The 129,950-nt window shown below is 39.3% G+C and overlaps 1 protein-coding gene across 1 annotated transcript; it reads left to right on the top strand.

Moving 5' to 3' along the window:
- Positions 1–17,195: 17,195 nt before the first annotated feature.
- Positions 17,196–121,349, top strand: flrt1a (fibronectin leucine rich transmembrane protein 1a). The gene is made up of 3 exons (XM_041801782.1): positions 17,196–17,631; positions 79,890–80,114; positions 117,898–121,349. Exon 3 carries the CDS (start codon positions 117,975–117,977, stop codon positions 120,030–120,032), a length of 2,058 nt encoding a protein of 685 aa, XP_041657716.1. The 5' UTR covers positions 17,196–17,631; positions 79,890–80,114; positions 117,898–117,974; the 3' UTR covers positions 120,033–121,349.
- Positions 121,350–129,950: the final 8,601 nt, after the last annotated feature.

Below are 129,950 nucleotides of genomic sequence, written 5' to 3'. Positions count from 1 at the left end.
AAAGCTTCTTTCTCTTCGTAACTGTCTTCTTTCCTTAACAAAGGTTAAATTTGCTGTTTATGCTGCAGGCATCTCTGGCCATCAGTCAGCGTCCAGGCCTCACAAAAGTATAGTAAGACCGACAGCTGAAAGACTCTTGACTTTCGTTAGCATGCTCAGTACCAGGAGCGCTACAATGCCTTGCCCGGTGAACCCATCACTCTGTGCATGAGGCCAAGTCTGCAGATGATCTTAGCCTTGCAGATTGATGAATTATATTGCCTAGATAGGTAAACTGCTCCACAACTTTCACTCTCATCCAAGGCTGCCCATAAGGGAACATGAGCTGAGAGTTTTCCGGGGCCCCGCCAAATTATGGCAAAGTCATGGTCTATTGAACAGTTAAACTGAGATAACCATGTTTTCATTTTTGTTTACCTGAATTATAGCCACTCTCATCAAAGCAGCTAATATTTTATCTATTTATCCCTTAGTATATTGCCTTCTTAAAAATGTAAACCCCTTTTCTTTAAACAGAATTAAAATGGGTCTTTAGTCCGCGGAACACAGTATCTGTGGTGTCTAAAAATAAGTTCAAATTCGGATTTATCTGACCACAGAACAGTTTTCCATTGTGCCTCAATACATTTTATGAGCTTTGGCCCAGAGAAGACGACAGCGTTGCTGTCATCATGTTCATATACGGCTTCTTCTTTGCCTGATACAGCTTTAACTTACAATGTGAACTGTGTTGACAGGCAATGATTTCTAGAAGTGTTACTGAGCCCTTGCAGTCATTTCCAGAACAGAATCATGCCCATTTTTAATGCAGTGCCGCCCGAGGACCCAAAGATCGCAAGCAACCAGTACTGACCTCCAGCCTTGTCCATTGTGCAGGTAGATTTCTCCTGAGATTCTTTGAATGTTTTGATGATATTATGAACAGTATATAGTGAGATATTCAAAGTTTTTGCAACTTTAAATTGAAGATCATTTATCTGAAATTGCTTCAACCTATTTAGATGCAGTTTTTTGCATATTTGTTTATTTCTGAGAGACTCTGCCTCTCTAAAATGTTCCTTTTACATCCAGTCATGTCACTGACCTGTTGCCAATTAACCTTATAAATTACAAACTACTCCTGCAGATGTTTTTCTTAGCACCACTTACTTTTCCAGCCTTTTGTTGCCCTGTCCCTACTTTTATAAGATGTGTTGCTGTCATCAATTACATGAGCCTATATTTTGCATGAAATGGTAAAATGTGTGCTGTTTATGTTTTAATGTGAATAAAATACAGGTATATGAGATTTGCATATTGCATTGATTTTATTTACAATTTACAGGATGCCCCAACTTTTTTGAAATTGGGGTTGTATATATATGTGACACCTCAAAACTTTCAGGAATCAAAAATGAGGTCATCAGATCTCAGTGAAACTTGACAAACCATGCCCTTACATTCTTGTGCCATGGTCTATAAACTGAAAAGTGAGGCATTTTTTAAAACAAGGTTTCTAAATGTTGAATGTTTATCTCCTGAGATTTTTTTGAATACTCAAAGAGACTCTTAACTTTGAATATAAATACTTCATGTTACCATTTCAAGTCAAATTTCTGAGGCTGAAAACTGTAAATACATCTGAAAGACCTTGCAGTCTCTGCATTTTCTCTGAACCAGAAAGTGGCGAACGTCACAAAACAAAAAGCTCCTTTTCAGTGGAATCTTAGCATGACCATGTTGGTATAAAATCATTTTCAAAAGAGCAATAGCTAGAAATCAGATGATATCAGAGACGGTTCATCTCAGAGGGATGTTAACAGCTGCACTGAACAAGATCCACAAGCTTCAAGGACAACTCTGTCATCACTTAGCCTCAGTTAGCCTGTATGATGAAAACCAGGTCAATTTGATCAACAAATTTGCGAACATGAACACTTCTGTACACCCACATAAGCTGCTGACAGGCATGCATTCAGACAAGGTTGTTGACATTAGCCAGAACAACACAATTGGCCTTACAGTCCTCTTAGATTTTCAACAAGCAGCCGAGGCAGTCGTATAACTGAAACAGAGTCCATAAAGCTCAGCTCACCTTACTCCATGATTGTATTGCTGCTGTAAAAAAGTAAAAAAAAAAAAAAAAAACGTCAGCCTGCAGAGCTGCTTGAATGTCTGGACCTGCTAGCATTCCTCCTGCAGCGATTGGAAGCAAAGATGAATGCATGCACATACTGACGGAGAGCTGCTATGATGATGTGTGATACTTCAAGTCGCACATTTACGCTGTGTGCACATTGGGCTCAGAGGCATCTTTAGTCTCTCATCTGTGTTGTCTTTATGGGATTAACTTCCTTGTACTTTTACATGACGCAGTGTGAAACCTTAATAAGAAAAGCGTTAAACAAATCAAGCTCTGAGAACAATTTGAAGCAACAACAGACAAGTCTACGTCAAACAACTCATGTACCTCTTTTTGAAAGAGTCATGTCACTGGTTCAGCTTTTTAGCTAGGGTGCACAGAGTGACAGAGAGCTGCTTTGATGGTGTGTGATAGGTCATGTCTAAGGAGGGTGCATGTTCAGCTCAACACTGCTCTGTGTCACACAGTTTGCCTGAGGCATGCACCTTTCACAAGCAGCTACAGCAAACACTTCTTATTTACCAACAAGCAGGACATGAAAATCATCTGTCACAGCAGTTTTATGAAACTGTGGCAGCTTTGTATCTCCACCATCCACATACGTAAGGATTTTTATGGTGCACACCAAGACAAATTCATATAAACTCATGTCTATCCTGATTAATGCATGGTTGAAGGCAGTGGCGGTTTTAGTCACATGGAGGCCCCAGGCAAAGAGCAACACTAGGCCCCTTTCCATTTTGCTCAGAGCAATCATAACGAGTGAAGACAAGTATTTTGAGGCATTTCTTTTCAACTAACATAGCCACAGAACTACATGATATTGCCAAATGTGAAAAAGCAGCACTTGGTCATCACCTCTTACTGTCCTAACTGCAGGCAAAGACACAGGTCAAAGGTCATCAATTAAAATATTCTGAGGTCTGGTTAAAAAATTTTTCTAAAGCAAAGGTCAGAAATGTCATCACCTACCATCCACGCTGTAATATAATTCAATCCAGTTCATAATAAATATTGAAAACCACAATATTTTATGAACAGGAGGTCATAATAAAACTATGAGAATGAAACAATACTAATGAAATATTATAATAAATTATTGTGTTGCAAGATTTGTGGACTATATTAATATGATGCAGGCTATCTACAGCAAGCATTTGAAAAGGGCTTCATTCAAATAAAAAGGCTGAACCTCAGAAAATAATCAAAGGGGAAATATTCAAATTTTCATTGCCAATTTCTAAATAAAAAAATCAAAACACGTTCAAAATTGAACAGCTGTGCAATTTTTGTTGTGCATCAAGCAGGAACAGCACACATTCTTGCCTTTCCTGTGCCTAAAAGAAAAGTCTGAGGCAGGAAGATAAGCAAGAAGACAACCCAAGGCAGTGCAGGCATAAATGACAACAGAATGGCATTGATAAAGTCAGATGCATGATAAAGGAGGAGCTGGGGTGGAGGAGGGTTGTACAAAGTGGCTTGCGGAGAGAGCAGCAAAGCATAGCCAGGCTAGAGTAGGTTAAATATGGCAGCATAAGTGCAATCAGACAATAGTGTGCTTAGAGTGAATCAGGTCAGCTGATGAAGTCTTTTTTTGTTGTCATCTTTTGTTATTTTAAAGCTTTTTCTGACCCTTTTCTCCACTAAAGAAAGAAAGAAAAACTAAACAGTTAAGGAAAATAAGTTTTTTGTTTTTTGATTTTCAAAAAATGATATTTGAATGCTTGCATGACATGAAGAGTAGAACATCCTTGCTGCAGAAAATGTATTCAACTGGTATTCTGACACATTTGAAAATTGCAGTAGGCTATAATTGGATTTAATCTAAATTGATACATTTACAAGCCTTAGTATTTAATCAGTACTCAAAGTTAATTTTAAATGAAATACTTTTACTTGAGTAGATTTATAGACCCTTACTTTTCCTCAGGTACAATAGTCCTGTTCTCTTTCCATCTCTCTATTCAGCTACCATAAAGATGAAAGAAGCTGTTTAAATACGTTTCAATAAATGCAAAAAAGGTGTCAAAATAAAAGTGCTAATTTGTAGGATATAGCGGATAGTGACCTCCGCTATAGATATTATTAATGCACAACTATGTCCACTCCGTTAAACAAATTAACAAGCTCTGTTCAGTGGGGAGAGTAAAATAGAATAGAAGGAATCTTCCTTTTTTAGACACTCCTGGTGCCTTACTATCTCCCTCTTTCCTTAATCCTTGTCCGTGTCAACACGAGTGATGGAGAAGAAAACAGGATTATCATTATGGGGAACAAATGTCACACATTTGACTTCGTCACTTGTCGGTTGTCAGGATTCTATACTTGGAAACAGTGAAATTAAGCTGATTTTGTTGGCGACCGTCACTTGCGTAATGTGCAGTTAAGACTCACTTTTACATGAGTGACAACTCAACTCAGTCCCCACAGTTGAAGGATTTTAAATGCCTTGAAGCAAGATGCAGCTTAAGAAAAATACAGTGCTTAACAAATTTATTAGACCACCTGTCATATTTGTCTCAGAGCCCATCCAGCACCATGAAATGCTTTAACGCTGACTCTTTCCTTTTTTAGTGAGCTCCTGACGTTTTACCATTTTGAACAGGAATGAGGAATTTCAAACTGAATTCACCTTTTTACACCCAAATTTGAGCCGGCTCACTGGGCTTCTCTGAGAAGTCAGGAATTAATCAAGCATAACATTCAACCACTAAAACTAATTTTTCTCTTCAGGAATGCAAGTAAATAACTATAATTTGACATATTAATCAAGAAATAATAATGTGCTCTACTATTTTTCCAGTTTTTTTTGTAAATCAGCAAATTTGAAAATTCATGGATAACAACAATAATTATATTTTAGCATTAAAAATATCATTTGGGTTAAAGAGCTTCTACATATTGGTGTATTAACCATTGCAGAAACATAAATGATTTTGGTAATTACCAGTGCTGTTAATTTAGGGCAGCTGTGGCATAAACCTTACTTTGGGTGGAGGTCTAATAAATTTGTTAAGCACTGTATATTTTCACTACATATGAAATATTAGTTTTTCAGACACAAATCAGGATTTTAAATCTATTTTTTTGCCATAATCCACTGTTTTATGGGGCTTTTTGGGGGGCTTAAACTCAGTAGCGGGGTCATGGGTAATTTCTTGGGCAAGCAAACTCTTTTTCAACACAATTTTATCCCCTCTTGGCCTTTTATCTACATTTAAAATAGATGTCTTATAACCAAAAGTAATTTGGTCATATATGTCATATTATCTGTAATGACTAAATCCTGAGGTCTTGGGGAGCATGACGTCCTAGGCACGTCCTCATTTGCAAGAAACCCTCCCAGACTTACAGGAGTCCCAGCAACTCTCAACAAGGTTGTTTTACTGAAGAAAAATCCACAACATAGAATCCTTTCCTTTTATATAGATAATTAAGACATAAATTAATTGGGGTGAAAGCAGTTAAAAGGCAGATTCTGGATAAAACAAGTACAGTCTTGGAGCAGGAAAGCCTCTTGGAGCGACAGCCAACTATTAAGGGCGTCCAGTTTAGCCTGCGGTAAGCAACACAGGGCCTCCAGCCAAGACTTCCATTTCTGTACCTTGTTTGTTTTTTTTCTAAGTTTATGTTGAGAAGCAAGAATGGAGCTGGAGTTTCAACTCTGTACTTCAGTGCAGATTCTAAGCTGCACTTACAAACAAATATGTGTTTGTAGAGATTAAGGTTGTCATTATAGAAGAGATCTCAAGAAGTAGGAATGCACTACAACTGATCACGCTCTGCCCTCTCTCTCTACATTGACAGTTTTGATGTGTAAAGCCACAACTCACCAAAGGTTTATAGATATAAGTCTTAATACAACATAGAACTCTTTTAACTTTAAATTACAATACAACAGAACAGGATGTAACACAAAAGCATACATGTAATGTGACACTTTGCATTTCAACATATGATACAGGACATTACAAAATTATATTTAACAATATTAAACAATACAATGCAGCACAATAGGATAGAGTATGATAAATTAGAATAAGATAGGTAAGACACGATGCAAATCAATATGATTTACCTCAAAATAAGGTATAAAACAATATAATGTTTTACCAAAGGCTACATATTGATATGATACAATAAAATATGGTAAAATTTAATATATGATAACATTGGGTATTTGATATGATATTATCAATACAAGTGGTTCTCTGGTGGGTCAGTCGGTTGCAAATAAAGGCCTGGAGGAAAATAAAAATTAAGATATGATTTATTTCACTCAGTTTTGCAATAATAAACAAATTTGAGTTGTTTTCTCCCAATTTTGACTTATTTATCAAATTACCTTGGAATAGCAAAGCCTGTTTTTGCATAACTTGAATAATTTCTAAGATCTCTGGAAAGCAATCAAAATGTCTATCTTATCATAGGAAAAGGAAAAAGAAAACGCATTTATACATGTGATCCCAGGGCTTTTTTGCTCCATCTGAGGTCCAGATGGCAATTTTATTATTGAATACATTTGAGTGCTTAGAAATGTTCTGAAATTAGGATCTCAATTTCCCATAAGTAAACATTTAAATAGGATATGGCACAATGTTAAATGATACCAGATAAATCAATACAATGTGGTATGATTTAATAAGAAAAAAAAATCAACCTGATTTTATTTATTTGTTATGAATAAAGGTTAAAAACATGTATAATTGAGTAGAATCAAGTAAAATTGGTCTTATAATACTAATAACAGTCAAACATCTGTTTTTTTGAGTGCATGTTTTGTGATGGACCACTGTTACTCTGATCTGTGGTATATTGGGGGTCATATTTATTTTTTTTATGTAGCACGGCTAGTTATAAATCTGATTGTTTACATTAGTTCACTCTGACCTATCCTCAACACTGTTAGGCAACAGTAGGCAACATTATAAACAGTACGTAGCATTATTATCACACATTTATAAGTTTTTTATGACTAACTGGCCTTGAAAAAATGAGTAAGTAATAGAGAGTGTACGATGAATTCTTAAGCTTTACACAGAATTGCAATGGATTTTCACATTTTGGGGGCCCAGTTTAGTCTACTGTCAATTATAACACCTAAATATGTATTAATGAAGAGGGAGTCACTTAACCTGACACACCAGATGGATTTGTATCTCACATCCATCTGGGAAAGCTTCAATAGGAAACGTTTGAGAAAAGGCAGAGGCTTTGAGAAAAACTTGGAGTGTGATTGGATGAATGTTCTGTCTGTCACATCTCTACGGGCCAATCAGAGCAGCGAAACACGTGACATAGCCACTATTGAGCTGCGCGTGCGCAGCTACCGAGGAATGCACAGCATGTGAAACATGGCGATTATAGACATGTAAGTACTCGACTTTTGTCAACTCAAGGCTGTTCTTTGTTCTTCTTTTAAAAAAGAAATGTCGTCAAGTTCTGATCAAACTGGCGCTTTAGCAGCATCCACACTAAGCTCTTCCTCCATAACTGCACCAGCTCTTGCTGCTGCTTGTTAACGCCACGACTCTGTTGCGCCTGAAAGTACTGCCCCTCGACACTGATTGGTCCTGTCACTTTCTAACTGGGCTCAAACGGTTCAGATGGGAGCTTTGCAAGATGGATTTGCCAGTGAGAAACAAGGAAACAGGTGCATCTGCTTTGCAAGGTTAGGAGTCTCTTGCGCTTCAGCCCCTCGGTGCTCACAGAAAGGACCAGCAACATACAAAGGTGTTTCAATGGATCTAACAGGTAAATCCAAGGAAGAAACTGGAGCACACAATTTACTTAATGCAGTTTAATCAGGCGCAGAGGACTAACATTTCGACTGAGTCAAACAGAAGTGGTGCAGTTTGAAAAATTTGGTCAATAGACTCCTCAGAAGGGAGGCGTTTTGGATATACACCCTTAACAGGGTTGAACCATTTGGACTGAATGAAGAACTATGCCTCCCATGCTTTTTGTAAAGTGTTATTTTGTTGTTGATTACAACTTGTCTTCACAAACTGTCAGTCTATGTAAATTGTACATATTGTGTGTATTTGTTGTAAATTATGTTCATGATTTTCTGATTGGATTAGAGGGCTAGACATGAGTGCTGTCACAGTATTGGTTCACTGCCTAATGACATCCCACTCCAAACAACCAATCAGGGTTGAAACTCTGTAATGAGGAGGGTATTTACATTTTTCTAACAGCACCACTACTGTTTGACTCTAATGAAGACACAGTCGAAACATTAGTCCTACATCTTACCTACGAGGTCTCATGCCCAAATTCCAACAATTATGCATTTTGTTTTATCAAGGTGAAGTGACAATTCATTGGCATCAAACCATTTTTTAATTGTCTGAAATTCCACTATATCTTGAAGTTGTATTGTCAGCAAGTTATAAACATCAAAACCAAACATATATCATTAATATATAGTATGAAAAACAATGGTCCAGGTACTGAACCGTGCGGCATCTCACATATTCAAAAGGTTTGAATTTGTTAATTATCTCCAAAATCATACCTGTCCTCCAAATAGCGGGTTAGCCAATCATGAGCCAGTCCTCTGTAATTTAAACAACAATAATTCATGGTCAATGGTGTCAAATGCTTTTTGTAAATCAAGAAAGATCCCAACTGTGTATTTATTTCTCTCTGTAGGATTTGTAATTTGTTCAGTGAAATCTATTAGTGCACAGAGGTGGTTCTGTTTATACTGAATTGTACTTAATCACGATTAATGTGATTAATCTTGACAGCCCTAAATATAAGACAAAAATGATCAACAACCAAAATTGAAGAAGTTCTTAACTTTGACAAAACAACCACCATTGGTGTGAAATCACTTTGATAAGCCACTGGATGAAACATGTTTTTGCTTTTATCATTACTGTGCCAGAAGTGCCACCCACATTCGTAACCCTGCAGGAATAAGGTAGGTACAACAGGATACGGTGTGATATTATATGAGGCAAGATGATTCATAACAATATGATGCAATAAGAGCAAATACAAAATCATAAGATATAAGTTACACACAACATGATGTGATTCAATGTGATGCGACACATTTTTTCATTAAAAAAATCAATAAAACACACAACAATCCTCATGTAAATACTAGACACAGACTAATGTGTCACTTTCCAACAGGATCTGCCTCCATATGTAGAATCTACACTTAGAAATGTGAAAAATAGATAATTATTGGATGATTATATCTTTATAACTAGATATTACATAAAAGATACTTGTTTGTATCAATGATGGTAAAGTGATCTGTTATTTTCTGGCACAGTCGAACAGAAAGGAGCTGCTGCTGCTGCCTGATTGACTCCCTCGATATGAGCAACTTTTCAATTTTTCAATCATTATCCTCTCTCCTCATACCACAGCCCCCGACTGTGACGCCAGGTATCCCAGCATGCTTTGTGCATCAAATCAGCCATTTTCCAAAGATGCCGAATGAGACTGAACTTCACCATGAGCCAGTTATGAGCTGTGGGCCTGCTGCGTTCGTCACATCCATGGTTATATCAGATAGATGTCAGGCTTCGACAGATTTAGCTCCGTTTACAAGACTCCTCGTCTTCTTTGTGTCAAGCCTCATGTCTCTCTGAGGAGAGCCGCACTTTGACGTTACTCCCTCTGCTTCCTTCTTGCAAAGGTTTATTAGTTTCCTGGATGCTGCATGATCAGATGTTACAGTAATTGTTTCTCTGACATAAATTTGATTCCTACAAAATGACATCAAGCACACTGAAGCTCAGGAGTGCATATGGCACACAAAGCAATGAGAAGCTGCATTTTTCATTTTTCAAGGTCCCACTGAATCATTAATGTCATACGCTGACGCTCTGCATTGTAATTGTTAGAGCCACTGATCTCTGCTCACAGTTTCTGCTTTGTCTGTGTAAAAATCTGCTTTTTTAGACAAATCACAGCCTGGATCTTAATAGAAGAAGGGTTAAGGAAGGAAGGAAGGAAGTGTGGGCGATTGCACATTTAGTAGATGAAAAGAGAGGCTGAAGCCGTGCCACACCTAATCACACCAGGCTGATTCATGGGAAGATCTCCAGCTTTGACAAGTGTTGGTTTTTGTTGACGCACAGCTGAAATGTAAAGCAGCTGGTTGGAGCTCGATCCTCCCTCAGCCCGGTTCCCTCCCTCAGTGAGTCCACACCACTCTGGGGACAGGAACAGATGTCCGAGCAATTTGAGGACCACTTTGAGAACACGCTCGGCTGTCAGGGCTGGGACTAACGGAGCCATGATTGGACAGAATCATGAGCTGGCCAACGTGCCGCGCAGATCAGAGAGGAGCTCTAATTAAAAAAAAAAACGAAAAAAAAAAACAAGCAAGCCCCCAAATCATCCATCAGTGTGACAAATAGGGAGAGAGACGGAGAGCAGCAGAGAGAAACCCAGTGGGGAAACGTTCAAAATGCATGTGCACAGACATGCTGCAGGTTCAGATAGATGGAGGGCTGGGTGATATGGATCAAATCATATCTGGATATTTTACAGTGAGCAATAAATATCTTGATATTGTGTAGTTAACATTTGGAAAAGTAGCTGAAACTGGCATCCCACTTTTCCAAACGTTACCTACACATTTGTTTAATATATATAAAGTAGGAGCAGGAGTCACCTATCATGTCCAAAATAATGTTTCACCTAAATTTTCACCAGCAGCCTGTTTGAGTAAAGCTTTATTTTTCTCCTTCCTTGGTTCAAACATGAAACAAAGGGTGTGTCTGCCATTGCCATTAGTGCTGCTAACATTAGCAGCTCTGTCTGTCTGTGTCAGTAATGCTGAGTCCAACATAAAAATGTACAGCCTGTGCTGTCTGCTGAGCAGTAACACATTCAGAATGTCACAAGAAAAGCATCAGGGTGCTCTGTTGGCTTTACAATCCCCAAGGTATGAAAATGAAAGTGAAATTTGAAGGAGTGACGCAGAAGTGTTGGATTTCTGATCTTCAGAGTGATGTATCCGTCTGGCATCTTAGAATTTCTGAGTTCCGAGATCAAAACCATAAAAGAACCTCTTAGTTAAGTTTATTTAAATAAAATACATGTATGCTAAGTTGTGCTGTATTGGTGCCTGCAGAAGTGGGTAAATACATTTATATAATTCTGCTGGGTCCACTCGTTCTTTGGAAGTGGGTTTACTCAATGGAGACTAAAAAGTAGGTTGGTATACTCCGCACGACACCACAGATGCTAGGCACATCTTAGCCATAATGAAAATGCTCGTTTTTTTTTTATTTCTGTTGTAACTATGATGACCACCAACACATTGAGCAGGAAGTCACCAGTTAACACATTTACTTATTCAACCATAGCACCTGCTCTCCTACACTATAGATAACACTATAAATAATAAGGGCTTTTGATCACATATTTTTCATTGACAAGTCTTAGATGAGTCTGAGCTATCTGTCCAATATGCTCATTTTGTTCATATTAAAATATTCTCCAGTATGGGTGCTGGTCAGCTCATCTCCACACTGTAAAAAGAGAAGTGGGGAAAAATTGATTCAAGTGGTAACATGCAATTGAGCTTAGTTTATTCAACTCAAGTTAACAAGTTGCAACTCAAGATGCTTATTGCAACTTGTTAACTTGAATTGAATGAACTTGATTAAACTGCTTGTTACCATTTGAAGCATTTTTATTAGTTCCAAGATTTTCTATTGACACTTTTTACAGTGCATGCACATGTGTGGCCCAGATTTAAGTCCGACCTGTGGCTCCTTTCCTGCATTGCTCACTCTGTCATCCCTGTTTCTGACTCTATCTACGATCCTCCTCCACCAATAAAGTAGAAAAAGACCAAAATAAACCTAAACAAAGTATTTTTCAATTAAAGCACAAATAAATGTTTTTGGTTCATGCTTTCCTCTGTATATTTATGTGTAGAAGGCTAATCAGTTGCTAAAAAATGTATGAATACTTAAACACTGTCTTGAATACATTTTATTAAGCTTTATAAAGCAAAACATTAGTTTAATACGTCTGAGTGCACAGCACACTGGAGTAGATGCTGTAATAAGCGCCTCTTTGTAACAAATCAGGAAAGTGCTTTAAATTTGTTATCAAGTTGAAACAAAAATTGCTTTTACATCAAGAGCTAAGAGTTAAACCCTGAATGTCATGGACTTTTATTGTTGCCATGCATTAACCAGTTTTAAATAATGTCTGATTTTACTATTACTAATAGTGTTACTAAGTAAAATAAAATCAATACATGATTTTTCCCTATTAAGACTAACCATAAAGGGCAAACCCAGGGAGATCTGATTGGCCACCTCAGAATGTAAGATTGGTGTGTACTCTGAGGTGAGGCTTACACTTGAATCAGTGTTTTTTCCAATGTTGCAGGCTACTTGTACTTGAGGTTGTTAATTCTGACATCTTCCTTTAAAGTCCTGAAAAATGAAGCCAAGAGGACTTATACTATGTTCTTTTCACTCTGTTCTTTTACTTTCAAAAGTGAAAAATGATATTAAAGGAATAAAAGATGTTTTATGTGTTAATTAGATATATGAAGTGAAATCAGACAGTGAAAATAAATGTTATTTATTCTTGTTTGTGACGGCCACCCCTGCATAAGTCACTACCACAGATAGATAGATAGATAGATAGATAGATAGATAGATAGATAGATAGTAGCCAAAAGTATTGGCTCACCTTAATCTATAGGGCAGGGGTCACTAACTGGCAGGGTCGGGGTCCGGACCCAGTCGCCATCCGATGCAGACCTAGACCCGGACATACAACCATTACAAAGACAAAGAGAGTAGATGAAAAGACGAGTGAGTTGAGACAAGGAGTCCAGGGCCCTATGTTTCCACATTAACAGAATCACAGAATTTTTTATTTTTTTTTTTAGAAAGAGGAATGTACAGTGCTTAGAAAATTTATTAGACCACCTGTCATATTTGTCTCAAAGACCATCCAGCATCATGAAGTGCACCTTCAAGAAAACTCATCCTTGCTACGAGTTATTTTACCTCACCACACCAGAGAGTCAGAGAGAGAGAGAGAGAGGTGTGTCTGTGTGCAAGGCACATCGCTAAAGTCACAACTTGAGAACCTGCTCACCTCTTGGAGGTTTCAAACTCGAGTTGGACGGACTCGAAGTCCTGTAGTCTAAATGATATTACATTCGAGTGTCAATTAGCGTAATAATTCCTCCCGTTGGTTGCTTAACAAGTCAATATGTGTCTGCATTAACATACCTGTCCGATATGAAGCAGACAGACAGACGGCGAGGATGGAGGGAGATGAGAGAACTGTTACAGTCTGGAGTAAAACACAATGCAGACTGAGTTGCTGTTGTTCCCAATCGCTTCCACTTTGTTATAACACCACTGCCAGTTGACTGTGGAATATTTAGGAGAGAGTAATTTCACGACTGGACTTGTTGCATAGGTGGCATCCTATCACAGAACCACACTGGAATTCACTGAGCTCCTGAGAGCGACCCATTCTTTCACAAATGTTTGTAGAAACAGTCTGCATGCCTAAGTGCTTGATTTTATACACCTGTGGCCATGGAAGTGATTGGAACACCTGATTTAATTACTTGGATGGGTGAGTGAATACTTTTGGCAATATAGTGTAGATAGATAGATAGATAGATAGTGTTAATTTTGTCGACTGAAACGACTAGAATTATTCATGACTTCCTTTTTTCCATGAGGAAGATGAGACAAAGACAAGCTGAAAATAGATCTTTCATAGAAACTCTGAAAATAACTAATTTTAGTCTTGTAGTGACTCAAACTATAGTGCTGGACCATAGGCAGACAGAGGGGGTTGCGGACGGGGCTTAAACCCTGAAATGTTTTCTGAAAAGTTCCCGATCTTTCAAGTTGGTTATAAGTATCCTCAGATCTCATATCTCTTTTTTTCACTTTTTTTGAACTTATGGACAAAAAATTCAGAATTAGACATCAATTTCAGAACTCTGACTTTTTTCTTAGAATGAAAAAAAAAAACTTTGCTTGCCAAATTGTTTTTTCAATGGTGCTAATCCTCCTCTGTACTTATGCACTCACTGCAGTGTAAACAGTACTTCAAAAATTATTTTTTTAAGTACAATTTTTACCAAAATTGTTGCTTTTATGTTCTTTGTTTGAAAATGCTCAGTATCAGTTGTAAAAGTTTCACCAAATTCCTACCCTGCCTAAGACATGTAACTGAAAAAAAAAAAACATTTTTAGAGTTGTTTTGAGGCACAAGTGAAAATTATTGAGCTGGTGAATCATGATTTTAGAATGATAATGACACCTTAAGCACAGTTAGATAAACTAAAAATGATGCAAGGAATGAAGTTTTTTTGTTTTTGTTTTTTTTTTAGGTTGAACAGCATCATTTTTGTCTATGTGATGCATAAATTTGTTGGTATTTTAGATTAAAAATTTGGTTTAAAAGTGCATGAAAACTGTCCAAATAAGCAAGACATTTCTGGAGCTAAGCCCACCCCTACACCATTCTTTATTTGGGTCAAGGCCTGGATAATAATCAGGTCTGGCTTCGCCCCTTTGCTGGACTTTTGGACACTCAAAATCCAAGGTATTTTTTCCACTGTGCATATAATGTGAGACCATTTAAATCAATAAAATATTGATAGTTAAGTAAAAGTGTTTTACCTTTATATTACAGTTTTTCTCAGTCGCTTTGGTACATTTCTGGAATCATCCTCGACATTTGCAAACCAGTGCATTTCTCAAAACAATTTGTACAAATAGCAAAACACCACGGATTACCTGCACTACTTGCTCAGAATCCTTAGTTTATCTCTCAGAAGTAAACGTCTGTGTCAGTGAACATGTCAGTGCCGTCAGAATGACAGGTCCTTGTGTCATTGTGTACGGATAAGACAGATTGCTTAGTCATGTTGTCAATATAACAGTGTACTCTGGAGGGATGTTCTGATGTTAACTATGGCTAAAGTTTTTATGACAGTTATTGTAAATTGTAAGTTACACCTTAGTGTATGTGGGAGATGATCGCAAGAGACTGGACAAGATTCACATTTATGCTTTCATTGTTACCTCCGCCAAGGAGGTTATGTGATCGGCAGGGTTAGTTTTTTTAGTTAGTTTGTTAGCATTATAACTCAAAAAGTTGTGGACAGATTTTGATGAAATTTTCAGGAAATGTCAGAAATGGCATAAGGAAGAACTGATTAGGTTTTGGGAGTGATCCGGATCACCACCTGGATCCAGGAATATTTTTAAAGGATTCTTTACTATTGGGAGATATGGGCTACTGGTGGAGGTCTGCGCTCTGCGCTGCTTTTCTAGTTTGTACTGTAATTTGTTGACTGACCATGTCATTGCGAAACAGAAAGGAAAAGACAGCATTGCATAGCACAAAGAAAAAACAAACCAAGAAAAAAGTGGAAATGTGAACATAGGACAATCTCCTTAGAGAAAACTGTACATACTGTACATACTGTAGGAATTACAGTGCAGTCTTCCTACCTTCTGATGTTTCTGTCTGTTGGGCCACAAATTCTCATCCACATCACAACGAATATCTTTGCTTGCAATGCAGCGTGGAAAGAATCTTTTAGAGTGTCTTATCCAGCCTCTGCTTCACACATTTCCCTTTGTTAGAGAAAGTCAAGAGTCACTTCAACTACCAATTCAGGACAGATTTAGAAAAAAAAAAAAAGACTTAAGCGATGAACTAATGCCTAAATGTTGTGGGGGGTGTGACTATTCAACAGAGACCCATTATAATACATTTTGATCAGCATTACATAAGCAATTGATAATATAGGAAACAGCAGAGGGTTGTACATAATCATTTGCACTGATGTACCAAAGCATTTTGCAACTTGTTCAGAGAAATAAGAAACTGCTTTTTTTGGTGTGCACAAGTGACACAATGGTGTGAAGATTGAACAGTTAATTTTGAGAATTTCAATTCTGATCTGAGAAATGTACCAAAGCAACCGAGAAAAACTGTAATTTTACAATTTGGCTGATTGAAGTCATTACAAAGAAAATAAATGCCTTGACTAAAAGTAATGACTAAAATGTAAAGATGGACGATTGTCTGGCACAATATCAAAATCAGCAGATGTGAAAATTTCTGCCAGTGTTTACTCATAATATTGAAGCTATAAAAATCTGCCTTTATCAGCTGTAAGTATTATCTATTATCAAATAAGCCACAATACAATACACTTTATTTTACCTTCAGGCAAATTTATCTTGGACTCTGCTGTAAACATTTCACTGCCAAATAAAAGCATATATATAATACATTAAAAAAAACAGAAATAACACAAGTAGACACAAAACTGCACATATCAATGAGAGATGCAACCAAATAACCCACATACACATACCTGTACTACACAAGATTCTCATAGAAACAGTTAAGAAAATATATAATAAAAACAATGCCTCAAGATCAAATACAACAGGATAAAAGATAAGAGAGCAGAGAACATGATGACATGATTGCACAGTCTGGCTACAAGAAACCTGCAAGTTTATGGAGTTTTAGGCAGGACAGATCTACATCAGCTAAGTCTTTATCTTTATTCATCATCATTCCTTACACTGTAGAGTCTGTTTTAAGGACTCAAATTTTAGGTCTGAATTACATTTAAATATCGGTATGTGTATTTGCAAAAATCCAATATCAGACAGATAGATAGATAGATAGATAGATAGATAGATAGATAGACAGACAATCAGAGCACCAGTTGAGTGTTAGGCAGACAGACAGTCAGAGGTTGAAAGGGGGAGAGAGGGTAACATTTGTGAAATATTCACTGTCTGTTATTCAAATGACATAGAGAGGAAAAGGCTTCACAAATGTGCTCCAGCCTCCTCCTCCTCCTTTAATCCTCTTCATCCTTTACGCCTCACTCTTTCTCTCCTCCTCTCTGCTCCTCTTCTCTCCAGACTCATCCAGCAGATTGGACACATTTTTTACCCCCCCCCCCCTCTCTCTCTCTCTCAGTCTTTCTTTCCCCCCCAGAAAATAAACCACAGCGTCCTAGGGGCAATTTATTCAGCGCAAATCGCGGATCTAGCTGAGAGGCAGCGGATTTTGCAAAAAGGTGCACGGATGAGCAAGCACGGACCGGTCCGCCGACTAATTGCCATTATAATAAGGCGCACAAGTTGGCCAGCGCGTCAGGCACGTTTTATTTCTCCGTATTAGCATGTAGCCAGTGCCGCAGCGGGGAGATAATCGGGCGGAGGGAGCAGTTACAGAGAGGAGACAGAGAAAGGAAAGGAGGCTGGCAGCACATGATCACACAGGCTATCCAGTCACACATCAACCCAAGCGTTCATAATCGCGCTGGCGACAACATATGGGAATACAACAAGGCGAGATTGTGGTCACACCTGCGCGTGGAGGACACCAGAGGACCCGGGCTGGGGAGGGAAAAAGGGCGGCGAAATCTGCCGGACTTTGCATCCAACACAGCCGAGAGAGGGAAAAAGAAAGCGTGGAGGAAGCAGCATCCGGTAGGTGAGCTTTGATTGATGTGCGCGGACTAACAATATGCTCTCCATCACCTTATCCTTCTAAAATAACTAGAAAAATGTCATGTTTGTAGTGTTTTTACGGCGCGTTAAAGCCCAACAAGTAGTGCGTTTGGCACATTTTGTGTTTGTGGCACGGTGCGGGAGAAAAACGAGGTCTGTCTGACTGGGAAACAATGCAATGCCTCTTTGCAAAATGCCAAACCAGTTTAATAGAGGGTGAGGGTTTCAGTTAGAAGCAGTGGATCCTGGTTCTGAGGCCCATTGTGGACTAAGATGGACAGGTAACAGAATCTTAAAGACTGGATTAAATGCAAGAAAAACTGCATATTAAGTTAAAAATGTAAGTTCTGTGCCATAAAGTAGGAATTTCTGATGCATTTGTGCCTGAAATGAACATAAAGGAGGCAAATTCTACATTTTTAGCAATGACATGTGGAACAAATCAATTAAAACAATCAAGAATCAGCTTCAAATGCCCTGTTTTGTTATTCCAAGGATGTCAAAGTTGGTTAGATGAGTCTTAACCTGAAATCCCACCTCCCCCCACCCTCCTTCTGCCAGGTTCCCATTGACTTATCTGACTCTTGGAGCGATTTACTGCATATATCACTCCTGCAGCTACTGCCTCCCACCATGCATGCCCATTAAACTGCCATTAAGTTGGTGAAACAGTTGGATATAATCTAGCTGAAATAAAAACATCATGAAGCAAACCCAAACATGTGAAATATGCATAAATATTGTGCTTCAGAGCATCATTGAGGGGAGCGTTTGTGCACTCGCTGAGGTGGATGCCGAGTGAATAAAACGCTTCCAGAAAGCAAAACGAGTCAAATTTTAGGTTTTTTTGCAGCATCTTGTTATGTGTCATCAGTAGGAAAAAGGGAGCTCTTTTCATCCTGTTGGTGCCTCGCTGTGATTTCATGATAACAGCAGCTCTTTCAAACTACATTTCAAACTGTCTGGATGTGAAGGGATTGTTTTTTGAAGGCTGCACTCTACATTCCAACTCCAGTCCCTGTGCAGCTCATTAAATAGTCCCGTGTGCCGAGGGTGAAGGTGCGAGGTATCTCTGGCTAAAGCCCACAGAGGGGCACTGAAACAAAACAGGGTGATGAGGACTCACATGAAAAAGGGGAGCTGCAGAGGCTGGGGACGTGCCTGCTGCAATAACTCGATCTAACCTGAGCACATGGCACACGGGCGAGAGACAAACAGATGGCATCTCCAAAGGATCTCATCTCGTGAAAGCGGGAAAGAGAGGTATTCTTGGACGGACTTCCCTGTGACTGGCTGGCAGCGAGGCCTGCGTCTGCCAGTAATGATGGCAGCCTCGGTGAATGGGCTCGCTGATTACATTGCCCAGTCATGTGACTTATACCTTTGAAAAAATAGTGGCTCTAGTTCATCTGTAAGTGTGATGCTGATACTGCAGAGTGAGGCTGGATTGATTTGCATGGCTTCATTATACATCAATGAATATGCAGGCGATTGGGATTTTAAAATGTGATGACCGGCTCATTCCAAACAATGCATGCAGCCTCCTCCAGTCATTAACATGCTTATTGAATAGTGCAGCTTTGTTTATAGATAAAGCAGCCACGTTATAATGCAGTGTAAGGTATTTAAAGTAGTGTGACGGTCTTTGTGTGGCTCTCAGTGTTTTTATTGGAACCTAATCATGCAAAACCTAGATTAGAGAACAAGGACTCATGGTTACTAACATTAATTGCATCCTCTTTATTTTGCTACCTAGTTCCTTTACAGTGTATCCATGGATGTTATTTGTACATGCACTCTTCAGAAAATTTCAGCCAAAAATCTTCCTTGGTTGCTTGTTCACATACACATCTCATAGCAGGAGCTGATGCCTGCTCTAAGTGAGGATGGGGGTCTTAGAAAGCAGGACGTGATGGAAAAAGAACAAAAACAGCAGATGAAGCAACAGTGTCTGATGCCATTATAATGATTTTGGCCTTCACATAATGCTGCGTGTATTTGGGCATTTTCACTCTATCAACAAAGGAGCAGAGAGGAAGAGAAAACACCATGAAGGGGCTTCATTTCATGCACAGAGGTTGTTCCTGTTGCATAGACGGAGCAGAATTTACGTCATCACCCACTTTTGCTTTTGGTAAATTTTCCTGACTATGACACATTTTGGCTCATGACTTCACGTAAAAACATACTCTAAGCTGGCAGGTTGATTCCAGGTGAAGTTGGGGCAAAATATTAACTTAAAGAAGGCAAGAGGGTCCCGTTAAAAGGACTGAGTGATGGTTCAACCCAGCATGCTCTTACTTAGACTTATAAATGCATCAGTGAGGTGTCATCTTTAAAGGGGTGGTGGTGAAAAATTAGGCCATTTTTTTTGCCCATGGCCTAATTTCTTTTTTTTTTTTTTTAAGATTTCTGAAGATTTGGGGAAATTTCAGGAGTTTCTTGTATCCGTAAAAGAACTATCTGCATTTAACCACTGCTTAAAAACTTTACTGCATCTTAGAAAAATTTGTCTAAAGATTTTTATACTGCAGTCTATCAGGGCAAACATGTTGCACAGCCCTCAACATTTCCACAAAAAAAGACAGAAAATGAAGAAACTAATAAAAGTCCAAAGCAAATACAACAGCAAAAACATTCTACAAGGGTAAAAAGATCTGGGAAAAAATAGCAAAAACCTCAGAAAAAATACTGAAAATACACAAGCAATTCAGGTTAGATTATGCACAAAAAGAGAAAGCAAATGCACAAAAACACCTATAAATCTATTTGCAAAGCATTGGCCTGTAGGTGTACCAAGCAGAACAGCTCAAGTTTGACATGAGAGAGAAAGACCGGGCTATGATATAATTACAAGCAGCAAACTTCATTAATAACGAAGAAGCAAATACAGAAGCACAAAAAGCTGCAGTTCCTTCAGTGATCTCTACAGGCTGGCTCAAAACAGAACCTGCTTTGGGTGTAATATCAATATACACTTCAACCACCAGGGGGCGCTCAACCAAAATAACATCATATGACGAATGCCGCCTAGAGCTGCACAGCTCCACCCAGCTCCGCTATTTACATCTTGTTTTGAATTGTGAACTCTGTTCAGTAAAAACTGCACCTCATAAGACACTATTTACTAAATGGAAATCTGGCGTTTTTTTCTTCCTGTTTTGTTATTGACAGACGAGTTTAGTTTTGTGTTACCCTGAGATCTTTCAGCTTCTAAATTCCTGCAGTCTTCCTCAGAAGTGTCACAAAGATGTTGCTGCGGCGTCTTATCAGCTGATCCTAAGGCCGGCTTAGCTTACACAAATTCAGCCAGATATTGGCCCAACTGGAACGTCGCTGCTCATTGTCAAACCTCGGGCCCAATTTTTTGCTTCAGGAATGAAAAACGGTGACATAATTCATGATGCATCCGAGACACCCCATGATTTCGATTCAACAGGACTAGCATGTCAGAATTTTTCTTGCCTTGTCGTCTAGTTTGACATCATGACCTGATGTGGACACTCTGTACCCTGACACCTTCAGATCAGAGAGCATTTGCACCTTATCTTTGCACCATCATTTACCAGACTCCCTACTTTTTGTCCCTCCGGGGATCTAACGTGTTCATTTTATTTTATTTACATCATCATTAGGGAAGCGCGCAGATAATCAGTAAAACAATTACATTTGTTTATTGAAGTAGATGGGATTTCCCAGTTGGTTAAACTAACCACCTATCATTTTTTAGTAACAGGGACTTGAAATCCGGGTCTATAACGCTCTTTAAGCTGTAATGAACCTCCCACCACTAGAGCTGCTGTAGCTTCAGGTTTTGGCTGCTGTTTTCCTGTCTGGCACTTCATCAGATGTAAATATGAGAAGCACAGTAGTGGCTTAGCGGTTAGCGTGTTGCAGGAACGGCGCAGTATGACAGTATTTTAGAATAGTAAATGGAAAAGTGGTGTGTAGGCTTTTGAGGGTTGAACTGACATGTAACAACTTACCTGAAGTGAAAAGAGGCCAAAGATCAAAGCACAATATTAATCTGCAAAGAGGAACGAAGGCTGGCAGGGCTAGCAGTGTTAGCCACACTGTAGAGACTAGGGATGGGACCGATACGATTCAATATCAGTATCGGGTCCGATATGGACGTAATTAATAGATCGGATATCTGACGGCGCCGATCCAAGTGACCGATCCAAATCCATCCTACAGTTTGCGGTAGACCATGAACGCACCGCAGTCTAACACAAGACAGTCTGTGTGTAACTGAGCTAGTATTAGTTAGGATGTTCTTAGCGGTGTAGTTACCTAGTAGATTAAACGTAACCCTATATTTAGAATAGTCACTAGATGAGAAAACTCAAAGAACAGTGGGTGTGAGGTTAGCCTGATAACGGGCGGCGCTAGCGCCTTCGTTCCTCTTTGCAGATTAATATCGTGCTTTGATATTTGGCCTCTTTTCACTTTGGATGAGTAGTCATACGTGGGCTTAACCCTCAACAGCCCACATACCACTTTATTTCCATTTACTCCTTTGGAAAACTGTTACTAACTGCCGTTAGCTGTTAGCTACCATCAAGCTACTGATTGTTAACATCGGGTTAAGGGTCAGAGAGGAAGGCTGCAGCAATTAACTGAAGCTACAGCGGTCTCTAGTGGCGGGAGGTCTGTTACAGTTTAAAAGAGCATTATAGACAGGGATTTCCAGCACGTGTTCATAAAAAAATGATAGATAATTAGTTTAACCGACTAGTAAATCAATGTTTAGTGATAGTTCAAATAGAATTGTTTGGAATGAATTTAAATTCAATTCATTTTTGTATTTTTTTGCCTTTAAATAAGAGGAGCTGTGTGGTTTACTACTTCCTTATGTAACCTCACACATTATACCGATAACAATAATAATTGTTTTAAAAAATATGTATCGGAATCAGTATCAATATCAGCACATATTTATCGGAATTGAATTGGAACTGAAAAAAAGTAGATCAGTGCATCCCTAGAAGAGACTAAATCAGGCTAACATCACACCTGCTGACACAATGACCCTGTGAGGATTTTTTTTTTTTTTTTTTTCCTAAGATTTATTTTTGGGCCTTTTCATGCCTTTATTGGATAGAGCATTGGTTCCCAACCTGGGGTCCGGGACCCCCCAGGAAGCGTGCCAAAGATCTTATAGGGGGCACGAGGCTTTGTCTGCTCTGAGGCTGCCAAAATTAGATTTGCTAATATTAACTAAAAACATGGTAAAGTAGTTATTAAGTAGTTTATACAAAGGTCTGTTGATAAGAAACGCATATATAGGCCTTTTTAGGGTTTTATCAGTGAAACAGTTAAAATCTGTATTGATTCAGTGTGTCACTTATTTGGGAAACACTGGAATAGAGGAAGAACAGTGGATTGGCTTGGAAACAGGGAAGAGAGTGGGGGGAGACATACAGTAAAGGGACACAGGCCAGATTCGAATCGGTTAAACGAAATTTAAATGATTGTTTAGCCAAATAGGGACATAGATGCTTAGGAACATCCTTAGTTATCACATGCATGCCTTAAGTTCTGTCTGAAGGAAAGCCAGTCCATATTGTCCTCCTTCCGATACATCCATAATTGTTATCCATAATCCAATCCATAATCGTTTCTTGTTTGTTGCTTTCTTCTTTTACAAACTAAAGACCACTAAATTCACAAAGCGTGCTTCTGTTGTAGCGTGATTGTCACTCTCTCAGTTCTTGCATGGGAAACAGAAGCTAAAAGCACACCAGCGCTGTGCATCAAACCAACATCACACTCATAACACTAACTTCAGCTGTTCCAGGACAGTTGTCTTCTCAGATAATTACTAAAAAGTGCTCCCTAACTTTTCAACAAGTTCCCTTAAAACTATCAGTCCAGTGTAGAAATCTGTGGTGTAATCAGAATAATTAAAGTTAATTAGCCAACTTAACGAGCTGAAAGACGATGTATGATGCGTTTGGGTTACCTCAGTTAATTAGACAACTGTCTTCTATATGTCTTCTAGTGTCACATCAAAGCCACATCAAATAAAAGAAATTTCAGTTTTTGATGAGAATCTTCAATAAATATGAATATGAGAAATATATTTTCTTCAGGGTTATAAAATAGATCGAGAATCATAACTTTTTAACCCAAGCACTACTCAGTGCAGACCACTTCTGTGGTGAATATTTATCATCATTTTGTCTTTCCACCAAATAACAGTGAAGTATTGATAAAAATGTTACAGATGTGAGTTTGGTTGATCAAACTTACAACCTATGGCAGCCTCCGTAAAAAAGCCTGGTACAATATTGAAAATTAAGAATTTCTCTGTCTGGGAAAACCTTAGGAAATATTTGAGAGACTGTTAGATCTTAATTTGAAAAGGATCAGTAATTGTTCAAGCATTTATTATTGTAGTGTACCACTTGTTTGGCATCAGGCACTGACTTCATCACACCAAGATTTATTTTACAATCCAGGATTGATGAGATAGCATCTTGAAGTATCAGAGCCTACAGGTGGATGCTGGGGTGGAGGTGGGTTGAAAGCAAGAGCAAAGTAGTGATTCAGGGCAGAGCTGGCAATTGCAGAACAGAGGGAGAAACCACTGAATAAGGAGGATGCATATCATGTGATGTTATCATGTTGCATGTCGGGTGTGGCTCATTAAGCTTGAGACTGACTGCATGAACTAGCTTGCAGAAGTTGCTCTATATAACATAGGAATGATCACTTTTTTAACTAATAGAGATATTTCGGTGCAGAAATTCTACAAACTGTATCTTTAAAATACTTGTTTATCAGCAAGAATAAAAATACTATAAGAAAATTATTTTCATATATTTATCTCATGTCTTTGGTAAGAGCTGTAAAGTGGATTTTTCTTTAAATTAAACCCTGTTTTGAAATGATCAAGCTTAAAGTAACTCATACATTTTCATAAGTAGAGGTGTGATAGTGTTATTTAACACATAGTGCAGCTGTTTGACTTGAGGCCCTCCTTGACTATAGGCTTCATCTTTATCCAGATCCAAAGTTGGGTTTAAATGAAATTTTAGCATTCTCACTTCTGTGACTGCCATTGTTTGTCCTCAAAGCCAGACTTCAGAAACCTTTGGATGACCTCAGTGAGACTGAGTACAGCTTTTCCCTGAGGTTTGTCTGTTAAAGGTTGTGGCCTGGTACCTCATTGAGACGATTATTTGCATAACAAATCAGGCACAGTTCTATTCAAAATTTTATATATTTAAATGTACATTAACTTCATTTGGAGTGGCAATGGGTCACACTGTAGTACATGTTTAATTCAGTCTACCTCTGCGTTGTTATACTAACACACTGTATTTGTCTCTGCATGTTATTTTGAGTCTCATGGTTTCTAACATGCAGTCTGCCCCCCCATAATCTTTAATCTTTTCCATTGCTGCAGCACATTTACCCTTTTGGCCACCATACTAACATCTTTGCATCACAGCTGTGTAATAAGCACTATAATGCATAGGAAGCTACTTAATATTGCATTTCGCCTGTGGCTTCCTTTCAATAATGACCAGCCTGCCTGAGCATGCCGTGCCTCACTTGGCAACCTGTAGCAGATCAGAGCCTGGTCTTGTTGTTGCTGCCAGTGATGAGATGGTCCCAAATCATTAGAGCTCGTTTCAGCTGGCTGTGAATGAAAGGTAACACTCCTGAGTGACGTTTGACTTATTGATGTTATTGACGTTTGACTGATGTCCAGATCATTTTGTCCTGATTTCTTAGGGATTAGTGTCAGCCTGTCATATAACATCAAGGTTAATTTTGTCCTGATCAGAATAGAAATACATTTTCATGCCAAGTTTGTTCTCTCAATGTTGGAATTTTCTTTAGTTTGTAGGTAAAAACATTTGGAACAGGCTGTAAAATGGTGTCAACAACATCAGCTACCAAATATTCCAGTAAACCTTTGTCTCATCCTATCCTTCTCTCTATTATCCCATCTCATTCTGCTCACTGCGACCATACAGATCAGATCTAAATGGTGCACTTTCAGTCCAGCCAGGCTAGCTCCCTCAGCACCTCTTGCTCAAATCAGGAATATGTGAACTTCCTGTCTATAAAATATAACAGCGTAGCCATTATATTCATGACAGCACAGTCATTACAGGAATGACAGCTTTTCCCGCTCCCCCATTGTTGCCATTAGAGTTGAAAAATTGATGGTTTGCGGAGTCTGTGCTGGGCAGTAGGTGGAAACTTGTCAGAACAGACTGGAGGTGGACTGCACAGCAGGATTAAAACAGCTCATAAAAATAAGTTCAGATTGATTTTGAAGGAAAGCGCCTACACTCACTGTCGACTCCAACTGTTAATTGTGAGGTTACTCATTCCAAGGATCCTGCAGTGCTATTTTCAGTGTCATAATAGTAAAACAGCACTGATTAAACAAATGTATCAGCTCTACTCTTCAAGTAGAGATGTATTCAGAAGAAGTTTATTTAAAGATTTGTTGGTTGAGGAACGAACAGTAACACTTGAGAAAAGAGTTCAAATAATGTACTGAAGTAAAGGCTGACTAATGTGTGACTCATGATGACTTAATACTATGTGGGATGTATCATGGTTTCCTGTTCCTCTCCATTTACAACCGCTCAAATGAAAGTGACTTTATGTAATGTTTCACATTTAACAGTACGTTATCACTTAATGAATGCTAATTTACAGTTGCATCATACATTAATTGATATGCAGTCAAATAAGCTGCTGATGCCAGTTATATAAAACCTTGTTTCAGATCTGTGTGCTTGCTCAGCCTCACAACAGTACACTTGTACATAGAAATATAACGCTTTGCTTTAATTAAGAGTTCTCAGATTAATGCATTAATGTAGGAAAAAAGACAACAACGTAAACATACTGGTACAAAAATGCTTAGGGGTGGGAATCATACTTTTAACTTGAGATATAATTTGATGTGTGCTTCTTGGTTGACAATCACATTGATGTTTTAAATGTACAAATGAAACATTTATCTTTTATGAAATAGAAACTTGATCACATCTTACCAGAGAATTACTGGAAGGGAGGTATCACAGGCCTGCTCACGATGTCATACGATACGACGCGACACTAGAGATGAAAGACATTATCGCTGTATCGGTATTGGCAGATGTTTCATCAGATATTTGAGTCAGTGTATCATCAGTATAAATATTGTATCTGCTTTAAATATTGGAAAAATTTCCCATCAGGTATAGGTGGATGCCAAGGCGACACATTCAGTGAGGCCCACTGTGACCCCTGAACTTTATGAAAGAAGCCCCAAATGTAAAACTACTTCCAGACAGGAAATTCCCTGCTCTTTCACACTGTACAGATGGGAGCTTTGCAAGATGGATTCGTTAGTGAGAAAAATGGAAATGGGTGTATCCATCTGCTTTGCAAGGTTAGATAAAGATAAGTTAAAATGTTTCAAAAAATCTTGGATTTTTTATCCCTCATCACTGAACTACACCCAGAAAGAAGAATTAAAGTGTTTCTAAACTCATGTTGTCATTGATCATATTACAGCCAATGGTTCATGATAAACAGTTTGGCTTAAATAGTTTGACTTTTTAGAAGAGTTATGCCGTGCCATGTTGCACTGATATATGTGCTAATATACATGTGCGTGTCCTTGTTTACCAAATTAGCCCGACATGAACAGGAGTTCTTTAATCGCTATAAAAGCGTCTTCACTCAAAGGCAGTGGTGCTGTAGGTGGAACTAGACACATACTCTCAAGGTATTTAATATAAAAGTGCACTCATTACGCAGCACCGTCTTTATGTAATAAGAGCAATACCATGGCTATTTTTTAATACCCTGGGATTTAATATTACCCTATTCCTCCCCACACGCTTTAGCACAAGTTTTATCAAAGTCATTTCCCACTGTTTATATATCACAGCAGTGTTTGTACCAGATCTGTGCGTGCATACAACCGCACTTTGTCTTGTCGTTCTGATGGTCCACAGTTAATGTGACGCATTTGTCCAATCACCTACTGTGAATTTTATGAAAAGTCCTGCACTTCCCAGACACTTTTGATCTGCGGTTTTGCCAGATGAATTTAAAATATGTCCATGCAATGGATTAATAAAGCTAACCATCTGGTGTGTCAGGTTAAACAATATCATGATATAGCAATTTTGAAATAACTGATAAATAGCAAGACGATCATAATGATGAATCAGAATATCGTATCATCTGATCTGATACTTTTTGATACATGATTTATGGCACATGATAACAATTATATAATCATATGCAGAAGCATCACCCTCGACATCAAAGTATAATGTCGATTTGGTGTCAGTTCCAGCTCTTGTTCTTATTAAACAACATTATAAAACGGTCTAATTCTTCTTTGCCCAATGAAATTCTACTAACCCTCATTTGTCTCATATACATTCATACATTCACATACAAGTGTACATAGTCACTGTAATATTCCTGAACTGATGTAATATTATCTATGACCCTATCACATTAGGTGGAAGCATAATAAAGTGTTAAAGTGAGAGGTGTTACAAAGTCAACATCAACTCTTTCTTTATCTGCTGGAATTAGAATGTTAAACATCATTAGAGCAAAGCAACTAAAAAGCTGAAATAAGTCCTTCATGGATTTATTATTCTACTCTTTTCATGTGCTATACATAAATAAAGTGGGTTTGGTTGAATGGAGAAAAAGCTTCATGCAAAAATGTTTTGCTTGATTCTGAAGTGCTATTGAATGAAAAGTCTGAGTGGGTGGGGGGTACTTCTGGTTTGACAAGAAATCCATTAAAAATGTGAATAAGGGACTACTTTCTTGATGTTTTTACATTTTCCAAACTCTTTCATTTTATAGACTAGTCTATTTATCCCAAAAAAGATGGCAAAAATGTTGTTTCTAATAAAACCAGTTCTTAATTGCAGCCTTGATGTTAGTTATTATCATAAGAGATTATATTAATGCAGATTTATTGCTCAAGGTTATACCTTTACAGCATAGATAAATGCATAACAGCAGATCTTGAGCAATCTTTCAGCCTTTAGAGATCTTATTTCTGCAAAAACATCCATGTGCATACATCACTTTCTCTAGATTCATCATACTCTAAATAGATTTAGCTTCCCACTGTGTTTGCTGTTTTAATGAAAACCGTTCTTGAGCCACTCGCCTCTTTGCAGCAGCAGGAGCAGAGACACAGTCTCTCTCTTCTCCAGTGAAAGCATCAGAGAGGAGGAGACGAGGGAGGAGGAGAGGGGGGAGGGCTTTCTGGAACCAGTGGGGCCTTTGGTGTTGGTACCCTTGCCACAGGCCTGCGCTGAGCTGGACAGCCTCTATCTTTGGCCATGACCACAAATTAATTAGTTATACATTTGGAGGGTAAACAGCACGTTGAACCACTGCTGACAAAACTGAGGCTCACTGGATCAGTGTCAGTCAGCTGGCTGCAGAGAGCAGAGAGGGGCAGCTTGTGTCTGGATGAGAGTCTCTACCTCAAGCTAATGAAGCAACCGCAGCTCACAAAACACATCCCCGCTTTCTCTTTGTATGCTGTAAATTATTTCATTGTGATGATAAGCACCTATTAACTGAATTTACATGCAGATGAACGTGTTGCATCATCTCCTATGTGCGACTTTTTCAGCATCCATTAGTGTATTTCATTGGAGAAGAGTTGGCAAAGCCATCTTTCATGGATTTATCCAGACATTTATTGTAAACTTCCTGCCATCTTGTGCAGCAGACGCCTGAGTTTTATGGGCGCTATTTATTTGGCAGAGTGGGAATGACGGTATCAGCACATGCACTCCAAACCAAAATCCTTCCAAGGAAATAAAATACAAGGAGACATTAATAGTTTCTTATTGTTCCTTAATTGCTGCTGATTGTTTTTACACAAATAAGCATAGATTATGATATGCTCATCAATCATTATTAATCATCAAAAGGTTTGAATGCTCACAACAGTACCTGGTGTTCTTAAAAGAGTCATTTTCATGCAACAAACTCACATAAAGCAGATTTGGAGAGAGCAGAAGGATTTTTAGCACAGCACTTAAAGCTTCATCCTCTGGGTTAGCTCTGTTTCTGCTAGCAACTCATTTAACAGCCAATGAAGAAAAAAAACAAGGTGCTGCGATGCATGAAATGGACATTCAAACATGGCTTTTTACATGCCATTAACAAGAATCAAAATGTAATGAGTCAGGCTCTGAAAGCATGTAAATAGACCATAATGACCATATGTTATTACGACCTTGATCCAATCAGCACTATTCTTTAGCTCTTTAAGTCCTGAAACAGGTTCTGTATTCGATGTTGAATAAGTGAATGCACCTGTAAAACTCCAAACATTGTCCATCTTTATTTAAACAGACTGAATCAAGGCCGAGTGATTCTCAAAAACACAAAATCAGTGCAGATAGTCTGAGCGGACAGCAAGAACGCCAAGGTTATCCAAGTATTAAGAGCATTAAAAGCATGACTTTGCTCCAAATGAATCCAGGCAAGCAATCAAGGAGAAATTTCTGTCATACTTCTGAATGGACAACACCCATGAATAGTTTACATTTCTCTATGCCTGTTTTGTGTAACATTGGTTGTTAATAAAGTTTGTTTCAGTTTGGAGTGCTGGGGTTGTGTGGTGGATTTTGTACAGATTCATGTTGATGTATGAGCTTGGTGCGATTGGGCGGCATAATACACATTAGGCCGCCTTGGAGTTGTTGCAGCCTAAAGCTGAACAAAATGTGAGTTCAAAAATGGGATTTCACACCCATGGGTACTCAAGGACCACAGGGTATGTTGATACACACGCTAAGAGGTTTGTGTAAAGAGTGTAGAGTAGCTATGTTATCAGAGCAAAGACAGTATGATTTGATTTAGCAGTATTTCCATGTTAACAAGATGTCAGAATTAAAGGTACAGTGTGTAATATTTTGTAGCATTTAGAGAAACAAACAGGGTGAAATGGAACATGTTAATGTTTAATTAAGTGTAATCACCTGAATATAAAATTGTTTTATTAAAAAAAAAGAGTTCTATTAAGCCATTTAACCCATACATGAAGGCCCACCTCCACCATTATGTTTTCTACAGTACCATGGAAGGGTCAGTTTAATAGCTGCATGTTTTTAAAAAAATTAACACTTGTTAGTAGTAGGAGATTTTTTTTTTCAAGGGGTATGCACCCTGTTAAAGCTAACTTGAGCAGTTAGCTTAAAATGAAATGAAATCGTTAAAGAGTTGTCTGTTAAGATGAACAGTGTTGAGAAAGCAGTTACCTTAAAGTAAAGCTAGCTTGAGCAGTTAGCCTAAAATGAAGGGAAATGGTTAGAGTGTATAACCTTGCAAAGGTACGTTGGCGTATTGCATTCACTTGAAAATAAAAAAAAATCCTCCTGCTTTTACGACATAGCTCATAAAAACAGGACTTTGTTATTTTGGATTTTCCTGTTTTACTGTCTCATAAAAACAGGATTCCTCCTGACGCTCACCTGCATGACTGGTTGCTGCATTTATCAGCCAGTGTTTAGAGGTGCGGGGTCAATACAGGTAAGGTAGGCTTTCTAATGTGTTATAGGTAACAGTTACATGTTTCACGCCAAATTGTGTCAGCTAACTGTTCACTTGACCTGTTCTCTTTATGCTTGATGGTAACAGAGGAGGTAATATCTCGTAAAAACAGGAAAATCCAAAATAAATAAATTCCTGTTTTTACGAAATAGTATCTCGTAAAAAAGGAAGGATTTTTTTATTTTCAAGTGAATACAATACGCCACTGTACAAAGCAGATAGATACGCCCGTTTCCTTGTTTCTCACTCGCGAATCTATCTTTGAGATAACTTAGCCTACTTGATAATGCTGATAGGTAAAGTTTATCATGTAAAGTTTCATGTAAAAAGCAAAAGGCTTAAAAATGTAGCTAAAAGTAGGCTTAATGAGGAAAATGTTGAAGAAGTTACCTTTATAGCAAGACAAATTAGCTAGAGGTAATTAGTTAAAAGTCTCTATCCTTGGGAATAAACAATAAAAAAGGATTCTCCTTTTTTAAAAACATTTGGTAGATTATAAAAAGACATCCTGTTAAATCAAGCACATTTGGGACGAATAAATAGTTACTGTGTAGCTTGGTTGAGTTCATCTGTGAAGGAACCCATTAACCACCAGCACCAAAGACATAACGTCACTCTGACAGTCTTATATGCTACTAAAAACCCCTATAGAGCCTACATATCCACTCACAGGCTTTGGTAAACACAACAGAGAAGCTATGACGTTATAGCTCACATCCTAAAATTGAGTGTAATCCAGTGCAGGTGCAAAGATGAGAGATCGTTATTTTCATGATATCACTATAAAGACGAGGCAGGAACTGCTCTCCACACCTGCTATGCCTCAGTCTTGCTGTATGCACAGTGAATATCTTTGCCTGATTATATCAGCTGTGATGCGGGCATATCCGTTTGCTGTGGTTTCAGGCTAAAGAAACAGCTTCCTGCATTTATTTGGCCTCAATGAGTGTTTGATTTTTTGCCTTTTTCACAAAAATAAAAGCTTTCAATTTCTCAGTCTGTGGGAAAAAAGAAGCAGGTTTAAGGTGAGGTGTGAGGTAAGTTGAGTTACCGTGTTGCTTTGCATTGGTTTTGCATGCAGAGCGACCGGCTCATCCACAGACAGAAGCTTTATGTAGATCAAAGCTGCAGGATGTCGGGTCATCATTGCATTGACGCAGCTGTCCAACATACAATATGGTATTACTTGTAAAAGCAGTGTCCCATCCTGGAGTCCCTGGATTGAATGTTGAACAACAATAGTTGTGCGAACAGACATCAATAGCTCGCAGCTGCCTGTGAGAGTGCACTGAGCTGGAATAAAATCACAATTCTTCTATCTCAAAAGAGCTTCTGTTGCTCCACTACAGGCAATATTATTTCCTCCTCATACATTACACTGCCTGAGAGCGAGAGAGCAAACTACGTCCCTACTCGATTTTCATTTGTCCTTTATTTTAGGAACATGGTTTGGGTACAGAGATGCAGGAGATATAATGCTGGTGATATTCAGTAGAGTTATTAAAGAAATCAAACCATCTACCTGCTTGTCTGAGCACAGCTTTCAAATCAGAAACATGAACTTTAGTTTTCTCCACCTTGTGCATTTTCAGCTCTTTATCTTAAACATTCTTAAGTAATAGAGCTGAATGTGCACTACATAAAAAAACCCACTGTATTGTACCGTTTATTTGCATTTTCTAACATTACATCTTTGCTCATGAGTCTCATTCTGACTGAGTGGATTTGTAAAATATTGTTCATGTCATGTTCAAATAAATCTCATTGTGTTACATAGGAGAGCTTGCTGTAAACATGCTGATTATTATTTGCATGAATGATTTAGAAAATCACTAAGTCATTTTAATTTAGCAGGCTGTAACATTTGAAAGCTGAATGGAAATGAGTTAATGTTCCTTTTTCCATGTTAAGGCGCTGAATGAGACATTTAGGAAGCTCTCTGAGGAACAACAGTATCCACATTTGTTGACACTTACGCCTGTAAATCCTGCAGAATTCACTGAATGTGTCTTTTATGATGTAGTGATCTGTTAAACCGCCTGTGTACTCTATAAATCACTGAAATCTCATGTTTTATGTCAAATGAAAGCAAAGCGTGGCTACACATTTGTGAATTTTCCTGTATGATTATCGTCTGAATCAGTGGAGCTGCAGATTGCTTCTCAGTTGTAAATTATGGGCCAAAGATATTAAATATTAATATTTCCCATGAGGTGGAATATGAGCAAGTTGTAGCCGCGTGTGTCGTGCCCAGTCGTGTAACATGAAAGGCTTCGAGGAATTTATTAATCTATAAATGAGCTGCAGCAATGAAACATCAAGGCACTTTAAGTCAGATCTGATGTACACTGTGTGTGATGTACAATGTTTTCAACTAAAGAATCCACACGTAGGCTGCTCAGGCTTTTTAAAAGTAACTAAGCTGAAATTCTCTCTGTGCAGCGCTGTGACTGTTGCTTGATTGATGGTCCCAAAGTCATGGAGAGAAGTCATGACATTAAATTTAGTACAGTGTGTGGTTAGTGCCGCAGGCTCCATTATGGGTTCACAGCAGTCGTCATTCATCAAACAGAAGCAGAAAACAAGCTTTCCTTAAAAATGGACTGTCCGTCTCTCTGCTGCTTGCTGGTAATTGTAGTTTACTTCTGTTTGAAATGAGAGGAGACAGAGTACCTGTTAAAATCTGATTGGCTCCTTTTTTTAATCCTTTAAAAACCAACATGATGCATTTTTTTTTAAATCGCTTTGATGAAGTCTTTCTGTGCAAAATATGGATCAGATAAACCTTGTTAACTAACTTGTTTTTTTTTTATTTTAACTTTATTCATAAGCAAAGTCTGGCAGTAACATTCTTGAAATAACCACACTGCAAACATTAAAGACTAAACAACATTTCACCATAGTATCCTGACACCATTTTTTCTTTCTGATAATGATTCCAAATCTTAAACTCAGCTCTTACTGATTCTGATGATGCTGTCCTGAGTGGTCTTGGTTGCTTTAGTAGAGTTTGGTCCTGATTTTGCTGGAGTTTCCAAAGTCCAATGCATGCCCTGCCTCCTTTTTAGCAATGGGAATTCCAGCTCTTCTTAAAGCAGGGGTGTCCAAACTTTTTCCACAGAGGGCCATGTACAGAAATATATTAGGATGGTGGACTCACTTTCATATTCCTCGCCATGAGAATTTCAAAGTTAGTAAGACTAATCCAATGTAGGTTAATGCATACTTAGCGATTTAGTATGCCTAAATTGCTAGTTAATGGCTGGCAGGGCAAATAGACCGTCATTTTCAGGATTTTGGGGAGTCAGTCAGATTTCAGGGGGCCCTGTTTAGCCCCGGCTACCACTGGCTCTGCCCCTGAAAAGTTATTGGTGCTGATATTAATAAAGATATCTTCTTGTCAAAATGTTTGTTTACATATTTAACATGGTAGCACTGCCTTGTGCTGGAAACAAAAAGTGCAATACAGTTAAGCAAAGGCTTCATGTTTTGATGTGGGCTGCAGGCCAATCAAAAGTGGCCCCTGGGCCATAGTTTGGACACCCCCATCTTAGAGATTCAGATCATTTGACTCAGCTCAGTTTGTGGCCCCAAAATGGCTCATAATTTGGTAATTTATATTTTATTTTTATGTCTATCAAACAACAAAAATGCATGATGAGAGCTGGCTTTTTATTCTCACGCAAGAGTCAGCTCTTGAACTTGTGGTCTTGAGTTAAAGTTAACCACCCCTGAATTTATTATCTGCTCAACAGGAAGTGATGATTCTGAGAGCCTGCAGTGTTTCACACTTGCTGTTCCTCTCTTTAGGTACGCTTTATAACCCAGCAGAGGGGCTCCAGAAAAGTACGATAGTGTGGGTAGGTCATTTTTGTTCCAACGTGGAAAAGTGGTAGTACAAATGATTGCATACTGTACTGAACTTAAATAGACCACTTATCACACGTTAAGATCTGAATCATATTAGTGACTGACGTCTTGGACATCCTATTTGGTGCCAGTTGATTTTTGTGGTGGATTGGTGCATCACCTGGTGAACTCACCAATGCCTGATAACTGCTTTTGAGGCAGCATAAGGGCTAACGCTGGTACTGAAACAGGCAGTTTTAGTGGTATTTCTTCATGATGAGGATTTATAAAGAATTCTGAAACTTCTTGACCCTGACTCTACAATTTTTGGGTCATGTCCAGCTGGTGAATTTCAGACCGTGGCAGCAAGAACAGCCTCTACAGCAACCTTGTTTTGCCCTGAGCTTTCTTGACTGGTGCTCTCTCAGTGTAGTGAATCTCTGTTTCTTTGAAATAGAAGGTCAAAGATGTGCAGAAGACTATAGCTGCCTGTCAAAGGGAGGTAGATACAAATTGCTTTTGACCAAGATGGCAACACACATACACTCTCAAGGTAGTTGAAGATGGTTAACTTTGCACGTAGTTGGAGTTGATGTCTGTGACCATGACTTAAGCAGTGAGTCAGTTCCATAAAACTGTACTAGACTGAAGACAAAAATAAAGTGACATGTGAGGGGAACTTTGCTGTTGAAGTATAAGACACTGATGTTTGCTGAGCATCGTCCTGGTAGTTTTAAAGTAATATAAGTTAAGAAAACCCTAAAATGCTTAAAAGAAGTCAGCATTGAATCATTTGTTTTGGAATGAAACCCCAAGGCCCTGGCTCCATGTGTTTGTTCCACCCAGACTCCTGACTTCACGCTTTGTCAAAACAATAAGACAAGGGTTTGAGAAATGATGCTAAAAGGTTTATTCTGACTAGTCAGGACAGTGTCCAAGCTGACGACTTTGGAGTGAGAATATTCTGGTCTGGTTAACGCCAGAGGAAAACCCCAGAGTACACTCATTGGGCTAATGCATGAAGAATCACTGTGTTGTGGGCTGCATACTTAGTGATTTTGCCATAAACATGACAAATGATTTGTCATTTTCCTCTTCAGATCACACTCGCTCCCTCTTTCTTCTCCCTCAGCATTGTTTTCTCCTTTTTCTCTCTGATGTCGACCTCTCTCATCTCTCGAGCCATGTTTTGTGGTATCATCAGAGAGACAAATGAGAAACAAGAGAGAAAGGAAGCCTCGGGGCTTGTGTCCTCACATCATCACCACTCCCTTTATCCCCCCACACCTCCTCTCCTCTTCATCATTTTCTCCCCCCCTCCATCTTCCCGTCTTCCTGAGTGACAGCTGGCAGCCAGTAGGGTACAGTGGGCATGCCAGCCCAAGTGCAGATATTTGCCAACTGACTTGAGAAAATACACATTTGAACGTGACTGAGTCATCCGTGCCGTAGCTGCTATTGCTGCTCTCTTTCTGGCTCAGACGAATGATGCTGCGCACATTACACTGGCTGCTGCTCACAGAGCTTTGTGGTCGTTAAAACATACAACAGTACGTTTCACAGACGTCCCGTAAATGGATCCAGAGGGACGGACCCGAGGCAGAGGCCACAGAGGCAGCTGCCATAAAAACAAGCAATGAAAGATGCCTCACTGGGGGAGGAATTGATTAGGAAAAACAATCAGATTTTAAAGATATTAAGATTGATTGAAATCCATTCCCTGTATGTTCATATAGGCTATTATACTAATGATTGAAGATGTTCCATCAACATTTTTCCCTAATAGACATGGATTTTAAACCTGACTTCGATTGCTTGTCTCACCCTACCATACCAGAGCTTTAAAAAACACATTTCTATTTATATTAAACAGACATAGGTTATGTTACCAAGCTGAGCAATGTTAGCTTTGCCCTGTCTGGAGCAAACTGAGAGATCCTAACATAAGCTGGTAAAAAGCTTACACCATGTCCTACCTACATGCCAACATCAGACATCACTTCACATTGCGGAGCATTGCACACTCGCTGTCCACTTTATCTATTAATTATTTAATTCTTTGCCCTGTGAATTTCTAACCTGACAGTGTTTTATATATTTATTTCATGGAATATCCTTCACATCCATTAGAGCAGCAGCCCATAGTCTGTGTTTGAGAACCTTTGAAAAAAATCTCAGAGGGTGATTCTGTCCGTCATATTCATTATGGGCCAATCAGAGCGCTACTTGGTAGGGAGAAGAGCAAAATCCTCCTTTACATCGAGGGAAAGCTGCCAGTGTGGTTCTTTTTCCTTCTTTTAATTAAGAAATGTTTAGTTATGATGAGCTGCCGCTCTGCATTCACTGGTCACCATTGTTTACCAACTCGCAGCACAACTTAACCATGTCCATATCTACCACCTCAGTCTCATCAAATGCACTGATTGGTCCATTCACTCTAAGAGCAGGCACAAACATTTCAGACTGGATCTTTACAAGATGATTCTGCTGATGACGGACATGGAATCTGGAAGAGCCACCGGCTTTGCAAGGGTAATCAATTTCAGTTGCCTCCTTGAACAAAAATATGACACTTTATTTTGAAAGAAAAGAAGTAGAAGTGTGGTGCTTTGTATTGAAAAGCCAGCTGTGATGTGAGCCAAACAGTTTTGCCTCCAAGTTGACGAAAAGTCAGGTTGCAAGTTTCAACAAGGGATATGGATATCTGTGATGCACACCTATATCCACTAAATCAAGCTAACAAACTCTGAGTTAGAAAAGTGAAAAGAGAGAAAATCTTCCTGTTCTACACTTCTGGTTCCTTGTCATCTTCTTTTGTCTTTATTTCCTGTTCACGTCTATGTGCTGCACTGTGTTGTTCATGAAATGGGGTGTAATCAAGCTTATGTTCTTGTGATGCACCATGCAGCACTCTCAGTCATTCATTCATTCAACCCTTATTTAGTCTCAAATAATCATTGAGACCGTCCCCTCATTTTCAATGATTTAAAAAGTGCAACCAATAAAATGCATTAAACAAAATAATACAAAAATATCAACAGCGCATTTATAAACAGATAAATTCAAAAGCAGAATAGTTTATTATCATAGTTTTAGACTGACCAATAGGAACAAGTGTTTGCAGTTAAAATGTAAAATGCTGTGAAGTGTTTCATTTGAATGCAGCAGAGACTAAAAGCAGTTCTTCCAAACAAAATGTTTGTCCTGTGAACTTCTAGCATGAGCCATTTACTAGATCATGTTGAGAGTTGACTGTGAGAATGGTTTATTATGGCATTTTGCTAATTATGGCTTTATAAATGGATAAGAACCAATGCCTTCCCTGTCTGAGATACACTGTATGAAAAGTTCAAAAAAAAAAAAAAAAAAAGAAAAGAAAATAAAATCTCCCTGTGCAACACTCCTGGTGTCTTGTCATCTCCCTTTTTCGTTTACCCGTCACCATACTGCGTCCCACTACGCTACTTGTCAGGATATTAGAATGATTTTCAGTGTAATCAGGCTGATTTTGATACAGTTAGGGCACACTGTTAGCTAATATTAACAACAGACTGTCCCTGTCCAGCTTTGACTTGACTTACCTTTTTTGGGAGGCTACACAGTAAATACACCTAAGTAAATTCTACTCAAATTGAATAAATTTTACTCTAAAAAAGTATAACATTTGCCAGTCTATTTGGAGTAAAATTTACTCTGCTTGCAGAGTAAATTTTTCAGAGCTGTTTTTACTCTATAAAGTGTTTTTATTTAACTCTAAATGATGATTATGTGCTCCATAATGAACAAAATAAAAACAACTCTACAGCAATTGTACTCACTACAGAGTAATACAGACCCTAGTTTACTCGTTATAGAGCTTTTTCATCTCAATATACAGTGATATTTAGTCCTTTCAGAGCTGTTTTTCATTCCTTTTAGAAATGTTCTCCACTCCTTACGGTGCAATTCATTTCAATTCATTCTCCTCCATTTACAATTGGGTAACGCTTATGTAGAACTGATTCTTATTCTAAATAGATTGATTTTCCTCTTTGTAAAGAGCTACAATTTCCTCTTAATACATAATTCTGCTTTTCCACCTATAAAGGGCATAACAACAAAAGAGGGCACATATTAGACATGGTGTTGTTATGTTACATAAACAATTGTGATGAACAAGGACCCAAGAGCAGAGCATGAGATGAGGCAGTAAGGTTAAAGAAGTTTATTTGACAACAACAGTGCAAATGATGGTGAGCTGGCTGCTGGTTGGCAGAATCACTGGCAGTGAGATGGAGACACTGCAAAAAGAGGACAAAACTAAGTTAGACAACAGAAAAACTCACCTAAAATCACTAGATTGTCAAAGGTTGAAGAAGAGCCATGTTACCTGATTAGAAGCTGTAGTACACGGGTGTCTGAGAGTTCATCACCTGGTGAAGAGGTCTTGATTACAAAGGGTTATCTGCAGCTGGGACAGCTAACTAGCTGCAGCTATGACCCACCATGAGTGATGCCAGCTGAGCTGGAACTTTAGTGGGTGTGGTTAAAGTTTTACTCCAGCAGAATTTACTCTGTGTTTTTACTCTAACTCTGGCAGTGGCTGGTAATAAATACACGCAAAAAAGGGCAAATTTTACCACTTTTGAGTAAAACATTTTTTACTCTGGAAAATCACTCCCCAGATTTTCCTGTGTAATGTATTTAATTATTTAGCTGATACCCTTATAGTGTGTATCATCTTTTAATCCAGATTTTGGGTATAGTAATGCATTTTTTCAGTCAAAAGTCAACTTGAAATTTCATGTTAAATAAATGGGGTACTGATTTTGGCTGTAAACAATAGTACCCAATGTTAAAATGCTCATAAATGTGGATGAATGGGAAGAAATGCTGAAAGATTCCTACAGTGACGAGGCAGAAAAACAGTCAGGTGCTGTGCTGATCCATGCATGTCATTTACTGAGATCTCATGAGATGGAAATAGGTATTTGTTGAGGTGAGGTGAGAACTGCTCCGCCATATCAGCCATGACAGAGATAAGTTACACTGGAAATGATCCCGGTAGATAACCCTGCCACTTCTTGATTGTAGTGAAGTAGTGAAAAATCCTAGCTGATTAGTTATCATTTTAGATGAAGAAGAGCCAAGTTAGTTCATGATGTGTTGTTAACAGAGTTAATTATTGCTATACAGGCACAGCTTCAACTGTAGACTCCAACAGACAATTTGTTTTGTTAAAGAATTATTTTTTAAAATAATACCTCCTTGTCAAATTAATCTTTTGTGACATTAAAGTGTGATAACATATAGTGTTGAGCAGGATACCACTGCTTACCTTGTCTCTGTTCTGCAATAACAGCCTTCTCACTTTGCATAATCCCTCATTAATTGAATAGCTGTATTCATGATGATTTGCCTCTACCAAAGTCTGCATTTTGGACAGTGTCTAAGCCATTTCTGATACTTTTTATGTAATGCAAAAACTCTCTAAAGATGCCCTGCCAAACCAACTATGCTTACTTTCTTTCTTGTTTTGGCTGCAGTAATAATTAAGCTCTACTTTGTTGTTCCTGTGCCTGTATTTCCTCCTTTTTTTCCTTCTTCTGAAATAAAAAAAGAGGCCGGCACTTTGCCTTTAAATCCAGGAGCTTCACAGCAAAGAAGACATCTCTTTTAATGATCTTGAAATATGCAAACAGCACCTTTTATTATTCAAACAGCGAGTGCCGTCCTGCTCCCCTGTGTGCGAAAAACGCTCACACATATATATAAATGTCCAGTTTTACACTACATACAGAGCAACTGAAAGTGAGCTGGATCTTATATGTGGCATGGAGAAGTAAAAGCATTTACTATGGTTATTCTTTCATAACTCCCACAATTTGTTCATTCTAAAGGACTCCCTACTGGCGTGTGGCTTTTTTTTCATCCTGTCGCTCTAAATGGGAAGTGACATTTGGGTCAGGTTCCGGGGTTTATGTAAACTCAAAAGCTCTCAAATCCAAGACCTTATTAGAGTTTTTTAGGGCCTGATCAAAGAATTTAACACCAGTTTAAAGATGTGCAAAGGTCAGAGATCACTAAGGAGATATTACAAGACACAACATTGCATGAATCAAATGCAAAAAGAAAAAAAGATGTACCCTATTCTGGCAGACTCACAGACTCACACAGTGGATATCTGAGTGTAATCTGGGATTATTCTAGTACAGAAGGAGGGCATGTCCAGGACTGTAGTGGCTAGAAAAATACAAGAGAAAATAGACACAACACAAGGCTCAGACTTGGACCTTTAGGGATAAAGAGAGACAGGAGCTGATGAAAAAAAAATCAGGGATACAGAGATTTGTTGTTTTGCTTTGAAGCAGGAAACAGACAGACAGAGAATCAGAGTGTGAGACAGGAACGCCAGAGCCAATAATCTCCCAGAAACACGAGCAAGACTCTTTCTCTCAGATACACAAACCTATAAATCTGATATCTGTGTGAATGTCCCTCTTGCTATTAGCACTGGTGAGAAGTGTCAACATCCAGCAGTCGCTCAGAGATCATTACTACAAAACCAGCTGAGACAATTGTATAATTACCAAAACAAACAAGGTTGAAACCACAACGGCTTTACACTTCAGATCACATAATGCATATTCTCACCTTACAAGAGATCTAATAAATGATTTATGAGACATACCATTGACAGATGGTGTATCCTTTTTAAGCTCAGGCTCAGGGATGATGGAAGTCAGTTTCAGTCGGGGGTGCTGAGCATAGGAGGTTATCAATTAAGGTAAAGGTAGGTAACTGCCTGAGGCATCATGCACCAAGGGGCCCCAAATATGAGGTATACATAAAAAACTACTTCAGTAATTAGGATGAGTATTTAGAATGTAAATAAGGTACCAGGAGTGCACAAAATAGCATCAAAATAGAGTGATAAATTACCTGAGAAGAACCCATGGGCTCCACTATATCTCCATATACCTTACCTCTTAGTGAGGGAGATCCATAATATCAAATCCAGAGAGTGGATTAATTTCTCTGGCAAACTTGATATGACTCATGTAGTGTGCATGGATTATTGTTTATTTCCACACTTTACATTTGACATGTCAAACTAAGATTAGGAGCCTTTGAGTTATATTTACTCATATAGGTAATGGGCAAGCTTACATTTAGCTTTGCCCTGTTGTTATGTAGTTCTGTGGCTTCTACGGCGAAAAGAGGTGCTCCGAAATATATTTCTTCAATAGCTGGGATTGCTTCAAGCAAAATGGAGAAGGTCCTCTATGACTACAGCTGACCCTGGTGCTGTTAGAAGTCTTTTTTTATGATAATGTTACTGCAGCCTAAGCCATCTTTAATTAATTAGCATAGCTATACCATATGAACATTAATATACATATGTAATACATATTTAAATACATGTAAAGGATGGAGGTACTGGAGCCAGTCCCAGCTGTCATCAGGCAAAAAGGTGAGGTACACCCAGGACTGAACTCCACTTAGTTACTGGGCTGACATACAGACAGAAAAAGCAGACAGACACACTCAAAGCAACTCGCCATTTAACCTACAAGCATAACAAGCACATATGCACAGGGAGAATATGCAGACTCCATGCAGGGCAGTGCTAACCTGTGCAGCCTTTTATAATACTATTGATTCATTTGAATGTTCAGGATTCAATGTTCATTGGCTATGTACGACCACTTTAAAGTTTTAGATCAACAGAGCAGAGAGGAAGACGATCACGTGCTGACATTTATAAATACCAAAGTTATAATCACTGTGGATTTTTCATCACTTTATTAGCTTTGACTTTGTGTTTCAAATTTCAGTTTTTTTCATTATTTTTTACTGCTGGTTTGTTAATTCTAGTTTTGTTTGTGTTTTGCTTCATTTTAGTTTATTTTTTATTAGTTTAAAGTGTTAGTTTTATTTCTTTCATCAGTAAGGGATGCTTGTCAGGGGCCAGACACAAAAATACCATAAAAGTGAACATTAAACAGTTTTTGAGGTACATTCAAATAGGTGACTCTTCACTTATCAATTTACTATTTCAAATAAGATTTTAGATAACAACTGAAGATGTAAAATTATTCATTATGTGAAGTCCTCCTCTATTAAATCAGACCATTTTACACTGTCCAGGTTTGGGCGGAAATCAGTATGGTAGTGTCAAAGACTAACACTAATGAAATATTGGCCTGAATTTAATTTAATTTAAATTAGTTTTGGAAACACACAATACCATTTTAGTTTGTTTACATATTTGGAAGCATAGTTTTTATAGTTTTAGTGAACTGAAATAATTTTTAATTTGAGTGTTAGTTATTTAGTTAGTTTTAGTTAATTTTATATCAATTAGTCTGTTAACAGAGACTATAGGCTGTTAAACTGAGTCACAAGAGAACAAATGATCTAGGACTTCTTGTTTGTTGTCCCTTTACCTATTTGTGCAATTGAACGCTCCTTCAGTCTCTTGTCTGTTGAAGCTGTCTTTCACATACATTGAGGATCCACTGTATCCCTGTTAAAAAGAGGCCGGCCTCTTTTGAACAGCTTTTCTCACTCTCTTTTTTTTTTTTTCCCCAAAAACATACATTAAAAGAGATGATTTGATTCTTTAATTTAGAACAACTTTTATTTGAAGTTACTTTACTCATACTGGCAGTTTAAGACCCATACCCAAATCCCAACAGGAAGTCAACCAGCTTCCCCTAAATTTCAAAATAATTTTTTTTGGCTGCTGCTGTATTTTTTCTTAACCATGTTGTAACTTTTCAATACGTTATTCCGTATTCTCTTCTGTATTCTACATTCAAAAATATCTGCATCACAACTAACCTGACATGTCAGATGGATTTGTTTCACACATCCATCTGGAAAACCTTCAATAGACAGCGTTTGGGAAAGGGCAGAGTCTTTGAAAAAAACTCGGAGGGTGATTGGATGGATCACATCTTTCAATCAGATCAACAAATGGGTCCAAACGGTTCAGATGGGAGCTTTGCAAGAAACATGGAAATGGGTGAATCCATCTGCTTTGCAAGGTTACATCACAACAGCATCACACAGAACCTTCCCACAATAAACTGTCTCATTAAAGCGACCTCTGCTGGCAAGAGGAATTGACATAATTTCTTCATTCCTTTTACTGTGCCAAACTTATGAAAAGTATGGCCTCAATATTTGTCCACAATACTGACATGTTCTTTTTAACGATGCCTCACTGGCGATGGCGGGCATTTCAATATCTCGCCGTTTTGGCATAACTCTCATATTCATCTGATTGGCTTCAAATTTCACATGTATAATAAAGGTCTGCTACTCTACACGGTTAAATGTTAATTATTTGTTTTTTCTGTAGCGCCATCTACTGCAAGAAGGCAGTATAAACTCTAACATTTAATTTTACATGATGAATATCCGTCTTGCCATGATCACTCCTACACATTAGCATCTTGCTTTTCCTTACTGCCAACTACTGTTGACAGACAGTAGTGTCTCATATACAAAGTGCACTAGCTCATTGTAAATTCAGTGACAGTCCTAGTAGGATCTACAAGGTCTCCCTGCTGTGCTGCAGCACACCACACAGATTTCTAACACTCAGCTATTGCTACACACCTGTTGTGTAGCAATAGTTGCTGTTACGACATGCACCGGGGTTCAAGGTTCCTCCAGTGTCACTTACAGCCCTAGTTTATTTTTGGTACTTTAGGGGCTCTGTACAAAAAAGTGCTACAGTGTGATTAAGACATGAGACCTTGTGTCTTAGCTTTGAATGTAAGAGTTAATATTCACTGTCAGAGCCTTGTGAAGGTCATAGATAGTTAAATAAAATCTGGTGGTGTTCAAGTCTAATTTTTGTTTTTAACAATGACGCTGTTTCAAAAATCTTACCAATCGTTGATTTATCGACCTACACTTCCTCTAATCTTCGTTTGTACAGAATTAAGGCAAAGACAAAGGACATGATGTCCTAAAACTGTCAGTGTTTGAACTGGTGGTCTCATTTCTGTCATGGAGTTCAAAAGATTAGTAGCAAGTGAAATGAATTTCTTGCTGCCGCCCTAATCTGCAGCCTCTTTAATGAAATGACGTATCGGATTTTATTTTCTCATGAATGTTTGTGTGCAGGCATCATATTTTCCAAAAGTGTTTTCCTTCTCCTTTTTTATTTTGTGAATTTTTAGCAGCTCATATCAGCCAAATGCATATATTTTACAGAGAAAGCAGTCAGAGTGAGAGATGCTGTGAGCCACAGTGACACATTTTCCCCGTGCACCGCCTGATCACGTCAGCCCTCTGCGGCTGCTCCGCCCCTCCGTCATTTAAGTCACACTTAGGTTTCAGTGGTCATTGGGATTCCTTTTTTACGAGCCCAATGATCAATCAATCCCGTAATTCAATCCCCCAGTCAATCATGTTTAAATGAATTATTCACAAACCGCCACAGAGAGCTGAGTGAAACAGCTCACCAGCCGAGAGAAGCCTTAATACTGCACCCAGAGCTGAATGAATCAGTCCTAATAAAACTGGATCAAAATGGGCAACAGGAAAAGAATCACAGCCAAACATGTGAATTCAACCCATGATTAATATACGAAAATAGATGAGAAGAAGATGATGGTTGTTTAAAGTGTCTCTGCTTTTCTGAAATGAAAACAGTGAACTTTTGAGGTGGGTTCATCCTGGTGGCTTAGAGGACACTGGCCCCTTCCCGGCTCCCATCCTGAGGCCTGAGCACTAAAAACCTCAAGGACATAAATGACGTAAGGGTGCTGTTTGTGACTCTGTGGGTTCATGAGGGCTACAGATGGCATTAAAACAGCAAATGAGACACAACGATGAGGCCATCATACATTTCTCAAAAACAACCTAACATTAAAAGATTGTCTTTTAACACCTCAGCAACCATCTTACTCTGGTTAATCTTTCTGAGGTGGTAACTGAAATTTTGGGGCTTTTGGTGTAGTCAGCAAACATTCACATCAGGGATAATCTGGCCAAGACGTCTTCTCTACTTCTCTACTTCTCTACTTCTTGTTTCAGTTGGTATAGCAATCTTAAACAGGAGAATAATATTGGAATTAAGAAATGACTTCACATCCAGATTGTTGGCTGCACTTCAGCAAATGTTATTTGTAAATAGCAAAACCATCTCCAGATAATAGCTGATAGTTTTCTAGGAGCTCATTATGGCTGATTCCTCTGTTTCCATCTCTTCCTCATCGCTTGACACAATGACTGTTGTCCTGCATGCAACCCATTTCTGCAGGATGTGATTTTATTTTATTCAACCTTTATTTGACCTGGAGAGGTTTGATGAGATTAAAAATAAAGAGCACCCTGGTCAAGTGTGGTTATAAAAGTTTTCAACAATGAGCAATGCATACAAATATAAAATACTGAAAAAGACATGAAGTAAGAAGAGAAAGCAGCACATGTAGTCACAATCAGCCATAATCTTAAATATATCTATAAGACAGAAAATGTCTTCAGGTCAGTTAAAATCACCTTTGAAGGAGGCAGTTTGACAATCTCAAGCCATTTCAACAATGAAACAGCACGTCTTTTCCAGTTTGTAAATGTGTATAAGGATACTTCATATACATTTACATTTTTGGCAGATTTTTTCCCTCTACAATCTTTGCTTTGTTATCTGATGGGAAAGACAAAAGGCTGTATTGTACACCATGTGCAAAGTGTCTTCATCTGCAGGTGTCTTTACTATTTTTCACTAGAGTAGCTAACATGGCTGAAGCCAAGCTCACAAAGCAACTATGCAAACTACATAGATATGTTATCTACATAGCTACATTAGCTTTTGCCATGTTTGGTAAAACTCACATTGCTAATGCTAACTTAGCTACATTAGCTTATGAAATTATGTGAACGATGTAGCTAGCATTGCTGTGTTAGCTTTAGCTTTACTTACTAAGCTAAAGTGAGTCAATGCTCACGATACTACATCTAAAACAGCTCTATACATATTTCAATCCCACATGAGACCTCTGATCTCTTTCTCTATTTTGTTTATGAAATGTTTCATAGTCTGTCATGTTTACAGTGTGGTTATTTCATTAATGCAACTGCCAGACTTTGATCATGAATAAAGTTAATTACAAAAAGAAACTAAAGCTGGAAATATGTTGTGCACTTCCTTTCTGAGATGATCTGATGTCTTAGATAAACTATGTGAGTGGCCATCAGAGATTAACAGTCTGCACCCAGACCCTTTTTAAATAACGGAGCCAGAGACTGGGTACCCCAACTCTCACTAGAGGTGGTTGAAGCATAATTGCACACAGTTATAAAAATTCATGATAATGTGTGAGCATACTTACATTTTTTAAACATTACTTTTATTTCAGTATACATCTCCCTTAATAACTATGTTTTGCTTTAAGTAGAACTAATGTTTTGCATATATTTTACAATAATGGGGAAAATATGCAATTCAAAATCAATAAAAATGTTGCAACTTTTGTCTCAGTGTCTTGCGACCCCCAAGAGGTCCTGACCCCCATTTTGGGAACAACTGGTCTGAATTTTGACAGTGATGCATCACTTTAGGGGGTTCAGACTTCAGATATAAGTAGAGGGGGCACCAAGGAAAAAAAGGTTTGTAACCACTGGTATATGGCCCAGTCGCTCTGATATTTAGAGGGACATGTGAGGGAGGTGGGCATGCATCACCTGAGCCTGTTCCACACATACAGAAGGCTCATCTTGTCCAACATTTAATATCATAGCATTTGCTGACAGCTTAAGTAATTGAAAGAAGGGCAGAGTGCTGTGAGACAGAAAGATTTTGTTTCTGTTTGTTTCTAAACTCTGTCCAGTGTTGTCTTTTTAATAAACCCAGAAAAAGGAACGCACACTCACAGGCTCTCATACAACAAAGTGCTGAATTTCTAACAGATGTTATATGAGCGCCACCGACAATATATCCCACAGATATCAGTACTGACTGTCCAGAATCCTGCGCATGGATGTGCGCATTTGCTTTTGACAATGTGCTTTATGCCGTTAAAATAGGACACAAGATGTTTAATGGTCACTAATCCCAAATTATTCACTACCAACAAGTCCTTCAGGAGATTAAGTTCATGCAGACACACTAAAAGAGTGTAATATCTTGTATTTTGCCTGAAAGAGGATAGTGAGGCTTGGCCACACATGTTTTCTTAAAAGTCTCAAGTCTTACATGTCCATAATAAAAGAAAAGGCAAAATAAAGATGCAGGTTAGATAAACAGAATCTAGCTCAAATGTTGATTTTGTGAAATAAATTGACAATCAAACCTCCTTAATCACTATCAGGGTAAACTGAATGAGCTTTTGAGTGTTCAGCTCTCAGTGATTAAGTCCACAGGATGAAGCTTTCCTTGACTTTCTGCTCATGTAATCATGTACTGTGTATTTAGTGCCAAACAGAAATACAGTTGTAATTATGTGACCCAAATACATTTTTCACTCTTATTGAATTCTACCTCCTTTCCTGCTTTTTCATTTCCAGCTACAAAACCTGCCTTGAAGCATCTTCTTGTTTTTACTCCGGTGTTGAAGGATTAAACTAGAGTAGTATGAGATTCAGCTGGTAGAAGAGTGATGGAAAAGGGAGGAGGGAATAAGGTACGGATATACCATGTATCTTTGTGTAAGTTAAGCAACATTGACTGTAAGGCTGCAGATTTAACTGAATTTTAATTGAGATCAAGAATATTGCCATTCCATGGTCAGAGAGACATGATTGATGGCAGCTATTGATGTCTAAAGGGTCTTTAACCCGAGGAGCTCGGCACAGATCAGAGTACACTTGAGCCTAAAATAAGGTTCTGTTTGATCAGTATGAATGCAAACGAGCTGCACTAGGGCTCTGGGCTTTGGAAGGTGGTTTCAGGCATAGTTGAAGTGGACTCTGGCAGAGTATGCAATATGGGACTGAGAGTTGAAGCAGCCATATGACATCATTATAAGAGCATCACTTCTTTCCTTGTTGAAAGTTTTCTGACTGCACTGTTGAATTCATTAAAACCTTGTCAACAAATGGTCTTTTCTGACTTATTTCATCTTCTGAGCTGCAGGGTAGATGAAGAAGTACCAAGAGGGCAGCTTTAGATAAATAAATAAATAGATAAATTAAAACATCCACAGTAGCAGGATGGGCTCCAGTGCCCTCATCATGAGGATGTATACAGAACATCAGCTTTTTTTCCCACATTCACATCTTACATATTTTTGTATGGGTATGGATATTGTGGAAAAGTAGAGCAGCAGGAGTATAGGAAGATTCTGCTGGGTTGTTTGGATTATTGTCAAGGACAGATGTGGGCCGAAAATGCCAGGTCAGATTTTTTTTGTCCAAATCCAGCCCTGCTAATAGATAAGATTTTTTAAGTTTTCCTTTAATTTTAATAAATAATAAATGTTTTTGTTTGCATGTGAGTGATAATCCTGATCTCAGTGTTGCTCAAAATAAACAAATGATTAGATTTTAATGATTCAGTGGAGTCCTTCTCACAACCAGATTAAAAAAAAGGAAACTGAGCACACAAGCCACTTTTATAATTTCATAGGGTGCAATGGATAAATGTTTCAACATGCACTGTGTCTTCATCAGAGTGCATCTTTACACCAGTGTTACTATAGTACCTGGACATCCCACCAAACTGATGCCCAAATTTTCATGAAGTTCAACCACTCAGCTTTATAAGATGAACAATGACAATGCAGTTTGGACATGGCACAGAACAAACATTTGTGTTTTTGATGACCTCACACCTCACCCTAGGCCTTGTCCACATGTAGGCAGGTATACAATCCAACCCTGCATGCTGAGTTCGATGCGTTTCAACTGCATTTGCTGTGAAAATTGGTTGAACATGGCAAATTGTGCGATGAGAAAAAAGAGCAAAGATGATTGTGTGTCTCTTTCACTCCTTGAAAAATGACACTGGGTCCATCCTGACAGAGAGCTTCATACAGCACCAGCTACGTATGTCATAGCACTGAGCCAAGTTGGAGTAATGGAGAGCAACTTTTGAAATCAGTTTTTGTTACATGGCTGTGAATACAAACTTTGGCACACTATCAGTTATGTTCCATGCTTGATATCTATATGATACACATGTAAATCACTGTGTTTAAAGTGAGGTTTCAGTGCCAGGGAGAGGGTGGGGGGAAGGGGGGAGTACAAAGGAAGCAACAGGTGTTCTGAATCATCAATCACCTATTTTAATAATATGAACAGATTAGAGTAAACACCAAAAATCGAACCTGTTCCAAAAAAATAAAGACTGGCTCTCAGTCTCCGCTCTAATTCACCCCAAAGGTGTTCTATCGGGTTGAGGTCAGGACTCTGTGCAGGCATGTCAAGTTCATCCACACCAAACTCTCTCATCCATGCTTTTTTGGACCTCGCTTTGTGCACCGGTGCACAGTCATGTATGAGCAGGAAGGGGCCATCCCCAAACTGTTCCCACAAAGTTGGGAGCATGGAATTGTCCAAAATCTCTTGGTATGCTGAAGCATTCAGAGTTCCTTTCACTGGAAGTAAGGAGCCAAGCCCAGCTCCTGAAAAACAACCCCACACCATAATCCCCCCTCCACCAAACTTTACACTTGGCACAATGCAGTCAGGCAAGTACTGTTCTTCTGGCAACCGCTAAGCCCAGACTCATCCATCAGATTGCTAGATGGAGAAGTGTGATTCGTCACTCAGGAGAACACATCTCCACAACTCTAGTCCAGTGGCGGCATGCTTAACACTACTGCATCTGAGGCTTTGCATTGCACTTGGTGATGTATGGCTTGGATGCAGCTGCTTGGCCATGGAAACCCATTCCATGAAGCTCTCTACGCACTGTTCTTGAGCTAATCTGAAGGCCACATGAAGTTTGGAGGTCTGTAGCGATTGACTCTGCAGAAAGTTGGCGACCTCTGTGCACTATGCGCCTCAGCATCCACTGACCCCAGCATTTTACGTGGCCTGCCACTGTGACTGTGGAATATTTAGGAGTGAGGAAATTTCACGATTGGACTTGTTGCACAGGTTGCATCCTATCACAGTACCAAGCTGGAATTCACTGAGCTCCTGAGAGCGACCCATTCTTTCACAAATGTTTGTAGAAACAGTCTGCGTGCCTTGATGCTTGATTTTATACACCTGTGGCCATGGAAAAGATTGGAACACCTGATTTCAATTATTTGGATGGACGAGTGAATACTTTTGGCAATATAATGTATGTTGTACCAGCAAATAACAGCACTTCCTTTCTGAAGTGTATGGTATCTTAGATGAACAATCCGTGAGAGTGTTCATCAGAGATGTACGGTTTGCAGCCAGACCCTTCTCAGAGATTCAGATGGAAAAAAAGCCAACTCAGTGAGCTCAGGCCTTTTGTCCCATTTTTATGAAAAGAAAGAAACCCCATAATGCATCAAACATACTAACCCAGCAGCATAGAACTTCACACTTTCACGTCTTTTGTCTTTAATGGCAAATAAAAATCAGTATTAGTGATCCAACCACCTCTGAACAACTTCCTCAAAATAATTCTGCAACTGAGACTTTTTCCCCAACTTTTTCATTCCCAAGCACATATCCACAACCCACTTTTGGGTTGTGACCAACTTGTCGAGAATCACCTTTTTAAAAATATCTTGTCCTTTTCTAAAAGCACCTTTAAACCATGAGAGACTCCTGTTATGAAGTCATAAATATTTTTTTTGCCAAACTTGTGCAGCTCTACTTCACATTACATTGTGAAAATATATTTAAAATTTGAAATGAAAAAAAGTGAGAAAATTGTAATAGCAAAGAAAAAAAAAGATATAAAAAAACTATAAAAATTATAGTATGTAAAGAAAAGTGCAAGCTTATGCAGCCATAGAATGAGTGAGCTTTAGATTTACATGTGCTGCTAATGTATTCATGGTATACAGAGTATAAGATGGTTATATAAAAGGCAATCAGCTGGAACAAATCACTCATCACTTAGGTCGCTGTAGTGGAGTCTCAAAGTCAAACTTTCACAACTGCAGTGCTGCATGACTAATAAACGCTGTCATACAGGACCATATAATTAACATATATTATCAACATGATCAGACCTTGCTTAAAGGACCCACAGGCTTCGCATGTAATCATTTCCTGTTTAATTCTTTATAAAGTAAAGATGTCAGCTTTATTTCCTCAGTGACATTTTCAGTAAAGATTAATTTGTCTTGTTTACAGTCTTGTGCTCAGTCAGCTATGGTGATTACTACGTTAAAGCAGCAAAAACATTCATAATTGGACCTTTCTAAACTTTGTGGCTGCATGAGACTAGAATATTGAGCAATCAGAGCAATCTGTTGCACCGCCCACACCAGGTCCGATCACTGCGACACATCAGCCGCTTTCAGTGTGGATGTCACATCAGGGGGCAATAACCAGCCGCCCACGCAGACGGGGCCCAGATGGACAGGTTTACTGTTTCTGATTTCCTGCTACTGAACCCCACCCCCCCCACCCCACCGTGCGCTTCAGGCTTTGTGCTTTGTGAAATGAAGTGTGATGATCAATTGCGGTGAAAATTTTCTCAGAAGGTTTTAAAATGGAGTTCAGCGGCCCTCCCTGACTGCCTGCTGAATTTTTAACTTTCCTTAGCAATGGGAGACAAATGGGCGCCCTTTATGGAACAGCCTTAAGCAGTCTGATTGTTAATACTGTAGGTGTTTAATATTACAAGGAGAGCTCTTAAATATATAAACACATTACAGTGCTTTTTTTGATTTATGAGCCTTTTAGAAAATTGCATCACACCCTTTGCATACACTAGCCTGCTTTTTCTATTTTCTGACTAATAAACAGCAGTTTTTGACCCCTCTGGGAGTCCTTTGTGTATTTTTACAGTGTCACAGTTTTCTGACTCACAATAAGTCATACCACCATGGATCTCCTCCAAAACACACACTCACTGAGAATAAAGAAATAAATTGGTTATTGAAAAAAAGCCAGGAAAACATAAAATTTCCTGACATTGAGGTTACTGGCTTTGTGACTGCAGAGAAGGTTTATGGCAGAGAGCGTTTCACAGGCCAAAAGGAGACAAAGGAAGCTAATCTCACTTAGAACGTTAAAATCTGCTATATAGCTAATGAAGTATTATACTGTGGTCAATGAGGTAGAAGCACTGCAGAGCGCCCACGCAGTCTCTCTCCGTGTGTGGAGGTACAGCACGTGTGTATGTGTGCTTTGCTGGATGAGTGGGGGTTTGTTTGTCGGGAGGTTGTGGTGATAGTGCTGCCATTAAGAAGTGAAGTCTTTCAAGGAAGAACGAGCAGGAGGAGAGGGAGTGAGAGGTGAGACTTCAGCAGAAAAGACTGAAAGAAAAAAAGGATATTAATCATTTAAAATATGTCATGAATTGAAGCAAAGAATTTCTGTTCATAAGATCATAGAACCAAATAACTGTGCATGTGATCTTAAATAGGAAATGACTGGATTTCGGCTTTAGAATTTTATTTTTATACTTTTCAGTGAAACTGAATTAAGAATCAATTCCCAAGCCCTGGAGCAAAACAAAGACCCATGCTAGTTTACACCAACAGGGACTGTGATGAATTTAAATACATGTACCTTTACAGAGTTGTGCCCCCTTTTGCAGCTACAACAGCGTCCACTCTTGTTGGAAGGCTTTCCACAGGATTTTGGGATGTTTTTGTGGAAATTTGAGCATTTATGAGGTCAGGCACAGATACTGGTAGAGAATGCCTGGATTGCAATCTCTATTCCAGTTCATTCCAGAGGTGTTAGATGGGGTTGAGATCAAGGCCCTGTGCAGGCCAGTCAAATTCTTGCACATTGAACTCTTGAACTATGTCTTTATAGTCCTTGCTTTGTGCACTGGGCAACAGTCACGTTGGGATAGAAAAGGGCCTTCCCCAAACTGTTGCCACAAAGTTGGAAGCATAGCATTATCCAAAATGTCTTAGTATGATGAAGCATTAAGCCCCATACCATTTTTCATCCTCCACTAAACTTCACAGTTGACAAAAGCAGTCCTGTAGGTAACGTTCTCCCAGCGTCTACCAAACCCTGACTCACCCATCTGACTGCCTGACAGAGAAGCGCTATTCTTCACTCCACAGAAAACATACCCACTGCTTTACAGTCAAGTGTTTTACACCACTCCATCTGACTCTTGTCATTGGACTTGATGATTTGAGGCATGCATGCAGCTGCTTGGCCATGGAAACCCATCCATGAAGCTCCCGTTTAATTTCTGTGCTTACATTAGTAAACTCCTCAGCTATGGAATCAGCAGAGTGTTGGCGACTTTTATGCACCGTGCACCATAGCAATCATTGACCCTGTTCTGATTTTATGTAGTCCTCTGGTTCGTGATTACATAGCTGTTGATCCTAAACGCTTCTACTTTCTAATAATCACTTAAAACTGACTGTGGAATATCCAGCAGGGTTGAAATTTCACACACCATCTTGTTGCAAAGGTGGCATCCATCACAGTACTACGCTTGAAGTCACTGAGCTCTTTATTCATGTCAAGTCTGATTGAAACAGAATTCAATAATTAACAATTGTGACCAAATTGTTCTAGAAAGCCCTTAATCCATGATAAAATTAGTAAGGCTATAGTAAGGCTAATATTGCATACTCTATATTCAAGGATCTCTATGACTGTCTAATATAATACATAACATGACCAGAAGTTTATGTTTATTTTCATCTTAGATAGCCTTAGAGAGGCTTTTTAGGTACAGTATCTCTGCATGGTTAACCTGTCTGTGCAGTTTAAACCCAATCCGATGTGACTGATTCAGACTGCATGGGAAATAATATGAGGTATAAATAATACACCCCTGCAGATTATTATTGAACAGGCTATTCTTAAGCAGGCCAGTAAGATTGTCAATGATCCATCCCATGTTCTACATACAGAGTACAATCTGCTGCCCTCTGGTAAGAGGTTCAAGGTTCCCCATTTCAGACTTAAGAGGCTTAAAATTGCCTTCATCCCTGTGTCTGTAACTCTCTTCAACAGTGGTATGTAAGGCAGGATATTCAGTGGAAATGATTTGTCTCTGCATTTTTGCTCAAGTACTTGAAGGACCTGTAGCTATTTATCTTTTTAGAACGTTCTGAATTATGTATAAATACTCAATGTTCTATGCTTAATGTGTGTGATGTTGAGTGTTTTTTTTATGCTGCAGCATGGGTGCAGAGCACAAGATGATTTTCTCACTTTGTTGGACTATGAATTTAATCTTGACTCTTGAGGCCCCCCTCAGTCAGCCTCTTTTCCTGTTTTGATCATGAACTATACCGCATTCCAAATTATTATGCAAATTGGATTTTAGTGTCATAAACATTCAAATTTTTGTTTGTCAGTGAAACTCATGGATGGTTTTGTGTCTCAGGGCTCTTTGGATCACAGAAATCAATCTCAGACACCTGTGTTAATTAGTTTGCCAGGTGAGCCCAATTAAAGGAAAACTACTTAAGAAGTAGAAACTCTCCAAACACACCCCTATCATCATCAATCCATGGCACTTATTTATGTCCCATGTGGACAATAGAGTCCATCCTGCTACCATGGAGGTTTTTATTACTTCGGAGACATCAACCCTTCTTCTACATCTACTGAGCAGCTTAGAGAACTAAAATTAGGCCACACAGATATGTTGTTGTTGAGAGGGGAGATGCTTAGAGTTGCCTGTAAAACTCTACAAACTAATGACTACCACAGTACTCAGCACAGCCCCAGACCATGCTCGAGTACACATTGAAGAGACCAGCTCTTCAAATAGACCTGGTCACTCAGCTGAGTCTGGTCCGCTTGTGTTCTCACTGACCTGCTGAACTAGGTTTAAAGGTCAACACTTAGATCAAACCTGTCCCTAATGTGAAACCTCCCTAAGCACACTTTGATGGAAATGGATCCATATCTATATTTGCCAGTGGTACCGTGTAATTTTCTAAAAAGCTTTTAAATTGTGGTCAAAAACAGTCAGAGGATGAACTCACACCAGCTGTGAAATTCAGCTGAATAAACTTCAACTTGCTGTTGCTGTACTATGATAACTTAAAGCAATTAAAGTGAAAACTTTCTTTTAATACTTTGAAAAAGTTTTCACTGTGTTGCCTGACAACCAATATCCAAAAACTTGAATCTCAAAGCAGCTAAAATCAATAGTTTCATACTAAAAATTTAAGACATCACCACATGTCAAAGAATAGCTTCTGGGATTTTTTTTTTACCCAAATCTCAACTTTACATTTGGCTCGAAACTGACTGTTTTTGCAGTCTCACCCCTCACAGCATTGTTTTGTGGTGCAGCAGACAAGTTTTCATTAAAAAGCTTCAAAAAGATCATGTACACTTGTCCAGTGAGAGATGGTGGGTAAGAAAGCAGTATGTAAAGGAGAAGGTGTAGTGGACTTGTAATCCTCAGGTGGGCAGAAACGCATCTCTGTATGAATGCTAATGTTGTTCTGTAACTGCTGAATGTGTAAGTAAGGATCTGTTCAGCCCAAAAGGCGATAAAATGTCAGTGGTGAGGTAACAGCTTCATTCCAGTATCTTTAACCAACAGATAACTCTGTTTTCTTAGATTAGATGTTTGCCTTGATAAATTATTTGCCTTTTGCAAGGAGGATTTGGTTTGTACACAATGCAACGCCTGATACAGAAATTAATAAAAACAAATGGATCCACCACCACACACATTATGATAAAATGCATTTTGCCTTGAGTGTGGATAGTACTCCAGTGACTTGTTCTGTAGGTTATATTTTCAATAAAGTGATTTTTTTATATACTTGCGTAAAATCAATCGGATATTCAGTCATAAGTCAAGGTTAAGTTTCTCCACAGGCTGTGAGTCAAGGTGAAGCAGTTTGAAGGATGACAACAGTATTTTACTCAACAGGAGAGAAAATGTCATCCACCCTGAAAATATGGCTGAGCAGCAGTGCTAAGGTCAAAGGTCAGGGGAGACAGCGCTACGCTTTTTTCCCCCAGAAACCTAATGATGGTCGTGTGGGTGCCGACAGGTTTAATGATGGAGATAAAAAACGCTGGTTGACCTGCCAGAGGGTGAAAATATTGAGTCCTTGTGATTCAGTGTAACTGCAGATGATTGACATTATCCACTCTGGAGCTACTGTAGCTACATGTACTCTGAGCCAGCAATACCTCACTGTATACAGCCAGCAGGGACACTCCTAGAACTCATTTCAAAGCCAAATGTAAATCCAGACTTGTTAAAAGGCAGAAATATTCAGAAAACTTAGTCCATTTTATTCAACATGGCTAAACACCAGATTCAAGCATCTGTGTTATTTCACATTTACTGGGTGTGGATAATGTTAGCAGCCATCAGTCCTCCAACACTGCACAGGTGCTCAATGCAATCCATGGATGTTGGAAGGCCTCTTTATAGTAAAAATATATATCATTAATTTATTTTAACCCCCTGGGGTTGATAAATGTTGTTTTGAGGGGTCATTACAAAATGTTTTGATCAATTTATCAGTGTTTATACGGCATAGAAATACAGTTTGAATGTCCCCTGAATCTGCAGGCTCTAGGCTTTCCACTCCACTCTCTCCTGTGTACGGTGTCCATTTTAGGACATCCTCAGGTCTCAGACCTTAGGCGCCAGATCTTAGATTAAAAAGTATCAGGTTTAAATAAAACATGAGTCAACTCTCAGGAAAAAAAGTTGTCAGGCATCAGGAAAACACAAGTCAGATAGATAGAGAGATACACATAGATGCTGAATTAAAAAAAAAAAGAAAAAAACAAAACAAAAAACTAGATGCATCAATGGATATGTTTTCCAACATCTTTTTCATTAACTCACCCCAACATGTAGACTTTTAAATACCAACTCATAAACTTGCTCAGACTGGTATTTTTTATTTAAAGGAAGAAATCCTCAGGCTCAGGAAAGGAGGAGGGGAAGGAGGAGGAAGTAAAGTGTGAGTCAGATAAGAGTTCCTGATAAATACTATACAACAAATTAGAAATTAATAAATGAAAACTTTTTCAGGCGAAATTTATAAAAATGTGCCTGGAGTGCCACTCCGCTCCCTTCAAGATACGCTGCAGGTCTATTTTCAGCGCTGGCCGCTGCCAAACCACGTCAGTTCCTGTCAATCAGAAAGTGCAAAAACAGGAAGTCACAAGCTTAGAATATCCAGTTCTTTCAAAATACAACACAATGCACTAACTCCCTACTGTAAATCATCACTACATCAACATTACGTCTCATCCTGCAGCGAGAGCAAAGGATCACAGAGAGGTCAGTGGGTCACAGAGTTACAACGACGCCATTGGCAGGGAAAAGTTCACTTTTGAGGACATTTGACCAAAGACTTTTACATAAAACAACAGATCCTTTAAGCAAACGTTAGCCTTTTCACTTACTAACGTACTCACCCAATGGCAGAAGCAATGATATCATGGACTTATACCAGAATGGATGATAGACAACTTCAAAAGGTAAAATAGTTCACTGTTGACATACAATTCCTGTGTGAACTCACAGTTCTCCCGTGATCTATGCCCGTGATCAGGGCTACACAGTGCTCTAGACACACATCCAGTGGGCAAGGTTGCTCGCCTTAGGCTGGAGCAAACCCACAGCGCTTTGGTGTGTGGTACAGTCGTGCTATGTGGAAATTGCGGGTATGGCCCCCTGTCTTTCAATCTGAGTGACATCCCTGATGCCATCTATTTCACAGAGCTTGTTTAAATGTGGTCGGTTCAGTATTATAATGGCAGTAGCTTTTTACCAGAGCTGTGCTTTGACCCAGCATTAAGCCAACATCATAGGCCGGATGCCAAAAACATATTAACTGTTAGTTAAATGGACTAGAAATTCTGTGCTGAAATAATTTAACTGACTAATCACCCACATCTTTAATTGCTACACGGTTACAGTAGCTAAGATTGTCTAACTTTTAGTTCTTTGGTCTTAAATTTTTTTCTATTTTTTATCAAAAAGTACCGCAGCTTTTAAAGAAAAACTTCACATCTACACAAGATATGACACACCAGAGTGAAAAACTCAGACAAGACGACAAATCTGCGAGCTTAGCTTCAAATCATAGCGATAGCATTACAGCTAATGACTAACGTGAAACAACTGGCTGCCTCTCAACCAACTCTGGAATGAGTCAATATGTTGAAGCTATTATTCTTCTTGTGCACCTATATGCCTTTAAGAATAGCTTAATTCTGTTCTGTTATACTTTTTGCACAGCAATATATTGCCCATTGGACGGTGTGCTGAAGTTTTCCTCCCATTTTTGGTATCACTGACAAGAATTTATCCTATACTGGGTGCCTTGGAGATCTATTTTTATTGCAGTAGTATCAAAACAGATATATTTATATTGATTGATTTTAAGTATCAAACTGAAGTCTGGAATTTCACTATTGCATCCCCTTAATAGAAACTGCTCTAAACTCTCAAACATATTCTGCTTTTTTATTTCACAGAAATGCTTATTTCAAATATAATTTAGATTTTGCCTTCATGAGCAATGTGTTTTTCAATGATCTTGGCTCCCAGAGGCCGTCTGAGGACTCTCAAGGGTCTATTTTTTCATCAATAACATAGACGGCCTTTAGAAAGTGAAGGAAACCCCACCTCCTCGTGTTCTCCGATTCTGCCGCTCTCCATTTGTCAAAGTCCTGCTGTATCATTTCATGCTTGACTCTCCTTTCCTATTACCTCATGTACACGACAGTATGGCAGCCCACGGGACGTGTCAACATGTGGACCCGATAAATTATTAGGTCTTGTTTATTATGAACTCTGTAGCTTACAGAAACTGGCTGTGAGCTTTTAATATTCATGCGGCATGACTGTTCCCAACTGATGCTAACAGGACCAAGTGGGATCAGATTAATGCAGTCACGTACATGTGCGGAAGGAGACATGCAGGAACACATTTGGACATGTTGTGTTTTAATAATTAGTGCTGGGTCAGCATACACACATGCACTTTGAACACGAGGGATCTTTGAAGCGGGAAAAAAAAAGGGACAAATCTGTTGTTTTGTGCTGCAGCCTGCTCGGATTGACATGGACACTCAGATCAGCTCGTGCTATTTCTGTCCTTTTTTTTTTTGTCCGAGCTTACTGCAGGCAGAAGAGGTCGGGACGCTGTCCGCTCGGCTGAGTGGTCGAGAGAGGGCGACCCATCACGCGAGACTTTTTAGAGGAAAAACATTTTGGAAGGTGAAAGCACTGGCTGAACTGCACCTCCTGTGAGCTATGTGAAGCGTGGTGGTTAAAGCAGCAAAAACAGAATATGGTTAAAAATGTAGTTGAGTCAGAGTGATAACACGGTCTGCTGCTCACTCTCTCTCTCTCTGTCTCTCTCACGAGGCTGTAAATTTGTTATTAAACAGGCCATCCAGATATGAGTCATCTGTGAGATTAGTCTTTGTTTTCTGCCTGCCCTCTGTCCCTCTCTATTCTTATCCTGCCTAATTTCCTCCCCGTCTCACACGTTTTTTTCTCCCCAGCATGTTGACCTTGTCCCTTATTCCACCTTGTTCGATTGCAAGATACTCCACAGTGTTTGTGTGACTGTGTGTGCGGGCACAAAGAGGAAACACAGAGGTGGAGAGAGAGAGAGAGGGAGCAGTGGAGAGAGAAGGAGAAAGAGAGGAAGCACTGAGGTGTCCAGCACTTAAATTGCCTGTTTATTTCCAGTCATTGCATCAATTACACTGATACAGCTCACAAACGAGCATGTGTGTCTTTGTGTGAGCGTAGGAGATGGGGGTGGGAAAAAAAGAAACGATTAAGAATGATAGATATGGAGATTTTTGTGCTGTACTCTGCAGTTTCAGGCTTCCTGCGAATCACAAAAAAACACACAGGGTGCAGAAAAGAAAGGATTTCTTTTAGTTCTGTTGCTGGGGATAAGGGAAGAGGGAAGTCGATGTGTATTTTTGATTGTGATTAGGCTGAGAAATCAGTGGATTCTTGCCTAAAGAGTGCATGTCTGAGTGTGACGAGGAGGCGGCAGGGTGTGTCTGCGAGTCTGTGCTACATGGGGTCGAGCAGCGGCGGCCTGAGATCAGCAGCGTGATGGTCGGCTCTCCAGGGAGGGAGGGGGGGCGTGTCTGTGACAGGCTGCAGTGATTAGTTGAGCTCAGCGGGCAGAATTTATCAGACTCAGCCGAGGCCGTGAACCATTTCAGCTTGCAACTCTGCAATTTGTCTCCCACTTTGCGTCATATAACAGCCTCAGCTCGCTTTTTGTACTTTTATACGATTGTCTCGCTCTGGAAGTTTCTGAGTGAGCGATGTATATTTTTAGTCTTGCATTGTGAGATGCAGGGAGATATGGTGGACGGCTTTGAAAACAAACGGATTTGTGGATATTTCAGTTATTGTGTATTTCTGCACGATTCACTCAAAGCTTATCTGGGAAAAGAAGACTTCTCTGAAGATCTGAATCCAAAATCATTATGAGGAGCTGCTGAAAAGGAGTTGAATAATCAATCGCTAGTTGTAAAGCTGCAACTAACCATTATTTTCATTATTGATAACATTTCCAATTGGTTTCTCAACTAGGCAATTAATCATCTTGTCCATAAACTGTCACATATGATGAATCCAGTAACTGACTAATCAATTTTCTTGTTTTTGTTTCACTTTGTATGATTCTAATGTCATGATTTTTGAGATAAAGCCAATTCCATGTTTCAGCATTAAGGGCTTTTACAGAAGAGAGGTATACAAAACCACTATGAATCCTGGTTTATAATAATGTCTACTTATGTGAAGCTTAGCTGAGGTAAGAAGACTACTTTGAAGGCTTGAATCTGAAAATGTCAAGATGAGGTGCTGTAAAAAGAGTCGGTCAATCAGTTTAAACTTGTAAAGCTGCGTGTAATCATATTCATCAGGGTTAATTCTAACCTGTCAGGCCAGATAGACAGTTTCACACATCCATTTAATGAGATGTTTCCCATCTGCCCAGGCAACAGCTCATACACTAGCCCTCATCTATCAAAGAAACCAGTGCAGATTTGGGTGTAGAACCTAGGGTTGTTCTGATTCCAAAACCAGTATGGTATCGGCGAGTACACAAATTTATGCACCAATCCGGTACTGTTTGGTTTAGCTTTATATTTTGCTTGGTTTAGCCATGCTAAATGCTATTGCTATAAACTGGAAATCAATTCCTCTTCGCTGCCGCTGTATGAAAGGGCTTATGCTTTTGGCACAGGGAAGAAGAACCAAGGGATCCGCTGCAGCAGAAAAGAAGTGTCTGCGTGACAGTTTATTCTCTGAATGTGATCGTTAAAATGCCTTCAAGACTAGCGCTGTCGTACAAGACAAGAAGTGACACAGTTTATCAAAAGCAAAATAACTTTTGAACCATAAATTGTTGCCTCTCACTGTTTTTCTTCTTGAAGATAGCCGTTGTGTTTTCCATTGACATTATTGATGCCTTTGAATTCCATGGGCAGCATTTTCAGCGAGCCTGGAACTCGTGTGACTTTTGGGAACTTCAATGATAAAATCAACACCGGTAAACCCGGTATTGAACCTCTTTTTGTCCATTTTAACTGAATTACGATCATTTATTTCCATATAACCGCCATATTGTTACTCTCTGTGAGTGTCTGTCAGCCAATAGTAGGCTGCTCCGCAATCATATGATGCTGCCCAAAATAGCTGAAAGGAGAGACAGAGTTCAATGCGCTTGATTATTTATACAACTGTATACATTAAGTACATATCTGTACAACAATTGTTAATATGTGAGTTGTAAGTTTTATATTGTATCTGGAAAAGTGCAATAAAGTTTGTATTAAAAAAGAGAGAGAGATAGAGCCTGTGATGCAGCCCCCTGTATTATTGTTGTTTTAATATTTAGCAGTAAAACTCAATAATCAGCAGATCAACAACTTTAGGGTCACAAAGATGCTGTACAATATATTTCTATTTGATGAGTCGTTCTGAGTCAAATATAGGATTAAAATAGTTTGCTAGTCTGCACAGTCAGTCCAGAAAGTTCACACTGGTAATGGATCAGTACTCGGTATCGGCCGATAAAAAAAAAAAAAGGTATCCGAACATCCCTAGTAGAAACCTTCTCAAGACAAGGTCCATGTGTGTTTTATGAAACATTCATATCTGGCCAATCACAGCTTAAGAATGAGCAGGTGTTGATAAATATGGCGGGTGAAAACAATTGTCATTTAAATAACACGTCCCTATATAGTCAAGGTTCAGCTGGCCTCAACCCCAGCTTACTACATGTAGATACAGAGGGCTTCTCATGATTCTTGGTCTTCTTTTAGTGAAGAAATGATATCCAACTCTGATAAAACTACTACAATAGGCTCTATGCATGCAGGGTGTGACGTAAAATAAGGCCGCTTTACAACTTCTGCCCAATGATATGTGCTAAGCCAAATGAAAATCTCAATTGTCCTATGCTAACCCTGCAAAGGAGATGGAGTTTATTCCTCAGTAGCGGCACACGCGAACCTCGCTAGTGGGTATGACGTCACGTGTTTTGTTGCCCTGATTGGCCCGTAAAGATGTGACAGACAGAACATTCATTCAGTCCCCCCTCCGAGTTTTTTTTCAAAGGCTCTGCCTTTTACCAAACACTGTATATCGAAAGTTTACCAGATGGATGTGTGAAACACGTGTCAGGTTAGTCCTATACTGCGTTTATTCGTCAGTTTTTTTGTTTGTATGTTTGTTTGTTTCGATTGTTGTTTGTGTTTACTCTTTATCATAATGGCGTCCAAACGTGCAAAAATGATGTTTCAAAAACGGGTTAACAGCACTTCTTGACATCATGGCTGTGTGCTTCAATCTACATCTTCAGCTAAATTTCCTCGTCATTGACAGTCAGTTTGGGTAACTCATGCAAACAGCAAATAAACTGCAATGAATCTCCCATCATACACCATTTTCTATGTTTAATCTCCTGACCGGAAGTTTGGGAGCCACCTAATGATAAAAACGGAAGCGATTCGTGCATAGAGCCCATAGCTGCATTCACGCTAATCTCCTCTTTGACCACCATTGATTATCAACTTGCCGTGCAACTAAACCACGAACATTGCTACTGCCACATTCTTCTCAAATTACACTGATTGGTCAGGTGCAGATTGGGAGCAGTTGTTTCAGTTTGAACCTTTGAGGGATTATCTACCTGATGACACAATAAATCCGGTGAGTTTATCAGTTTTGGGAAGTTGAATGGATTCTGGTGATAGGGACATAAGGCTGAATGGGTTGAATAGTTGATGAAAAGAAGGGTGTATATTCTTACCTGACAATTCAGATAAGTTTTTTTCTGAGCCTTAGCCCAAAGATACCACATGATGAACATTTCACGCTTTTGTTGGCGTGACATCAAGGTGGGGTGGGCAATCATGAATCAGGATGTTGATTATGGAGTGCATGAGGTGAGGGAAAACAGCAATGAAGAGTGATGACCTATTCATGTTATGTTTTATTTTTGGTAATAGGTTGTTTTTATGCAGTCCTAACCACCCAAAGAAGGCTTAGGTGGATGAGGCAGGAAATATAGGTGATTAGGGAAATGCTAAAAAAAAAAAAAAAAAAAAAATCTTTTAGTTGAAGAAATTAATCAAACCTATTCTCTGTATGATCCAAATCAGTTGTTCTCAACCTCCTAGTCCGTGCAGACCTCTAATCAATCACAATAATGTTCATGGATCATCCTTATTTTGCAAAGTGTTCGTGTTTTGCTAGTTTCTAGGAAAATCCGTAGTTAAATCCTACTATTCCATTTTAAAATAGTATAGTAATGTGGCCTCACTTTAATAAAATATATGCCATGAAACTTTAATTTCAAGCACCATTTGCACTTAATTAAAGCAAATATTTGAAGAAAAAGACTCTCACAGCCTTAATCTGTGATTTAATTTGCAGGCCCAATCACTTAAATGTTACCAGAAACAACCTTATTGGCCAGTTTAGACAAAAGTGAAAGCCATTATTCATTAGTACATGTTAAAATGTTGCTTTCTACTGAAATAGATATGTGACAGAAATGCATCACATGCTGGATTAAAGTCTCATGAACTGTTAGTGGCACAAAACAAGTCAGAGATTTAAAAAATGCCTGTGTCTAAGATCCTATTGTCTGTTTATTTTTAAATGGTCTTAGTAGGGCATTAAATAATGACGCTGATGCTCTCCATTGTTGTCCTAAAATAAACACTAAAATAAGGATTTGATTACTAAGTAGTTCCTGAATCTGTTAATTGCCTTATCAGTTGACTCTGCAGTTTGTCTCCCACTCTGCGTCATATGCGTGGCCTGCTTTTGTGCTCTTATATGATTGTCTCGCTTTGTAAGTTTCCGAGTAAGCAATGTCTATTTTTAGTCTTGAATTGTGAGATGAAGCCAATGGCATTTGCATGTTGAGGAGGTTTATAGAATGAAGATATGCAGTACTACTTTACATGGAGTCTGATTTATGGTGACTTCTGTGTGATTCTGCATGATGCCACCCTTGTTGGAGACTTCTCTGAAAACCTACAATCATCAAAATAGATGGGAAAAACTAATCTGTTTGTCAGATAGAAAACTGCAAATAACAATGATGGTCATTATTTATGAAATTTGTGTTTTTGTCATCTAGACAGTTATTCTATACAAAAAAACAAATCTATGTGTACTGTCAGAGGATGTTTACTGGGTAAGTGAAGTTACATTTTTGGTTACTGCAAGAAAGAGGAAAACCATTCTTTAGTAAAGACCGATGACAGCAGGTTTGAATATCAGCAATGCTATTTCCACCTTATTTAAGATCAATCTACAAACAGCCAAAGGGTTCATGTATACCTGCACTACATTTATTTTGGGGATTTTGTATACCAAGCTTATTGCACTTGTGTCTAACAAATTAACTGCAAAAATTGCACTCAAAAACTGTGAAAAAAGCAAAGATACAAGACTGCGCATATTTCTTCACAAGGAGGAAGGAACTACATATCCTGTAGTCCATTGTGGTTCATTTTATCATTATTAATGACAGCTTTTCAGGCTTTCAAACAATATTTGTCCCTTTTTTCTACATTTTTTATAGTAGTGATTAGAATGAGGATGTTGTTATATGTTGAAGTTTGAACATTTATCGCTTCATACTGCGGCGGCATGTATTGTTGTCATCAATAGTCAACAGCCTCGCCGGCTCGGTGGGCATTTCCATGGTAACCAGAAAACCCACCAATCATAGACATCGCTGTGACACCCACGGATTGTGAGTATTGTAATATCTTTGGCTGAGATTAGGAATTAATTATGTTTTTCATAAAATGAGGTTGACATCGTGAACTTTTGGCCTCTCCAGAAGCGTATGTGGTCGTCACGCTCAGGTAGCTCGGGGTCAGTCTGATTTGTATACTTAAGATGATATAGCTATTACTCAAACCCAGTGTTGGGCAGGTTACTTTAAAAAAGTAATTAGTTATAGTTACTAGTTACTTCTGCCAAAAGTAACTTAGTTAGTAACTGAATTACTTCACTGTAAAAGTAACTAGTTACCAGGAAAAGTAACTATTGCGTTTCTTTCTTTTTAGTTTAAATATGTCTAAGAATTTGGATTTTTTCTAAGCAGGTTTCACAAACCAGTTGCAAAGAGCAGGGGTTCTCAACGTTGGGGGGTCCGAGACACTGAGAGGGGGTCTCCAGGTGCCTTAAAAAAAGTAAGAATATATTTTAAATGACACTGTTGCCACTTATATCAATTTTGTCAAATTTTAACCCATTTTCATCACTTTTTCCCCACCAATTTTACCAATTTTAACACATTTTTACAACTTAAAGCCCATTTTTTTGTTCATTTTAAACCATTTCCACCACTTTTTTCTGCCTGTTTTTGCCACTTCTAAACCAAATCTTGCAACTCTCTGCCTATTGCTGGCTCTGTTGACACATTATTGCCACTATTAACCACTTCTTCCACTTTTCAAGCCACATTTCCCAATTTGATATGCCCATTTATGCCAGCTTCTGACTTTTTCTTCCTCAGCTAACCCTTTTTTGCCAGTTTATATCAATTTTCATCCCATTTCACAAAATTTCCACCTATTTTTTCCACTTTAACACAATTTCAGTTACTTGGGAATCCACTTTTATCACTAAATAAGCCAATTTTTGCCTTTTTTGGTTATTTTACCACATTTATCTAATTTTTGGCATTTCTAATCATTTCTGCTACTTTTAAAATCCAATTGCACCACCTTTCCCACCATCTTGCCATTATGTACCAATTTTAGCTATTTATATTGTGTTTGAATTCTGTTTTCAACAAAAGGATTTACATTTTTAAGAGGGCTACTTACTACACAAATGAATTAAAATGTGTATCCTTGATAAGAGTGGTTATTATTCGGGATAAATATAAAATAAAACAGCTTAACTTTACAATGGACCATGATTTTGCTGGCCCCCAGTTTGGCTGGGCCCCATAAATCTCTCCCATTTTCCCCCCTTATGGGTGGCCTTGTCTCCACATGACTATTCTCTGAATATGCATGGCTGTGTTCAACCACCTTCAGGTACAGTGGGGGTCCCCGGTCTCTGGCACCTTTATTTTGGGGGCTGAAAAGGTTGAGAATCACTGGCATAGAGTAGAATTGCATAGGCAGGTACTTACACAGAACTGCTGTGTGCGTGTGTGGTTTGTGTGAAAACTGAACACTGTCTCTGATTGGCTTACCATGAAAGCTTACTCTACTTTAGCCAATCATTATCACTTATGCGGTTGGCTCGCCCCTCCCTCCTCCCGCATCAAAGAAAAACAGTTTTGCAGCGTCTGAGGCTGAGAGCCAAGTCGGATGACAAGAGCTTCACTGAGTAGCTTTGGTTTATAACGCGCCCCATTTAATTGTTGGTAACGGTAACTGCGTTGTGACGATGGAAACAGTAATTAGTTAGATTACCCGTTACTGAAAAAAATAACGCCATTAGTAACACCGTTTATTTTAACCCCATTATTCCCATCACTGCTCAGATCCACTCTGGAGAAATGAATGGGATTTTTGCTTCTTGAACCAGTGCTGAGCCCTAAAAAAAGCCCAAAGAGGGTTGCCTGATGCGGACCATATGCCTGCAGGTTAAGATTTACAGTTTACACTCTATTGTTGAACATGCTACACACACACATAGGCTGAAGTACATGTAAATGCACATGCGCAAACTGGACATGCACTAATGGAGAGATGTCAGAGTGATGGCCTTGCTGCTCTTGCTGTTGCTGTGAGCTGTTGGGGGTTCATTGCCTTCCACAAGGGCACTTTCACACCTCTCCACCTCTCCAGCTACCATGCCAAAGTCTAGATATGGTCTGACCAGGACTTGAACTAGCAACCCTTCAATTTCCAGCCCAAATCCTTCCAAACTGACCTACCCCCCCCCCCCATACCTCTTAGATGTAATAAAATCAAAACAGATAAGTTACAGAAAAATCAGAGCCTGTATCTGCTGTTAACATGTTTATTTCATTCACAAAAATGGGAATTTTAATACTAAATGTAATAGAGATAACTTGGCTTTACAGTTGTCCACAAGTGGACACTTCAAGAACTATTGTTGGGGCCCTCCCCTTACTTTAGTGATGATTTGTAGCTACATATAACAGTAAAAAATCGATGAAAAGATAGATGGAAGTCGTCTCTTTTCAAGTCGAGTATTAACTCCTTTTCTTTCTTCATTGTGTCTGTTGGTTTTTGTCCCCACTTCTCAAATCTCTACTCTGTCCACCAGCTCGTCCACCACTGTATTTGCTTTCTGCTGTTTGGTGTTTAGCGGTGTGTTTGGAGCTGTTATTGCTGAAAGCAGCTGGCTGCTGCAGATGAAAACAACACAGTGAGAGAGGTGAGAATGAACCAGGACAGCGAGGCTGCAGGTGATTTGCTGGATCTTGCTTTTAATCTCAGTGAAGATGATAGGAGCTGCAGATTGTGGTGATAACTCTGCGTGGGTTTATCAGTCCAGGCAGCGACTTTCACACTGTCACACATTGTCATTTGATACTTTGTTAATATAAAGACATCAGCTGTGCAGCACGTCATGTTGGGCTTTGGAGACTCTGATTGGCATTTTCCCAGTGCTCAAACATTTAAGAAATGAAACAATTCATTTAATTATCAAAACAATAACTGAGAGATGACTTAATGAAATAATAATATTACCACCCTAGCCACTCAAGCAGAGCCCGATAGGTTTCCAGCATAAGAAATGTCAAAGTAAATCCATGTATTAGAGGAAACTACTTTTAATCAGGGGCTGAGCAGCTGATCACACTGGCCTGGCTCATTACTGTCTGAGGCAGAGAGCATGAAAAACATGGGTGACAGATTTAGTGGCTTGCATCTCTCCCTGTGGGATGCGTACACAGTTTTTATGGCAAGGGAAACAATTCATCAAAGGGCAATTCATCAGTGGATAACTTTTAATTAATGTTCAAACGTGCAGACCTTTTAAAACGGCATCCTTTGCTCGCCCTCCCCTTCCTCTCACTCCTCTACTTGTTTCCCTCAAACAACGTCAACACCTCCTCTTCCTCCTTGTCCTTAAAGTGCGGCTGGTTTATTTACTCATCGGCTTCCATTTCAACACTATCCCACTCTTTTTTCACAGCTCCTCTCTTCCTCTCAACTCTATATTCCCCCTGTGTTTACATTCGCAGCACTAGTGAGACCTTGCGACTCAACCTTGCCAATATTTATGTTTCGGCGAATGCAACTTTGAATTTTCCTGCATTCTCGTTGATGTAATATCTCATCAAAACCAGCTCGTTTATTTTCCTAAATCCCATTTTTTAATCCTCTGGTCTCTACTGCCCTGAATTAGCAACATCAAGGCCGGGTATTAGGAGAAATGGCTGATCAGAGGACGCAGTGGAAGGAAAAACCGTTTGGAAGGCTCAAAATGGAGCCGGCATGTGGAGGGTTGATGCAGAAAAGTCCACATAAGAGGGAAGAAAAGCAAGCCGGACAGATTGATTCAGAATGAAATTAAAAAGGACGAGGGGGGAGAAGGAGATGAGCAAATTGAGCATTACATACTGCACTACAGTGTCTCTTAATTAAGCGTGTAAAAGCTTTCTTATTAGGACTGATGCAGAGCTCAGTTAACGAGGGGAGAGAGGATGCTCTTTCAGTTGTCATTGAGATGGGCCTCCGAGGGAAAAGTCAAACAGCAAAGCTCCGAATAAGAAAAAAGGGAGGAGAGAATAACTTCGGGGACAAAGGAAAAGAAGAAGAAAGGTCCGTGCTAACTGCTCATGTGGATTTTTTTTCCTCGCTCAGTGTGTTTTGTTCTCAATTATCTGTCATCTTTGTCATCCCAGTGCACGATGCTCCCAACCACGTCCCCCCGTCTCTGAATAGACATTATGTGCAGCAGCATTGAAAGTCTGAGCACATCGCAGGGTATCTGTGTGTGAGAGGAGCATGTATGCGAGAGTAAGAGAGAGAGAGTCAAATCAGTTCAGCTCCAAGTTCTGCACCTTTGCTGTCGATCACTGTGAAAATCACAGCGAGGTTAAAAGTTTGAGACACACGGAAATGATGAAAATCTTTTATTGACACACGCTTGGAGATGATATAAAGATCCAGCAAAGCAACAGAGATATGTAAGACAGCAATGAGTATGAAAAAATGATGATTAGTCAGCCGACGCTTCAAAGCATGACACACAGGGAGCTTCATTAACAGTTTCAGGAAAAATCCTCCATATTTCTTTGTGGAAGGAAGCAGAAAGCATGGAGTGAATTAAAGATCACATATTTAAAAGTTTCAACAGTGGTTGAATTTCTTATAGAACCTGCTTTACTGGTTGAACACAGTTCCTATAAGAAATTCATTCATTTACGGGCAGGAAAGTGTGCACTCTTTTGCAGCACTCTTAAAAAATCTATTCTTTTCACCTTGTGTCACCTTGCATGATGTCACCTGCAGCTGGAGTCTGTCTGCTACAGTATCAGTGGGGTTTACTGTTACTGGGTCTTCATCACTGTTAAAAACACAGTGTTCTTAATAGCTGCACAAAGTTCAGACAGCATTTAAAGAGAAACTAAATATCAAGACTTTATTATTTTTTTAATAAGCCATGTACTTATATGGGAATGTAGAACAAAGCCAATTCCAAAAAAAGTCAGGACGCTGCCTAGAAAAAGTAAAAACAGAAGTCAATTCTGTGATTATAAGTGCTTTGTTTTTTGTGCTTGTTAATCGTGCTACTGTCCATCTTGGCCAGGACACTCTTGTGAAAGGGATTCTTAATTTCAGTGAGGTTTTCCTGGTTAAATGAATTCAAATAAATAAATAAGATTTTAGTCACATGACTCCGGACAACTCCCACAGGGAAAGCAGAAGCATGAACAGATTCCTCAAACTGTGGGGCATTTTTCTTTGTAAACTGTCAGACAGCATCTTAAATCTAATGCCCCCACCATCCCCGCTATAATAAAGGAAATATACAAGCAAGAAACTTGTCCCAACTTTTCTTGTACAGTACTCAGGTTATGCATGTCCATCGACTGTATGGTGTGATCACATAAATGTTGTGTGATGGTTGTGTGTCACAAGCAATGCAGTTGCACAGTATTAGCTGAGTTTCCACCACAACTATTTCAGAGTCCGCTTGGAATGTCACAGTGTACACCCAGCTGAGGTGGTGGTAATGAAAAAAAAACTGTAGTAACATAACTGGGTATAAAAGGACCATTAAGAGAGTGTAACAAAAATATGAAATAATTTCATGAAATGGTCTTAAATGTAAAATTGCAGACTTTTTTTTATCCCACCATCTACAGTTCATAATATCATAAAAGGACTCAGAGAAACTGGCGAAATCTCTGTGGCAAGGAGAAAGGCCAAAGGTCATTATTGGATGCTTGTGGTCTGCTGGCCCTCAGGCAGCACTGCATTACAAACAGGCATGATTCTGTACCGAAATCACTGCATGGGCTCAGAAACACTTCCAGAAATCATTGTCTGTCAACACAGTTGGCTGTACTGTCCACAAATGCAAGTTAAAGCTGTATCATGTAAAGAAGAAGCCATACGTGAACACGGTCTAGAAATACCGCTGCCTTCTCTGGGCCAGAGCTTATCTGAATTGGGCTGAGGCAGAATTGAAAACTGTTCTGTGGTCAGATTCTTTTTGGAAACCCCTGATGTCATGTCCTGCAGACTAAAGAAAGAGGGACCATCCAGCTTGTTGTCAGTACACAGCTCAAAAGCCTGCATCTCTGATGCTATGGGGTTACATTAGTGCCTATGGCATAGACAGCTTACACATCTGGAAAGGCACTAGCGATGATGTACTTGCTTTCCTGCAGTCCAGACTTTTCACCAATAGACATGCACCACAAAACATATGGTGCATCATAAAAAAGCATGGGATGTTGAGCAGCTAGTATTCTACATAAGACAAGAGCAGTTTGTTTTTATGATCTTGGGAAGCCAAAATTGTAATTGTAATTGAAAGTCAATTAATCAGGTAGCACTTATGGTGCTATACATGTAGGCAAGTTTTGTCAAGCAAAAGTTTTCTCAGAAAGAAAAACGAACTATACCATACATTTAGTGAGGATGCCAATAATAGCACATTAGTTTCTGGGAGCTCCAAGCTGCTGAGTCCATGTGCACCGCCATCTTGAAACCACAAACACTGACGGAACATTTTTCTTAAGCTCATATTAAAGATAAATGTGACTGTACATCAACAGTTTTTCATCACTCTTCAGTGACTTCCACATCTCTCAGCTTCTTTATAGATTATGCTTTGCTTCATAATCATGACAGTAATTGGAAATCAGCCCAAGTTTATTCTAAAGTTTAGTTTGTCAGCTGTAATGCTGCAGTTATTTCCAGGTTGCCTGGCCAGATTGGAGCTGCAGCAGTCCAGATGGGAGACAAAGACTGTCTGCACAAGCAACTGTGTCTGAGTCAGCAGATTTTACACACAGCAAACCCACAACAGCAGCTGTAGCATTAGTTGTCTAAAGTCAAACTAAACGCTGGTGTGAGCAGGAGCAACTGTGCAGGTGCCACTGTGATTGACGGCTCTTGTTAGGGGCAGCATTTCTGAGAGGGGGAACAGCAGCTCAGTCTTGTCAAGGTCAATCCGGAGGTGTTTGGCAGGACTCCAATCGGAGATTTCAGAGTGAAAATTGGAGATATGCAGCCTGACCCTTGTGTCAGAGCTGGGAACCAAAGGTCAGAAAAGGGCCGCTGCAATGAGAGGAGGAATTATGGGAGGTGGTGACAGAGCCAAAGAGTTTAGTTTGGCCAAAAATGTGGTTTGGCCTTGTTAGACCTCCTTGGAGAGAAAGCTGGAACCTTTTTTGCTACCTAAAACGTAATGTTTTCTAAAAGCATTGATTAAAAGCAGGACAAGTGGCTTCACATGCAGCAAATCTTCTCAAGCAGCAAATCTTGTTTTTAATTCACTCTCATGAATTGATTGATAGATGTATCAATTCAAGAAGCCTCGTAATTACAAGATGATGTTTTCCACATTAGGAAAGGTTACAGTACAAGATAATGGGGTTGATTTTGAGCCAGATTCCTCCCAACAAATAAGCAGGGGGCCTGAGTTTTCAAGATTATAAAAGTTAATCTTGTCAGATTTTCCTGTAGTGTGGACGGTGTTACATGTGATTCAGCCTACTTAGAAAAATGTCTTGGTAGCTTCAAATTCACACTGCCAAAATTAAGCACATCTTGATGTTTGGGGGAACCCAGAGGATGGACATGAAGCTTGCACTCTTTGGATGAAAGAATAGCCAATTGGTGGACAGCTGATTGAAGAAGGAAGCACAACAAGAGCCCCCAGCTCACACTGTAACCAGTGTACATAGACTATATGGACAAATGTATTTGGCCACACCTGTTAATTATTGTATTCAGGTGTTTCAGTCAGACACGTTGCCACAGCTACACATTTGTGATACAAAACGAGTCTTTCTGAAGAGCTCAGTGACTCCAAGAATGGTACTGTGATGGATGCTACCCTTGCAATTAGAAATTTCATCCCTGCTGGATATTACACGTTCAACTGTTAGTGATATTATTGGAAAGTGGAAGCATTCAGGAACAACAGCAACTCAGCTTTGAAGCAGAGGACTGCGTAAAAGTCTGTATTGTATTGTACTGTACTGAAGGGAATGATTATTTTTATAGGATTTTTTGGATGACAAAGATGATATTTTGCCCTGACCTCAAAGCCATCAAGCACCTTAGGGATGAACTGGAACAGGGACTGTGAGCCAGGCCTCTTGTCCAACATCAGTACCTGAGCTCATAAATGCTCTACAAAATGAATTGGCACAAATTTCTACAGAAATACTCCAAAATCTTGTGGAAAGCCTTCCACCTCGTGGAAAGAGGGTGTAGGCTGTTTGCTGCAAAAGGGGGGAACTCCATATCATAGAACATGTATTTAAATATGTCATTACAGTCCCTTTAGTGTAATGATCAGGTGTCCGAATACTTTTTTCCATATAGTGTATATGCTGATGCTATTTCTCCATAGTTTTACTCTATCCAAAATGTTCAACCAGTCTCCCAGCCTGTCCTCCATGATTTTCCTGTTGACCACTGGAGATATTGTAAGATTTCCATTTTTTAGTCAGGACTTTTGTTGTTTATGAATGGAAGTTTTGAGTATTTTGGTCATATTGTTGTTCTTGACACATTTTAAGAACATTATTGTTGAGTCCCTCACATTTTCAACATCCGTTATGACTGGTTAGTATGTGCCATCCTGTGACCACCTTTATTTACTGTGATATGAAACTATTGCTCACATTGTTTGCTTTGAGCTGTCACACTTGTGAAGGGTCTACATTTTCAACAGCATGTCAAAAGTGAAGTACCAGGCTCTTGCATTGCTCCTGCGTCGTTGTGATTTGACTCAGTGAGCAACAATGATTGTTTAATCATAGCCCATTCATAACTGATGGTACACGTGAATTAAATCATATCCAAGGCAGGCTTTCTGCACAGCACAGAGATCCTTCACACCTGTTGTTTTTTTCAAGTTCCAGTTTAGTGTTACAGGTTTAGCTTTTTCATCCCCAGTTTTTATCTATCCGTCCATCCATTTTCTACACCGCTTATCCCGTTCAGGGTCACGGGGGGAGTGGGCTGGAGTCTATCCCAGCTGTCATTGGGCGAGAGATGGGGTACACCCTGGACTGGTCGCCAGCCAGTCACAGGGCTGACATACAGAGATGGACAACCAGGCACACTCACACTCACACCTACGGCCAATTCTAGAGTCACCAGTTAACCTATTGAGCACGTTTTTGTTGGTGGGAGGAAGCCAGGGTACCCAGAGAGAACTCACGCATGCATGGGGAGAACATGCAAACTCTGCACAGAAAGGCCCTGACTGGGAAGCGAACCAGGGACATTCTTGCTGTGAGGCAACAGCGCTAAACCTCTGCGCTGCCGTGCAGCCCCAGTTTTTATCTACATCAGAGGTTTTCAGAGTCTGAATCGTACCTCCCAAAGGGGGGAAGGAAACTTGAAAGGAGGTGTGCAGATGAAAAAAAAAAATTCAGCACGAGGTGAAAGCTGCAGAATTGAAGTTTGACCTTTTGATTGGTGAATAAACCAGCAGTTGGAGAGCAGCAGAGGCAGTGGTAGGGCTGAAAGAGGCAATTGAGATACAAAACATGATTTTCATGCATGTAGTGTCAAAATTTTCACTTGTTCTGAGTCATAGTCTGTCAAATCTGAACACACCAGCAGGATTCACGTTTTAAGATTCAGTGTGGCTTGCACTCACTGAAGATATTTGTATTTATGATGCACATCTCAAAAGGCTGCTGGTAAATATGCAAAGAAGTCATGGTATTATAAATTTATAACTTAAGTTGTCCCTTAGGATCATTTGGATTTTAAGTTTGCTTTGGTATAAATATTGATTTTAATGGGAAATAAATTATAAAAAGGCATGAAAATCATCCTCAAATAGATGTTTTATTTTTTTCACAACTTGCAAAGAATTAGAAGAGAGGTGAAAATCACAGGACAGTTCACTATAAACAACGATATGAAACAATATGATATGATACAGGACAATCATTTAAAAAGACCCATACAATATGATACAAAATGATCCAAAATACAACATGATATAATACCAGATGATACCATACGACAGGAAACAAAAAATAAAAGGTAGAAAACAATAGGATATTGGACAAAATGTTCTGATGAGATTCAAGATGATATGATGATGTGTTATGATCCACAACATTTGTGCCGATCTGAACTCTGTTGGACCACTCAGAAAAGATGTTTTCGCTCTTCTCCCGGTCTGCTTCGGCATGAGTTTGCCATCGTTATGGATGGGGTTTGTCGGTTTATCCAAAGGCTGCTGCTGCAGTAGCTGTTAGCTCCTATGTAGCTGTAAGAAAGCGGCAGTTTAATTCTCACTGGACCACATTTACTTTAAAAACAAAAGCAAAGAGTCACAGCGAAAGCTTGTCTTTGCAGAGAAGAGGTTTTTGCACGTCTCCCTGCACGGCCTTGGTATCAGTTTTATTTACCAAGAAGCTCCGCTATTAGAAATCTATGGCCGCAGTGGCCTGTCAGCTCAAGAGAAGCGCATGCGTGCAAGTCGTTTTGTCTTGTCACTAGTGTTGCAATACTTGAGAACGGTCTTTGTCTTGAGACCTGTCTCAAAACTACATTTTGAATGTCTTGGTCTTGTCTCAGACTCAAGAGCATTTTTACTTGGTCTTATGAAAAATCCTGCCTGTCCCTCACAATTTCTATGGGAGCTTTCCCAAATGAATGTGAAATATATTCATGCAATGAATATGAAACAGACTACCAGACGTGTCAGGTCGACTTTATGACACAGTGCCATAGCAGTCATTTCAATGCAGTGTAATACAGTACAATCTGAGATGATCTGATGCAAAACAAAATATAATAAGATACCAAACAATACAATATAACTGTATAGTATACAAAACAAAATAATAGGACATTATACCATACAGTATGATGTGATACAGTAAGACGTGATATGAAAGGATGCATAACTCCAATAATATCAAAACCAACACTATTATGATTATTGATTTATTTCAAATCAATCAATGACATATTATTGTTTTATGATATCTGATATCTATATGTCGTTTAAAGGTATAGTGCAGAACTAATGTGATTTTTTGCTACATTTGGGTGTCAGTTTATGTATGCTTATCAAGCTTAATATTTCAGCCTATTTCCCCTGCTGTCAGACATTATCCCTCTGCTTCTTTTATTCTGGTGTCATCTCCTTCCTTGGCCAATTAACTTCTGTCAGCGTTACCCTCATTCATGTCATAAATGCCACTGCTGAGTCGTGAAAAAGTGATGATCGATAATCGTATCACAAGTCAGGACAAGGACAGTGATGCTTTATTGATGTTCTGTTTCACCCCGGATCATCAGGTTAGAGATTTTTTTGGTATCAACATAAAACAGTGATAGCTCATGTACATTTTTTAAATACTTCAAATAGAAGCTGATGAATCTGAAAAATGTGCCCTGATGCTAATGATGCAGTTGTTTCAAAACCACTTGATCCTCTAGACCAGGGATGTCAGACTCACTCACAGCAGGGGCTGAATTGTGAATTTAGGTCTAACCTGAGGGCCTAACTGGGACAAAATGCCCCATAAACTGTCAACTTCATCTTTACAAGTAAGGAATGATAAGGAAAAATGTAACATTGATGATAAATTATCTTGTGATTTAAAAAAGTCAAAAGTTAAAATGCTGATTTTTAACAGTTAAAGTACTAAATAAAATTCAAAATCATGAGTTTAAAGATCAAAATATAAGACAAAATTTAAAAGGATATTTTTTAAATGTAAAAGTAGCTGATAAAAAATATTAAAATTTTGAATGGAAAAGGTCAGTATTTGGGATTAAAAATTATATTTAGGAGTTGAAAAGGCCAACAGGTGAGAAAAAAAAATCTAAATCAAGAGTGTAGAAGGTGAAAATATGAGGCAACATTAAAAATTATATGTTTTTAATGTCAAAATATGAGAAAAAATAAAAATACTGAGTTATAAAGGACTAAAGATAAGGAAAAAAATAAGATTTTGAATAAAAAAGGTTTATACTTGGGATTAAAATTCAAAATAAGGAGTTGGAAATGTCCAAATGTAACATAAAATTCAATTTCATTGGTTTAAAATGTCAAAATATGACTTAAAAATTAAAATCTTGAATCTAAATGGTCAGAATATGAGATAAAAGTCAAAATCATGATTTCAAAAGGTCAATATATATATAAAAAAACAAACCAAAACTTTGTCAGAATTGTGAGATTCAAATTAGAAAATATGAAATGAAAATACAAATTTCTTTTCCCAGGGTCTTGACTTTTTTGTCAAATTACTTTAACTCTTTCTAATTCTTATGACTTAACAAGGTTATCTTAAATCATCAAGGTTATGTTTACTTTTTTATTCTTGAGGAAATCTGCAGACCTCATACTGATGGGCCAGTTATAACAGAAATATGAGATCATCCTGGGGGCCGGATTTAACTGTTCCACAGGCTGGATTTGGCCCCCAGGCCTTGAGTTTGACACCTGTGCTCTACACAAAGGAGTTTTTGCAGACATCTTGTTAGGATGCCTGAGCTGATAAGAAGCATATTTGGAGCCAAGGTTGCAGAAAAATACAAAAATAGGAAAAGAAAAACCAGACACAAGAGCTCCTTGTAAGTCTGATTGTTCTGTGAAAACATTTTTTGCAGAGCAGAGGGGAGGCAGCATGTTGAAGAATTGAAGAGGAATAACTGTTAAAGGAGCAACGCTGTGCTGTAGTTTTAGCTGTCTGATCAGATGAGGTTTGGTTTCATGACAAGAGGAGTAAGCTGAAGTGACTCAAAGGAAGATGGCGTGCTGTCTCGTGTCACAGAGCGGGCGGTGTTAGCAGAGAGAGAGAGAGAGAGAGAGAGAGAGAGAGAGAAAGAGAGAGAGAGAGAGACCCCATCAGCTTCCATGTGAAGTCAGAGACAGTGAGATCAGGGTGGAGGCGGCTGCTGGCAGAGTTTCAGGGCCTCGTCTGGGAAAAACAAGAGAGATGGGTGGTGGTGGTTGGTAGTTGGAAGCTTTGGATGTCATTAAGCATTTTCTTTTTTGAGTTGGTGACAAATTCAGTGAGGAGGATGTGTGTGGGAGCCGGAGGAGAGAGGAAGACTGTAGTTTTGTGAGTTAAACTTGAGAGGATTTGCTGGAAAGACTTTATATCAGCATATTATAGCCTAGATTTATGCTACTCTTAACATTTGTGTGAACTTTGTTTAATTTAACACCCTTATGACTGTCATAAGGATGCAATCACCAACTTAGCAAGGAAAGTACAGTGTAAAATTTGATGTAAAATTCAAGGGGAAGTAATGGCTTTTTAAAGTTTGCTGATCCTTTATTTTTATAATTGATATTAAAACATTTAAACATTTTTGATTAAACTGAGTCTTAGTTATTGCAATTGCACATCTGATTAAATGGAATAACTGCAATAAAAGCTTGGTAAATGAAGTCTAAACCACTCAATCCTCAGAGTAAGACTAGATTAAGAAAAGTAATAAACATAGAAGCTGGAGTACATAATGGCATATGGTGACAACAGACAGAGTCAGAAGTAATGCCATTACAGTTTCATCAGAAAAAAGTGACATTTTGATTGGCACTCATGGTTGAATTTGATCCCACATGATCTTTCTGTCACTCTCTTTCTCCACAGAGAGAAGATCTGAAGTCAGCGGTGATGACTAAAGGACTTCAAAGCTGAACATAAAACTGCAGAAGAAAGAGCCATTCCTGTAAGAAGAGAGAGCATCGACTTCTGTGTCCACTTCCCAGAGTTTATGGACTACATGTGAAAGGATACAGTCTGCACTCTTTGAAGGATTCACATTGAGCAAATGGTGCTGCAGCACCTTCATCCCTGGCAGCCCCACTTCAAAAAGTAAGTACATTTTCTTTAAAAATTCTATGAGTAGTTCATGCCTCTGAAGTATCTCAGCAGCAGTTTTGTTCCTTATCAACCTACAGCTTACCAAAAGTGTTTTTTCTGTATTCTCTCTTCTGTAATTGAACTGTATATCTCCTTATGTTATCCTAACCCTACAGCACTGTTTACGAGTCATTTGAGGCAAAGTGCCTAGCATCTGTTTCTCTGACAAAAAAAATACCTGAACACCTTTAACAAGCCCACGTAGTCGATTAACAACATTTAACAATGTTCTGGAGATATTAAGAGACTCCTAAAATACCCATCTGTCTGACTGGATATGATAATATTGAATCATTGGTACCATAAAAAAAGGCATCGCTGATTTTTCACCTGTTTAAAAATGATGTCTCTTTTTTAATCCAATCTTAATACATGACGAGGAATGATTTATCTCCTTAATACGCTTTGACCAGAATTCAAAATCTATAACTTAAATGCAAAGGGACATTTTTACTCTGACTTTACCTAGAATTTGTGAATCTCCTGGGTGAGGTCAGGGTGAGGTTATGTAAGAATGCTGCAGGAATATTTAGGAAAGTCCACATAAAGGGGGAGAGGGTGGTGCTATTTAACTCCTGTAACCAGTGTCTAATTTTCCCTGCCTGCATCTCAGTTCTCTTTAATTCTGTGTCTTTGTTCATTGCTTCTCAGTTGAATCAGAAGTAATTCCTAACCCGCCAGTTTAGGGATTAACTCAAGCTTTTATTGATGAACAGAGGAGAGGATCAAGAGAGGAGGAAGATCTGAGGAGCTATAACTGAGAATTAGAAATGTAACAGTATTTTAAATTTTGGGGTGACAGAAGTGTCTCAGTACTGTCGTGGATATGGCATGGTTTCAAATGATAGGTCTGCAGGTCAAAAAGAAGAGTTACTTTAGCGGAGCAGAGTGAAGGGGAATGGGAACTACAGTTACTTTTGGCTCTATTTGCGCTCCACTCACTGGCCTGATCTAACAGCGATAAAATGGTGGATGCTACAAGTGGCGAGGGAGAACTGAGTGACAACGTTTTTGATCAGTCGTGTGGAAGTGTTTTGATTTCCTTGTGTCAAGACATGAGAAAGGAGAAAAGGTGATGGACTAACAAAAACGATTTGCAGACACTGCCCGACTGTGGTGGTACACTGGATGGGGAATACGAGTAGCATATCGAGCCACTTGGCAAATCAAAACCCCAAAATGATTCACAATAATGTAAGGAGCAGAATCCAGCCAGGCCAAAAGACTCTTAAGGAAGCTTCCCCACAACAGCAGGAGGGCTCAACAGATCACAACCAGGCGTAAACCACTCATAGCGAAGGAGTAAACTCCATAGACACACGTCAGTACACGACTTTTGTTGTTTTTCAAAAGAAAACAACTAAATGCTGTTCTTTGTTCTTCTTTTAATGAAGAAATGCCATCAAGTTCTGATATAACTGACACTTTAGCAGCTTCCACGTTAATGTCTTCCGCCATTATTGCACCAGCCTCTTGTTGCTGCTTGGTTACGTTGCGACTCCGCTGCGCCCGAATGTACTGCCCCTCGTCGCTGCTTGGTCCTGTCACTTTTCAGATGGGAGCTTTGCAAGATGGATTCACCATTGAGAAACACGGAAATGGGCGTATCCTTTCCAAGGTTAGGGTCACTGGAAAGAATCCTTTTTCAGAGCCTGCAACACTGCAACCACTTGGGTTGTCAACTCAGATGCTAACTTTAACAAGCTGCAATGTCCTGCATTCAGTCATGAATTAAAGAGTTTCAAATATCCATTGTATGAATATATTTTACATTCATCTGGGAAAGCTCCCATAGGAAATGTTTGAGAAGGGCAGGACTTTCCAAAAAATTATCTGAAGGGGATTGGAGGAATGTCACATTTATGATGGGCCAACCGGAGCGACAAGACAAAATTTGGTTTTATGCATGAACTACTCTTGCACTGACAGGCTCAAGAGAACCATAGATTTTTAATGGCGGAGCCTCACCGTGAACAAAATTGATGCCAAGGCCAGTCAGTAGATGCGCAAGAACGTCGTCTCTGCCAAGACAAGTTTTCGGTGTGGCTCTTTGCTCTTGTTTTGAAAAGAAATGTGTGATTTAACTGCCACTTTCCTACAGCTACATCCAAGCCAACAGCTACTTTGGCAGCAGCCAAAGGTGGATACACCGACAAACCCCCACCAAAACAATTGCAAACCTACGCCAAAGCAGACTGGGAAAAGAGCGAAAACATCTTTTCCACCATGAAAGGCTTTCAGTAACGGCGTTTCCATTACTGTTTCCATTAGAAATATGCAAAATCTAAATAGTGCAATAAAAAACTGGTAATGGAAACACCTGAATTTCGAAAACCTCTCAAATATCGCTAAAAAGTTTTTACACTCTCATGAGGAGGTTTTTTGGACGTTTCAATATAGAAATATATCACAACAGTGCAACGGAAACACTTTTTCTGCATTTACAGGTTGTAACGCGCAGCGTCAAGTGACCAGTCACTCCGAGACAACATGGCGTGGTACGTGTGGACAGAAGAGGAGACGAGACTTTTCTTGACATCATACTTATACCCTTATACGTGGCTTTTGCCATACATACAGGCTCTGCCTCTGAACTATCATCCATTGTCTCTGTCTTTTGTTCAAAAATTGTCAAGGCAACCGCTGTAGATGTAATCATAACCATACTGTCACACAACAGGTTTTAAATGTCCAGCTTCCTCTGCAGCAGAGTCTCGCAAGATGAGATTTTACGAGAATTGTGAGGCTCATGCCTACAACTCCCTTCAGTGGAAACACATTCAAAGTGCAATTTTACTTAGTTGAAATTTAAGACATATCGCTTTCATTTTGCAAAAAACTGCAATGGAAATGCAGCTAATGTTGCTCTCTGCCGTGTGTTGATAAAGAAATGTTCCGTTCTGGCAAAACTGCCTCTGGCTACATCTGAGCCACTCACACAACAACTGACCCTTTTCCCTGCAACTATCACATACTCATGCAGAAGCAGGTTGGCAGCAGAGTGTAGACATCTCTCCCATCATGTAGAGCTTTTACAGTTGTTTTATTTCTTATTCCATACAGAAACGTGGTTTAGTTCTAGTTAAACTGTGCTAAAGCTGTGTCTGGGTTAATCACCACATTGAAGGCAGCCATTGCAAAAAGCACAAATAAACCCTGCCCACAGATGCTGCCTCATTCTCTGGAGTCTGGCAAATCTCTGGAGTCTGGCAAATCCATCTTGAAAAGTTTTTTAAGGTTATTGGTTTATTTAACATAAAACTGAAATATAAAAGATTTAGATTTGTAGTGCAGAAGGCACACAACAGTTTTTTAGCATTGAAGTTTATGGTCATCTTTCCCCTTCAGCATGAATGATGACATGATGTTTAGTGGGCCTGCAGCCTGGATGCTGCAGTAAAAGGGACTTAAATTCATTTTTAAAACATTAGCAGAGTTAAATAACAGATTTAAATCGCAGTGCTTTGAACAGATAACATCTGTTTTTAACTTGAGTAAATGTATTTAGTGATTTTCCACCTCTGACTACATCTAAGTGCTTACAGTATTCTTACAGATATATGCGATTTGAGACATTTAAAAAACACTCAAATAAAATCTTAAAGTTGATTGATGATCAGCTGATGCTGTCATTGCAAATCAAGGAGAGGTCACTCATGCTCTTAAACATATTTCCCCCTTCCTCTCTCCTTCACTTTGTTCCCACATGTCCCTAAAGAGGGACTAAGACTCCAGGGAAAGACTCACGTGAAAGATGCATGGATGCAATTTAATGGAGCTGAGATACAGCCAGCATAGCATGTGAATGGTGCAATCTCCTTGCATGTAATGAAACTGCATCTTTATGTCTCCTGCCCACCAGTTTGTTCTTCAGGATGTGTGAAATTGTTTGATCAAATTAAGCATTGGTGTTTGCTAAAAGAGATTGTGAATGTGTGAAATTTAAACACAGTCATGACCTTTAATTTGTCATAAAGCATGTAAATGTTTTCCTCCAGATTGCTTGAGGAGTCTTTGGGGTTGTGGGAATATCTTCATACAATGCTAAGTGGGGCTGTAACAGATTTTGTATTCATCCTGAACCACCAGTCACACTATGAATATGTCTGAATGGAGAAATAAGGCGAACACACACTGCTTTCACACAGTGTTACCAACCCAGTTTATGTGGCGGTAATACAACATACAACAAAACACAAGAGGAGGAGAAGTTACATGCAGTAAGAACTAGCTAGAGGGCACTTTGAAACTGAGACTTCATGTGATGTTTTTGAAGGTTTAAGCCATTATGGATGCTTTACATTTTAAAGCTGGAAGTAGAAGAACCTGATTTCAATGGTGTATTTAAAGTATTCAAACCTTGTTCAAAAGTCCCTTCCTGTGTGTTTTAAACCAGTCTGCAGTCTGTTACTGGCTCCCATAAGCTATTTTAGCTCAAATGATCCCTACACCTGTTGTTCTTTAACAACTATGTAACAGCACACTTGATGAATCATAAATGATACATTGCTCCAGGATGCATATATTTATTTATCTTTTTTCATTGTGTTTATTTAAGAATTTCAATTCAGGAGATGTTTACCATTTTGTTTCATCCTTTTTTAATTGAATGTCAATACACTACAGATAGTATCGGCTATCACAGGTGCTTTAAAACAACACTGGATAGACCAACTCTAACCGTCACTACTGATAGTACAAAATACATGTACAAAAGTATTTAGTACACCAACAACAATATAATGATATTGTATTCAGATAAATGGACTTTGTTATGGAGTTGGACCCCCTTTGCAGCTATTAGAGCTTCCACTCTTCTTGAAAGGCTTTCCACAAGATTTTCCACAAGATCCCCACTCCAGTCATTCTGTAGAGTCAAGTTCTTCCACACTGAACTCATTAAATCATGTTTTTGTAATCCTTGCTTTGTGCACTAAGACACAGTCATGCTGGAATAGAAAACAGCCTCCCCCAAACTGTTGCCACAAAGATAGAAGCATAGCATTATCCAGGATGTCTTTGTATGCTGAAGCATTAAAGGTCACATATTTTACCCTTTGAAGACTAGTTTGTATTGTTCTCAGAGGTCCCCAAAACATGCCTGTGAAGTCTGAAAAACACTCCAGTATTAGAATTTTGTATGTTTAAATAAACTCTGTTTCAGCCCTGCACAGAACATTTCTGTGTCTGTGGCTTTAAATGTTACTGACCCCTGTCTCCGCCCCTCTCAGGAAATGGATATGGCTCTCCTGATCCTCCTCTCAGCTGGCAGCTGAGGTGGAACTTTCTTCCAAGCAGGGAGGGCCAACTGAACCTGGGGGCGGTGCTAACTGCCCACATGACATCATAAGGGGAAAATCTGAGAACGGCCTGTTTCAGCACATTTTCTGAAAGATGGAGAAAGGGGGAGGGGTTGTTCTGATTCTCAGGGGGATTGTGGACAGACCATATTTTTGTTAGAAAAGCCTGAAAATGTGATTTTTGCACATTATGTCCCCTTTAAGATTGCCCTTCACTGGAGATAAACCCTGAAAACAGCCACACACCATTATCCCTTCTCCACCAAACTTCACAGTTGTTACAATGCAGCCAGACAGGTAATGTTCTCCCAGAATCCATCAAACCCAGACTCACCCATATGACTGACATTTGTCACTCCACAGAAAACATTTCCACTTCTCTATAGTCCGGTGCCAGTGTGCTCTACACCACCCCATCTGATGCTTAGCATTAGACTTGGTCATGTAAGGCTTGCATGCAGCTGCTCTGCCATGGAAACCCATTTTTGAAGCTCCTCACAGTTTCTGTGCTTACATTAATGAAAGTGAAAGTTCAGAGCTCTTCAGCTATGGAATCAGCTGCAGTTGTTGACCCTGCTCTGTGATTTACGGTCTTCCGCTTTATGGCTGAGTTGCTGTTGTTCCTAAACACTTCCACTTTCTAAAAATACCACATACAGTTGACTGTGGAATGTCCAGCAGACAATGTGTTATTAGAAAGGTGGCAGTCATCCCAGTAGTACGCTTAAAGTGACTGAGCTCTTCAGAACAACTTATTTTGCATCACAAATGGCTAGGTGTTTGATTTTTATACACCTGTGGAAACGGGTCTGATTGAAACACATGAATAAAAAATTAGCAATTGTGGCCAAATACTTTTGTCCATGTAGTTCGATAAGAAAAAACAAAAAATAAGCATCAGGGACATCTTCAAAGATTAGTATTTAAGAATAACAGTCTTTTATTAAAGGCACAAATGAAAAACAATTTCCTCTTGGAAGAGTGAGAATTGTCCTTGCCCTCTGTAACTTTCGTTAAGCATTTATAAAATAATATTCTCTTAGTTTCAGCTTAAATTGTGAGTTTTTGAGCCCTTGAACCCAAAGCAAAAGGAAATAAAGCGGAGCAGCACCTCGACTGTACCTCTGTCTAAAATGGTGTCAGTAATTAAATTAGAGATAAATAGAGCCATTAAACAAACTAACACTTATCACTGGCTAAACAGTGAGCAATAAAGCTCCATTATCCCGCTCATTTTCACTGTTTGGGCAGGAGGCCAAACAAAGCAATCAGCAAAGGTTGCTCTAAAAGCTGACACACATTAATGAAACATACAAACTCTCTGCTATTGGTCAGTGTTTTAAGGTAGACTCTATCTCATGGTAATGTGTCTTCATCAAGCACTGCTGGACTGATTCTCCATTATAGTCTGTGGTTTTTTGGGTGAAGACTTTAAATTAAAAATACACTAAAGGGTGGATAGTTGACCCCAGATTAAGTCCAATTAAGTCCAGAGTAAAACTACTATTTTGAGTGAAAAAACAGATATTTGTTTATGTAAGAAATGTTGTATTTAACATGAGAATTATGATATTATTGTGCATTATAAACACATGCCCTCTTCTGGAGGGATATACCTCTCTTTTAGGACAATTCTTCATGTCTTCCCATTCCTTGAAGGCTGAGATTGGAAAGGATGTGTGGGATTATGTAAACCCTTGTTTCTCTAAATTAAGCTCAGCCATATTTCTGGGCTCTGTGGAGCCTTGCACAGGCACTCTATCTTCAGTACAAAGCAGTGGCTGTGTTTTGGATTTGGAGACAGAGATATATGAGCAAGGTCTTGCACAAAACTGTTAATAATTTCATTGCCCTGAAAAGAGGCCATCAATGCAGTTGTTTTCAGAATAAACCTCCAAAACTGACAGCTGCTTCTGATCTTAAAGTATGAAAAAAAAAGATCCCTCAAGTCCTTTAGTCTAGCTTTAATACGTCTGAGCCTTGACATGGTGAATGCTACCCAGTGCATGATGCTGGGAGAATGGCCTGAAGGCCTCCAGGTCTTGTTTGATTTAAAAAGATGAAAGAAGACATCTATTTTCTTGAGGGTTTTTTTTTTTTGGCCTTATGGATTTATTTGATAGGACAGCTGAAAAGACACATGTAAGGAGGAGAGAGTGGGCGCCAACTAATCAAATACCTGGAGTTCAACCAGCGCTCAGTGCAGCAAGGACTTTGCTCCACTTACCGAGCTGAACCAAGGCCTTAAAAATAGCAACATAATTCACGATAATAGTTATTAGTTTTGATAAGAACTGGACAATTTCATATAATTTTGCCATCCATTAGCTGCTGGCATTTGCCCTTGCCAGCTTTGACTGGCTGTGGAGGAGGGTTCTTGTCAGGTTGCTGAGTAGGCAAGCGAGGGTCTGGAGGAAGAATGGAAGAGTGAGCTTCAGTCATTTCTCAACATTTGTTTCAGTTATATCATGTAGTTTACCTCAGCACCAGCCTTTCAGACCAAAATGTAACTCCCTTAGTGCACAAGTTCTCCTTCTCACCTGCCCTCCCCTCCTGGTGAAACTGGGACTGATGTTCAGTCAGATAGTCACCCTAAAGTTGATTCACTTCTCTCTTTGAAGTATTTTAGCTAATTCTTTTCTTTGCTTCGGAAAGTCTGTTGGTTCTTAAAACTCTGGCATTTTTCTTCACATACAGCATCACTGAGTTGGCCAACCGTTGGTGGGTGTCTCCATACCACGGTATCGATTTAGTGATATTCACAAAGCACTCATTTGGTATTGAGTCCTTCAAAAAAGTATTAATATTATCAAAACATCCAAAAACCTCCTCTTCCACTTGTTCCACCGAGAGTCAGCTGTTGCACTGCTTTCCGTGTCATGTAACTGTTGCGACCATGCAGATGTAGCAAACAGGCACATACAGACTCTCAGCAGCAGTAGCGCCAAGCACGAGCATAGATGCTGTAAGTCCTTATTTCTGTATCAAACCAGAGAGAATGGCAGAAATAATCTTGTGCTTTGTGGTATTACTTTCCAGAAACTTTTCATCTCAAAGTTGTAAAAAACTGACTGACGTCAGACCCATGTTTAATCTGCAGCGCTCACTTTCCTTTTAAAGGTGCAGGACAGTTTTTGAGCCAAAGCCACAGGTAACTCTATAAGTCATAGACACAGGATTGAAATAACGTCTGTATTTGGTTTGAATGCAAGTGTAATTTATTTGAATTTACTTTGTGAGCCTACTTTCTAAAGCAGGTCCCCTTCATTACTGTTTTCCTCAATAACCTGACGGCCTGTTCTTAAAATGTTGATCGTTGTTTCAGCATTTGCACAAACAACAAGTAAATATTGCACAGATTAATGCACAAATTAAAGCAGCCTAAACATTTTATAAAGTGTAGCCCATAAAATAGAAAAATAAGTTACTATAAGAAAATCTAAATCGTGCTGTTAAAATAAGTTACTTCAAGAAGGTTATAACTGACATATACATTATGTTTTTGAGCTCATTAGCTCTATTTATAGTCATGTAAGAATAATATATACTGCTGCTTTTATAAGTGAAAGGTTTCTCTCTTGAGTATTGGTACTGCTTAATATCAGGTTATATATATAACGAGTTATATATGTACTCTATCTATCTATCTATCTATCTATTGATTATTCAGTAAATATATGTTTTTAACATTTATTTCAACTAAGTTACATTTCTGCATGTTATATCATACAGTATGTCTGATATAGAGTCATTTTTGATTTTGCTCTCTTTGTGTTTTCTGGTTGTGAATTTTATAAAAGCCACTAAAGGCCTTCTACCACACCACTTAAACACCACTTTACACCACATATGTGTGTTCTTTTTTAAAAAAGAACTGTGCTTTAGAAAGAAAGAAAGAAAAAAGAAAGAAAGAAAGAAAGGCTTTAAGTCCAAATCAAGATAGTCAAAAACTACCTGTTGCCCTACTGATGCCAGACAGAATTCAGTGAAACAAACTTTGTAAAAATGATCCATTGAATAGATAAAAAGGCCTATTTAAACAAATGTTTAATCACCTGAATATTCATACATGTGCTAATTATAATTAACTTAATTGAAGCCCTTTATTTATACATAGGAGGAGCCCCCTTCATGGAGTCTGCCATCTTGTAAATTTGCATCTTGCATGTTTCCACGGTACAGAAGTGACCAAATAACATATGCATTTTTTCTAATTCCACTGTTTCTTTTTTTTGTTAATTTTATCTTGTTTTTTGTTCTGGTCAAGGAAAAGTTTACAATCATGATGCTCACTTGGTGAGCATCACAATCTAGCCCAAAACACACTGGCTTCATTTGACATCGCTCAATCATCATCCCCAACACACCCTGACAGCAATGTGTCAAGGGTTAAACCCCCCTCCAGCCTGCATGGCCAGGCGCTTGATACCAGAGACGAAAGCCCACTTGGTGATCGCCTCCCTGTCTCAGAGTCAGTGAAAAAACAATAGGAGCCATGGGATGCAGCCTGCAGCTTGGGCCTCCTGTTTATTCTACACTTAGAACAAAAAATGGCGCTTAATTACCTCCGCCAAGGAGGTTATGTGATTCGGTGGGTTTGTTAGTTTGTTTGTTCATTTGTTTGTTAGTTTGTTAGCAACATAACTCAAAAAGTCATGGATGGATTTTCAGGAAATTTTCAGGAAATGTCAGAAATTGCATAAGGAAGAACTGATTAGATTTTGGGTCTGATCCGGATCACCGTCTGGATCCAGGAATTTTTTTAAAGGATTCTTTACTATTGGGAGATAGGGCTAATGGCGGAGGTCTGCGCTGTTACCACTTTACACCAGGAGATGGCGGACATGAGTAACTTCAATCCCAGCAGCATTTTTTTGTGTGTTTCTATTCGAAGACTTGGAGTTTATAGAGTTTTAAAGATGCATGCCCAGTCGAGGAGATGAGTTGGAGCGTAACAGAGAGAAAGACAGTGAACTGTAGCGAGAATACTCGCAATGCTGGGAGGAATAGAGGAATATTCACCCTCTGCCATGACTTCCAGTCGCCCAGTGAGACCATGGGTGAGACTGTCAGTGTATCTGTTGGCACCAGCAGGCAATGCTTCCACCATGACAGTCCACCCGCAGCGAAGCCAATGCTTTGCCTCACCATGTTTCCACCCCACTGAGGAGGGAGTAGTCGGCAAAAGCTGTGGTGGGGGGCACATGGGGACGGATCCAGGAATTTTTTGAAGGATTCTTCACTATTGGGAGATAAGGCTAATGGCGGAGGTCTGCGCTCTCTGAGTGCTTTTCTAGTTTCTTTTGCTTTCAAACAGAGCTGCTACTACAGCAGCTGAGATGGACAAAACAGCCGCAGCTGGTGGTGTCAGGGATGGAGGATTGGCCTAAGGTGCTGCGGCAAGGTGCATCCACAGACATTAGGCCAGTGTGTTTTGAGCTGTAGATGTTGCTAATAATACCCAACTTTACGCACTGCACCTTTAAGAAACCCATTGTGTTTACTGAAATAACTTCCTCTTTTTCTCATATCACAATATTCATCAATGAAATAAAATCCAGCACAATTATCAACATCGTTCAGCCAGATAACATACAAGAAAAAAATATAGATGTGAAAGGGCGTTACCTATTTGTACTAAATCGTCCATAAATACATTTCTCTGGGTTCCACACTCACTGATTCAGGATTTACTGTGCAGTGCAGAGACGAGTAATTCAGGAATGAGTAGGCTGTAGGTTGTACCACCATGAATGTAAAAATTCAGCCTTGTAAAACACTTAATTCAAGCTGATATGTAGAAGTATGTTAGCATTCTCCCATGAGATGCAGACTTGATTACTGTAAAAATGTGTCTTCTTGAAAAAACATACAGTTTATTATTTGAAACCAGTCTGAGAAATTTTAGGGGTAGCACTGGGCTCATTCAAGGTCAAGCAGGAGGGAAGAATTTTTAAGCCTGTGCGAGGCATTTTAGGATTCAAAGCAACTTTCACTTAAGATCCAAACACTCCTACAGCTTATATTTCATGCAGGAGAAAAACTTCCCCACACTCACATAGTGAGGAGTCAGAGTCAAGTGTACACAGAACAGGATCTTTTCTGAGCCCTGGAGGCGTCCTGTGTCTATTTATCTACACTGATTTCTTCTATGGTGCAAAAGAATGTATACAGCTCCAAGAGCGACAGCACAATCTAATCTTTACTTCATTAATACAAAAACACTCCTGCCTTTCAAAGCCAAAGCTCAATCTCGTCTCACAATCAAACATTATTCACTCACTTAAATCTGATTTATTTAATGCTTCTGTAATTAATTTTCCAAGTTGCATCTCTGCTGTAATTTTCCTTTGGAGGAGATTTTATCAGACAAAAGTAGATTCCAACCGTTGCCAACATCAGTCAAATGAAAAGAGAGCATTTGTTTGCCTTTCGATTTCAGTGTGGATGATATAAAGACTGTTTAAAATGGGATTAAGCAAATGTTGCATAAAGAGAGAGGCAGATATGGAGGCAAATGAGCGAGAGCAGCTGCTACAGATTGAATGCTTGGGAATAAATTATGCGGAAAAAGAACAAAATTGCAGATGGAAAGATAAAACATTATGAAATGCAGTCGATGTAGACGATTCAGGACAAGACAGTTTATGACATCGGTAAATGTAACACAAAAAGGTGACAGATCAGACCAAAGGGAGAGGAAGATTGTTAAGGGAGGCGTGATAAAGAAGCAGAAGAAAATTGGGTCTTCTCCAGCCACCTCATCGTTCCCATAAGCCACATACATGAGCAGAGAAACCGTGACAGGGAGAGCGAGGAGAGAAATAATGTTTCCTCAAACTGAAAAACAGAAGTGACCTTATTTTAAATCAATGCCGACTGCAAACGTGTCCTCACACGACCAGACACCGTGTTTGTACACGTGCACGGACATGTTCTGATTTGATTTGTAAACCACAGAGTGGAGGGTGAAGATTACAACTAGACGACACTGGGAAATGACTTATAAGGGGGATTGGTGGCAACATGCTGAGATCATGAACCAACAAATGCTCAAACAGTTATTCATGAGACTTTCAGCGTGTACTTCCTGTTCTGGTGGATTTGGAGTGGGAAGTGAAGTTTTTTTTAAATGTGGTTGTGGCCAAGGACGAATTAAAGTGCATCCATTAACATTCAGAGTGTGCAGCAACTATTTTCGGTTGGAAGAGTTTAAGCAACTGTGCTGCCAAGATAAACCTAGGAAATTACACTCAGTTAATTAATACTTAGTTAACTAGAGTCCTGTTGTAAATACTTACAATGTGGATTTAAGTTTTAATACAGTTTAATCATCAGAACAACACTAGACCAGCATACATGATTGGTTATATGCAGATGACATACCTTCATTCATTAGAAATTCTAAACGTGCGCCATGCACATACACATGAACTTTATTATACCCAGGTAACTTTTGTACAAATTTATCATAACTGGTCATGGATGGTGGTGATTGTAAAGAGTAGATGGTTGTACTAGGAATGGTTTTCTACTTGTTTCCCTTAAAAGCAGCAGAATAGTGAGAGGATAACCTTCTCCTAGTTTAATGTTTCCTGCTCTACCAACCCTTTTCAGTAGTCTCAGAAATGTGGAGCAAACTGGTTTGTGTTTTATAAGTAAGATTTGTTTACATAATGGTGTGATTTAAAGAGATATTTTGGTAGTTGGGTTGCATAAGGTACCTGATAAAAGTGGTTATAATAATGGTGTGTTTTGCCCTTTGAGGCTGGAGACATACTTGTTGTCAACCATGCGTATGCCAACACGTCATGTCTACCAAGCATCCCCAGTTTTGGTTTGACTCATTGGCTGTTGAAGTCCTCCAAAATTATTGCAACACAGTCACTTGATGCAGTATACACATCACTAGTGGAGGCAGTGTATGCGACATTCATCAAAGCAGCAGAAATGATACCTGGTGGAAGTTTCGGAGACAAACTCATAAATATTTCTGTTGTAGAAACTGATGTTTAGACCTAACCTTGCAAAGCAGATGGATTGGCCGGAGTCCATGTCTGTCATCAGGGAGATCTATTTGAGCAAAGCTCAACCCTGAAATAATTATGCCAGATTTTCTGACAAACAAGTGTCATTTGAGGTGAGTAAGGCAATAGCTACAAGCAGGGGTTGTTGCACTGGGAGCTGGTCACAATGGTCGCCACCAGTGTAGCAATTAGCTGGGATGTAGCTATAGTGTAGTGGCAGTTTTAACAGAACTGAATCACATTTCTTGATGAAAAGAAGAGTAAAGAACGGCATTGCCTAAAAGGATATTTTTGCTTTTCTCCTGACCTGCCTCGGCCCGAGTTTGATAGTTGTGCTGTAGTGTGTAAGTTTAGATGTAGCTACACTAGGTTTTATTTTTGAGATCTATACAGCATTTCTTTTTTGAAACAAGAGCAAAGAACCACACTGAAAGCATTATTTGGCAGAGAAGGAGTTTTGTATTTCTCTCCTGTCCTGATCTAGCCTTGCAAAGCAGATGGATACGTCTGTTTCCATGTTTCTCACTGGCGAATCCATCTTGCAATGCTCCTGTCTGAATCATTTGGGCCCTGTCAGAAAGTGACAGGGCCAATCAGCGTCAAGGGTCAGTACTGTAGGGCGTGGCAGAGTCGTGATGTAAGTAAGCAGCAAGAAGAGGCCAGTGCAGATATGGTGGAAGACATTAGTGTGGATGCTGCTAAAGCGCCAGTTATATCAGAACTTGATGACATTTCTTCTTTGAAAGAAGAACAAAGAACAGCATTGAGTTGTTTTCTTAAAAAAAACGACAAAAGTCGTGTACTGACATGTCTACAGTCACCATGGTTTGCGGCGTTATGTAGTTCTCTATGAAGTTTATTCCTTCAGTAGGGTTGCAGCTAGGTAGCGGCTAAGTCACGTTTTTTTGTTGCTCTGATTGGCCCGTAAAGACAAAACATTCATCCAATCCCCCCCGAGTTTTTTCAAAGGCTCTGCCCTTTCCCAAATGCTGTATATGAGAGGTTTGAAACAAATCCAGGTTAGTCCTGACCAGCCACTGCATGAATTTTATCCACCTAATAACTCCACCATTCATGTAACCAGCCTGCTGAGCTCATGTTAGTCACAAGAGCTACTCATGCCAACCTCCTCATTTTTGTCTCAATGCTGATTGGCCCACAGTAAATATAACAGAAAGTTTGTCCAATTTTTGTCTGAGAAATTTTTGAAAAGTCCTACCCTTCCCAAACACTTGGAATTGGAGTTTTTCAAATGAATGGGATAAATACATGCAATGGATCTATGAACAGCCTATCTGGTGTGTCAGGTTACAATTGTGTGCCCTCTAGAAGTATCATCCAGTAACATCCATCTTGCATATACAAGAATATTTATAAGAAAGCTCATGATACAGCATAACACAAGCTAAAACACAAAATGAAACAGCAAAATTATCTCCAGCCCGAGGAGAGCATGCTAAGGGCATTGACAAGGAAGCTAGGCTATATGGTACAGAAGCTCTAATTATGCAAATTTTAGGTCAAGATGAGAATCAATGTTTGCATAAGCCTCTGTTGTGATGCAACAAATACACTTCTCCCTATCGCTGCATTGTTATCCGCAGGCCAGATGTTTGGGACACAGAGCCATAGCGAGGTCAAGAACCAGTTACTGGAGCCAACATTGAGGGTTTTTCCTATAATCACATATCCCCTGAAGCAACTGCTGTAAAAGGACACTGGAAGTCACTTTTAGATGGAGGTGTGAGGAGATTTTTCGAGAATGACATCTTTCTCTTTGCAGTGAAAATTCATGTTAATGTATTTAAAGTTAGGGATAAAGTTTTAAAAAGTTGAAGCAGCTCATACTCATATCACAGGCTAGTTAGACTAAAAACCTTACTCTGAAAATTCACCAGTGAATGTAGTTTATAAAAAAAGCAGAGCAAAAGCTCTGGTCAAACGGACTTCTTTGTAAAGCGTGAGTCTGTCAACAGAGACTACAGTCTGTTGTTCACATACTGCACTGGTAAAGTGAATTTACTTCAGCCTAGTTGATCAAATTAAGTTCTCTCACCTTTTTCTCTCCCTCATGGTGAGGGCCAATCATTTTCTTTAAAAACATGATTTTTACATAACCAGGGAGGAAAGCTAGTGTGCCAGAAGTCTGGAGAGAAAATGGTGATGTGCAGCCCTGTCTCCAGCACAGGTGGCAAGCATGCCAATCAATTGTGCGTCATGCACTCGTGTGCCATGTTAATGTGCTTTACCACAAGGTTGAGACGCCACGTTCTTTTTCAATCCCATTTCAAACCGAACCTGAACAACCTGCAGACATGAACAGGCAAGATGAGAACTGTTAAAATTTCCCACCGTAGATTCTTTGCAGTTGACATTATGCAGCAGCAGTGCACAACTGTTGGGGGGCGAGTAGTGATTTAAGCACAGAGAAATGCGACCAAAAAGGCCAAACTTGTCATTCACAGTCTGTGAATTTACTTTAGCATAGATGATCAAGTTAAGTTTTTTCAGTCCTTTCTCTCCCTCATGGTGGGGGCCAATCACTTTCTTTAAAAACATGATTTTTACATAACCATGGAGGAACGCTGGTGTGCCAGAAGTCTGGTAAGCAAAGGGTGATGTTCTGTTTGATAAATAAAGCTTATGAAGTGCTGGTTTTTAAATAAAAAATGAGCAGCAGAGCTGGGCGATGAGTCAGGTAAATTGAATCTGTGTAGAGGGCTCATACTGTCAGATACTAATCTGAAATTATCTAAAGAATAAACCATTAAAACTCCAAAATCTAGGGGCATCTAGTTATGCTGCTCCATCTGAAAGGATGATCTGACATCCTTGATTTGTCTGGTTGTGTTTAACCTTTAAATTAACCTTTAATAGTGGGCTGTAAATGTGTGTCTGTGGAAAAAAAGTGGCAAAAGCCACACATGCAGTGGACATACAGCTTCTGTTGTGATACGCTTTTAAAAAATGTCTGCTCTTTTCTGTCTTTTTGTTAAATTGTGTTTTTTTTCCATCCAAGGTCCCACTTGCCTTTTTTTTGTTTCATTAAATTAATTTGAGTGGTTGAAATTTTTTTGTACATTTGTTTCACAGTTCTCATCAAGGAGATGGTGGCAGGTCCTAAGGACCAGTTCAGAGTGGCTCTGAAAAACCTTAATGTGTGTGCACAAGAAGAGAAAAGCTCCTGCACCTGTTGTTAGGTGTATCTCTCTGAAGGAAGTATTGTACAAACAAGTTACAGCAGACTAGTACAGTATACTGACTGCAAAAGCAATTACCCATAATGGCTTACAACATCTACATAACCCATAAAACAGATTAAACATTATTTCAAATGCTTTTATAACCTGGTTTTGTTGATTGTACCTGATATTAAAGGGTACAACAGCCATTCACAGAATGCCAGAAAGCTTATTGTGGCCGGAGCACAGAGGCTCAGTCCTCAACATCAGAAACTTAGGTTTGACTTCAGTCCACAGCCCTTTACTGCATGTCATCCCTTATTTTCCCTCCCATATCTCTAGTCCTGTCTCTATTTGTCCTTTCAATAAATACAAAAGGCTTGAAACCAAATCTATAGGAGAAAAAAGCAACAACCACTCAAAATGTAACAGATGCTGAAGTCACGAGGATCTAAAATGTAATGCAAGAGTGCCTAGTTTGATGGAAAGCAGCCAAGCTACAATGTCAGAAAACATTTATAAATTCAGTCAATATTCAGTTTTTGTAACTTGCTAGATGCTTGTATTCAAATTTTTTCATTAGGCTCAAACAAAACCTACTTCAGTTGGTTTTATATAATCACTGTTGCAAATGACTGGTATGTGCACTCATTATAGATGTCAAGAGTCTCATAAATACTAGTACTGGATTTCTCTGACTGATTCTTAAAGAATAACCATGGCCAACTGCTTTTTTGTAACTAAAACAAATCCTAATGTGATTATTTAAATGTGTGTAGGATTTATTTGTTTAGGATCATTGCAAAGCCCTTAAATCCAAAAATATCTGCATTTAATTTTGCTTAACCGTTCCTGTGAGCGTCTCTAACTGGTTATGAAACACTTGAAATGAATGTTGATGTCGTGATATGAGCTACAAAAGCAGATGAGACCATCAGTCTAAGTTGATTATTTCTAAAGATATGTTTAATGCCTGAGACGTGACTCAGGGTGGGTTTTCAAACAGAGGGACTGACAGGATTCAGCTCAAAGAGCCTTTATTGATGTGTTCAATGGCACAGATACTCAGTGAAAGACACATTTGACTGTTTAAAGGAAGCAAGATGAGATTTCATGTTGAAAATAGTATGTAGGGGACAAGATCAGCAGAGAGATAGGACTTCCTTCTTTGACCACAGAGGGTGCCATAATCAAGACGGACTAAAAGTTCCTCATTAAGGCTGATTTAGGTGAGTGATTGGATCGGGGGAACCACAGTCATCACAGTGATCCGGATTTGGATCTGATCCTGAACAGCTCCTCACTTTGAAGCAATAAAAGTAGTGCTGTATAATCGTTAAAAAAAAGGGCCGATGTTAAGGATAACAATTTGGCAGATACAGTTGTCTTTTCAGAAACTGTTGTTACAACAGTATAAGTCTATTCTTTATTACTTTAGAGGGGACAAAGTCAACCATAGACAGTGTTTTACTTTAATTTTACAGAGAAAGAAACTTTAAAAAAAAAAATCACCGCAGCAGCCTCTTCAGCCTTAATTAAATCACTACTCCTTTTTTAATCAACCTAAAAAAAAAATACATTGTTATAAACAATCCTGATTACCAATTTACCTAATTTAAAAATGATATAAATGGTTTGATACAATTTAAGTGATGTATAACATAAAAATTTACATTTTCCAGCCCTACCTCAAAGTCTAGGTCTTGATTTGATGCATGCTTTTCTCTTCAAAGATGAGCAACTCTGGGGTGAGTCAGTGGTTCGTCCTGTATACGTGGACGGCCCATGTTCGAGTCCAGCCTTTGGCTTATTTCCCACTCCTTTCTCCTGTTTCCAACTCTATCCACTCTCCTTCTCTATAATGAAGGACATAAAATGCCCCAAAAGTATATCTAAAAATGTAAAATTAGCATCTTTGGATGTGAGAAGCAACCGTGTCTCTAGCACAAATGGCAAGCATGCCAACCACTTGTGCATCATGCTTGTGTGCTTTGTATAACGTCCTTATCAAAAATAACCTGACACTCCAGATGGATGTGTTTCGCACATCCATCAGGGAAAGCTTCAATAGGAAACTTTTGACAAAAAGGCAGAGGCTTTGAAAAAAACTTGGAGTGTGATTGGGTGAACGTTCTGTCTGTCACATCTCTACGGGCCAATCAGAGCAACAAAACACAGGACGTTGCAGCTATTAAATGAAGAAATGTCAAGTTCTGATAAAACTTATGCTTTAGCAGCATCCACGCTAAGCTCTTCCACCATAATTGCACCGGCCTCTTGCTGCTGCTTGTTTACGTCACGACTCTGCCGTGACTGAAAGTACTCCCCCTCGCCGCTGATTGGTCCTGTCACTTTCTAACCGGGCCCAAATGGTTCAGATCAGAGCTTAACCAGATGGATACGTCAGTGAAAAACAAGGATGTGAGTATCCATCTGCTTTGCAAGGTTATATCAAAATAGCAATCCTTGTAACAGGATCTCAGAAGGTAGCGATACAGAGAAGTGGATCAGACTGTATTTGTTTGAATATTTTGCAAACAGCATCCAGTAAAGTAGTCTTAGTTGTTTTGACACCATGACCAGTGGATAAAAGTTGTGTCAGGGCTATAACTCAGAGGATCAGGCCAGCTGTCGATGGATGCGATGCCTTGTCAGCTGTCTAAGTGGAGAGAGAATAGTGGTAAAGTTTTCAAACTAACTGCTATGCAGTTCAAGTTATGGGAAGATCGTAGTTGTGGCATATGTGGTGAGTGTTTGTTTTGTTAAACAGATTATTCCTCCAGTTTGGGACATCCTGCCCCGGTCTTTTTGGGTTCATTTCCGACTGTCCTACACAGTCTGCAGGCAAAAGGAGGCAACAAGAGAGCCGTTGGGGGGCAAGTAGGGATTTACGCAAAGAGATACTAAAAAGGACATGTTTTAAGCAGTTTATGGCTATACTGAGCCAAAACCATTCTTAATTTTTAAGCTACTCTTGTGTCCTGAATGTAGAGAAATCCTCAAAGAGAAATGGCAGCAGGCAAGAATTTAAAAATGGCTCCATAAAACCTGGACAAGCAGTGTCATGCAATGCTCATTTATGGCTTTTTTCCAAAAAGTGGTCCACATTGGTTCAGTACAATTTGTCATGGATTAGCACTGTAAATCCCAATCTTGCCCATGCTGTCTCAGCTTATGTCTGTCCATTCTTATGTGTCGGGACAGTCTCTTTTAAGAGATCCAGATTAGCTAAGGTTGTCTGGCTTAGATATGGCTCTTCACTCTTTAACAGTGTGTTTTAAATGTGAAACAACAACAAAGGATTGAGGAAAGGAAACTGGCACTCAAACGGGAGGTAGATACAGTGACAAACATAAAAGAGCTGTTTTGTAGAAGTGGCTTGCTTGTGAATGGCACATCATTAATCAATCGCTCATAAACCTCACAGGGTTTATTCTGTTGATGGTGCACAATTTAAAGCCTGTATGTGACAAAATAGTTATTTTTATATGTTAAAGGGATTCAGCTAGCCTCTTAGCTCAGTACAAGACTCCTCAAAACACTTGTCTCCCTTTATCTTCCTAGATGACGCTAGAGTGAAGGTCTTTGGGACTGAGTAATTTGTGATTTGATTGATGTGAAATTAAACTATGGAGAAAAAAACACTGTTTCATTAAGTGCAGAGATCGTACTTAAGGTATTTAGAAATTCTTTGATGGTAATTACAGCGTACATGTCCATTTAGTACTTCAAAGTTCTAACTTTCCTCTGGTCTCATTCATTCCTAATGTCTTCCCCTCCTGTCCCCCAATGGACATTTGGGATCACAAAACTGCAAACAACCAATCTGTGTGCCAGTTGCAACAACATCCAAGTTGTCAGAGCCAAGTCAAAGGCGTGTGCCATGCAGCAAAAACTTGTCAGACTGCTGCCTGTCATCACTTTTATCATATTTCAGCATTGTCTCTCACGGCACATTTTTAGATTAAGAAAAATCCCATACACACCACCAGCCAAAAATGTTACAAAATGACTCATAACGAGTTCAGCTACTAAGTAGCTAGCTTTGTGAGCTCTCTCAGACACCTTTGTGGTTTGTCTCATTATAGTGGCCTGTTTCTCAGTTTGTTCCCGCAGGCCAACAAAATAGTCAGTGTTCTTGTTTTGAAATGACGGGTGTTTTGTTTTGAGATAGCGTTTAAGCTTGCTTAGGACCAAAGCACTGTTAGATAGCTTTTCCCCACACACAGAGTGAGTACAGTGGGATCTCCGGTGAATGTAAATGCAAATGAAAGGTAACTTTCATTGTACTGCCTCGAACTCATCGCTTTGGGCATCTTTTGACCACCACTCACACTTGGCACCTCATCTGGGTTAGAATTTTGACCAGGACTCTGGTCAGGGTCTTCATTTTTCCTTTTCTAATTATTATCCATTGCTGTCGCACTTCTTTCCACATTTATCAAGCATCACTAATTCTGTTGTCTTAAATGAATGAGGAAATTACTGCTCTCCCTACTGCCACCCACTGACATGGAGGAGTATTACTCTTACCAACCACCACATTACTGGTACAGGCACTGAACAATCCATGCAGTGACTAAATAATATATTTTTTTAACATACTAAGTGAAATTGCCCCCGCGACCCGATCTCAGATAAGCGGAAGAAGATGGATGGATGGATGGATAAGTGAAATTGGATAATTTCCCATGGCACACCTGGCGGTCTCTCAGTAGTGTGCCTTGGCACTTTTGTTTGACACACACCACCAACTGTAATTAGAGCATGTCCCTTTTTTCACCAATGTGGCAATGACCGTAAACAGGATGACCATCAGCCAATACAGTGTGAGACTGATGCATTTGTGCTTCGTTAGATACAAGGAATAAGACAGGACAAAAAAAATCTTAAAAATATCAGAACATGAAATGCTTTAAAATATTAAATGTTCAATGCCCTGGAGAGAATAACCTCAATGATTTTAAAACAAACAAAAAATAACTTTTTGTATGTGATTAAAATGCCAATACACAACGACCTGCAAGAAGTCAAAGTGAGACATAAAGCCAAATAACCCTGTCTGCTTCTTCAAATTGAAAAAGTGCAAAAAATGTTAACTTTTGATGTGAGCACAACCATCACTTTAACCCAGACTGAAAACAAACACACAGGGCTGACGTGAACTGAACAATCAAGTAAAGTTTGAGCTCCTCTCTGGGAAAATGGTTGTTTGTCAAATTAAGGTTTGAACGGGATGAATAAATAAAGAGCCTCAGCAACATCTGATTACACAATATTGAGTAAGCAAACAACACAGCTTAAAAGAAAGATATATCCATAAATAACTCATAGGATATATCCATAAATAACACGAAAAAACACAGATATTACCCTTTATCTTTAAGTGGTAAACAGCAGTGAAGTGTTTTTTTACACTCAGATCCTCGTATGTTTTTCACATGATTTAGCAGAGGTGAGACAGCGAGAGTTTCTCACTCTTTCGTAGCTGTTGGATGTCCGGTGTGGCTGATATGCACACTCTGACAGGACTTTAATAGTGTCAGGGATCTGCCGAGCTTTTTCATTGTTATTTTTCCTTTTCTCTCTGTTGCTGCTCTGATCTCGAGGTTTAATTTTCACCCTGAAAGCGCCGGCGTGTCGTGCTGCGTGTGACGCAGCCTCTCCGGCCTCCCACAGCTCTGTGTTTATATTGCAACTTGTCTGGGTTGAATTCAAATTTTCCCCAATTAAGCTAACCAACCTCCCTCTCTCCCTTTCTCACAAATAAAAAAATCCAATCAGAGTCCCAGCTGAAGCGTGACAACCACAGGCTGACTCCTTGACTTTAAGGCGGAGGATAAATTTGCCTTTATAAGTCCCGTTTAAAATGATCAAGTTATGTTTTCTCAAAGCAGAGGAGCCCGAGTCTTCATGAGTATCAACTGCTTCCTCTATTTCAGAGAGCAGCAACATCAGTGGGGAAAGCAGCAACATTCAAATCAGCACAAATGATTTCAGAAGTCAGCGGGACGTTGATCAAAGGCTGTGTTATGACCACTGACACAGACTGACACTTCTGAAGTTTAGTTCACAGCTAGTCTGCTGAGCTCACTCCGTCATTCACTAGAGAGGCTGAGCAGCGAACCTCCCATTAAACAACAAGACCTTTATTTTAAACCCCTTCGTAGATAAAATGGGAGTCATGTTTTAGGGCATTTTTTTCTTTAATTAGCAGACAAAGGCAGCGAAAATAGTCTTGATAATACTAAAATCCATTAATACGAGAGTGGCATTTTCTCTATGGCAGTAAGAAAACAGATAAAACTCAAGAGCCGAAGAGCAAAAAGAAATGTTTCTCTTAAAATGACATTGACTGGTGAAACACATGCTATTGAAGCTTCTAAAGATAGTTTTGTAATAATTTAAAGCTCCTGTGAGGAGGTTTTAGCTGTTTTAAAATAGACTCAAATTAATATTGATGTCTCCATATGAGCTTTAAAAGGCAAGAAGAATATTTATCCGGTGTCCTTTTATACTTCACAGTAATGTTAATGGTGGTAAACGCCGCCGCTGGGTAAGAGTCAGATCAAGCAGTTACCAGCGATCCATCAAAACAGCAAACGTTTACATTTTTAAAGCCAATATTCAGATAAGTTACACTTTTAACTGCTTTAACCTCCTGAGGCCTCAGCTTTTGTTGGAATGCAATTCTAGTTTCTCCCTCTTACTTTGGATGAATGGGACCTGATAAGTGTAAAACCTAAGCCTTGTCTCTGAACAGGAAGTAGATTTAAGCAAAAAATGATGTCACTAGGCTCATCTTACAGTACAACACCAAAAAATCTTTACCTGTAGAAGTCATTTCACACAGAATATATTTTTAAGAGCTAAAGATGGCTGCTCCAAGATGAACTCATTAACAACAGAACATATATGTAGAAAGGTCTGCTCTACAGAAAACAACACCCTGCTGAGGGTTTTTGACCACTTATTTTTGCTGTGTTGACCAGTTAGCAGGGGGCCACTCAGTAAGAACAGTGTCCATCATTAAGTAACGTATGGTGCCACCATTTTTCTGATGATGGACCCCAATGACTTTGTAAGGCCAAGAATAAACTCAATTGCCACAAAAATTCTGCAGATCTTAAAATATTTCCTTAAAAATCTTTAGGGATTCCCAAAATAAGAACAAACCCCCCAAATTCTTTAAAATTCCCCAAACTTAACCACAACATTTCTGTTACAATTCTTAAACATTTTTTTGGAAAACCTCCACCAAAATAACCCCATAAAGTCCTTAAATATTTTCAAAATGTCTCTGAAAAAGCCTAAAGATTAAAATGAAAATTTCATTGAAATACCTGAAGATTTTCAAGAAAAAAACAAAACAAAATTTCAAAGCATCCGCCTCCCCAACAAATTCCCAAAATATACTATTAAATATCCCTAAATCCCATGGAAAATAACAGAAAGTAACCATAATTATCTTAAAATATCTAAAAAGTCCCAAAAAAAATCCCCAAATTCTGCAGCTAAATATCCCCAAAATCCCATTGAAAATAACAGAAAATTGCCAGAATTATCATTATCTAAAAATATCAAAGCATCCCCTACCCCCAACCAAAAATATTTAAAAAAGAAATAAAACCCTCCAGAATATACAATCAAACGGCATACATGCATGTTAACTTGCTAGCAGATGCTAACGTTGTCTTTACCCCAGGATGCTCAAATCATTACAGACCCAACAGACACACTGACAGAAGATATTTGACAACAGTGTATGTTGTATAATGTGAATAACTTTCATCTGTGCAAGGCAGCAATGTTCATGGTAGCCAGGTTGCTCCTGTCCCATCAATTTTTAAGGTTAAGAAATTTGCAACATTGGCTCCTCTGTTTCACTAATATGACATTTACTGAAGGTGGGAAGTGTCTATCGTTTGATGCTCACTTCTTGGATGGTTGTACTGAGCACAACTGTGATAGACAAGAGTCAAAACTGTAACATCGCAAAGCAGGTGGACTGGCCAAATTCAGTGTATGTCATCAGGTAAATCCATCTTGCAACGTTCTAATCTGAAATGATTGTGCCAGGTCTGAAAACGGACCAGTCAGCATCATCTGAGGAAAAAGGTGCGGTAGCTTTGGTTTAGTTGTACTGGGGCTGGTAATAATGGCTGCAGCTGGTGTGGCGAGCGTATGCTTGGATGTATCTGTAGTACAGAGGCAGTTTTAAGGACTGGAAAACATTTCTGTTTCAAATACAAAGCAAAGAACAACACAAAAAGCTTTTAATGATGGAAAAGATGTTTTTGCTTGTCTCTTGACTTACTTTAGCACGGTTACAATAGTTGCAGGCGGTTGAAGTTGTACTGTGAGCCAGTGAATGCAATGGCTGCTGATAGTGTAGTGCTTAGCTTGGATGCAGCTTTAGTATAGTGGCAGTCGGAGCAGAGCTTTTTCATTAAAACATGAGCAAAGAACTACAGCGAAAGCTGACCACCTGCAGCATGAGTTTTATTAAACAACAAGCTCTACCAATTATAAATGATTGCAGCATTAGCCTGTGGAGCATAGGCTGCACGTTTCTATAACCTTATCAATAACATTGTCATCGATATACCAGCAATGATGATGAAATCATGTATCAGTTAAAAGCTGGGCTGCCTTAGTTCAGGCTGTTAGTAGGCTCATGCTTGTTAATTTACACTAGCAATAAAGTCATGGCGTACCGTACATCAAAGTTTTGTGGATATTTGGTCATGAAATGATTTAATGAAAAGGCTTCATTTTTGACCTGAACGTTGGCAGATGTAATTTAATGTGGACCAAAGTGGCATCTTACAATGACCCAAGTCATTTCAGTATGGGTATACTGAGAGCTACAGTGCTACAGCAACAACTCCAATAGTTGAATGATGGACTTAAATTACCCTAGTGGAATTTTTTTTGGAGGCAGTTTTGTCACACTTTTTAAAATACTCCTTACATCCCAACAGCGAGCAAAAAATGAAGTTCTCTGACATAAAAGGAAAATAAATCAGTTCAGTGAGACAGGACTTATTACCCCCTGCATGTCTTCCTACCTACAGTGTCTGTGGACTCAGACACACTCTGCCTGTGCACTCATTATATTCTTCACAAGCTACAGTTGGAGAGCTAGGTGCACTAGAATGGCAAGAAGAATCAATCTTATTAGTAATAACTTGTGAGTCATTTATTGTTTTTTGAGGAAGTGTAATACACTCATTTTTCAGGGTTGGCCCTTTGAAAAAAGGCCTGCTGCTTTGTTCTTTATTTTTCTTTGTGTTTAAAGATGCATAAACCTGCTTAAAGTCAGAATGCACCTCCGGACAAAATAAACCCGTCCAGCTGAGCTAAGATGGCCGTGTCTGTAATACCTTTGAGAAACCTGCTGGATTACATAGGGTCAGGGTTAGCGCACACAACATTTGGAACATAAACCCTCCAAAACACCCTGTTGGCGTCAGGTAAGCCTTGTTCTTACCTATGTACACAATGCAGGAGCATATTGCTGCAAGGAGCCACGGCCCTTTTGTTAATACTGAAAGGATTTACCTGTAATCCTGCTGACTGGAGGAAGAAACACTGAGCCTGAAGAATTGAGGGGCAGCAGCAGCGGAGAGGACGGGGAATTGCACCCCCAGCCCGACAGAACATATAATAGCGCTATAAAGATAAAACATGTTATGGTGCTTTAGAGCTATATATCAAGCCACTTCAGGGCCGTGTGAGCTGCATACCCAGCAGCAAACAAAAATCCCTGAGATGAAGGTGCATCCCCACCTGTGAATTATGGGAGGCACTCCAGAGTGGCTGTGCTATCTCTATCGCTTTATTACAGCAGATTTACAAACTAGAGCTCTGGAGGAAATTGAGAGAGCACTGCAACAGCCTGCTCTTCTTTGGTTTGTATTTGACTAAAATTAGCATTGTACTTTTATTGTATACTGTACAACACTTCCCTGACTGTCAAATACTATCATATTATTTCATTATCAATGTTATTTGAAAAACAAAGGTTAAGATACAGAGATTCAGTATTTTTTAGACTGAAAAATGCATCAAAAAAGGTGTTGTTCACTTTTAAACAACACAAACTTGTGTTTTAACTCAGAAAGAGTTCTGAGTCAATATTTGGTGGAATAACCTTGAATTTTAATTCCAGCTCTCTTGTGTTTTGGCATGCTTTCCAGTCTCTGCTGGGTGATGTTATAAAACTCTTTTTATAAAACCTCATTCAGCAAGGTTTTGTTTTCAATGGAAAAATTCAACACTAACTGGAAGAGAAAGCCTTCAATTCATGAAAAAATGCTGATTTTAAGGTTTACTGTGTGGCTTTCAGACCAAAACAACAGCTTTTCTTCTCCCCCCCAAAATTTTCTTCCCACAGAGTCAGAATAAATGTACAAGGGTGTAATGATTGAAATGCTTTGTAGCTTTGTTACAGATCCACGCTAAAGGGTTCACACTGGAAGGATTTATATAACATCATTAATCTCTCATATTTAAAGCAATGCAAAAGGTAGACCTAAAATCAAGCCAAAATATCAAGGTACACCATATTCATATCCATGCAAAACAGCCTCCTTAACACATTACTGTATCTGTAGTTTTTGTTAAGTAGATTTGTCTATGATATAACCAATACTCTTTATATTCAGGTTGGAAAAAAACATGGTCTTAAGATATTAATAACAAAAAAGCATGTCCAGGCTCTTAAGAGAAGCAGCACATTAACAGGAGGGGGCCAGCCTAAAACTGTTTCAGAGTGAGAACAGAAAGGCTGTGACTTCAGGTAGCTGTTATTACCTCTGCCAAGGAGGTTATGTGATCGGGTGGGTTTGTTAGTTTGTTTCTTAGTTTGTTTGTTAGGAACATAACTCAAAAAGTTGAGGACGGATTTTGATGAAAATTTCAGGATATGTCAGAAATAGCATAAGAAGGAACTGATTAGATTTTGGGAGTGATCCGGATCACTGTCTGGATCCAGGAATTTTTTAAAGATTCCGTATTATTCTGTACTATTGGGAGATAGGGCTAATGGCGGAGGTCTGCGCTCTCCGAGTGCTTTTCTAGTTGTTAATGTAGTCTTAAGGCTCATTTATGCTCTACGTTTGAACCACATACAGATACAGACGGACCTTTCAGTCAGTACTCTTTGTTCATTTTGTCCGTTTTTCGTCCATTCTCTCAAAGCTTACAGAAGTTGCAATAGAATGATGCAGTCGTGACGTAATTTTGCAAGCAAACCTGGAAGTTAGCATCGCATGGGCTCCCTTGGTGCCGAGCCGACGGGATTTTTCAATGGGTTTTTGGATTATATGGAGCTATTATTGTTGCAAAGTATTTGCAAATGCATACAAAAGTCTGTGCACAAATCCACAAATGTGTGCACAGATCTGCAAATGCGTGTAAAGATCTGCAAATGTGTGCAAAGTTTTGCATATTTGTACAAAGATCCACAAATGCTGGCACAGATCTGCAAATATGTAGACCAATTTGTAATCGTGGACTTAGTTCATTTTGGGTCAGAATCTGCCTCTCAGTTGGCTGTCATACACACGTGACTTTTGCAACACTTGCACCGCGCACGATTTGTACTCTGATCCGTAAGCGTGTACTTAGATCTGTAAGCGTAAAGGCTGGGTCTGTTGCCCTCAGCGCAGGCTCACAGGCAAGGCTGCCTTTCTCATCACATCAGCATCACACAGGAGGCAGCAGTTAAGACTTAGTAACGGCTGTATATAACGTCAGTGTGGAAGGAGAAATGTTATCGTATGATACTGTTATTGTTATTATTCATATTTTCACTTAAGTGTTTATTAAGATGTGAAAAGATACACAATTCAAAGGTGGGACACGTTTCATTTTGTATTTCATGTTGAATGATAAAACGTTAAACTCTCTTGAGCTTGTGCTGACCTTGTTTCAGGCATTTAACTGAAAACTCTTTCAAAAATCCCATAGACTTTCAGACGAGGGAACCGGAAGTGCTAAAATGCTAACTTACGTCCACATTTTAGGACTCATTCCTGCACCACTCTATACCAGTGCTAATTGTGGGCTAGTGTTGAGCAATGCGATCAACAGTTCAACCCAGAGTAGTAAATAAAACAAAGAAGAAACATTTGAAAGAATTGAATCGAGTTTTCTGAGGAAATATAAATGAATACTGAGTGAGTTATTAGGGAATATAAATATATGCTGGCTCACCTGGGCACAAAGACAGACAGCTACAAGAGCATACCTGAGCAGAGGACGGATCGTTCTTTTGTCACTCTATGGGAAGGAGCAGCATCAAACATTTTTGTCATAGTTTTTAGTCGATGAAATTAACGCTGGTACTCAAGTTCAGACTTGGCATGGAATTTCACATTCAGATTGAGAACTGCAGATTTCTGTGCGGGGAAATGAGCATGAACACCCCTTTTTCTGGCATACAAACATTTGATAAATTACAGCCATTGAGAGCAGTGGAGAGGCTGCAAATATGCATGACACCTAAAAAAATCTTTCTTAATGTCCTGACCTGCGGACTAATTCACAATTCACGATTCACAAAGATGTGTAAACAAGCAGGTTTGCACATCTTGTCCATGGATTTTTTTGAGGGGTATAAGATATCCTACTATCATAGGCTATGTTTATTTTTGCAGTATAAAATGTAAGAATGTGACTACGTTAGGACCTTTATAGAGCAAAACACAATGTATGACATTTTCCATACCAGGCCTTTAGAATTAGAGAAGCTGTGCTCTGTGTTTGTTGTCATTCATTTGCACTCATTTGACATAAAAGCCCAAAGCTATGATCCTTGGAGATGTGTTGTCATCAAACATACACTAACTAGATGTATAGAAAGCCTTGGCCTAGTTTTAGCTGAATGCAGATACAAACAGACATTTCATGTATGATTTATCCCTAACAGAATTTATTTGTATGTGGAACGAAGATTTGATGCATGTTGCCTGTTTTTTCTTTATCCATTTTAACACAACAGAAAACACAAGTCTTTTTTCATTCGAGGGGGATGTATAGACTATCTGACAAAAATACGAAAACAATTTTCATCCGGAAACACAAATCTTTCCATGTGTCACATTCCCTGGGTCTTTGTGTCAGCAGCTCGGATGAGAAACTGCTGAGTGCAAATCCAATCACTCCTTTATGTCGGCAAAAAATTGGCACATAAAACTGGGAGAAAAAAAGTGAGTCAAGAGATAAGAATCCATTAGTTTAACATGCTATTCACTGGGTTTGTATAGCATTTTTACATGGCATGTGTTTGGGGGAGAGCAGACAATGAGACAGTTAATGGGATTGTAATGCATGGAAGCATCAGATGAGTCATAATTATGATTTATTATAAGCCACAAAAGCTGGGACACATTCAGATTGGAAACATGCAAGGCGATAAATGTAGCTTTATTGAAAACACTTGACGATGACAGAGCAGTTGCTGTTTATTTTACATAAATGTTACAATTAGGATCATGAGTTTGCTTTAGTGAAAGAAGGGAATCATTGGGATTAAAATATTTCATGTTTTTGGGCCTTGTTTGTTTCTTTTGGGGGATTAAAGTCCATTTTTATCTCCATGTTTTAAAAGCTTGAAGATTATAGTACATTATTGCAAAGACAAGGTCCCTTAAGAGTATTAGAAAAAAAAATTACACAACCCAAACCCAACAACCTCATGATTATCCCAAAATGAATAGGCTGAGCTTTTCTGACTTCTGTAGCATTTTATCTGTCTCATCTCTCCATCCCTCCATCCCTCCATTCATTTCTGTCATCAATTTATCCATCATCTTCTGCGTCATCCTCTCCCCTTTTCCACATGTCCAATCAGTAAAATCTAAAACACGATCCATGGACATGTAAGATAAGCTGTTGGCCACTATTATCTTCTCCTTTCCATCAGTAAAGTGGATTTCCTGATACTGCAGCAGCCCCTTCAGTCAGCCAAAATCCAGTTTTCCAGATTTCCAAGTCCTATGCCTCCGTGGCCGTCTTAATGGGGAGATGGGATTCAGAGGTCTTGCTCGAAGCTTCCTTCTGTCACTCTCTGTTTTTTATGTAAATCGATCCAGTCTTGGGTTCCACTATTAGATTGGGGGTTGTTGTGTGCACTGTATTCTGCCTGAGGCGGCTGGCTGTCTCGCTAACACATTACCCCACATCTCTGCTCCGCTCCCCCCCACTGATAGCTGAAATGTAGACTGCAGCCTTATAGATTGTCCCCGTATGAGTTAATGTTTGCAATGTGATCATCGTGCATGAATACACGAACACACAGAGCCTCATCCCACACACAAACACAAAGAGCAGTCGTGTCCCTTTTTATGCTTTTACATTTTCTAATAGACGAAGAAAAATGAGCAAAAAAAGAAAATCCTGAAAAGCCCGTCTGCCATTCTTTTAGCACCTGCCTAATCCAGAGATTCGCGGCTCAGTATGCTCCATTAATCCCTCTGGCTCCCAGCACCACTTCAATCTCACACCACATCTATCTTGTTTTTAAAGAGCTGACCCAAATACTCCAGTGTTTGAGAGACTCGCTGCTCAAGCTCCTGGGATTCAGAAGTCATCCATTCTTTAGCAACACTCAGCCACATACACACAAACACCCGCTAAAACCTTGTGAACATTCACCACACAGCACTGCCTTCTTTATCTTCAATTGATGGCAAACTGCACAGGCGATAAATGATGGCAACTTTTTAAATATCAAGCTGAAAAATGAACATGCAAGTCAAACTTAACCATTGTGGTGATAAAGAGACTATGGCTGTGTCGAGGACTCATTGTTCCACACTTTTCACTCCAAATGTGATGTCTTGTTGGGTTTACAGAATGATCTGAATTCATAATATGCACTTTTGAGTGTGAAAGAAATTCCCATATCTGTGCTAAATTTGCCAGATTTTTTAAGTTTAAAACAGGGGCAAAATGGTCATATCAAACTGCCCCCACAGTGCATTGCAGGTTTTAGACAAGCCAGCCAACAAGCAGCACAGAAATAAACATAGCTGTACTGTAATACATTATAAATGTTGCCATATAACAAACAAATAACTATGTGGTGGTATCAGAAATAAAGGCATGTTTAGTGCTGTTGAGTTCTCTCTATGGTTCCCAAACTGAGGGGGGGCACCAAAGATCTCTGGGGGTTGTTTGGCCCTGCCTGCTTTTGCATTCTCAAAACTACATGTACATAGATGTACAAGCTCAACAGCATCTCTTTAGAGCGGGCCTATTTCCCCTGGTTATAGGCCCAGAGACTGCCGGAGGTTTTCAGGCCCTTAGGCCATCCACCACACAACCAGGGTCTCATGGCAACCTTACTACCTGCCTGGACAGTATCCTAGGCTGTTCTTATTCCCCACATCCTCCTCTTACTGTGTCCTAAAGGTGTGGACTGTCATTTATTTTTAAACAGATTAGTTTCCCATGCCCTTGGTGATATGCAAGGAAATCCAGCACACGGCCTGGGTTGTGTCAATCCTTCCTGCTCGATGGTGCCCTCAGGCAGGCTTACTCAGCATTATACGCCTTATTTCAGCTTCAGCTTTTGGCCCAAACATGCCTAAAAGTTCTGCACAGTACTATGTATGTATCTTTTTTAATTAGGATTAGAAACAAAATGCATAAATGCGCTTAAACACAGATAAAAAAATATATAGTATCTGTTAATTTTTGAAAAAAAGTCAACATATTTAAGATTATAACTTTCAGCATTATAAGTACAGCTTCAGCAGGCTGGCAGCAGATTTAAAAAAGCCTCTGTCTAAAGCCTGGACAAGTAGAGTCACATGGTGCTTGTGTATGGTAGGTTTCCTCAAAGCAGTCCAGTTGGTTCAGTACAGTTTTGTCATGGTTTAGCTCATTAAACTCTTATCCTACCCATGTTTCCTCTGCCGATGTCCATCCAGCCTCGTGTTCTTTTAAGAGATCAAGATCATTTGGCTTGGCTCAGTTAAGCTGGTTGATTGTCTCCCTCTTCAACAGTTTGGCTTTTTAAATGTGAATTAAATAATGATGAAAAAGGAGGGAAGAAAACTGGCACGCAAACTGGAGATAGCTACAATGCCTCACTTAAAAGAGCCATTTTGTAGAACAGGTTCATACGAAAACAGCACGTCATTTACTCGTCGTACACCCCACAAGCTTTATCTGGTTGAAAGTAAATTACTTTAAAATACACAGGTTTTCAGCTGAGGAGGGTGGTGTTAGGATTAGTTACTCTTTACTTTTAAAGAAAAGTTAAACAGTCTATGTTGGAGAGTCCTGGTTCCCTGATGTGTACTTAGTGCCTCAGTAGAAAGAGACCGTCAGCTAGATTCCTACACATTTTGCAAAATTATTTCTACACTAATCTGCCCTGTCAGGCTGATAAATGAAGAAATAGATGAACTATATCTCTATAAACTTGGTGTAAAGAAGCTAAAACTTTCCCAAATCCTTTAAATAAATTCTCACATATCACTGCATTATACTACTTTGAAGAGCACCGAAGTAAAAGAAAGGTTGCCATTGACTGAATTTTCTTCTTGTAACTTTCACACTTCATAGCTCCAAAAATCACATTTCTCTCTTCGTTGTTGTTGAGCATCACATCATGCTGCTGCCAAAATGAAAATTACATTCAGCCTGCCTCTGTGTCAGACATCCATTTTTCGACATTTTAATGCCGTTTTGCTTTACAAATATTGTTTTGGGTATTTGTCGCCATCTTCCCTACTTGGCAGTTTTATTATTAAGATGAGTTTTATATTTTCAAAGGCTGTGTATTAGATTGCTGTTGTCCATGCAGATTGTTTTTAGAGGGAGCAGCTGATGGTAATGAAGATCAAGCATAAGGGAAAAAAAAGATCAGACTGCTGGCTTATGTAAGATATGCCAACATACTTTGACATCATCGTTTTCATAGAGTTGCTCTTTTTGATGAAATCGGATGATGTTGGTCATTTTAGGAGGAAAAAAGAGCTGATGGGAAATGGGAGGTCTGCCATATTGATGTGGAATACATTGGGACAGGCCTGCCCAGTGTGATGGGTCCTTTGTGAACAATCTGGTTCAAAGAGTCGGCTCATTTACATGAACAATAAGAGACGGATCCCATTTGAAAGCCATTTTATATTTCTACAACTATTATTATTATTATTACTACTATTATCATTTGTATATAGATTGTGTATGTCTGTGTGTTATTTGATTGATTAGTAGGAATGGTCTTGTATCCTCTACAACAGACACACCATGCATTAAGGACTCATGTTTGATGGTGTAACATTGATGTTTAATGTCAGGTGTGTCATACATCCCAACCAGTTAGCAGATTTCCTCGGACCCACAAGATGTTTTGGGGGGACATTAAATGTTGAAACATAATAACATGATATTTTTTATCAATTTTAAAAATTGAGCATAGTTGGATTAAAATACTTGCCTGAATATCAATCATATGTTATAACACTGCTAAAATTGGCAGTTCAGATGAAGCCGAACTGGTACCTGAAGTAAGAGCCATTTGGGAGCCGAAAGAGACCTGACTCTTTTTGCTGAGCCGAGCCAAATGATCCGGATCACTGTAAAGAGCCGAAATTCTCACCACTACCACCCACAGTTTGGGCTGGGCCCCTGACAAACCTCGAGAATGGGCCCTCCCCAGTTGTGATTAACTGACAATATCAAATGTATAGTATTTGTGTGGAATCATGGCACTGGTGCTTGCACCCATCCTGGCTAAAGCTTACTTCATTTTCTAGTTGAAAACTGTGCTAAACTATATTTGGGGTCTGATGTTGAAATCATTTACTTGTGTCACTTCCTCAAACCCTTTTTTATCCATTTTCCACACTTTTATTTGCCACATTTTAACAATTTTGCACAATATTTTCCAGCTTTTGCCACTTTTTATGCAATTTTCCCACTTTAAATCAATTTTTGCCACATATTAACCCTTTTTACTCCCCTTCCCCCCATTGTTGCTACTTTAACTCATTATTCCACCTGTAACCTCTTTTTACCATTCACTTCTGCCAGTTTTTGCCTCTGTTAACCCATTTTTGCCTCTTTAAGCACATTATTCCACTTTTGACTCATTTATATACTATATCAACACAATTTCACTACTTTTTCCACCCATATTTGCCACTTTTAACCCATTTTCATTCTGTTTTATGAAAAGGGGTTTAGATTTCTAAGAAGGTCATGTTCCACTGCATAAATAGATAAATATGTTTTTGTTGCTTTGTTGTTATTCAGATAAATAAAATAAAATATGGTTATAACAACTCAACTCTACATTGGACCATTATTTTGCTGACCTCCATGGGCCCACATTTTGGCTGTGCCCCAGAAAGCTCTCCCCATTTTTCCCCCTTCTGGGATGCCTTGCATTGGGATAAACTTAATTGGCAAAATAAATTTTTGACATGCCATTTTTGATCAATACTGCTTTCTGCAGAGAGCTGACAAAACATTTGAGCAGACAAAAGCTACAGAAGAATAACTTTCTAATTAGCATCCCTGGCCAGCCAAAGCAGAGTACATGTTTGAAGTTTTTGTTCACTTTACTTTAGAAGGCTTGAAATTTCAACAAACCTTATCAACATTTTTTCCAAACAAATAGGAGCATGATGATGCTTGCAGGCATCTCATCAGGAAAGTCAACTCCCAGTCGAGTTGTCATTTATGTGGTTAAGTAGCTGTCTAACTTGCACTCCTGGGGATCGTGTAATCTGCATGAAAGCCGACTGACTCCGGCAGATCACCTTGGATTTGTGAGGAAATCAATACTACAGCCTGACTATGTCTGCTGCTGTGTGGGCCTTTACGCCTTGACTAATAGCTCAGGCTATTGAAGACCACGATGTACTCAAGTTGTCACAGCGTGCTATTTGCTCAAATCTCTCCAGTCAATTATGTACTTCCTGTTATGACATCTCTTTCTTAATAAGTAACAACAAGAAGTCGTGATGCCAATCAAGTTGTGAGGACATCTCATGCAGACTCCCACGGTACAGTTGTGGTGACTAATAGTTGATTTGTTGCCACATAATCTGCATTCTTCTGTGGGTTCCATCTTTCCATTTATACAACTAAATTAGAAAGAAATGATTTATGTAAGAGATTTGAGGAAGATTTATAGTGCCCTGCTTCCTTGAAGACAATACTCTCTGATAAAACATGTTGTTCTTTCTTGATAATGAAAAGTATCTCCAGCTCTCTCTGGCTAATGCAGCCCTCTGCTGGCATCTCCTAATGGAGTTATAAAGCCTCTCAAAATCTCTTAAATAATTTAGAAGTGGAGAATATTCTCAAGACTTCATATTTATGCACAAGGTTCTTCTCTCAATGTAGGATTAGATTAGTCATTTTCACTGTTGCTTTTGCTGAAAATAAACATTCATTCTGTTTAAACATTCAGCACTAAAGTTTGGTCCTCTAACTGTCTGTAACCTTTGCTTACTGTGGCTTATTCACTCTAATGGTTGTTGTCTGTGCTGTTATCTTTGTGTCTCTTTGGCTTCCAATCAATAGCAGAAGGCTGTGAGAAGCTGGGATGATGGGATTCCTCACAAATCTACCTAATTATGCATATCTCCCTGATGATCTGATTATTAATTGTGGAAACAAAATGATTTTCTTATTTAGAGCAAAATTTCTTACTGTTAAGACCTGATAAGACTAATTATGTTTTTGACACAAGAACCCAAAAGAGAAGATGAGCTCATAACATTTTATATTGATCCACTTAGACTAATGTATATGACAAGAAGAGCCAAAAAGTTACATTTTGAGCCATCAATAGTAGGCGCTTACTTTTTTTTTTATCCCCTGGAAGCCTGCTGTTATACAATTCTAATGTGGCTATCCATGCCTTAGTAGCCCTTAAGGAGGCTTTTCTATTGAGCCTGGAACTTGGATGATTTTCTGGGGTCTTATCCACATCAGTCTCTCCAATATTGAATGTCTTTTTATCAATTTTCAATCAATTTCAATTATTCATGCAGCTAGCTTGGCATGCTATCCAGCATGATTTTGCACAACAGTTTTCAATGAATTGCAGGCTGTTCTGTTATCGGTTTTGCCTTGACAAACTGCTCATGACACTAAGATTCGGGGGGAGACGGCTTGAATAGCTTAAAATAGAGAGAAAGAGAGACAGAGAGCCTGTGATGTGGCCCACAAAGTCTGTAATGTGGCCCTCAGAGCCTGTGATGTGGCCCTCAGACCATGTGATGTGGCCCTCAGAGCCTGTGTTGTGGCCCTTAAAGCCTGGATTGTGGCCCTCAGAGCCTGTGATGTTGCCCTCAAAGCCTGTAATGTGGCCCACAGAGCCTGTGATTCGGCCCACAGAGCCTGTGTTGTGGCCCTCAAAGCCTGTAATGCAGTCCTCAGAGCTTGTAATGTGGCCCCTTCAAAGTATGTGATATGGCCCTCTGGGCCTGTGCGCTGACCCTTGGAGCCTGTGATTTGGCCCTCTGTGTCACTGCAGACAGGAACTGCTTTTAGTAATGGCAAAAACAGTGCCAGGTGCAAGTGCAAGGACATTTTGTAAATAAGTCAATATTTTGAAGATGATTTCTTTTTTACTTTATCATCCCCAAGAGATTGAAGGACAAGTTTGTGCAAAAAACGTCTTAATCATTTTTGTTGACTCTATGTTACACATAGAAATCTTTGAGTTAGAGGCCAGTTTACTTAAGTTGGTAGAGCAGGGTGCCCATACCCCAGGCTAATGCAATAGTTACAGGATCGATTACCAGTGTCAAAGCTGTTTGGTACATGTCTTCCCAAATTCTATCTCCCTTTATTTCCTGTCTCTCCTCAGCTGTCCTATCAAAATAAAAAAAAACTTCAAAATATTATTTTAAACAACTCTTTGAGTTTTAATTTCTGTTTAGTTTTTTCTGTTGTCCATAGATCCATATATTTTTTTAAAATTCAAGTGACATTACTGCAGCGCACATATTCTTAAAGCCCAGGTTGTCATGAAAAAAGGATGTTTAGAGCTTGACCGTGCACCACAAGGTTGATGTTATACAAGCTTTGAAGACAATAGGTCCAGGTAGGACAAAATGTAAAAAAAAAAAAAATTAAAAAACAAAATGTAGGACCCAGAGGGTTAAAGACATTGATTTTCACACCACCAATGATCAATTCATTTCAGCACAGGTCCTGACAGTGTTTTCTCTTTCTCTCTTAGGGTGGAGGTCACAGGATTCCAACTCAACCCAACAGTTTGAGGATTGACAGGAGACCTGGAAAAGAGAGACAGTTCTTATGTCAACCATGATGGCACCAGTAGGTGTGGTTAAATCGCGGGCTCGACTCTTCCTGCTGTTTCTTTGCCTGACACTATGTGCTGGCATGCTCCAGTTCACTGCAGCCACCATACAAGGGTACATAGGAGACAGGGACATGATATGTCCATCGGTATGCAGGTGTGATGAGGACTTTATCTACTGTAATGATCGTGGCCTGAGCTCAATCCCATCACTGCCCCCATCTGCATCAGTCCTGTACCTACAAAACAACCACATAAACAACCCGGGACTGCCCACCTCCTTGGAGCACCATCTTGCCGTCAGAGTGGTCTACCTCTATGATAATGAACTGGATGAATTCCCCTTGCATCTGCCACCATCCGTCCGTGAACTGCATTTACAAGACAACAACATACGCACTATTCCTCGTAGTGCTCTGGCTCGGATGCCTTTGCTGGAGAAGCTCCACTTGGATGATAACTCTATCTCTACAGTGAGTATCGAGGACCAGGCCTTTGCTGACAACCCAAGATTGCGGCTGCTTTTCCTTTCACGCAACCATTTGTCGAGCATTCCCTCAGGACTGCCTGCTTCTCTGGAGGAACTCCGTCTTGATGACAACCGAATCTCTACTATCCCAACCCATGCCTTCCGAGGTCTTGCCTCGCTTAGATGTCTTGTCTTGGATGGAAACCTTTTGGCAAACCAGCGCATTGCAGATGACACATTTTCCCGCCTTTCCAACTTGACAGAATTATCCCTAGTCCGTAACTCCCTCCAAACACCACCTGTCAACCTGCCCAGTGCGCATTTGCAACGTCTGTCTCTACAGGAAAATGCCCTGACTCATATGCCACGTGGTTCCTTGGATGGTATGCACCGGCTGCAGAGGCTTGACCTGTCAGGAAACAACCTCACCACTTTGCCAAGAGGACTGTTCAAAGACTTGGACAACCTGGGTCAGCTTCTGGTACGAGGGAATCCCTGGCATTGTGGATGTAACCTGCGCTGGCTGTATGACTGGCTGCGTGCTCGCGGGAACTCCATCACAGTCAGAGGTCTCACCTGCCACGGGCCTGACCGGGTGCGAGACATGGCCTTGATAGACCTCTCCAGCGAGATGGAAGAGTGTGAGGTGGTGAGGACAGCAGGGACCAGAGACAAAGTAGGTGGAGCAGGGATGGATACCGTTACCACTCAAACCCCTCCACAGGGCTCCCTTTTCACCCTTCGATCCAAGCGACCAGGCTTGGGTCTTCCTGACTCTGGCTTAGATTACACCCTCAGCAGCAGCGGTGTGGGGAAGAGTCTGGCCCTCAACGTGAAGCCTCTGTCTCACAGCAGTGTCCGTGTTACCTGGAGTGTAGCACAGCCTAGCTCCTCATTCAGGCTGAGCTGGCTCCGACTAGGCACTGGTAATGCCATGGGATCGATCACTGAGACTCTGGTACGCGGTGACCGTCGAGAGTACCTGCTTACCTCCCTACAACCTCGCTCCAGCTACATCATCTGCATGGTGCCCCTTCCTGCCAGTTCAGAAGGTAAAGGGGCAATGTCTAGTGATACTGATTCTGATGAAGCTCTGGTGTGTGCAAAAGCGGAAACATCAGACCTCAGCCCATTAGAAGATGAGGAAAGTCAAGATTCACAGCACATGACAGCACTGCCTCTGGCAGGGATTATCGGCGGAGCTTCAGCTATCGTGTCTTTGGCTCTTATTTTTGGTGTCTTCTGCTGGTATGGACATCGGACTGGGCATCTGTGCCCCCGTGACCACTATACTCGCAGCAACTCCCGAAAAAACAAGAACTATGATGATTACATTGAGTCAGGCACCAAGAAGGACAATACCATCTTGGAGATCCGTGGACCAGGGTTCCAGATGACCCCCATGGCTGCATGTCAACCAATGCAGCCCAAACCCCTCAGAGAGGATTACATCATTCACACCATATTCCCCTCCAATGGCACCGGCCTCTACAAGGGTGTCAACCATGTTTCCAATGCAGGACATGGCACCAACCGTGGCTATAGAGAAGGAGGAATCCCAGATATAGACTACTGTTACACATGATGTACTGTGCCATATCCTGTTCACAGTGTTATTGGTAAACTGTATAGATGCACAATTTCCCTTCGCATGGACACTTCTGAAGCACCCCTCTGTGCCTTCTTCTTCTTCTAGTCTCCCATTCCAAATTACCTGCTGTTCACTGCACTGAAAGAACCGTTTGTGATTAACTGGATCTGAAACCTTTTGGGAACAGTTCACTGCAGGAAGCAGCAGCCGGTGCCCCAGGTGTAAATGCACAGCTGACTGTTTCTTCACCATCTTAGTAATGGCCTGTGTGTGTTTTCTTTTCTGCTCTTTCCCTGTGACGTGTAAGCGAAGAATGTATACACTGTGGAAAGGTCAGACTTAGCGTAGGAGGAAGTAGAGTTTCTCTTTCACAGACAGGAGCCACAGCAGTCAATTCAAAGTGGATAAAGAAATGATTAGAAATTGACATTTTCGGTTCTCTTTCCTACTCACCAGACAAACACCGTATGAAATATTAACTCATTGTTCCAAATGCCTCAATATATTGATGTGCCCTACCAGCTATCCAAGGAAAGGGCTTTGTAAAGCTGTGAATTGTTCTATTTCAAACAACCCAATAACCACGTGTCTTAAAGTAGGCTTGATATTACGTTTTTTAAGCAGTCGGCAGGCTGAAGATCGTACCAGGGCTGCTCCAGCCTTGGTAATACCTCTCAAGATCATTCACCTGAGATCAGTATTGTAGTGTTGCATTGGATGACTTGCAGCACAAGCGTGTAGATAATTTACATCGATACCGACCGGGCTGTGTTTGACAAATGCTTTGCTATTTTTATCAGTGGTTTGTTTAGTAATCAAATCCTGCACAGCTCTCTTTACTTATTTATTTTGTTCCTTATGTGATGGTCTTTTGTCCCTGCTTAAATTGCTTTTTTGTTCTTTTTTTTTACCCTCATGTCTGTCAGTACTGATGAAGCCCAGCTTTGATGAAGACAGTGGATTTGTTTCATCCTAATAACAAAACAAGAGAACTGAAGAAAATATCCTGATGGCTGTCTCCAGGTTCATGTTTTCTTAAACGCAACAGAGTGAATTATTGAGACTGTTTTTAAAGTGTAATTTGACAATTAGACCCGATCCAAAGACTAGCATGTCATTTAACACCAATCCCTCTTCTCATTGTGTGCTTAGCCTGTGACTTCAGTTGCTTTCAAGCTGTCTCCTCTACATTTAAAAGACAACAAGAGAATCCGGACTGGACAGAATACTCATAAGACTCTTGTGAGTGAACCTTCAAATGAGGGCGAGAACTGTGAGCGAGAGAGGAGACTCAAACCGCAACACTGTTGACCTGCACTGTGGAGCAGCAGCCGGGCTGCAGGTGGGTGGGAGGAAGGACTAATGGGGGAGTTTGGTGGGGGGATGGGTTGACTACTCAGTGAGGTGAGTTCATGGATGTTTGTTTTAGCAATGGTAAAAGGCCTCCACTCATTCCACCTCTTTTATTACAGAGCAGCACTAAAAATGTAAATGTATCAGCACTTAGCAGGGAGCAGGGATAAATGTTATGACAGGCACGGGGAGACGAAGGGTAAGGAAACATCTCCAGGCACTGGGAAAGATGCAGAATTGATGGCTCTGGCGCGGTGGTGTTCACCCATGCATAAATCTGTTTGTCATACTCAGTTTCTCCCCTTGGGTTTTAATATCGTCTATCAGTTGTTTACCACTGTGTTGCTTCCAAAGGAGAAACCTACTGTGCTTCCTTGACTGTTCTGTCCGCTAAACTTTTACACTGCTGTCAGACAATATGTCAGTGGAATGTATATTTTATCTCACACCCTAAATCACCAACTTAAACAAATAACATCAAACTGGCCTGGCTATTTCTGTCTTGGAGAATGTTGATATAGTGTATTTTGTAGTGGGTCTATTCCAAACACGTACTCCCCCCATCATTTGTAAAAATAAAACCATGGCCATAGCCACATGAATATTTTTTCTGGTGAAATTATAGAAATTATTGGTGCCATAACTTTGCGTAAAAAAAGATGTGAACCTGAGATATGTGTGGAATTTGCTTTATAAATTCATCTTCAGAGGGGATCAATAAAAAGTTTTATAATCTTGTTATTACTGCAACCTGTCATTTCACCTTAGGAGGATATTTTTTACAGCTCATTGAGGTATCGGTACAGGATAAAACTCCCAGCTTCTCACATTACTTCTTCCCAAGAAGTCAGCTTTGTGCACGAATTAGAGGTACATATTGTTTTAAGTTATGAAGGCCCCCAGCAGCACTGGGATTAAACTGTTCCAATTACAGCCCGAGGCCAGACACTCAGAACCAGATGAGATTATAAAATGGAGGCTGGAAGAGTCGACAGGCTGCAGCTATCACTGACTTTATGCTGACCTGCAGTCTGGGACATCAGGAGGCTGAACAAACCCAGCTCCAACGGTACAACTTCATCAAAACACTTCAGATAAGATCAACCTCTGTTGGGTTTAATATCAGTTCAGCTGAGGTACTGTGTCTGTGAATATGCTTGATATTCCTCTGTTACCTCTGAAACTCATTTTAACTTATGATACAGCCAGAAAGGGGGAACAAAGACATTTTATTTGCCTTTTAAATAAGTAAAAATTACAACAGCCTGACTAAAACTCACTTTGTCACCAGGCTAAAAAAAGGGGTTTAATTTCCTTCTCTGGCTGAAAGTTTCAAGTCAATTTCACCTCTAGCACCCTGTCCTAACTGCATGTGGGCATCACACTCACTGTCCGCACTGCATCCATTAAAATGTAATTCTCTGCCCTCAAAAAGTCAACTTTTTTCCTTAAACAGTTCAACATCTGGGGCTTTTGCTTTGAAGGCAGAGAAGTAGAAGTGCAGTACAACATTTCAAACGCAGATGTGGATATTGTAATCAGGCCTGTCCACAGAGTTTGCTGGGCCCCTGAAAAACCAAGACAATTGGCCCTCACCATCAAGTCTACCCCTAAGGGGAGATACAGGGGAGAGCTGCAAGGGGCCCAGCCAGATGGGGGTCCATGGAAGTCAGCAAAATCATGGCTCCTTACAAAGTTATGCTGTGATAACTGTATTTTATATTTAACCTGAATAATGACTACTCTTATCAAAGCAACCATTTTTTAAATTAATTTATCCTGTAGTACCATAGAGCCCTTTTCAAATCCCTTTGTAAACCCCTAAAGAGCAAATGTGGATGAGCACACTAAACTAAACCACTTGGAAAATAATGTCAGACTTCATATAGGCCATGATGTGCATAAATGTGAGGATGCCAGAAAATACAGCAGAAGGAACTGAAAGAAATTTAAGGAAAAAATAAATGCAACAATTGGCTAAATAGAACTGGCAAAAACTGGTGGAAGAAATGGTGAAAAGGGGTTAAAAAGGGAAAATTGGTTTTAAAAAGGCAAAAAAAAAAAAAAAAAAAAAGGAATAAAACTGGTAAAAATGGGTTACAAAATTGTAGAAAAGCAGCAAAAATGGGTGGGAAATTTACTAAAGGAGTTCAAGGAGGAGAAATAGGATTTGAAGAGATAGTAGGGGTTAAAAGAAGCAATAATGGCTTACAAAAATGCAGGATGGGAAAAAATGAGTTGAAGAAGTGGATGAAAAGGGGTTACATTTTGGGAAAAGTTAGTTGAAAGTAGCAAAAAAGGGCAAAAATAACACAAATTGCAAAAATGGCAGGATAATTTAGAGAAAATGGGTTCAGAAGTGGCAATAATTGGTTCAAGTGGGAAAAAAAACTGAACAGAAATATCAGTGGAAAAGGGTCGAAAAGTGGGTTAATAGAGGCCAAAATGACTTAAATGGCTAAAAGAGGCAGAAATGTTTTTAAACAGCAGAAAAGAAATGGCATGATTATGTAGTTAAATGCTTCAACAGGTTGAAGTGGAAAAGGGGGGCAAAATGAGCTGAAATGCTGCTGAAAAGGGGTTAAAAAGTGGCAAAAATTGGCAAATAAAGGCCAACCAGCTTAAAGTGGCAAAAAAAAAAACCCTCATTTTTTTCCACTCCATTTTGCCACTTGTACCCTATGCTACATTCTTCCCATTTCATCCCTTTTCTGCCTCTTTTAACCCATTTTTGCTGTTGTTTGCCCTTGTCGGCCACTTTATTGCCAGAGTAACCCATTTTTTGCCACTGTATTGTCTGGTTTGCCCTACTTTTGCTACTCTTAACTCACTTTTGCTGCTTTCTACCCATTTCACCCTTTTTACTAACCTATTTTTGCTGTTTGTCCCTTTTTTGCAACATTTTTGCCACTTTTTGCATCTTTTAACTCATATTTGCTACTCTACGTTTTTTTTTCCCCAGTTTAGCCATTTATACTCTTTTTTGATCTTTCTAGCACATTTTTGCCATCATCAACCCTTTTAGCCATTTTTTTGGGGTGCTTTTATCCCAGTTTTGCCACTTATTTGCATATTTTTCCCACACTTTTGCAAATCTAAACTTTTTTTTTTTTTTGCCCATTTCACTCTCTTCAACCCATTTTTGCCACTTTTCACCCATGTTTGCCCCTTCTTTTTTTTTGTTCAATTTTAAGCTGTTTCTGCTTTTTTGGACATTTTTACAGTTTTTACCAGTTTTAGTCCATTACTTTGCATGTACAGAATTATTTTCAATTAAAGTTGTCTTCCTTTCTTCTACTATGTTCACTGCCACCCTGACATTTGTGCACATCTCTGGCTTAGCGATGAAGTTGACATTACTTTCCAGATTGTTTAGTTCAGTGTGCCCATCCACATTGTCAACACCACCAATACAACGGGAATAATTTTTTTTAGAAAAGGAGTTCACATTTTGAAAAAGGCTAGATTTGCACTACAGCCTAAATGAATAAAATGAATTTGTGTTGCTTAAAAAAGAGTGGTTATTATTCAGGTAAAATATGGTCACAGCTTAACTTTACAAAACCGAGAATGTTATTTTTTTCGGATTGCTAAAATAAGTGAATAATGTGCCTTTTTTCTTCAATTTAATCCAATAATAATTCATGCATGTAGCATCAGATGAAAGACTCTAACTTCTACAGTACCCTGGTGGCCACTGTAAAAAAAAAAAAAAAAAAAAAAAAAGTTCAAGTCTTTGGATTCATACACAAATTTGTCACTACAAAATCTTTCTCAGTAAATTAGAAGAAGTGATTTGCCAGGAAATCTGGATTCCCCATTTACTAATGTGTTCTGAAATGAGTGCTGCCACTACTTTTCATCTGCCATTATGCAGGACAAAAACGGAAATTTGGTAGCTTCATTACTCCAAGCTGTAGACACAGAAACAACAGATCACATTTAACTCCTTTGCTTGTAAGTGTTGAAAACTGATTGAGTACAAATTTAGAATCCCTTGGCAGCCTTTGAAAAACCACAGTGATGTTTTGTTTGGCTGTGTTGGAGGAAATCTTTTTCCAAACGTCTGTGGTCTGAACAGGGAAATTATTGGACTGCAGAGGCACAAAAAGGAACACCAACTGTTAACTAGAGGTACAAAACGTTAAAATTCATAAGAGCGCCAGCCTCTTTTGGGGGTTTTACTGCCATTGTTTTGTCCCTCTTTACTTCTTCCATGCAACTTCAATTTCTTCCAATCAAACATTTCAATCACATACAACTGCTACATGCTGCTATTTTCTCCAGCCTGTGCCCATGGGAGTGTGGAGGGTCTGTGAGAGATTTAATGAGTATCACCACGGATCAACAATGTAACTGCTGTTGCAAAGCATTGTGAACAGTTCGTATAATGGCAGATAAAATCCCCACGCAGAGCAACAGAAGTCGATTGGATTATCTGCTTCTTAATATGCTGAAGTGAGACAACTGTGAGTCAACCCAACAAAAGTTAATTAATTTCAAGGGTGACAGAAATAAAAGTTTACTCTTTTAATAACAAGTTTATATGGACCTCTCAGACTTGGTAGGAAAGCAAAGAAGGAACACATGGACACATCTGATCACATACATTTTTGACCTCCTCTGGATGTCTCACGCAGCTGCCGCATGTCTGATCCACCTTATAACATGACGGCCTTCATACCAGGTGGGTGTTGGCTGTGTCTGTTGCTTTTGCTATGAAGAGTGCAAACGAGAAGTATGATCATTATTTTGTTTGTGTGATGTATTCTGCAAATGTGAAAACAGGAAGAACCAGTGAAAGTTAAACTTTGTTAGACAGGGGTCTTTCAGCTTGTGAACTTCATTAAAAAAAACAAACAAACAAACAAACAAACAAAAAAAAACATTTTCTTCTGATGTGGACGTACATATCAAATAAGGTAAATATGGCCCTCTATCATTTTCCAGTCTGTTTTGGCTGAGAGGCGTGCAGGGTTCATGGAAGAAAATAGACCGTTCCCTATATTCTCTGCACATGCCAGTTCGTGTTTGTGGTGATTGGCCTACAACGTCATAAGGAACGCATTTAAGCCATGCCTTCTGACTTATTTTTTAAAGTTAGAGTGCACACTTTATTGTGAAGCTTAATAAAGCATCACCATTTGGCTGCACTGAGATGGACACATATTTAAACATGGTTACGCTGCACCGCCAACGTCAACTGGCAAATAAATTGTGATTTCTAACCCCAACATGTGACCCATCTCCTGTATTATCTTATTTAATATGATCATGGAGAAGAGCTTACTTTGATCAGGGATTGTGGAACAGGTGTGTCATCACATCCAGGTGTGCCAAAGAGGTTTCCTTGTGTGCTGCTCCTCTTGGGCATTATGGCACAGTGAGTGCATGTGTTATACAGGGGAAGTTACAAAACGGGGGTGTAAACTGAAGAGAAAGGTGCAACAATGTTGGATTTTATAGAAAATCTGTAGATTATGATTTTTTTATGGCATCAGTTTCAAACCAGTACACCCAAGAAGTATTCTGAGAGGTATTGAGGACAATTGGAGGAAGTGAGACAGACACACAGAGACATGACGATACCATATAACAATAAGAAACAGACATAAAAAACACAGTATTTACAATCACAGACTAACCAAATTCTGAGTCACAGAGCAGAAAGTCATCAGTCAAGCATCTACAACCTGATGCATCTTCCTCTGCCTTCAATCTACCTGTAAAAAGATTTAAAGAGACCAGCTCCTCAAGTCATAAAGTTCGTTTTATCCATTTCAAGATGACCTTCGGGAACAGAAAGCAAAAGTAAATTTTGTGACTGAGTCACAGAGTGAAGGCTGTAGCTTCCAGCACATTTCACATGAATAAAACCACACAAGGATGGGGCAGCAGATTGAGTATATCCTTATAAATAAGGATATACCAATGACTGAGTCTGAGAGTGGTCAGTGAAGGCCACTGAACTCAATCATATACAGTGCAATGATGAGCGAAGGACATAAGATTCATTATAAATCTCAGTGTCCAGTGGTATACACTACCCAAAGATTTAAAGCATTGAGTAGATCCATGCTAGAACATCACCATAATTGATCAGTGGCTTTAAAGCGGCAGCAACAAGTCTTTTCTTTGCATCAAAAACAAGCCTTATTTCTGAAATAAAAACTTTGTCCCATGATTGACTTGGTCCTCTTTTAAAAGTAATAATATCAATTTGCACTCACTTTAGATGTGTGAGAAAATTGGTATAAAGTAGAAAAAAAAAATCATGTAGACCTGTTAGACCACTTGAAATTATACCAAATCATATTTCTCAGAGGGTTATACATCTTTATTTAGATTCAAGAAATCATTGAGGGCAAGCCCTCGTTTAAAATGATGTCAAGCAGGTAAAAGATTAAAATGCAAGAAAACCAAATGATAAAAATACATAAAATGTATTCAACATATTCTAATTCTAGTTTGGCTATGTCTTTGCCATTTGCTTCCGGTCAACAGGAAGAAGGTCCACGATAACTTATTAAAAGCGGACATATTGCTGCATACTGTGGTTGTGGTACCAAATAAAACCTGTCAATAAATTCTATTCTCTTGCTGTGCATTTATACTGAGATAGTCCAGTCAAAGTGCCGTCAAACTATAACAGTAAGATAACTGTACATGAAATCATACTGTCAGTAGGTTAAAGAATGCAACTTTAAATGTGAAACTAAATGTGAAGCTAAAGTATTGATGTTTACCAAGCAGTAACCTACAGTGTTGAAAACAGAAACCAATGCAAAAGTACACAAAACCCTGCAGTCCTCAAGCTGGAAAACAGCCAATGAAGTCCCACTGTGTTAGATATTCAAATGCTGAGTTTTACAGCAGAGAATTACATGTTTACAGCCTGGTTTAAAAAAAAGAGTTTATTTTATTATAAATAATTTCTTTATCCATTTGGTACACACTTTTGTTTTGTTTTTTTCAATATTCAACCCATCTATTCTGATTTCATCAAGTCTCATTCAGCCAGTATTACATTTGCATAACTGGGGGTAGAGTAAATATTACTGACAGGGGCACTGGTTGTTTTAGCTACAGCTTTAGCTGCTTAAGCCTCTTCTATGCTGACTGAAAGTTAGGATAACGCCATGTCTTAACAGCATGCCATTGTGTTACATTACATACTTGCTATCCACATGGCACTCTTTGAAAATTTGCCCTGCTCTACCCTGTAAATTTCAGGCTCCCTTTTTAAACAGCATGATATCTAGCATGTTTAGTTTGAATGATGGTGTTAACAAACTGTTGAATTATAATTTGCAGAACCACTCAAGGACCCTTTATGTGAATAGCAACTAATGCTTACCTCAAATTACAACCTTTACTTTTGCATCAAGTCTACAACTTTGGCCACTGAAACGTTCTTTTTCATGTTTTCCGTGTTCACTAACTAAACAGTGTCAGCAGTTGGGTAGAATTGTGGGTAAAACAGGCTACACATTTTAACATAAAAGAAGGACTAAAGAAGACTATCTCTGGTTTGGTTGCATGAATTTGAATATCATATCTTTAAGAAAAGAATTGCTGCAGTCATAAAACATGCATGACTGACCCTGAACCTCATTGCTGTCTCTCTAAAAGAGCCCAATTTACTGTGGAAAGTTCTGGAAAAGTCAAAAAGTTTTATGACCAGCTTCTATCAAGCAAAGTCATGCCAGAGATGAAAACACTTTCATCAGAAATCAGTCAGCTTTTGTTGCCTACAATCAGCGTAGAGAGGAGGAATATTTAACTGGGATTGCATCAAGGACGACTCCGTTTTCGCCTTTGTCTGGAGGAAAGCTTGTTCTGGCCTCTTGGTCACTGTGAAATGCCTCAGTGCCAGCAGTACATATGTCTGTGCTAGTCTTGGACAGCACACTTCCCCTTCTCAAGCACCTTTTGTGCTCCTAGAGATAAAAAAGTATCCTATTGTCATGGTCAGCCGGATCACAGCTCAAATAAGTCCGACCCGAGGGTTGGGCTGTAACCTATTTCTTGCCTCACTGCCACACGATTTAAGACCATTCTCGGTTAATCTTATTCTGCTGTGGGAAAAAAGGGGAGGGGGGAGATGAATATAAGAAATACAGTATTGGAAATGAAACAAAGGGAAGGGGATATTACAGGGAGAGACTGCCGGGATGTTGGCAAAAGGAGTCCCAGCAGAGCCTCACAGCAGATGGGTTTGCTTGGTTTCTAATGAAGATGGTTTAATAATGTTTGTCCAAGATTTCTAAGTTAAAGGTTGATAAGCTGGCAGCATGATCATCTTGGATAAGCCCTCTTATAATACTGCATTGATTTTGGCAGGAACACCTCGTCTGAGCCCATAAGATCCTGAGCTGACTCCAATGAATACACTCACAATACAATTAATCAAAGTTTCTACATGTGTCCATTGTGTTGGCTCCCCGCTGGGTCTGTGCCATTGTTGTTTAAAACTCCGTCTTTGGTTTGCTGTTTGAAAAGTCACAACAGCACAATCAGGGAACCAGAAGAAGAAGCTGCGACTCATTACAAAAGATA

Source organism: Cheilinus undulatus, linkage group 12, assembly GCF_018320785.1.
Source record: "Cheilinus undulatus linkage group 12, ASM1832078v1, whole genome shotgun sequence".
NCBI lineage: Eukaryota > Metazoa > Chordata > Actinopteri > Labriformes > Labridae > Cheilinus > Cheilinus undulatus.
This window is presented reverse-complemented; position numbering and strand designations above follow the sequence as displayed.

Bases quoted from the DNA above. Each gene is read 5' to 3' on its own strand.
- flrt1a (XM_041801782.1), top strand. From the start codon at position 117,975: ATGTCAACCATGATGGCACCAGTAGGTGTGGTTAAATCGCGGGCTCGA.